The following is a 144,179-nucleotide window of genomic DNA, read 5'->3' as shown; positions in this document are numbered from 1 at the left end:
ATGCTATAATGTGGAGTGAAAACATTGCTTTGGAAGAGTGCATGTCTTGATCATTGGATTTTAATCTTATGTCTCCTCCATTTTCTGAGAACCACGAAAATGAATATATTATTTCTTTCTTTCTTTTTTAAGTTAGGTCATTGGAACTGATCCTGGTTTGAAGATCAGAGGAAACATAGTAGGAAGATTTTCGAAGATCGATATCTGGTGATTTTTGAACTAAAAGTGATGCATTATCAGCAAAGAGAGTAAGTAGTGGACTTTCAAAGTTGCTTTAGTTTCTCATCTTACTTTAAGGGTTGATTTTTTTAAAACCACGTCAAGCTTCCTTGTGGACGTACACAATCACCAGCTGATCACAATGTATCTGTAACACAGAATCTGTGATGACAAGTCCAAATATAACTACTAGTGTAGATGGTGATCCATCTCAGACTGGCATTCTACAATGCACTGCATGTGGACGATTCCTGGACAGCCAGTCTCTGTACACATTGTTGTGGATTTATAAATGACATCCTGGTTTTTTCATGTGATGAACAAGCACACAAAGAACATTTACAGTTCCTATTTCAACTTCTCCAGCAGTATGGTGTCCTAGATGCATACAATAACACATTTGGAAAGTCTTCTATTAAATTTTTATGCTATGAAGTGTCAGCACAGGGTATCATACCATTCCCAGACTGTGAATATGCCTCAGCCAAAAACTTGTAAAGAGTTAAGACATTTTGTGAGCAACTTTTACCAACAACATTTACCTAATGTTACACATATCCAAGCCTCTCTTAAAGCTGTTGTTAAATGAAAATAAACCACCAGCAAATGCTTGGTACCGCTCACACAAACAATGACAGAAGCATTAGCAATGGGTACCTCGCTCTTTCATCCAAGTCACTCTGAACAATAAGCTATAACAGTAGCTGATAACCAAATGGCCATTGGTGCAGCATTTTAACAATAGGTATTGCGAGCTTGGCACCATTAGCATTTTTTTTTTTCAGTCATAAACTTACACAGGTTCAAACCCTTCAGTCACAATAGAGCAAGAGTTACTTAACTTCAAGTTACTTGTGCCTGTCTGCAACTCAGCATGCCATCTTTACAGTGAGTATCAATCCATCCTTTTCCTTATATTTTTGATATTTCAACCTGGAGTTTCCATTGTAGGATTGTACTTGTGCTACACGTGCACATAAAAGTGATGTGTGCCTTTACTTATGCTCTGGCAGTTTCCAGTGTCTAGAGGAAGCAATGAGGTGTTGGTGTGCAAGACTCACACGTCCCCTTCATCATTGGACTTACTTGGAGGTGCTGTGCCGATCTTTTTCTCAGGATAGCTGGCTGCGATGATCTGCCCATCTTCTTCTCCGAAGATATGATGCTGTTTGAAGGAATTTTCTCTACTCTTAAAATGATTGCATACACTCAGGGTACTTCTAAATCAACCCCACTATATTTCACTTCCACAAGCAGAACCACATAACAGTTTCACATCAATGAATCCTATTTCGTAAATCCAATGAATCCTGGTCCATCAGAAACTGTTGATTACTTTTACAATAAATACAGTTCCAAAAATCTCTCAAGGTTCTCACGAGTCCACCATCCACAACTCTAGAGAGTCAGTAAGTAAAAGTAAGTGTATTTTCTTTTCTTTTACACAGTTCAACTGTTCACAATAATGACTGATGTAGCACCATCATGGAGTAAGGCGTGCTTGCTCCTAATGCTGGTCATGTAACTTCTGTGACAAGCAAGGCAACCACTTGCCCATGCTGATCAACCGTTCACCTTGTGGCATTCTCTTGACACACATCCACCCTGCACACACAGAAAACCAGCTTGAGGTAGACACTCTCCTGTTTCTCACGCTCGTACATAAAATATTGGGTGTTCAAGACAGTGGAAAAAGGAGGGTCTCTAGAATTTGTGCCGAAATTTTCAAGGCACTACATATCCCTCCCATTAGCTCGAACACTCAATATTTTATACATATACAGTATATACATTGACATCATACTTAACAACAATCCACTTCTCTGAGATATTCAGTTACTCCATAATTCTAGATATATATGTATTTTTCATAAATTCTTGAACTTCATAGGATAAGCTCCCCTTTAAATTCCACTTGTAAATTCCTGGTGCCAGGGACCCTTAAACATTTTATCCTTTACCTTTAATCCTTCTTGCTACTCCTTCCTTTATTCGTATGGACTAGTACTATCCTATACAGCTTTCTGTGGTCTGGAGGAACTCTGGAGAAAATTTATGAGCCTGTTCTTTCCAACATCCATAAATCTTAATAACTCTAGAGGCATTAAAAATTCAAACTTTCCACAATAATTCCTGCCAAATATGTGATTTCTATCACTATACTGCCCTTTTTCCCTTAGGCACAGTATTTATCCCTTACCTATGGGTTGAATCTATGGGTAACCTTTCTCCTGCAGTTCTGGTAGGTACACCACTTTCTTCTTCCTATATTCTATGGTACAGGTCACTCCCCTTCTTGGTGCCTCTGCCTGCACAGTATAGGTCAGCCTCTCATTGGTCTGCCTATCTGCCCTTTTTTTTCATTCACTAAAAGCTGAGTGTGCCCTCCCCCCTCCCCCTTTATCCTTTGTGAGTAGGCCCCATGGTTCATCACCCTAGTGTACATCTTCATGTCCACTATCACTAAATATTATCCGGTAAAATTAGAAACCTACTTCAATCTCCAACATTGCTCATTAATACTTCACTTTGTATCCTAGAGTCCTCCTTTACTTTTCAACCTCTCTACCATACCTCTATATACCATTCATTACTTATCATATATGCTTATGCCATCAAAGGGTATACCATCTTTACTTAGGTTATCAGAGAGCCCCACTATTCAACAAGTTGTAAAGTCATTCTTATTTATATAAATAGGCATATATTTTTAGAATTAGTCAATGTAGAATCATCACCTATAATACCACGTGCATGTACTTCCCCCTACAACACTTGATGGTTCTTACAAACTCTCAAACTGTACTTTTCTTGTTTGGGTGTTTGTGTTTCTTTGTGTGTATGTCGATGTGTGTTCGTGCAGCCTGATTCTTCGGCCTACTTATCTGAAATAAGTTGAAGGTTATAGGAAACCATGGAGGATGAGAAGGACTTCAGCGATAGAAGTATATGCATATGGAATGAGGGAAAGATAGACTAGTACTCAGATGAGAAGTAAGAAAGGAAAAAATAGAAATGGTTGCTAAGATCAAAGAAGTGAAAGAAGATAGTCCCAAAGACAGAAAACCCTTCCCACCCCCCTTCCCCAGGATCCCTACGTTGCTGGTATTTGAGTGAGAAGCTGGAAGAGGTATGTTGTTAAACATCCCTTGCAGAATGGACACCACAGTTGCCACGTTCTGGCAGTTTTCAGTGACTAGAGGAAGCAATGAGGTGCTGGTGTGTAAGACTCACACGTCCCCTTCATCATTGCCGATCTTCTTCTCAGGATAGCCAGCTGTGATGATCTGCCCAACTTCTTCTACAAAGATATGATGCTGTTTGGAGGAATTTTCTCTACTCTTAAAATGATTGCATACACTCAGGATACTTTTAAATCAACCCTACTATATTTCACTTCCACAAACAGAACACCACATAACAGTTTCACATCAATGAATAATATTTCATAAATCCAATGACTCCCGGTCCATCAGAAACTATTGATTACTTTTACAATAATACAGTTCCAAAAATCTCTCAAGGTTCTCACAAGTCCACCATCCGTAACTCTAGAGAGTCAGTAAGTAAGTAAGTAAAAGTAAGTGTATTTTCTTTTCTTTTACACAGGTCAACTGTTCACAATAATGACTGACGTAGCACCATCACGGAGTAAGGCGTGCTTGCTCCTAATGCTGGTCATGTAACTTCTCTGATGAGTGAGGCAACCACTTGCCCACACCAATCGACCGTTCACCTTGTGGCATTCTCTTGACACACATCCACCCTGCGCACACAGAAAACTGGCGCGAGGTAGACACTCTCCCATTTATCGCGCTCATACGTAAAATATTGGGTGTTCAAGATGGTGGAAAGCAGAGGGTCTCTAGAATTTGCGCCGAAATTCTCGAGGCACTACAATGCATTGGCTATTTAGTCAAATGTGAGGCTCATGATAAGTGCTTGAAAATGACTAAAAGTCGAAATTAGCTAATAAATGTGTTACTGCCTGTTTGAACCATGATTCTTTCTTTTTTTATGCACCCCAGAACAGCTTGTTTCATGCTACAAATAGCAATGCAAGTTGTCAAACACCTTTCCACGTAATCCTACTTTGCTTCAACAGACATTCTTAGTGGTTCTTTGGCTTGCACATTCCTTTATCATCAAGTCCCATTGTTGTAAATGATGCATTATGCAAGTTTTACAGCCTCTTTGTTTCTATGCGGACTGTTTCCAGTAAGTGCCACAGTATTTACTATTGGTCTATTGTTTTATATTTTTGCATTGTTTTCTGATAATTCTAAATGTTAGTGGCAATATTTTGCAAAATCGCTGTCACCTACATAATGTTTTCAGATGAATACAAAATTTCACTACACCTTTGTTGGAAACCAGTCAGATTTATTCTTAGTACAACAGAAAATTAATTTAACATTTTTCATTTGTATTAATGACATGTTTTTGTGAATGTGGAACCAAATACTTGGTACTGAAAGAATTTCTGATGTAACAACTTCACTATGGCAATCAGCATCATACACCACAGTTCTCGAGAGGTGCAAGCCAAATTTGAGGGGGGGGGGGGGGGGGGTACTGATTTCAGAAGTTTCACATTTAAATTGAAAATACCATTTTTATGGGTTTTACTTAGCTTGCTTGAAATGTAGTCACATAAAATAATAACGTATGCATTATGACTTGCTTAGTTGATATTTATCCTTAACTAAGCAATGAACACACTGAAATGCATAGTGATACAAGAAGTGCGTTATCCAGTTCTAAGAAACATCTGACAAAGAAGTCTTGAAATATTTATTATTGCCAGCTACATGACTGAAAGGGTTAGAAAAGCATGAAAAGTGCAATTTTTCGAAAAGTCATAAATCTTGTATAACAAGCCCTGCAAGTGACTTGCTCCATACTGCAATGAGTTAAAAGATTAATTTTATAATTCTATTTTGCATTTGCCCAGAGTACACAAACAGCTCCATCTGTTCTTTCTGGAGTGCAGTACAATACCGTGTGGCCCTCATCATAAGGCATCTACTTTGCTTGACAGGGTCACAAGATGTCTTATTGTTTTGTAAAAAGGTGTCATTTACTCATATCTTATGAGTCATCAAAATGTGGACTTGTTTCCTCTATAACTTAACTTGCACAATAGTTCAATTTTTTCTGCAGATTGTACAATAGGTTATCATTTGTGAAAGCTAATCCCAGCATTGATATGTAGTGGAATTAAATAAGTAGTAGGTTTGTTGAATGGCAAATTAAATGATCCCATATTTTCAAATGTAAGTTTTGCAACACAGAACTGACTGTCTTACAGTTAGCCAGTTTGGCATCCATCTCGTTCACTTGCAATGGTATCCTGGTTCTGTCTTCTGATCAACAGTACACAAAATAGTTGTACTTCAAATGAGTTTATCAGGGATTGCAGGTCTATGCATGCTACCATACTGTGACAAGCTGAAATAATTCCAGAGTCATAGAGTTCTGTGGTGTTATGTAGTCAGTACTCAAGCAATTCAATTATTTGTATACAAGAAATATGTAGCCCATTCAAAAAATGCATGTAACTCTCCCAGTAAACCCTTCTGTATCCTTAGCATTCATCAATAGCTTTCAAGCTATACCCAAGTCACTTGGGCATTACAAGTTTTGCTCTAAAAACAGTGCATAATGGAAAATTTATTACTGAAGTGTAAAACAATTGTACGTAGCATTTTCATATATTCTGGAATGTTTATATTCTGTGTGTGTGTGTGTGTGTGTGTGTGACAGTCTGCTTATATTTCCTTAATTTTAACTTTATTTTGTAATTTGCAGCAGAGAATCTGGGATAGAACAGAGTCACCATGACAATCAAGGTAATAAATCATTCAGTTCACAAGTACTTGAGGATGTGCAGCAAGAGGAAGGAGTACTTCATCCTTCACAGGTTAATACTATCAGAAAATTACCATTACATATACTGTTTGCAAAGTAGCATTGTTTTTCAAAGCAAATGTAATTCAGCAGGATGACTAAATGAAAGAGAGACCAAAGGGGGTGACACGCCAACAATAACCACTTACTTCTATGTTTTTCATTGAACTGCAGCCAGAAAAAAGCCAAAAAAATGAAACTAAGGTATAAAAAAATACAGAAAACTTACTTACCAGGCAGCAGTAGGCATAGATGTAAACAAAAGGTAATGGAAGTGCTAGTTTTAGAAACTAGGCACAGTTTAAACTACCAACAGATATGAATGATTAGAGGAAAGGAAGGATGGTGAAGGCTTACACCCATAAAATTGTAATGGAAACAGGACTTTTCAGTTATTAAGGAAGATATTCTCATCCCTCAAAAATTGAGAAACAGGACAACTTAAGATCAAAATTAGCAAGGATATACTAGCAACAGGTTATTTTTCTTTTTTATTTTAATGATGATTGTTTTGTACCCCTATTCTGCATTGTCTTTCTTGATCCAATATCTTGCATACCTTACTGCTTTATTTCTGATTTCTTGATCCAATATCTTGCATACCTTACTGCTTTATTTCTGATGAATCACATTTTTTTCAACTTTTTTAAAAATATTATCAGACAAAGAAATCTTTTCTCTTCATATCTGATGTTAATGTTCCATTCTGCTTGAATCTATGACTTCTGTCACCTGTAGCAGTTTTTGCATCTATAACTGAGTAATACTGAACTTTGTTGTTATTAACTTGCCTGTTGTTTTCAGTTTGCCTCGAGATACCTCTTGCCTGAAGAGATTTTAACTAGAGTCTCTTCTTCCCCCTGAATAAATTTACACATTTTATGTTGTAGACCTCATACTGGAATATAGTCCTCAGTAATATGGGATAGATTGAAACATATAATATCAAAGTGATGCAGCTTTGACATACTCTTCATTCATTAGGAACTATACATTAGTTGTGTGGCAAAAGTTCTTTGTTAAAGGTGTACTTTTAATTCTCTTACACAACAAGTAGCTGCATATTAGCACCTAACATAATTATGCTTGTTGTTGTTGTTGTTGTTGTTGTAGCCTTCAGTCGGAAGACTGGCTCTATGCAGCTCTCCATGCTACTCTACCTTGCACAAGCTTTCTTGTCTCCAAATGACTACTGCAACCTACATCCTTCTGAATCAGCTTACTTTATTCATCTCTTGTTCTCCCTGAATGATTTTAACCTCCATCCCCCCCTCCTCCACACTTCTCACCAGTACTAAACTGGTGATCCCTTGATATCTCAAAATGTGTCCTATCAACTGCTTCCCTCTTTTAGTCAAGCTCTGCCACAAATTTGCTGTCTCCCCAGTTCTATTCAGTACCTACTCATTAATTACATGATCCACCCATCTAATCCTCAGAACTCTTCAGTGGCACCGCATTTCAAACGCCTCTATTCTCTTCTTGTCTAAACTGTTTATTGTCCATATTTCACTTCCATACATAACTACACTCCAGATGAATACCTTCAAAAAAGACTTCTTAACTCTTAAACCTATGTTTGATGTTAATAAAGTTCTGTTTTACAGGAACACTTTTCTTTCCAGTGATAGTACACATTTTATATCATCTCTACTGTGTCCATCATCAGTTATTTTGTTGCCAAATAAGCATACCTCTTGTGCTACTTTTAGTGTGTCATTTTCGAATGTAATTCCCTCAGTATAACTTGATTTGACTATATTCCATTGTCCTTGTTTTGCTTTTGTTGAGGTTCATCTTATATTCTCCTTTCAAGATGATGTCCATTCTGTTCAACTGTTCTTCCAAGTCCTTTCCTCTCTCTCACTGAATTACAGTGTTGTGCAAATAGTTGATTCTGTTTCAAATACGTATGCAGTTTATAAGCAATTAACACTTTATTTGTATTAAATACACTTTGCACAAAATAGAACATGTTTACTACGCAACCAAACATGAACTGTCACACACAAGTACCAGAGAAGCTAATAATACAAAGTTTTGCATATCACAGATGAACTACTATTTCATTGTTGACTCTGCTTGTTGATGTCACCACAGTGTCATTGGCAAACTTCAAAGCTTTTATTTCTTGTCCCTCGACTTCAATTCCTACTCAAAATATTTCTTTAGTTTCCTTTACTGATTGCTCAGTGTATATACTGAACATCAGGAGTAGGCTACAACCGTGTCTTAACTCCCTTCTCTAACACTGCTTCCTTTCGTGCCCCTTGACTCTTATGACTACCATCTGAATTCTGTACGAGTTCTAAATAGCCTTTTGCTCTGTGTGTTTTACCCCTGATACGTTTAGAATTTCAAAGAGGTATTGTAGTGAACATTGTCAAAAGTTTTCTCTAAGTCTACACATAGTAGAAATCTAGTTTTCTTTCCTTAACCTATCTTCTAAGAGATGTCATAGAGTCAATATTGCCTTGCATGTTCCTACATTTCTATTGGAATATAGACTGAGCTTCCTGTGGATTGGCTTCTATCAGTTTTCCCATTCTTCTGTAAAGAATTCATGTTAGTATTTTGCAACCAAATATGGACCATCACACACAGGTACCAAAGAAGCTAGAAATGCAAAGACAAAGACAATTCTGCATATCACAGGTGAAGTACTATTTTATTGTTTGCATTCAGTCTCTGTTGACTCTGCTTATTGTTGTCATCATATCAGTCCTGCACCTGCCCCCTCCCCTCCTCCCCCCTCTGCCTTCTACATTCTCAGAGAGCTGTGGCTCAGAATCTATTGTAACACATCACAAATTTTACCCATGCAGCTCACTCCTTAACCTCTTAGAAATAGAAAACTCGAGAGCTTCTCTAACCAGTGTATACTTACAAGTTAGCTATCTGCTTGATCACACATACATTAACAGGTTTTCTATAGTATCTGGAATAGGCACCCACAGTCTCACATCTTATGCATCACACATTAAATTCTGTGATTGAGATGCAGGTCTGATTGGGATGCTCACTGCTATAGACAGAGTGTCTCCTGTGTTAGGAGGCTTGAGACACTCAACTGATACAGTATCTTGATGATTAAAATTTTCTAGGTGTTGTAGTGTGTCATTGTATAAAATACTTAAGTTATAAACTCTGAACCAACATTTTGACCATATTCTGATGGCCGTCCTCAGGGCAAGACTACCATCTTGCCCTGAGGAAGGCTGTTGCAATACAGCCGAAACATTGGTTTTTACAGTTTATAATTAAAGTATTGTATACAATGGCACGGTACAACAATCAGAAGGATTTTAATTGTCATGAAGATGGCTGTGGAAGCCTATGTAGTTGAGATACAGTATCTTGTTTCCCATTTTTCTCAACTGTGAATGTTTTATCCATGTGGTCTGTGATCTTAAGGGCCTGTAGATTGTGGAGAGAGAGCAGGCAGAGAGGCAGGCAGGGGTGGAGGGAGGGGGGGGGGGGGGGGAAGGGGGAGCAGGATTGATGTGATGACATCAATAAGCAGAGTCAACAGAGGCAAACATTAAAATAGTACTTCATCTGTGATATGCAGAATTGTCTTTGTCTTTGCCGCATGAAATCCCATCTGAATAAATTTATGTGAAAGAAAATTGGTCTGTTGCTCTGTTGAACTGGATTTTTTGGCAAGAGATGACACATGTGTGAGTACAGTCTGTGTAAGAATGCATCTTCTGACTCCCCCAGCGGTGGCCACGTCTCAGGTCCTGATGAGAAAAATTCCCCCAGAACCTGTAATTGCTCACTATAGACTAGTTGAACAGGTGAGAAACCCAAGTCCTCTTTCAGGACAGTGCTTAGCCCTTTTAATGCTAAAGGCAGTGTGTCTGACCAGGCCTACATGTGGTAGGCCAAGGCTGCCTTCAGTGTGAGGTGCATACACTCTGCAGTATGGTAGCTTGAGGCACCTATTGCCTTTCCTGTCTGTGGTAATAACTTGTGGAATTCCATACCTTGAGAATCAGCAATTTAAGAGGGCCCTGGAAACAGTCTGCACAAGTATGAGGCAGGAAAAGATAGATTGCTACTTACCATAAAGAAGACACATTAAGTTAGAGGCACACACTATTAAAAGACAATTATACAAAGCTTTTGGCCAGAGCCATAACCAGCGAATAAGAAACAGAGAAAAACAAAACCATTAATACATACAAGCAAGCACATTTAACGCACATGTGACCACCAATTGTGGCAGCTCGAGTCAGAATGCACCAATCATCCCTGTTCAAAACTAGTGTTCTCAATGCTAAATGGTATTGACATTTGTCTGTTAATTAGCTTACTAAGTTTGTCTGTTGCTCATTTGATTGTAACACCGTGATTGGAAATTCAGTATTATTCTCTGGATGTTTTATTCTGTCTCTCAATTTACCTGAAATACCATGTACTGGACTACCTGTGTGGATCAAACAAACTACTTTCCACTTACCAATCTGAATGTTAATATAGGGACTACGTAACATGTCTTCATTATCAATAATTTCATTCTCAACTAGTAATTCATTCTCAACTTCTCTAAAATTTATTTCTCTTCCTATAGGTGATTCAGCTGATGTGGTTGGCTGTAAAGCCCCTAATGGCACCTTGCAACTATTTCAATATTCTTTTGTACAGACAGTTCATCTTCTTCAGTATATATGTGTTGACTGTTCAAGCTTATCTTACTACCTATGTTGCAGTTACTTAAATCAGCATGTGTGTGTTCATCATCTACCTTAAAATCACTATGCACAACACAACTAAAATCTATATTATTAATCTGACTTGATATAACTTCAAGTGTCTTATCACCAATGTGTTTGTTCTGCTTTAGCTTATAATCACCATTTGCCAAGATCTCACAGATGTCAACTGGCATGATCTGTCTCTCATATACTTCCCTATCATCACCAAGACCTACAACTTAGCTACTAGCATTATCATCACTTATCTCAACATGGATCATACCATGAAGCTCTTCACAAATCGCAGCATTATAATCCTCCTAATCAAAATCAACATCACGTCTGTGTAAATCAACACCAAAATCATTAATCTTACTACTAACATCAAAATCAGTCTTATAAATTATCATCACCAAAAGTAAGAGTATTTGTGCCAACAGGTTCACAAATAACATGATTCAACATACTATCTCCCCTCTAAGTACATGATTATCAACCTCCATCACATCTGCTTCAGTGAAACTACACACAACTTCATCACTTGTAATCCTATTAACCCAAATTCATCAACATCTTTGCAGCAGCTAACATCACTTGATACATGCTGATCTCCAGATTTATCAAGAAGATTTGTCAGAATATCATCACTTAATCAAATTCCTGGCTCACTTTCTTTTGTTCATCTTTTATCACCCTCAAAATATTTTCCCGAAATTCTCTATCACAATCAGTTCCATTTACATTGTAATCACTACTGCTTGTTTGATGACAACTAGCTTGTGAATAATAACTCCTTCTCCCAATTCTATTTTGACTAGCCTGCATCTCACCTCAGATTGACAGGCTCCCAGGGAGGTGGTTACCCATTTCTCTGGTTGTTATTTCTGTTCTCTCCTGTCCTATCTGCATTTCTCCTTTCTTCATTCCCCCATTGCCTATTTCTCAGCTCATGACCTCTGTCATCACCCCTTCTGTCTTGTCTATCATAATTATTGCCATAATGATTACCTCTGAAATTATTCCCAACTCTTCTCCTATTTCTATCACCTTGTTGATTATGAGAGTACACACCACTCTGGTAATGGTTCTCCCTCTGATTGCTATTAGTGTCATATCTGACATTTTTCTTCCATGCTCTATCCAACTTATGTAAATACTTCAAAAATTCCTCTATTGAATTGTCTGGCCCACAGACCAACCTCTATAGAACTCTGTTTGGCAGTCTACATTTTAAGATGTCAACCTGAATAAGCTCATATAGTGGTTTATCCAAATGTGTTAATGTTCTTAACTCTCTCACACAGAACTCCCTAATTCTCATGTTACCTTCTCTGTAACTGGAACCATTTAAAAACTTGATCTTAATCCTAACTTTCTTGCTCTCTGACTAAAATTTGCTAAGAAATAACTTTTCAGAATCATCAAATGACATGTCTGGGTTAACATGTTGGCTAGCCTAGGATAAAGCTTCTTCATTTAAAAACTTCTTAACTAACATGACTCTGAAATGATCTGGCATACTGAGTGTGAATCTATCTTTGCATTGGCCAAAAAGTCTATTGGATGTATCTAATGATCTCCCAGGAAATATTTTAAAATCACATTATTGAACATATTACCAAACAAAAAATTATTACTGAACTTATTAGTATAAATATTGCTTTCTAATTGATTGGATTCAGAGTTAACTACATTTATATTTGTGTTACAATCTTCAATATTTCAATTTACAATGGCTAACTCCTTTTTTTATTTCTGTTTTATTTAATTATAATTTTTTGTCTAAATTCTGTGACTCTAAAATCAATGCATATGCTTGAAATACTGAACATTCCTCTCTGACTCTTTAATTATCATTTCCTCTGTTTCTCTTAATCTGTGCTTAACAACCTTCTTGTCCACTACTTTCAATTCCATATTCGTAAATTGTTTAAACACACCTAGTTCAGCTTCTATGCTGTCATCTCCCTCGGCAGTACAATTAAACAATGCAAAGTCCAGGATGGAATGTAACAATATTGAGAAGGAAAGTTGCTACTCACCATATAGCGGAGATGCTGAGTCGTGTTAGGCACAACAAAAAGATTCACACAATTATGAAAAATTAGAAAGAGGGAGAAGGGGGAACTGTCAGGGGGGAAAAGGAGAGAAGCTTGAAGATGAAGAAGAAAGGTAGAGGACAGAGAGGGAGAGGGGTTGAAAAGGGGAGAGGAGGAGGAGAGGGAGAATGCCTGCTTGGTGGAGGGGGAGGGGGGGGGGGGAGAATCGTTGAATAAGACAGTGCAAGATCGAGATGGAGAAAGAATGGTATAGGCAGAAGAGAGACAGTAAAAAGGCAAAATGAGGCAGTGTGAATCAGTTAGTGGAGGTTTAGGGCAGGGGATTATGAGAGTGCAGGATGTTTTGGGAGTACAAGTCCCATCTGCATACCTCAGAGAAACTTGCGCTGGAAGGGAGTATCCAAGTGCCCCATATAGTGAAGCCACTGTTGAAGTCTATTGTGTTTTGCTGTGCAGCATTCTTGGCTACCAGACAGTCAAGCTTATGGTTTGCTTCAGTTTCACAGTGGTCATTCATGTGAGTAGACAGTTGGTTACTTGTCATGCCCACTTAGAATGCTGTACAATAATTACAGCATAAGTGATATATAATGTGGCTTTTTCACACATGGCCCAGAAATTTATTGGGTAGCAAATGCATGTGACTGGACTGCAGTAGTATGTGGTGGGTGGGTGTATGACACAGATCTTGCACCTGGGCCAACCACAAGGCAATGTCTCATGGGGTCTAGGATTGGGAGTAGGATTGGATTAGGAATGAGCAAGGAATTCTGTTGATTGGGTTGGCGACAACACTACTTTGGCAGATGTGGGTAGGGTTTTGGATAGGATATCCCTTATCTCAGGATGCATCATGAGATAGTTGAAGTCCTGCTGGAGGATGCGGTTAAGGTTTTCAAAGCCAGGGTGATATTCAGAGATCAGAGCGATGCTGGTATGTGACTGGTTCAATTCGTCTCCCAATCTTGCACCAAACGGGTTGTTTCTTCATTAGGGCTTTAATTAACTATCATCAGGCCCTGAAATGAGGGGCATCATCCCTCAGGATCCTTCCAACCCCTCCTAAAGTGGTGTTCCACCACCCACCCAACTTCCACAACATCCTAATCCATTCCTATGCCACTCCCAGTCCCAACCCTTGTCACAGAGATTATATCCTTTTGGAAGACCTAGATGCCAGACCTGCACACACTCTACCCCCCCCCCCCCCCCCCCCAGTCACTTATTTCAGTCCTGTCATAGGCTTATCCTACCCCTTCAGAGGTTTGGCTACCTGTGCTGTGAAAGCAGTCATATTATATGCCAGCTCTGCTGCAATCATTGCACAGGTTTTTATATTGGTATGACTACCAATCAGCTGTTCACCAGGATGAATTGCCACTGTCAAACTGTGGCCAAGAGCAAAGTGGATCACCCTGTGGCACAACATACAGCTGAACATAACATGTATGATTTAAATGGGTGTTTCACAACTGGGCCATCTAGATCTTCCACTGCACCACCAACTTTTCTGAACTGTACAAAAGGGATTTATTATTGCAACGTATTCTCTGCTTGTGGAATTATCCTGGCATGTACCTACAGTAATTTACTATCTCCACACACTCTGCACAATCCACCAGGCAGTGCTCTTCTCTCCACCCACTCATATATTGCTGTCCCTTCTCCTTCCTCTTCCCCTTCCCTTCCCCGTCTTACCCCAGATTGCTACTTTCGTTTAATGCGACATTTGCATTCTGGTAGGAACAGAATTCATGTGTGCATGAGCCATGTGTTCTTGTGTGAATGTGTGTGCATGTTTTCTTTTCTGAAGAAGGCTTAGTACAAAAGTTCAGTGTCTTCTCATTGTACCTGTCTGCAACTGAATGTGCCATCTTTTAGTAAGCAATCTTTCCTTTTCATAATATTGTTGACATTCCATTGCTTAATTAGTGAAGTATGTCATTTTATGCATAAAATCCAGGTCAACAAATTATAATGGCAAATGCTGGGGTAAGATCTACAGTAGAAAATGTAACTGGTTACGAACTGTAAGGTTAATTGTCTCAAGGGTTAATTAGCTTCACTGTTGTAGAATTTTAGAACCTTTTCGGAGCTCAAACATAATGAGGTATCTTGAACAGAATGATCTGCCCCATGTCAACCAGCATAGATTCTGAAAACATTGATCATGTGAAAACCAAATCGCACTTTTCTCTAACATCGATCAGTTGTAGATTTTGGAACATGTATTATGTTCGAGTATAATGAGTTTTCTGGAGACTAGAAATCTACTCTGTAGGAATTAGCATGGGTTTCGAAAAAGACAATCGTGTGAAACCCAGGTCACGCTATTCGTCCATGAGACTCAGAGGGCCGTGGACGCGGGTTCCCAGGTGGATGACGTGTTTCTTGACTTCTGCAAGGCATTCGATACAGTTCCCCACAGTCATTTAATGAACAAAGTAAGAGCATGTGGACTATCAGATGAATTGTGTGATTGGATTGAAGAGTTCCTAGATAACTGAACGCAGCATGTCATTCTCAAAGGAGAGAAGTTTTCTGAAGTAAGAGGGATTTCAGGTGTGCTGCAGGGGAGTGTCGTAGGACCGTTGCTGTTTGCAATATACATAAATGACCTTGTGGATAACATTGGAAGTTCACTGAAACTTTTTGCGGATGATGCTGTGGTATATCGAGAGGTTGTAACGATGGAAAATCGTACTGAAATGCAGGATGATCTGCAATGAATTGACGCATGCTGCAGGGAATGGCAATTGAATCTCAATGTAGACAAGTGTAATGTGCTGCAAATACATAGAAAGAAAGATCCTTTATCATTTAGCTACCATATAGCAAGTCAGCAACTGGAAGCAGCTAATTCCATAAATTATCTGGGAGTAGGCATTAGGAGTGATTTAAAATGGAATGATCATATAAAGTTGATCTTCGGTAAATCAGATGTCAGACTGAGATTCATTGGAAGAATCCTAAGGAAATGCAATCTGAAAACAAGGGAAGTAGGTTACAGTACACTTGTTCACCCACTGCTTGAATATTGCTCACCAGTGTGGGATCCGTACCAGATACGGTTGATAGAAGAGATAGAGAAGATCCAACGGAGAGCAGCGCGCTTCATTACAGGATTATTTAATAATCACAAAAGCATTACTGAGATGATAGATAAACTCCAACGGAAGACTCTGCAGGAGAGACGCTCAGTAGCTCAGTACGGGCTTTTGTTGAAGTTTCGAGAACATACCTTCACTGAGGAGTCAAGCAGTATATTGCTTCCTTCTAGATATATTTCGCGAAGAGACCATGAGGATAAAATCAGAGAGATTGGAGCCCACACAGAGGCATACCAACAATCTTTCTTTCCATGAACAATATGAGACTGGAATAGAAGGGAGACTGATAGAGGTACTCAAAGTACCCTCCGCCACACAGTGTCAGGTGGCTTGTGGAGTATGGGTGTATATGTAGATGTAGATACATGTACACAGTTTGTCTTCATGGGGATTTACTCCTTGCATTTCACATGGTGTACTAATTTCTTTCACATAATGTATAGTAATATTCCCTGTTTGTCTGCTAACAATGACATTATTTAAAGACACGAGAAAAGACATACACACATGACAAATATGCTAATGTAACTGTGAGAGATATGTTTGCACTCTTTACCAAAACTTTGTTTAGTCACATACATTCACTCATAAGCACATACAGTTTGTGTTTAGTTGCTGTGATGCTTGTCTAGGTATTATGATATACTGTAGGGACACATACACATGTAACATTTTAGTTTTTATTTAAATGTTGAAAATACTTTTCTACTCTTTACATCTTGTGGGAGCTTCTTGTAAAAAACACTCCCTCCCTCTATAGGGTCCTCACCAGTTACTTTCAGTTGTTTACTTGTCGTATGGTAGTCACTCCTGGTTCTAGAATTGTATGTATGCAGATCTTTATTCAAGAAAATGATGCAATGTTCCTTCAAGCACATTATCACTTCAAGCACATAAGAGTGTTGGAACTGCTAAAACTTCCAAATCCCTAAATCTTTCTCTGCAAGTCTCAAGCCCATAGTTTTACAATACACCTTACTGCTTTTTTGTTTTAGAGCTTAACCAGTCTTTCTTTATCACTGTATACAGCTTCCTTCTCTTCACAGGATTGACAGACACACACACACACACACACACACACACACACACACACACACACACACACACAGAGAGAGAGAGAGAGAGAGAGAGAGAGAGAGAGAGAGAGAGAGAGAGAAAGGAAGTTTCAACAGCAGGCACTTAACAAACTAAAATGTTGTGCTACAAACCCATTGCACAGGAAACAACCATTCTGCCCAGTCCAAACTGACTTGTTCTCTGATATTATTCAATTTTGATATCAGCCTTTCTTGGAACAGTTGATTAATAGTGGCTTCTCGGACTCCTTGTGAGAAACTTGTCAAACAGCATTAATACCATTAATCAGAGAATTGTATTGGCACTTGTGTACTTGTTTTTGTGTTTGTACTTCATTCAATGTATGATGCAATTAAAGAAATTATTCAGATAATTAAGAGAAATGAAAATTTAGTAGTCATGGGGAACTGGAATTCAATAGTAACGAAAGGAAGAGAAGGAAAAGTAGTAGGTGAACATGGACTGGGGGTAAGGAATGAAAGAGGAAGCCATCTGGTAGAATTTTGCACAGAGCATAACTTAATCATAGCTGACACTTGATTTAAGAATCATGAAAGAAGGTTGTACACATGGAAGAGACCTGGAAACATTGGAAGATTTCAGATAGATTATATAATGGTAAGACAGAGATTTAGGAACCAGGTTTTAAATTGTAAGACATTTCCAGGGCCAGATGTGGACTCTGGCCACAATTTATTGGTTATGAACTGTAGATTAAAACTGAAGAAACTGCAAAAAGGTAGGAATTTAAAGAGATGGAACCTGGATAAACTGAAAGAACCAGAGGTTGTAGAGAGTTACAGAGAGAGCATTAGGGAATGATTGACAAATACAGGGGAAAGAAATACAGTAGAAGAAGAATGGGTAGCTTTGAGAGATAAAATAGTGAAGGCCTCAGATGATCAAGTGGGTAAAAAGATGAGGGCTAGTAGAAATCCTTGGGTAACAGAAGAGGTATTGAATTTTTATAGATGACAGGAGAAAATATAAAAATACAGTAAATGAAGCAGGCGAAAGGGACTACAAATGTCTTAAAAATGAGATTGACAGAAAGAGCAAAATGTCTATGCAAGGATGGTTAGAGGACAAATGTAAGGAGGTAGAGGCATGTATCACTAGGGGTAAGATCGATACTGCCTCCAGGAAAATTAAAAAGACCTTTGGAGAAAAGAGAACCACCTGTATGAATATCAAGAGCTCAGATGGAAAACCAGTCCTAAGCAAAGACGGGAAACCAGAAAAATGGAAGGAGTACATAAAGGGTCTATACAAGGGTAATGTACTTGAGGGCAATATTATGGAAATGGAAGAGGATGAGGAGGTACTGAATAGAATTGGGGAGAAGAGGATATTGGGCACAACCTGACTAAAAGAAAGGACCGGTTGGTAGGACACATTATGAGGCATCAAGGGATCACCAATTTAGTATTGGAGCTTTAAACATGGCTGCGTTGTCAGCGACCATTACAGGGTCAAATTAAAACAATTGCAGCTGCAACCGAGGCCTGCAACCGAGGCCTGCAATTGTTTTAATTTTAGTATTGTAGGGTAAAAATAGTAGAGGTAGACCAAGAGATGAATATAGTAAACAGATTCAGAAGGATGTATGTTGCAGTAGTTACTCAGAGATGAAGAAGCTTGCACAGGATAGAGTAGCATGGAGTGCTGCATCAAACCAGTCTCTGGATGAAGACCACAACAACAGCACTTCATTCTATGTCTGTTCAATGAATGGACTGAGTGTAACATTAATATTTTTACAGTAATTGAAGAGCAGTGCCATTCCACATATTCATGAGTCATTTCTGTGCGTTGTTAGTAACTTGTTGTCACCACACACTCTAAGTTGGAATTGATTAAAAACACTTTCTCTGAATGTTGTAATTTTTGCTAAAAGTAGTGTAGTTTCAACTTGAGTATCCTAATACATATGTTGCAGATACAGAATGTATCATTCTGCAGTATCACAGATATAAGTGATGAGTCACACTGGCCGAAAGATGGTAATGCAGTTCTAGTTTTCACTAATGGAATAGTATTTGAAGGCCATATTAAACAGTTGCTAATGGGTGGTGAAGGCCAGATGATGTGGCCTGATGGATCTTATTATCAGGTAAAATGACATTATATGTGAATGTTGGTCCTACATAGGTAAATTATTCATTATGAAGTTTTATATGTGAGGGTGATTTTTGCATCTAAACATCTTTATCAGCCATTTAATACTGCCCTTGTAGGATTATAAGTACAAGAAATACGGTGCAGGTTTTGTCACGACACTAGTCCAGTGTCATCTCCTAACTCTTCTGCTGCTCCTGTTGTAGAACTGTGTCATTTACAAACACAATGTTGTAATTTTCAAATGTGCCGAATAACTCACTCACTCAAATGAATGTAAACAACAACATTGATGATCAGAGTATGCAGTACCATTATTGCATCATGTTTGAATTTGCGATGCATTTTAAGGGGAGTATGAAAGGCCTATCTAGCTAACGTTAAATTTCATGTAATTGGATAGATAAAATATCTGCTCACCAATGCTGGCAGAAAATGAACATAAAAGAAAAGGACTGGAGAGATCTAGGAAATGGGTTCTTTCACTGCTCTTCCTTCCCCTTCAACCCTTCTGCCAGAACAGGGAGCCACCGGCTCTGAAAGCTGGCAGAATTATAATCTTCTTTTATGTGCACATTCTGCCAGTTCTTGGTGAGTACACTTTTTATCTATCCATTTATATTATATTGTAAAAAATCAATGTTAAATTTGGCTAATTTCATGGCCCGCATTATCAGGAACTACTTAATGAAACTGTTACAGGTTAGTTTTATATGCTTCATGTATTTACTCCTCTAGTTTGATTGAAGTACAGGTGCCCGTAATTAAAGTTCCAGTTTCAAAATGCTGTAGAAAGGGAACCACTACTCAGAATGATCTCAAATTTGAACTAGTGGTAAGTCTCTTTTATGAGAATAGTGACTGCATGCCAATAGCCCTGCAGAAGTTCTGGACACTCAGGAGTATGAAAAAAGCCATTCTTCCAATGTCTGCTAAAGGACTGGAGAAAATAATTACAAAATTTGAAAAGAAAGATTCTTTTGAAGTTCATTGTGGTAGAGGCAGGGAAGCAGTTGATCCAATGTCTTTTGAAGATGTGGCCATAGTATTGCAGGATGAGACAAATACTGGTGTGCAAACATTCAGTGCATGTGGAGCTGCCCGAACATTGGACATATATGTGAGCACAGTGCATAAAATCCTATGAAACACCCTGCATTCCTGTCTATACAAGTCATCCATGTCCAGGAATTGCTTCCTGCTGACCTGTCAGCAAGAAAAACCTTCACTCTAGCATTTTTTGCTCATTTTTAAGAGGGCAATGAATGACCATGGAACATTCTGTGGACAGACAAAGCCCATTTCTATCTCCTTGGAAGTGTCAATACACAGAATTGTATAATATGGGCAACAGAAAATCTGGATGCACATCAGCCTCTTCCATTGCATTCTGCAAAGGTGACTGTGGCACTGGTTGATGGCATCATTTATTGTTGCACCATATTTTTTGAAGAAGATGAGTCTGGTGGAACCTGTTACCATAACATCACTGGAAAATACAATACTGGCCATTAAAATTGCTACACCAAGAAGAAATGCAGATGATAAACAGGTATTCATTGGACAAATATATTATACTAGAACTGACATGTGATTACATTTTCATGCAATTTGGGTGCATAGATCCTGAGAAATCAGTACCCAGATCAACCACCTCTGGCCATAATAACGGCCCTGATACGCTTGGGCATTGAGTCAAACAGAGCTTGGATGGTGTGTACAGGTACAGCTGCCCATGCAGCTTCAACATGATACCACAGTTCATCAAGAGTAGTGACTGGTGTATTGTGACAAGCCAGTTGCTCGGCCATGATTGACCAGACGTTTTCAATTGGTGAGAGATCTGGAGAATGTGCTGGCCAGGGCAACAGTCGAACATTTTCTGTATCCAGAAAGGCCCGTACAGGACCTGCAACATGCGGTCATGCATTATCCTGCTGAAATGTAGGATTTCGCAGGGATTGAATGAAGGGTAGAGCCACGGGTCTTAACACATCTGAAATGTAATGTCCACTGTTCAAAGTGCCGTCAATGCGAACAAGAGGTGACCGAGATGTGTAACCAATGGCACCCCATACCATCACGCTGGGTGCCAGTATGGCGATGACGAATACACGCTTCCAATGTGCATTCACCGCGATGTCGCCAAACATGGATGTGACCATCATGATCCTGTAAACAGAACCTCGATTCATCCGAAAAAATGACGTTTTGCCATTCGTGCTCCCAGGTTCATCGTTGAGTACACCATCACAGGCGCTCCTGTCTGTGATGCAGCATCAAGGGTAACCGCAGCCATGGTCTCTGAGCTGATAGTCCATGCTGCTGCAAATGTCGTCGAACTGTTCGTGCAGATAGTAGTTGTCTTGCAAACGTCCCCGTCTGGCTGCACGATGCGTTACAGCGATGCGGATAAGATGCCTGTCATCTTGACTGCTAGTGATACGAGGCCGTTGGGATCCAGCACGGCATCCCGTGTTACCCTCCTGAACCCACCGATTCCATATTCTGCTAACAATCATTGGATCTCGACCAACGCGAGCAGCAGTGTTGCGATACGATAAACCAGAATCACGATAGGCTACAATCCGACCTTTACCAAAGTCGGAAACGTGATGGTATGCATTTCTCCTCCTTACACGAGGCATCACAACAACATTTCACCAGGCAACGTGGGTCAACTGCTGTTTGTGTATGAGAAATCGGTTGGAAACTTTCCTCATGTCAGCATGTTGTAGGTGTCGCCACCGGCGCCAACCTTGTGTTAATGTTCTGAAAAGCTAATCATTTGCATATCACAGCATCTTCTTCCTGTCAGTTAAATTTCATGTCTGTAGCACGTCATCTTCGTGGTGTAGCAGTTTTAATGGCCAGTAGTGTACTATGAGAACCTGTTGCGCATCATCATTCCAACACTTCAACAGCATGGATGTATGGGTAGGATCATTTTTACACATTATGACACTCCTCTGCACATCGTACAGTTAGTGAAGAGGCTGTTGCAGAGGAATTTTGGGTATGCTAGAACTATCAGCCTTCATTTGCATACAGCTTGGCTATCCAGCTCACCTGATCTCAATCTGTGATACTTCTGGCTGTTGGGTTATCTGAAAGATGTTGTGTTCAGTGCTCCAGTTATGAATGTGGCTGAAACATAGGCACACATTGTGTGGCACATTCTGAATGTGACCCCCAAGACACTCCAATCTGTTGTGGAATATGCTGTTTCTTGATTTCAGCTTATGACAGAAAAAGGTGGACAGCGTATTGACATGTCTTGCACCAGTCTCACAACAATTATCAACCAATGTCTTTTGCTTTTTATGCATTTTTTGGCTCCAGAACAATTAAAAACTAATGTCCTTTTGCTTTTTATGTGTTTTTATGGCCCCATGGAAATTAAAAAATTATGTCATTTTGCTTTTTACACACTTTTTTGCATCAGGGCAATTAAAAACTGGTTGTCCTATGTGATATGGTACAACCTTGCTGTGGTGGATGGGCTTATCTAATTAACTGTGCCATAACTGTTGACTGTAGTCATACACGTTCAAAAATACAGATAGTATAATGCTATTTAATTGGATGGATAAAAATTCTACTCAGCAATCAGTGGCAGAACACACACATAAAAGACTGTTGTAACTGGCAAGCTTTTGAAGCCAGTGGCTCCTTCTTTATGCAGAAGGGTTGAAGGGAAAGGAAGAAGCGTAAAGGAAAAATACTAGAGAGGTCTAGAAAGTCACCCAGAACTGTGGGTCAGGGGGGCTTACTGTAAGGGACGAGAAGGAAAGACTGATTACTGGGGACTGCATTGGACGAGATTTGAAAACCTGAGAGCTTAAAGTTGGAAGACGGGGCAATATGCAAGATAGAGATTACTACTAAAACATCGAGCAGGAGTTAATAACAGTGAAAAGCTGAACGCATTGTACATAACAGAGGTGGGAGGGGGTCAGTGAAAAATAGATGGGAAAGACAATGAAAGACGTAGAAAACTAAAATGGAGTGAAGCAAAGAGTAGTTACACTGAAGAAATGCTGAGACAGAAGAAATTAACTTAAATTAAGGCTAGGTGGGTGGTGAGAACCAAAGACATGTTGCAGTGCTAGTTCTCAACTGTGGAGTTCTGAGAATCTGGTGTCTGGCGGAAGAAGACAGATGCACATTAACATCATTCCAATCCTTTAACAGTATAGATCTTCCCCTTTTCTTAGACCTCTCCAGTCCTTTTCCTTCACCCTTTTTCCTCCCCCTTCAACCTTTTGTAACATGCCAGGCTGCTCCCATTTGTATTCGGTGCCAGCTGTCACTGACCCTGGTCAGCTATGTCTGGCTTGCGTGGATTGACTGCTGCTTCCATCATGGCCGCCGCTGCTGCAAACTCGCTGCGTTGGTCGGCTGCTACTATTGCTGCTGTCATGGCTATCTCTAAACTGCATCAAATGTAGTTATACATGCACGGTTCTCACTTCTGCTGTTGTTGCCACTGATTTCAATCTCACTCTAAGTCAGTCTTCCAAATATAACCTTAAGGTTCATAAGATCGATGTCCTCAGCCAAAGGGGCACCACATGTAATGTGTCAGGCTGAATCCTTGTATTAGTGCCTCTTGAAGTTCACATCACAACCGGATGTAGTGAAACGTTTCCTCACTCGGTAGATAGTGCACAGTGTTCCTGACCTACCTTGCTTTGCTTATTCAATATTGGCTTCCCAGTAGCTACATCCATCTCACCTAAATCACACTGCAATTAAGAAGCCAGGATTCTAGATTATGATTTCCAAAATCAAAAGTCAAGACCATATTCATTGTTGAACACTTATGACAACCACAGTGCAATTTATTTGTTATCACTCACACACACAATATTCATGTGACCAGGTCTCTTACACTTAATCATTGTCACATTAGGTAGGTCAAAAACTTCCAGTCTTTAACGATGTTCACAATACATGTTATATGTTCAAAGCCAAATACAATTACACTTTTTTGGTACTGACCGGAAAAGTTAAGCTTCTGTTTCAGGTATTATCACATCACATTCCGGCACCAACTTGCCGCACTTTTGCTCCATGAGAATCTGACCGAGAACTAACTGAGAACTGCACCAGCTCGGACCTTGTATAGACAAGTACTTGAATATTTGACTATTTCTGTTAATATATTATAGGTTATAATTTACCAGGGTTAAAATGATCCTTTCTAATTGGTTTTGAAGTTAACTATTGGGTTTTATTACTTAAATAACATGAGTGAGCTGTATCAATTTCAATATGCAGAACTAACTGATGCATCCGCAGTGGGAATTCCCAACTTATAACCATGGCAGCCCTCTTGAACAATAATTTTTCCTTATTCAAATTTACTTAATTCTTAATTAATGCACTTACAAAGTTGAGACTGTAGTCATTTTATGTAGAAAAACATAGGTAGCAAAATATCAAAACATATCTCGGAATTATTCAGTAGTTTGGTCACAATTGGCACTGAAAGTCATACAGGCTACAGATTTCAAGTCTTAATATCTATTTAACTAATAGACTTTAGGTTAATTTAAACACTTTACTGGAATCAGTAAAATTTAGGCTTTCTTTTGGATGCAGTTTATAGCTGAATTCGATCTATTAGCTCACTCGAATTTTACTTAATGTGTATTGCACAATATACGTCATTGTTCATAACTTTTAATAGGATGCATTTCCAATAAAACTAATTACCTCATTACTTTCAGAATAGACATTAGAATGTACTGAAATAATAGATTTTACTAGGGGCATTATATTTAAACTATTTCTGAATTCAGTGCCATGAGGCTGGAGGCCACAGAATCTGTACTCGGAATCTGAGTAGTAAAAAAAAAAAAAAGTTCATTGCTTAACTAAGTTACTGAAGGAGTGTAAAACCAAAACACGATAGCAGTGGGCAACCCTGCTTCGTTACACCTTCTGCCTGAAAAAGAGGCTACTGGCTCTGAAAGCCTACCAATTACAACAGTCTTTTAAGTGTGTGTTCTGCCGCTGCATGCTGAGTAGATTTTTTATCTATCCAGTTAAATAATTGATTGTTTTCACTGTTAGATAGTATAATTTGCAACTCAAACCATAGCTGTTGTATTGTGATTCATCTGTCATTTGTAATGGGCCCCATTCACATTAAGACACTTACACCGCCATACATTAGTAAAGTTTTTGTTAACTTTTTTTTCCCCCTTGACCTCCCCCCCCGCTTCACACACACACACACACACACACATATGTGCGGATGGATATGTGTGTGTGTGCGAGTGTATACCTGTCCCTTTTTCCCCCTAAGGTAAGTCTTTCCGCTCCCGGGATTGGAATGACTCCTTACCCTCTCCCTTAAAACCCGCATCCTTTCGTCTTTCCCTCTCCTTCCCTCTTTCCTGACGAAGCAAACATTGGTTGCGAAAGCTAGAATTTTGTGTGTATGTATGTGTCTGTTTGTGTTTCTATCGACCTGCCACCGCTTTCGTATGGTAAGTCACATCATCTTTGTTTTTAAACATATATATATATATATATATGTGTGTGTGTGTGTGTGTGTGTGTGTGTGAATATAATAGAAGGAAACATTCCACGTGGGAAAAAATATATCTAAAAACAAAGATGATGTCACTTACCAAACGAAAGCGCTGGCACGTCGATAGACACACAAACACAAACATACACACAAAATTCAAGCTTTCGCAACAAACTGTTGCCTCATCAGGAAAGAGGGAAGGAGAAGGAAAGACGAAAGGAGGTGGGTTTAAAGGGAGAGGATAAGGAGACATTCCAATCCCGGGAGCGGAACGACTTACCTTAGGGGGGAAAAAGGACGGGTATACACTTGCACACACACACACACATATCCATCCACGCATACACAGACACAAGCAGACATATTTAAAGACCAGTTTAATATGTCTGCCTGCGCCTGTACACATGCGGATGGACACACGATCGTGTGCGAGTGCACACCCATCACCCCCCCCCCCCCCCTCCAAGGCAAGTCCCCCTGCTCCCGGGACCGGACCAACTCCCCACCCTCTCCCCCAAAACCCACATCCCCCCGTCCCTCCCCCTCCCCCCCTCACTCCCGACGAGGCAACAGTCTGCTATGAAAGCCTGAATCCTGCGTGCATGTTTGTGTGTCCATCGACCTGCCAGCGCTTTCGTTTGGTAAGTCACATCATCTTTCTTTCCAGAAATATATATATAGTTATAATAAAGGGAAACATTCCACGTAGGAAAAATATATCTAAAAACAAAGATGATGTGACTTACCAAATGAAAGGCAACTCACTCACCCTTCACAACCTTTCCAGCAAACCTCAACTTCCTCTCATTGCACACAAACCCAGTCTCTCCCATCTACTCAATCTCCCACTTCCAGCTCCACTCCCTCCAAAACCTCAAAATTCCAATCAACATAATCTGGTACCAGAACACCCTAATTCAGTAGTTAACCTTTCCTCCAAATCTCTCTCCCAATCCGAAACCTCTGTCCTATCCAATGGCCTCACCTTCAGCCCCACTCCCAGATTCAACCAAACAGCCCTCGTCAAAGATTTACTGTCCTACACTCATACTCTCTGCTGGAAGTATCACTTTGCCACGAAGAAAAATGATCCTAATACTACCCCTAATAATCCAACTCCCCAAGACACTCCAAATTGAACCCTGCCTGGAACAGTTCCGTCCTCCGTCACAGCGGGACCCACCTCCTCTTCCTCAAAATCACCCTCTCCAAACCTTCCAGGAATTTCTGACTTCCAGCCTTGCCTCTCAATCCTTCTTAAAAAACCTTAATCCCACTCCCAACATCACCACTGCTGAAGCCCAGGCTATCCGTGATCTGAAGGCTGACAGGTCCATCGTCATTCTTCCGGCGGACAAGGGTTCCACGACCATGGTACTTGATCGTCGGGAGTATGTGGCTGAGGGACTGCGTCAGCTTTCAGACAACACCACATACAAAGTTTGCCAAGGTAATCCCATTCCTGATGTCCAGGCGGAGCTTCAAGGAATCCTCAGAACGTTAGGCCCCCTACAAAACCTTTCGCCTGACTCCATCAACCTCCTGACCCCACCGACACCCCGCACCCCTACCTTCTACCTTCTTCCTAAAATTCACAAACCCAATCATCCCAGCCGCCCCATTGTAGCTGGTTACCAAGCCCCCACAGAACGTATCTCGGCCTACGTTGATCAACACACACAACCCATTACATGCAGTCTCCCATCCTTCATCAATGACACCAACCACTTTCTCGAACGCCTGGAATCCTTACCCAATCAGTTACCCCCGGAAACCATCCTTGTAACCATTGATGCCACTTCCTTATACACAAATATCCCGCACGTCCAGGGCCTCGCTACGATGGAGCACTTCCTTTCACGCCGATCACCTGCCACCCTACCTAAAACCTCTTTCCTCATTACCTTAGCCAGCTTCATCCTGACCCACAACTTCTTCACTTTTGAAGACCAGACATACCAACAATTAAAGGGAACAGCCATGGGTACCAGGATGGCCCCTTCATACGCCAACCTATTCATGGGTCGCTTAGAGGAAGCCTTCTTGGTTACCCAGGCCTGCCAACCCAAAGTTTGGTACAGATTTATTGATGACATCTTCATTATCTGGACTCACAGTGAAGAAGAACTCCAGAATTTCCTCTCCAACCTCAACTCCTTTGGTTCCATCAGATTCACCTGGTCCTACTCCAAATCCCATGCCACTTTCCTTGATGTTGACCTCCACCTGACCAATGGCCAGCTTCACACGTCCGTCCACATCAAACCCACCAACAAGCAACAGTACCTCCATTATGACAGCTGCCACCCATTCCACATCAAACGGTCCCTTCCCTACAGCCTAGGTCTTCGTGGCAAATGAATCTGCTCCAGTCCGGAATCCCTGAACCATTACACCAACAACCTGACAACAGCTTTCGCATCCCGCAACTACCCTCCCGACCTGGTACAGAAGCAAATAACCAGAGCCACTTCCTCATCCTCTCAAACCCAGAACCTCCCACAGAAGAACCACAAAAGTGTCCCACTTGTGACAGGATACTTTCCGGGACTGGATCAGACTCTGAATGTGGCTCTCCAGCAGGGATACGACTTCCTCAAATCCTGCCCTGAAATGAGATCCATCCTTCATGAAATCCTCCCCACTCCACCAAGAGTGTCCTTCCGCCATCCACCTAACCTTCGTAACCTCTTAGTTCATCCCTATGAAATCCCCAAACCACCTTCCCTACCCTCTGGCTCCTACCCTTGTAACCGCCCCCAGTGTAAAACCTGTCCCATGCGCCCTCCCACAACCACCTACTCCAGTCCTGTAACCCGGAAGGTGTACACGATCAAAGGCAGAGCCACGTGTGAAAGCACCCATGTGATCTACCAACTGACCTGCCTACACTGTGATGCATTATATGTGGGAAAGACCAGCAACAAACTGTCCATTCGCATGAATGGACACAGGCAGACAGTGTTTGTTGGTAATGAGGAGCACCCTGTGGCTAAACATGCCTTGGTGCACGGCCAGCACATCTTGGCACAGTGTTACACCATCTGGGTTATCTGGATACTTCCCACTAACACCAACCTATCCAAACTCCGGAGATGGGAACTTGCTCTTCAATATATCCTCTCTTCTCGTTATCCACCAGGCCTCAATCTCCGCTAATTTCAAGTTGCCGCCACTCATACCTCACCTGTCATTCAACAACATCTTTGCCTCTGCACTTCCGCCTCGACTGACATCTGTGTCCAAACTCTTTGCCTCTGTATATGTCTGCTTGTGCCTGTGTGTGTGTGTGTGTGTGTGTGTGTGTGTGTGTGTGTGTGTGTGTGTGTGCGCGCGTGAGTGTGCACCCATCCTTTTTTACCCCTAGGATGGGTCTTTCCGCTCCCGGGATTGGGGTGGCTCCTTGCCCTCTCCCTTGGAACCCGAATTCTTTCGTCTTTCCCTCTCCTTCCCTCTTTCCTGTTGGTTGCGGGGGCTGGAATTTTGTGTGTATGTTTGTGTTTGTTTGTGTGTCTATCGACGTTTGGTAAGTCACATCATCTTTATTTGTTTTTGGATGTATATATATATATATATATATATATATATATATATATATATATATATATATATATATTCTGGAAACAAAGATGATGTGACTTACCAAACGAAAGCGCTGGCATGTCGATGGACACACAAACATGCACGCAGGATTCAGGCTTTCGCGGCAGGCTGTTGCCTCGTCGGGAGTGAGGGGGGGGAGGGGGAGGGACGGGGGATGTAGGTTTTGGGGGAGAGGGTGGGGAGTCGTTCCGGTCCCAGGAGCGGGGGGACTTGCCTTGGGGGGTGGGATGGGGGGGGGGAGGGACGGGAATGCACTCGCGCATGCACGCATATATTTAAATATGTCTGCTTGTGTCTGTATATGTGTGGATGGATATGTGTGTGTGTGCGAGTGTATACCCGTCCTTTTTTCCCCCTAAGGTAAGTCTTTCCGCTCCCAGGATTGGAATGACTCCTTACCCTCTCCCTTAAAACCCACATCCTTTCGTCTTTCCCTCTCCTTCCCTCTTTCCCGATGAGGCAACAGTTTGTTGCGAAAGCTTGAATGTTGTGTGTATGTTTGTGTTTGTTTGTGTGTCTGTCGACCTGCCAGCACTTTCATTTGGTAAGTCACATCATCTTTGATTTTAGATATATATTTCCTATGTGGAATGTTTCCCTCTATTATAACCATATATATATATATATATCTTTCCCTCTCCTTCCCTCTTTCCTGATGAGGCAACAATTTGTTGTGAAAGCTTGAATTTTGTGTGTATGTTTGTGTTTGTTTGTGTGTCTGTCGACCTGCCAGCACTTTCATTTGGTCTAAGTCACATCATCTTTGTTTTTAGATATATATTTCCTATGTGGAATGTTTCCCTCTATTATAACCATATATATATATATATATATATATAGAGAGAGAGAGAGAGAGAGAGTTATAATGGAGGGAAAATATATCTAAAAACAAAGATGATGTGACTTACCAAATGAAAATGCTGCCAGGTCGACAGACACACAAACAAACGCAAACACACACACAAAATTCAAGCTTTCGCAACAAACTGTTGCCTCATCAGGAAAGAGGGAAGGAGAGGGAAAGACGAAAGGATGTGGGTTTTAAGGGAGAGGGTAAGGAGTCATTCCAATCCCGGGAGCGGAAAGACTTACCTTAGGGGGCAAAAAGGACGGGTATACACTCACACACACACACACACACACACACATCCATCCACACATATACAGACATAAGCAGACATATTTGTCCTTTTTTACCCCTAAGGTAAGTCTTTCCGCTCCCGGGATTGGAATGACTCCTTAGATGAGGTGACTTACCGAACGAAAGCGCTGGCAGGTCGATAGACACACAAACAAACACAAACATACACACAAAATTCAAGCTTTCGCAACAAACTGTTGCCTCATCAGGAAAGAGAGGAGGAGAGGGAAAGACGAAAGGATGTGGGTTTTAAGGGAGAGGGTAAGGAGTCATTCCAATCCCGGGAGCGGAAAGACTTACCTTAGGGGGAAAAAAGGACGGGTATACACTCGCACACACACACAAATCCATCCACACATACACAGACACAAGCAGACATTTGTAAAGGCAAAGAGTTTGGCAAACTCTTTGCCTTTACAAATGTCTGCTTGTGTCTGTGTATGTGTGGATGGATATGTGTGTGTGTGCGAGTGTATACCTGTCCTTTTTTCCCCCTAAGGTAAGTCTTTCCGCTCCCGGGATTGGAATGACTCCTTACCCTCTCCCTTAAAACCCATATCCTTTTGTCTTTCCTTCTCCTTCCCTCTTTCCTGACGAGGCAACCATTGGTTGCGAAAGCTAGAATTTTGTGTGTTTGTTTGTGTTTGTTTGTGTGTCTATCGACCTGCCAGCGCTTTTGTTTGGTAAGTTTCATCATCTTTCTTTTTAGATATATATATATATATATATATATATATATATATATATATATATATATATATATATATATGTGTGTGTGTGTGTGTGTGTGTGTGTGTGTGTGTGTGTGTGTGTGTGTGTGTGTGTGTGTGTCTCTCTACGTGTATTGTTGACAAAGGTCTTAATGGCCAAAAGCTTTATTTGTGATAGTCTTTTTGTTGTGCCAGTCTGTGACTCAGCATCTCTGCTATACGGCGAGTTGCAACTTTCGTTTTCATGATATTGTTTTATCAGTGTAACAATTAATAGTTTCATTCATTGAAACCCAAATAAAGAGCTAACAAAAAAGATTGGTTTTAGGTGCATTTTCCTCCAGTCCTCTGAAAAGTGGCTGTAGATGCTAGCAAGGACAGTGAAATGTGATTGCAAAATAAATTTTTATCTATTGGAATATTTTCATTTTAATTAATTGTAAACATAGATCAAACTACAACATATGGTTTCCCAACCATCAAAACACAAATACACAAAAAATGAAGAATGACTCTTCCGTCAATACTGTGATATTACATAGTAATTTTGGCTCTCCTTATTTTTGAGTTCTGCATTATTAGCATCTAACATTTCTTTCATCCTAATATTAAATTCGTCACTGTAAGCAGCCAGTTTATTTTCAAGTTCTTAACATCCAGTTTATTTTTGAAATCTGCCTTATCAGCATCTAACAATTCTTTTAGCTTAACATTACTTTCATCGTTATGAATGGCCAGAGCCACTCCAAGAGTATGTGTCCATTCACTCAAAGACCCATATGTTTCAACCATTTTCACTAATTTGCTTGGTACACTCATGGTTTAACAACTACAATAGATATCAAGAATTATAAACATGTATTCTGATTATATACAATCCCTTATTTTTACATCAGCCCATATTACTCCATTTTGAGTCCAAAATTGCTTTCACAACATTACTGTGTGACCCTTTGCTAGTTAGTTTGTAATCAAAAACTGTGAGCTCTCAAGCATGTCTACAATCACCAATACAAATCACAAACAGTTACAGCTCCACTAAACTCACCAGATCTGTCTTTGTTATTAATATTTGTTGACTGCACTATGAGGAAATACGTTGAAGGCTGCAGTCCAATGATGTCTGCAAATTGTAGCAATGCTCCAACAGCTTCCTATACCTCCAGGAATATCAGCAACATCCCTTACACCCAGCTGGTCTGGAGACAACCCTGCAATGCTGTAGAGCAGTAGTCAGCTAGCTCACACCTTCACCTCTGCTCGCCACCACTAGTACCTGAAAGAGACCCACCTTCCTTCTAACCAGGGGACAACTTAAACTTTTCTTCTGTCCTTCTCTTCACTCTTGTTCATCATCTTGCATTTTTGTCTTCTTTCTTGCCTCTTGTTTCTACCATCTTATCTTCTTTCTTACTTTTACTAGATCTTGAGGTTAATTTGTTTGGTTAAAATTTGTAATTCTGTTCTGTCATGCTCACCACCTGTGGCGGGTCAATGAACACACAATATTTCTTCATCTTGTCCATCAGGTGACTGTGTATGTGTTTCCTGTGATATTAACAACTCTGATGTATATGTTGACTAGTTCAGTCTTTCAATGCTCTTAGCAGTCTTTGCACTGGCTAATAAGGTTATTCTGGTATGGCCCTAACTTTATGAGAATGTTGCAATTTGTTCCACCAATACTGATTGGGTCAATATCATCATCATCATCATGCTAATTCCCAGAATTCACTGGGGGACTCAACTCCTTCATATTCAAGTGTTGCCAAGTGGACAAATGAATTTAAATTTTGCCAGGAGAGCTTAAAAGATGATCAACACAGTGATGGGATACGTTGTGTGACTACTCCAGAAATCATTGCAGAAGTGCACAAAATGGTCATGGAGGATAGCTGATTGAAAGTGTGTGAAACTGCTCACACTTGCCAGATGTTGTCTGAAAGGGTATATCACATTTTAACTGAAGAATTAGAAATGAAAAAAAATTATCTGTAAGGTGGGTGTCACAACTCTTGGCCTGGATCAAAAATTCATGAGAATGGATATATATGATCAATGTTTGGACTGTTTTAGAAGAAACAAATAAGATTTTTTGCACTGGTTTGAGACCACAGATGAAACTTGGGTGCACTCCTATACCCCAGAGACAAAACTACAGTCAAAGAAGTGGAAACATGCTGATTCTCCACCACCAAAGAAAGCAAAGACAATTCCTTTGGTGGGAAAGGTCATGGCATCAGTGTTCTGGGATGCAAAGGGGAATCTGTTTGTAGATTATCTCCCCACAGGCAAAAAACTACTGGAGAATACTTTGCTAACCTCCTGGACAAACTGCAACAAAAGATACATGAAAAAGCCCAAGTTTAGCTAGGAAGAAAGCCATCTTTCATCAAGACAATGCGCACCCACACACATGTGCCATCACCATGGCAAAATTACATGTACTAAGGTATGAATTGTTGCCACACCTGCCTTATTCATGTGATATGGCTCCACCAGACTTCCCTCTCTTACCAAACCTGAAAATTTTTCTTGGTGGATTAAGATTCACTTCAAATGAAGAATTGATGGCCAGAGTTGACAACTATTTTTCAGACCTGGAGGAAACTCATTTTCGAGATGGGATCAAGGCACTGGAACATCGTTGGACCAAGTGCATTAATCTACAAGGAGACTGCATTGAAAAATAAAAAAAATGTTTCAGTAATGTAAGTACTTTTTTTCTATTCCATTCCAAGAACTTTTTAAACCACCTTTGTAATGTCTCACTACTAATGTGTAAGGCTTTGGTATTAACCCTTTCATGGCTACAAGGATCGAGCATCCTGGCTGCCCGGCCGGCTGGCTGGAGGAAACGCATTGTGCACCTGGCCAGCAGGTGGTGGACTCAGCTCTGTGGTTGCTGTAGGCTACGGCCACTGCAGGCTTCCCGCACATTATGATGCATATAGAATCACTGTTCAATAATGTTCTTCCAAAAAACAGTATACCCTGTATGGTCACAGTGGTTATAGTTTCTGATATCTACTAACAATAAAAATTATGGGGCAGCGAACAACATTTGTGACAGAATTGACAGTTTATAGCTAGAGGGGACATGCAATGTTATCCTGGTTGCAACATCTTCAACAGAAGTAGAAGGAACTTCAGACATGCCTCAGGGTAATGCATAAATGATGTTATTTTAGTGTGTGAATAGTGTCATATGAGTGAGAGAACGAGATATTGGAAACTGATTAATAATTGCTGCTTGAATAATTAAAGAAAAATTGATTGGAAAGAATAATTGAACAAAATTGGTAGATAATTTATAAATTTGTACACATATCCCGGGTGAACTTTAACTGGTACCAATATCAACAGATCTTCGATGTCAATACCTTTAAGATTAATATTCAGATTCTTTTGTTACGTACTGCTTCACATTAGTTCCATTGTGCATAGAGCTGATTATGACAATGCTGATACAGGATTGCCCCTCTGCTGCTCACCCAAATTCCTCTTGTCTGCTTTGAACCTCCTGATTCAGGATTCTCGACGTGGCTGAAATGATGAACAGACGGGTGTGATTGATGTAAATATACATATATAAACTTCGTCTTCCTAATAACCTTTAAAACAGTTTTTAATTGCGGTTGGAATACACATTTTTTCAAACAATACTGGTATGATGGAGCTAGTCATACAACCACCTGCTACCTCTTATAGAAACAAACAGGTGAAGATACAAAAATTAATCAATTGGAGATTGTATCTCTTCTCTTTTTTTGTATCAAAACATTATCTATGCCACTAAGCTACTCATTAATTTATGTTTGGCTTTGTACATGTATAAAAAGAAAAGATCATCATCATCATCATCATCATCATCTCAGCCTTTTCTGTGTCATGTGGGGTTGGTGTTGCTTTGCTGGATCCTTCTCTTCCATATATGCCTATCCAGTGCTTCTTCTCTGAGCCATCCTTTCTCCCATAGGTCCACTGCTACCTTATCTTACCATCTCAGTTTCGGTCTTCCTCTTCTCCTTGATCCTTCAGTGTCTAGGTCTTCAACTCTTTGCCCCACATAGTACTCTCTGCTTCTCTGCACATGTCCATACCATCTTAGCCTACTTTCTTGGATCTTCTTCCCTATGGGCCTCACTTTTACTGTTCCCCTGGTGTACTCATTCCTTAGTCTATCCTTATGTGTCACCCCACTCATCCACCTTAACATTAACATTTCTGCCACTTCAATCTTTTTCTCTTGGGCTTTTGTAATTGGCCAAGTTTCTGCACTATATAGCATCAAAGGCCTCACCACAGACTTGTAAAGCTTTCCTTTCATTCTGCAGCTAACCCTCTTATCACACAGTACTCTGCTCATTTTCCTCCAGTTCATCCATCATCTATTTATCCTGTGCTCTATTTCAGCCTCCAGTCCTCCATCACTTTGCATGTAAGAACCTAGATATTTAAATTTTTTGACCAGTGTCAGTTGTTCTCCTTGCAGGTTAATATCTTTGGCATCCTTTGTACACATATACCCCATTTTCACCCTGCTTATTCTCATTCCCCTTTCCTCTAGAGCTTTTCTCCACTGTTCAAGCTTGTCTTGAAGTGCCTCCTGGATGGGTTTACAGATTACATCACCAGCAAACATAATGCTCCAAGGTGCCTCTTTTTTCACATCTTTCACTAGTACATCCATGAGAAGGTCAAAGAGGTATGGGCTGAGAGCAGATCCCTGATGTAGTTCTACTCTCGCTGGAAATGCCTTTGCTGCACCTACACTGCTCCTGGCTTGTGTCATTGCTCCTTCATACATGCCTTCTACCACCCTGATATGTTTTTCTGGCAGGCATTTACTTCTCAGATATCTCCATATCTCTTACCTCGGCACTCTGTCATATGCCTTCTCAAGATCAATAAAGGCCATATGTAATTCAGCTTGTACTTCTCTGTGCCTCTCCATCAGTTGCCTTAATGCAAATGTTGCATCAGTTGTTCCTCTTCCCAGCATAAATCCAAACTGTTCTTCACATACTTTAGTTTCTAGACGGAACCTCTTCTCAATTATCCTTTCCCAGATCTTCATTGTGTGGAACATCAGTTTTATCCCTCTATAACTGCCACAGTTTTGGATCTCCCCTTACCCCTTATATATGGGAACCACTATACTGCTTCTCCATGCATGCAGCATTCTTTCTCCTTCCCAGATCTTCTGCATTAGGTCCCAGAGAATATCAGTTCCCTGTTCTCCCAGACTTTTCCATGCTTCTAATGGGATTTGGTCTGCCCCTAGGGCCTTTCCATTTTTCATTTTCTTCATTGTGTGTTTGTCTTCTTCCCTACTTATACTTTGGGTCAATCCTTCATTTATATCTCCATCCTCATACTTCTCTCGTACATTTACCTCATGCAATAGCCTTTCAAAGTACTCCCACCACCTATTCAGGATTTTCTCTAGGTCTTGTAATACTACACCTGATTCATTCTTTATCTGCCTCATTGATGTTATGTCCTTGGTCACCTTATCTCTTGCTTTAGCAATCTGCAGGAGTTACCTATGTCCTGTCTTCTTTCCAGTTCTTTATATGCCCCTTCCATTGCCTCAGCCTTTGCTTTTGCCACTGCTCTTTTTGCCATCTTTTTTGCAGTCTTGCAGGCTTCCCTATCCTCCTATCTTCCTGTTAAGTCCTATTGTTTTTTGCATCTTTCTTCACTTTTATCGCTTTCTGAACTGCCTCATTCCACCATCATGCCTCCTTATCTTCTGGTGGTCCCTTTCCTGTTTTACACCCAACACGTCTTTTCCAGCCTTTGTAATTACATTGTTATTGTAACTCCACCACTCCTGCACATCCTCTGATAATTTCACTTCTCTTAATACTGTTCCCTTGAATTTTTCTCACAACACCTCTTCTTTCAGTTTCCACCACTTTATTGTTTGTTCTTCTTGCTTGATACATTTACGTCTTTTCTCCATTACCATTTCACTATCGGCCACTACAAGTTTTCGTTCCACAGCCACACTTTCACTGTATATAACCTTGGCATTCTTTATTTCCTTTATGTGTTTCCTTCCAGACAACAAGTAATCTAACTGTCTTTTATGGTCTCCACTCCTTTAAGTTATAAGTTAATCTCTTCTACAATTGAAATAGGTATTGATGATCATTAGGTCAAAAGATACAGCGTATTCTGCAATCTTGTGCCCTGCTGCATTTCTTTCTCCATAACTCCATCCACCATGAATTCTATCTTCCCCACTCCTCCTCTCACCAACACGTCCATTTAAATCTGCCCCAATTATCACTCTTTCATTGTCTGGTATTGCCATTGTTACTCCATTTAGGATTTTCCAAAATTCATCTTACTCTTCTTCCGAACACCCTGTCTGGGGTGCATACACACTTAGAACTGTGATGACATCTAATACGATAGAAAGTTTTATGCTCATGATCCTGTCATTGATTCTGTCCACTCCACAGACTTCCTCTTTTAGATCTTTATCCACAATAATCCCTACCCCGTTTCTGGGCTCTTTGTCTGCACTGCTATAGAACAACTTGTATCCTTCTGCCAAGAGTTTGGTTTTGTCACCCTTCCACCTGGTATCTTGTAAGCACAGGATATTTTCCTTACTTCTTTGCACCATGTCTATTACATGCGCAAACAAAGTTGACACTCAGTGCAGTGGCTGATGGGAGTGACTGTAAAGGCATTTCCCATTTACAGTCACCCCAATCAGCCACATCACCGAGTATCAACTTTGTTTGTGCAAACAATTCAATCTCTTGACCCTATCCCTTCGATATCTCAGTGTTTGAAGTTCCGACTCAGATTTTGCTTTTCATTCATTCTTTCGCACCCTTTTCTTTTGTTGGATTTTTCACAAAATGTCTTCCCTGGAGATCCGATTGGGAGACTATTACTCTGGAACATTTGCTTTGAGAAGTATCCATCATTGTTTTGGTTTTGGCAGGGTTTTTTCTGGCCGGATGCCCTTCCTGACGCCAACCCTCCTCCTTCATCCAAGCTTGGGACCGGCAATGACAGTTAACGAGCCACACAATCCACTCATTACCAATTGCAGGTGTAGTTAAAAAAAAGAAAAGAATGAAGAAAGAAAAAAAAATAATATGATCCATTATATTTGGTGCACATTTTGGTAACATACTTTAAATGGGCAGAAATGAAAATTGTACACTTCACAGAATGAATAAAAATGATATCCTGTGACTGCTTTATCAGAAAGTCACAATTTTACTCAGTTTAATCACACAAATAGTTGGTGAAATAGTTTGTAGTGATATGGAATGGAATGATCACATAGGTCAGTTGTTAGGCAAGGCAGGTGGAAGACTTAAAATCATTGGCATGTTACTGAGAAAATGCAACAAAACTAATATAGAAATGAGACTGCTTACAAAACACTTGCGCTTTTAGTCTTAGGTTACTGCTCAAGTGGGCGACAGCCATACCAAATTGATCTAGCGGGGAGTATTGAACATATTCACAAATGGCTTGAAGTTTGTTTGGTTCACAGGAGAGAATCAAAGATGCATTGAAAAATCTGGACTGGCAGAATTATTTACGTATTTAACTATTTGATTATATCAGTTGATATGTGGTGTACCAACACATATAAGCCTTCATATTTTGATTATATTATAATAGTGTTCTACACCTCAGTGCATTTATAGCACAGATGACAGCACAATACATTTATGATAATTTTACAATGTATGCAGTTCTTTTTCACAGTATGTCTATTTCCCTTACATTCAAATTTACATACATACATTTATATTGTCTTTTAAACTGAGTATTATATTTTTGAGTTTTCCTTGCAGTAATCAGTAAATTCGGTTATGGAATAAAAAGGATTTTACTCCAGTATTTTTCTGACTGTGCTGAAAGGTTTTAATGTTCTTTATTTTGCTGACACTGTTCAAAAGGCAAATGAATAGGTACAGCCCCAAATGTTACACCTCTGTCATAGCAACTTGTCCTGCGTGGGATGCTCTCTGTTTCCAACAGCTTCTCATGAAATTCTTCATTTTTTTATTTAAATTACTGATGTTTTTCTTAGTTTATACTAGTGTTTTACTTATATAAACATTTGTTACTGTTAAAATGTTTAGCAGTTAGAATTTTAATCTGCAGCTTGTTCATTGTTTTGCATACAGCCCTTTTTGTTTTATCCACACAGTCCTTTTTTGTTTTATCCATACAATCGTTTTCTGTACAATGAGTACCTTCTTCATATGTACTGTACTTCCCTATAGTTCTATGCAAATTATCATGGGAAGGCCTCCTTCCAAAGTTTCAAGAACCAGTGTTAAGTGAAGAATCTAGAAATATATGTATTGCACCCTACGTATTGCTCCCATAGGGAGCATAAAGATAAGATTGCATTCCATATATGACTGTAACAGAAAGAAACCAAAACATGTAGTGCAGTAGTACACAATTCATTGGAATTTGCTGAGGGTTTATGTAGATGTAGAACTGTGCAGTGACTTCTAAACTTTTATGTAACCGCCATCTGATATCCATATATTTATGTATCAGTGTTTAAATTTGTTGCACATACTGGATTTAGCAAGCAAGTCATAAAACATTTCCAGTTTTGGAGACCATTATACATTTTAATTTGATAATTTGCAGCACGATCTAGATTTTTAGCATTTCTGTTTATCCATTGAGCTACTTAGCTCTCAGACAAGTGATAAGAAACACTTTCACAGTACAAGTCTGATGCTTTTGTTACTTTGGTTTTTCCCCTCAGGGTGACTTCACTTCTGGTCAGATTACTGGCAAAGGTTATATTGAGTGGCCTGATCTCAGTTGGTATGAAGGAGATGTATGTCTTGGTTATCGTCACGGTTTAGGAATGTATCGTGCAACGTTTGCTGATCTGACATACAGTGGAAAATGGTATATGGGATGTAAAGAAGGACAAGGAATGCTCTATTATAGTGAAAATGTAAATAATCATTACAATGGTGAATGGGTACAAAACGAAAGGCATGGACTGGGAATGAGGTCCTATCCATCACATGCATGTTATTATGGTCAATGGATGAATGGTTTGCAACATGGTATTGGTACTATGGTGTGGTCTAACAATGATGTAAGTACTGTAACTGGTACTAATTTTGAAAAGGATATTAATTAATGAGTGATTAATTCAAATTCTTTGTTAGATATAGATTCAGATTCTTCATTCATCATTCAGCATTATTACATGCAATAGACGTTAGTTCACTTAACCTATTAAATTTATAAAATACATTTTTACATATCGCAGTTGATAATGGGCATTTCTAAAAATAATGAATAGAATGGGTTCGTTAACAAGAAGTTGTGTAACTTTTTCATAAATAATTTGATTGGCATGCTTGAGGCATGTTTAGACAGTTTGTTATACTATATTTTAATTGTCATGTACTTATGATTATCATTAGCTTTTGCTAATCTATTTTGTGGCAAGAACAGAGAAGTACAGATTCTTGTGTTATAGTTTTGCCTTTGATTTGTACTTCAGCAAGTACATAATTAACAGTATCAGGAATATATAGATTAATAACTGTTAATATTCTATATTTAATGAACAATGGTTTACAATGTGTCCTGTCATCTACTTTTGCCATTACTCTAGTTGCTTTCTTCTGGATCACTTATTTTTTTGCTGTTTCCCCAGAGTATTAATTCATACCATAAAACAGATTGAAAAAAGCAAATTATGCCATCCTTACATATTCAAATGTCACACAGCACATTAGTCACTTCAGCAGATATAGAGGGTGAGCACAAAATCTTGCCCTGATTATAACAATTTATTACAGAATAACCATTTGACATAATAATTTACATTTTTTTTTTTTTTTTTTTGGCCACTGACATTAGCAAACCTCAATGTGTGCTCCCTTGGTAACTCGGAGAATGTCGTGGCGGTATTCCAGCTCCTGCCAGGTGTTTCATAACATGTGTTCTGTCACAGTACTCACAGCAGCTTGTATTCTTGGCTTCAGTTTGTCTATGCCAGCAACTGGTGTGATGAAGACTCTGTCCTTGATGTTGTTGTTGTTGTGGTCTTCAGTCCTGAGACTGGTTTGATGCAGCTCTCCGCGCTACTCTATCCTGTGTAAGCTTCTTCATCTCCCAGTATGTACTGCAGCCTACATCCTTCTGAATCTGCTTAGTGTATTCATCTCTTGGTCTCCCTCTATGATTTTTACCCTCCACACTGCCCTCCAATACTAAATTTGTGATCCCTCGATGCCTCAGAACATGTCCTACCAAATGATCCCTTCTTCTAGTCAAGTTGTGCCACAAGCTCCTCTTCTCACCAATTCTATTTAATACCTCCTCATTAGTTATGTGATCTACCCATCTAATCTTCAGCATTCTTCTGTAGCACCACATTTTGAAAGCTTCTATTCTCTTCTTGTCTAAACTATTTATCATCCACATTTCACTTCCATACATGGCTACACTCCATACAAATACTTTCAGAAATGACTTCCTGACACTTAAATCAATACTCGATGTTAACAAATTTCTCCTCTTCAGAAACGCTTTCCTTCCCATTGCCAGTCTACATTTTATATCCTCTCTACTTCGACCATCATCAGTTATTTTGCTCCCCAAATAGCAAAACTCCTTTACTACTTTAAGTGTCTCATTTCCTAATCTAATTCCCTCAGCATCACCTGACTTAATTCGACTACATTCCATGATGCTCATTTTGCTTTTGTTGATGTTCATCTTATATCCTCCCTTCAAGACACCATCCATTCCGTTCAACTGCTCTTCCAAGTCCTTTACTGTCTCTGACAGAATTACAATGTCATCGGTGAACCTCAAAGTTTTTATTTCCTCTCCATGGATTTTAATACCTACTCCAAATTTTTCTTTTGTTTCCTTTACTGCTTGCTCAATATACAGATTGAGTAACATCGGGGAGAGGCTACAACCATGCCTCACTCCCTTCCCAACCACTGCTTCACTTTCATGCCCCTCGACTCTTATAACTGCCATCTGGTTTCTGTACAAATTGTAAATAGTCTTTTGCTCCCTGTACTTTACTCCTGCCACCTTCAGAATTTGAAAGAGAGTATTCCAGTCAACATTGTCAAAAGCTTTCTCTAAGTCTACAAATGCTAGAAACGTAGGTCTGCCTTTCCTTAATCTAGCTTCTAAAATAAGTCATAGGGTCAGTATTGCCTCGCGTGTTCCCATATTTCTATGAAATCCAAACTGATCTTCCCCAAGGTCAGCTTCTACCTGTTTTTCCATTTGTCTGTAAAGAATTTGCGTTAGTATTTTGCACCCGTGACTAATTAAACTTATAGTTCGGTAATTTTCACATCTGTCAACACCTGCTTTCTTTGTAATTGGAATTATTATATAGTTCTTGAAGTCTGAGTTTATTTCGCCTGTCTCATACATCTTGCTCACCAGATGGTAGAGTTTTGTCAGGACTGGCTCTCCCAAGGCTGTCAGTAGTTCTAATGGAATGTTGTCTACCCCTGTGGCCTTGTTTTGACTCAGGTCTTTCAGTGCTCTGTCGAACTCTTCACGCAGTATCATATCTCCCATATCATCTTCATCTACATCCTCTTCCATTTCCGTAATATTGTCCTCAAGTGCATTGCCCTTGTATAGACCCTCTATATACTCCTTCCACCTTTCTGCTTTCCCTTCTTTGCTTAGAACTGGGTTTCCATCTGAGCTCTTGATATTCATACGAGTCGTTCTCTTTTCTCCAAAGGTCTCTTTAATTTTCCTGTAGGCAGTATCTATCTTACATCTAGTGAGATAAGCCTCTACATCCTTACGTTTGTCCTCTAGCCATTCCCGCTTAGCCATTTTGTACTTCCTGTCAATCTCATTTTTGAGACGTTTGTATTCCTTTTTGCCTGCTTCATTTACTGCATTTTTATATTTTCTCCTTTCATCAATTAAATTCAATATTTCTTCTGTCACCCAAGGATTTCGACTAGCCCTCGTCTTTTTACCTACTTGATCCTCTGCTGCCTTCACTACTTCATCCCTCAAAGCTACCCATTCTTCTTCTACTGTATTTCTTTCCCCCATTCCTGCCATTTGTTCCGTTATGCTCTCCCTGAAACTCTGTACAACCTCTGGTTTAGTCAGTTTTTCCAGGTCCCATCTCCTTAAATTCCCACCTTTTTGCAGTTTCTTCAGTTTTAATCTACAGGTCATAATCAATAGATTGTGGTCAGAGTCCACATCTGCCCCTGGAAATGTCTTACAATTTAAAACCTGGTTCCTAAATCTCTGTCTTACCATTATATAATCTATCTGAAACCTGTTGGTATCTCCAGGCTTCTTCCATGTATATAACCTTCTTTTATGATTCTTGAACCAAGTGTTAGCTATGATTAAGTTGTGCCCTGTGGAAAATTCCACCAGGCAGCTTCCTCTTTCATTTCTTACCTCCAATCCATATTCACCTACTACGTTACCTTCTCTCCCTTTTCCTACTACCGAATTCCAGTCACCCATGACTATTAAATTTTCGTCTCCCTTCACTATCTGAATAATTTCTTTTATTTCATCATACATTTCATCAATTTCTTCGTCATCTGCAGAGCTAGTTGGCATATAGACTTGTACTACTGTCATAGGCGCGGGCTTCGTGTCTATCTTGGCCACAACAATGCGTCCACTGTGCTGTTTGTAGTAACTTACCCGCATTCCTATTGTTTTATTCATTATTAAACCTACTCCTGCATTACCCCTATTTGATTTTGTCCTTGATATAGCCCCAGAAAAAAAATCAAGGTGCATAATGTCCGCATTGGTGGATTGAAAGGAACGGCCACCCCGCTCTCCAGACATTATGCCTCTTGACTTTTTTTCTGGCGTTATATTAAGGACAGAGTCTTGGTCACACCAGTTGCTGACATTGACGAACTGTAGGCTAGGATACAAGCTGTTGTGGCTACCATGACAGAACACATGTTACGAAACACCTGGCGGGAGCTGGAATACCGCCTCAACATTCTCCGAACTACCAAGGGAGCACACGTTGAGGTTTACTAACGTAAGTGGTTGTAAAAAAAAACTAGTAACACTAATCTATGTAACGGCATCGAATATAACTTATTATGTCAAATGGTTATTCTGTTATAAATTTTTATAATCAGGGCAGCACTTTGTGCTCACTCTGTATAACTCTTGACAACCTAACCATAATGTTTTCAACATGAGAGTTTCATGTTAGTTTATTGTCAAGTATGATACCTAATAATATTTCATCTTGGTTTTCTATTTTTACAGCCTTTGATAGATTGAACCAAATAATCTGGATCTTTTTCTGATTTAAAAGTAACCATTCACATTAAATCATGATATTGCATTTTCTTTTGCCAAATTCTTACTACTAACAAGGTTATCAAATACATGGTTCACAGAAAGAACAATAGTATCGCTTCCTTTCATTCAGGTACGATTTGCGGAGTTTCAAACTTTTGTCACATATTCCTTAGTACTCAAGCTTAGAGAGCAAAAAAGAGTGGTCAATACAGTCAAGGCCTTGCTCAGATCACATAAGGTTACGTGTATGTGGGCATGATCCTTGAATTCTGCTAAAATGTCTCTCACTAAGAGTCCTATGGCTTTTAAAGTTGACTTTTCTTTTCTGTAACCAAACTGCCATGTACTTATTAAGATATCATTTAACTCTAGGTACTCACTCACCTGCTGATACATTATGCCTTTAAAGACTTTGGCTAGTACAGTAATAAGAGGAATTGGCCAGTAGTTTGCTGGATAAGATTTGCTACCCTTCTTAAAGACTGGAGTCATTTTAAAAATATCTGTCTTATATGAATTTTTCATGTCTTTGACAGTTTTAAGAACTTCATCTTGGCATACCTCTTTTAAGTGTTTCAATGAAGGTTTAGCCTGATTATGATTTAGCTTTGTGCTCTTAAGATAATCTATATTTGTTATGTTGGGTTTACTAATCAACTTTTTGATTTCAACAGCACAGCTTACAAAATATTTGTTAAACATATCTACTGGTATTGGAACTGTCAAAGTTTCTGATTTCACCTTTAACTGTATTAATTACTGACCAGGGTGTTTTGCACTGGTTTTTACTATTTTATGTGAGATTATTGTTGTATCTCTGTTTCACCAATCATAGCACATTATTATACAGTTTCTTAATGGTTATTTCAAGGTCCTTAATTTCATTAGAATTATTTACTTTCATAAGGCACTTTAACAGCTGTTTTGTTGTTGTTGTGGTCTTCAGTCATGAGACTGGTTTGATGCAGCTCTCCATGCTACTCTATCCTGTGCAAGCTTCTTCATCTCCCAGTACCTACTGCAACCTACATCCTCCTGAATCTGCTTGGTGTTCATCTCTTCGTCTCCCTTTACGATTTTTACCCTCCACGCTGCCCTCCAATAGTAAATTGGTGATCCCTTGATGCCTCACAACATGTCCTACCAAATGATCCCTTCTTCTAGTCAAGTTGTGCCACAAACTTCTCTTCTCCCCAATCCTCTTCAACACCTCCTCATTAGTTATGTGATCTACCCATCTAATCTTCAGCATTCTTCTGTAGCACCACATTTTGAAAGCTTCTATTCTCTTCTTGTCTAAACTATTTATCGACCATGTTTCACTTCCATACATGGCTACACTCCATACAAATACTTTCAGAAACGACTTCCTAACACTTAAATCAATAATCGATGTTAACAAATTTCTCTTCTTCAGAAACGCTTTCCTTCCCATTACCAGTCTACATTTTATATCCTCTCCACTTCGACCATCATCAGTTATTTTGCTCCCCAAATAGCAAAACTCCTTTACTACTTTAAGTGTCTCATTTCCTAATCTAATACCCTCAACATCACCCGACTAAATTCGACTACATTCCATGATCCTCGTTTTGCTTTTGTTGATGTTCATCTTATATCCTCCCTTCAAGACACCATCCATTCCGTTCAACTGCTCTTCCAAGTCCTTTGCTGTATCTGACAGAATTACAATGTCATCGGTGAACTTCAAAGTTTTTCTTTCCTCTCCATGGATTTTAATACCTACACTGAATTTTTCTTTTGTTTCCTTCACTGCTTGCTCAATATACAGATTGAATAACATCGGGGAGAGGCTACAACCCTGCCTCACTCCCTTCCCAACCACTGCTTCCCTTTCATGCCCCTCAACTCTTATAACTGCCATCTGGTTTCTGTACAAATTGTAAATAGCCTTTCGCTCCCTGTACTTTACCCCTGCCACCTTTAGAATTTGAAAGAGAGTATTCCAGTCAACATTGTCAAAAGCTTTCTCTAAGTCTACAAATGCTAGAAATGTAGGCTTGCCTTTCCTTAATCTAGCTTCTAAGATAAGCTGTAGGGTCAGTATTGCCTCACATGTTCCAATATTACCACGGACTCCAAACTGATCTTCCCCAGGGTCGGCTTCTACTAGTCTTTCCATTCGTCTGTAAAGAATTCGCGTTAGTATTCTGCAGCTGTGACTTATTAAACTGATAGTTCAGTAATTTTCACATCTGTCAACACCTGCTTTCTTTGGGATTGGGATTATTATATTGTTCTTGAAGTCTGAGGGTATTTCGCCTGTCTCATACATCTTGCTCACCAGATGGTGGAGTTTTGTCAGGACTGGCTCTCCCAAGGCCGTCAGTAGTTCTAATGGAATGTTGTCTACTCCTGGGGCTTTGTTTCAACTCAGGTCTTTCAGTGCTCTGTCGAACTATTCGCGCAGTATCGTATCTCCCATTTCATCTTCATCTACATCCTTTTCCGTTTCCATAATATTGTCCTCAAGTTCATCGCCCTTGTGTAGACCTTCTATATACTCCTTCCACCTTTCTGCTTTCCCTTCTTTGCTTAGAACTGGGTTTCCATCTGAGCTCTTGATATTCATACAAGTCGTTCTCTTTTCTCCAAAGGTCTCCTTAATTTTCCTGTAGGCAGTATCTATCTTACCCTTAGTGAGATAAGCCTCTAAATCCTTACACTTATCCTCTAGCCATCCCTGCTTAGCCATTTTGTACTTCCTGTCGATCTCATTTTTGAGACGTTTGTATTCCTTTTTGCCTGTTTCATTTACTGCATTTTTATATTTTCTCCTTTCATCAATTAAATTCAATATTTCTCCTGTTACCCAAGGATTTCGACTAGCCCTCGTCTTTTTACCTACTTGATCTTCTGCTGCCTTCACTACTTCATCCCTCAAAGCTACCCATTCTTCTTCTACTGTATTTCTTTCCCCCATTCCTGCCATTTGTTCCGTTATGCTCTCCCTGAAACTCTGTACAACCTCTGGTTTAGTCAGTTTTTCCAGGTCCCATCTCCTTAAATTCCCACCTTTTTGCAGTTTCTTCAGTTTTAATCTACAGTTCATAACCAATAGATTGTGGTCAGAGTCCACATCTGCCCCTGGAAATGTCTTACAATTTAAAACCTGGTTCCTAAATCTCTGTCTTACCATTATATAATCTATCTGATACCTTTTAGTACCTTCAGGGTTCTTCCATGTATACAATTTTCTTTCATGATTCTTGAACCAAGTGTTAGCTATGATTAAGTTATGCTCTGCACAAAATTCTACCAGGCGGCTTACTCTTTCATTTCTTACCCCCAATCCATATTCACCTACTACGTTTCCTTCTCTCCCTTTTCCTACTACCGAATTCCAGTCACCCATGACTATTAAATTTTCATCTCCCTTCACTATCTGAATAATTTCTTTTATTTCACCACACATTTCTTCAATTTCATCGTCATCTCCAGAGCTAGTTGGCATATAAACTTGTACTACTGTAGTAGGCATGGGCTTCATGTCTATCTTGGCCACAATAATGCGTTCACTATGCTGTTTGTAGTAGCTTACTCGCATTCCTATTTTTTTATTCATTATTAAACCTACTCCTGTATTACCCCTATTTGACTTTGTATTTATAAGCCTGTATTCGCCTGACCAAAAGTTTTGTTCCTCCTCCACTGAACTTCACTAATTCCCACTATATCTAACTTTAACCTACCCATTTCCCTTTTTAAATTTTCTAACCTACCTGCCCGATTAAGGGACCTGACATTCCACGCTCCGATCCGTAGAACGCCAGTTTTCTTTCTCCTGATAACAACGTCCTCTTGAGTGGACCCCACCCAGAGATCTGAATGGGGGACTATTTTACCTCTGGAAAATTTTACCCAAGAGGACGCCATCATCATTAACCATACAGTAAAGCTGCATGCCGTCGGGAAAAATTACGGCTGTAGTTTCCCCTTGCTTTCAACCCTTCGCAGTACCAGCACAGCAAGGCCGTTTTGGTTAGTGTTACACGGCCAGATCAGTCAATCATCCAGACTGTTGCCCCTGCAACTACTGAAAAGGCTGCTGCCCCTCTTCAGGAACCACGTGTTTGTCTGGCCTCTCAACAGATACCCCTCCGTTGTGGTTGCACCTACGGTACGGCTATCTGTATCACTGAGGCACGCAAGCTTCCCCACCAACGGCAAGGTCCATGCTTCATGAGGGGGCTTTAACAGCTGTAGCTCATTTTTATTTTCCCCAACTCTTTGGTGTACCACAATTTGCTCTTTCTTGTTTTGTGATATTTGTTTGTAATAAGATGAGCTTTTCACATACCTATTAAATAGTTGTGGAATGTTTCATAAATTGTTTGGGCATTGGTATCCCATTTTTGAAATAATTTTTCCCAATTAGTTGTGCTCAACTGGTGTTTTAGTTTTCTGAGATTTTTTTGTGTTAGCATTAAGGTATTAGGTTTTGAAAAATTTTGTTCACCCTTGTTCCCAACCCCTTTTATAATATGTCTTAACTCTATTGTTAACGTGGAGTGATCTGAGAAATCAAGTTCTTGTACACTGATGGAGTACATATCATGAGCACAGTTGACAAAAACATTATCTAAGCATATTTTTAGTCTTGTCTGTTATGAATTTACATGATGGAAGTTGTGCTGCCTTAGCATATTCAGTAACTTATGTACACTGAGTTTGTTACATGTTACATCAAAACTTGAATTAATGTCTCTCCCAATTATAGTTACATATTGTTTCCACTTTGTTATGTGGCAGGGTATACTGTATAAATTATTTAAAAAAGTTTTTTTCATCTGAGTCAGGGGAATGGTAAGAACTAAGATTAGGTTCATTACATCACATTTGATTCCAGTAATTTCAAAGTGTTTCTCTACACATGCCCATCTAAGATCTAGTTCTCTAAACTCTGTTTTATTTGAAACGTAGGTAGCAGTACCACCTTTACTGCACTGGGATCTGCAAAAACTTTTTCCATGTTTATAACTTTCTAGTGTATAGTATTCTATTTGTCCAGGTTTAAGCCAATATTCAGATAAACACAGGAAAGAATACTTATTTTGTGCCAATGACTCCTCCAGTGTTTCAACTTTACTTTCAAGACCCTTAATATTTAGAAATAAGATATTACTGTGACTTATTTGTGAATTGGCAGGCTGATTTTTCACATTTTTTTTCCTGGCTTGAAACCATAAAAAATTGTCACTGAGTGACACATGTGTATTTTGCCTTTGGCACCTTCTCAAGTCATGCTGTACAGCTGCTCCAGTTGTTGTTGGTTCTGCTACTGCTACTGTTGTTGTTGCTGCTGCTGTTGCTGCTACTGCTTCTGATGATGGTGTTGCTGCTGTTTCCCATATTTCTAGTGTTTGCTCTTCTGCAACTACTGTGGTGTACTGTGAGTTGCTTGCATTTTGGGGTGTTCACTTGAGTTAACAAAATCTCACATCTGTCTTGGAGGTTGTAGCTTCACTGATAGCAGATTTCCCATTTGAGTCTCCATGTAACACACAATTCCTGTCCATGAGAGGTATGACTTCTGTATCATCACACTGCACAATTGAGGTTTTATTTACTACATCGAAAATTTTTGTTACTATAACGTTTTTCCCAAGTCTACTTAAATGAAAACAGTGTGTTGTGTGGAATCTTTTCTCCAAAGCGCTAAATGTTCACAAATGTTACATTTTCAAACTGCATGCAAATATTTTGTGTCTCTGTATTTGCACTTTCAATTTCTTTTTTTACACAGGACCATTCTCTTAAGTTGTAACAACGTGGCACCGAAAAAACAATAATGTTTGTTCCCCCCCAGCTCATAAAATTTTCTTTTTAATGAGATTGTGGTTGTTGTTGTGGTCTTCAGTCCAGAGACTGGTTTGATCAGCTCTCCATACTACCCCATCCTATGCAAGCTTCTTCATCTTGCAGTACCTACTGCAACCTACATCCTTCTGGATCTGCTTAGTGTATTCATCTCTTGGTCTTCCTCTATGATTTTTACTCTCCATGCTGCCCTCCGATACTTAATTGGTGATCCCTTGATGCCTCAGAACATGTCCTACCAACCAATCTCTTCTTCTAGTCAAGTTGTGCCACAAATTTCTCATCTCCCCAATTCTATTCAGTACCTCCTCATCAGTTATGTGATCTACCCATCTAATCTTCAGCATTCTTCTGTAGCACCATATTTTGAAAACTTCTATCCTTTTCTTGTCAAAACTATTTATCGTCCATGTTTCACTTCCATACACACTCCATACACATACTTTCAGAAACGACTTCCTGACACTTAAATCTATACTCGATGCTAACAAATGTTCCTCTTTAGAAACACTTCCCTTGCCATTGCCAGTCTACATTTTATATCCTCTTTACTTTGACCATCATCAGTTATTTTGCTCCCAAAATAACAAAATTACTAATTTAAGTGTCTCTTTTCCTGATCTAATTCCCTCAGCATCACCCAATGTAATTCGACTACCATCTGTTATCCTCGTTTTGCTCTTTTTGATGTTCATCTTATATCCTCCTTTCAAGACACTGTCCATTCCGTTCAACTGCTCCTCCAGGTCCTTTGCTGTCTCTGACAGAATTACAATGTCATTGGCAAACCTTAAAGTTTTTATTTCTTCTCCATAGAATTTAATTCCTCCTACAAATTTTTCTTCTATTTCCTTTACTGCCTACTCAATATACAGATTGAATAACTTCGGGGATAGGCTTCAACCCTGTCTCAGTCTCTTCCCAACCACTGCTTCCCTTTCATGCCCCTCCACTTAACGAGATTGAGATATCCTTTTTTTTTTTTTCATTCCTTGTGCCATCATCTGATTCCATCAGGAAGACAGAAAAGTCCTTTTTGCTTAGTGAGGAAATTTTATCCTGATTCATTGATGTAGCAGCACCTGGCTTTATTATGCAATTAAAATTCTGACTGCTTGTCCACCAAACTTTGCTCACTATATTTTGCCCTTTGTTCTCTGCATACAGTTCAGTTTTATATGTACTTACTGTTTGGAGCTTACTGATTTTCTGCCTACCTTTGTTTTGTGTGATATCTGTTTTGGCACTATTTACTTTGTCTTTTTTGCTAACATAAGTCAGTAATGTCTCAGGTGAACAGCAAATTTTTTGAGAGCACTTTAGTATGATCTTTCACTTAACTGCATCTTAAATATTCCATGTTTTACCTCATTCACAAAGTTATTTGTTTTCCAAGTGGTACACTCGAACTGTTAAGAATTGTGTCACACTCCATCATAAAAAGAACTTGAAAATGATTTTCATGGGCTATATTTATGTTCCCTTCACAGTTTCCTATACCCTGTATTATGTGTTTGTGTCTTTTGAACTTTACTTCCAGCCAGTCCTCCAACAAAGTCGAACTTCCATGCTGTGATTTTGTTGTGTTTAGTACTCTTTTTTCTTCTTTAAGTTTCTTGATATCCATTTTCAACAAACAGATAATAAATTATAAACTTGCACACATTTTTTGAGCTTTGTTATTTCATCCTTACAACTGTGACAGTTTTTCTTTTTGACAGCATAATTGACTTTATTTCACAGAGCCACACATTGAATTTTTACTCTAGCAACCATCTTGAATACTGTGTTTACTATCATTTAGAAGAAGATTTTGACATTGACACTATATAGTATGCATTCAGTATTCAATCATTTACAGAACATGAAACTTCCTGGCAAATTAAAGCTGTGTGCCAGACTGAGACTGGAACTCGGGGCCTTTGTTTTTCAAAGGCAAACACACTACCAACTGAGCTACACAAACATGACTCATGACCTGTCCTCACAGGTTTACTTCTGCCAGTACCTCCTATATCCTGTCTCTCCTACATTCCAAACTTCACTCTCATTTACAGAGCATGTTCCTTAGATCCCATCATGAACAGGACGAGCCACAGAGATGTAGAACAATTCAAGATATATGTATCCACATACTTGTGATGTTTTGTCCATGATTGTTTGAGAACAATCTTTCAAAATTATGCCCGAAGAAAAAACTGCAGCCGCACTTTTTGATAAATGCTTTACTTCACCATAACTGGTTTTGGGCCTGAGCCCATTGCGAGATGACAGGGAGCATTTCTTGTATAAAATACTCAGCTTGCATCGTACCAATGATGCAGACACCTATTTTGTAATACATAAAGAATAACCTTTCCACAAGATCAAAATAATATGGAATTTCTACAAGAAATCCTCACTGCCATTCTAAGAATGACCTCAGACCAAAAAACTACCAACAGAAAAATAAAGCATTCATAAAAAAGTCTGGCTGGCTGCAGCTTTTTTTTCTTAAGTAATATTATGAAATATTTCACTAGACTAGCATGGAAGACCAATGAAGTATTATGAAAGTAGGCTACTTGCGCTATGTGATGTGACCTGGTATGAGTTCACACAGAAGAACAGATTCCGAGGTAGTCAACTGACAATGAACATTTTATCAATAACACAAAAAGAGACACTTTTTGTTAACCACAAGAGTTGCATTAAATCCATCACAGAAAACACAAGATTTCTGGATGCAGTGTGAACTGGTAGCAATCTTATAGATTGATAACTAGTGTCCAGTCTTAATTAGGGTCTTCTCTTAAACACTCTCACTGTTAAGTCTGGCAGAATAAATTTCTATGTCCAGATGGATCACAGTTTGCACAGCTGCCCTGAGACACAGTTGCAGAAAAAGTCTGAGGTCACTGGATACCTGGTCCTGGTGTTGGAGTGTGTGGATGCCAAGGTCACAGAGCATTGCTCATGGTGCACTGGCTTTAACTGGGTCCCAATTTGGTGCTGGAACTGCAAGCTGTAAGGACACTTTGGCTAGATGATCTTTGCTTGGCACAGTGAACTGAAGTGCATTCATAGTGACCAGGTGAAACCCTAAATGCATGCCTGGCAGGAGGATATCCATGCACCTGACTTGTAGAGAAAAAGTAGTGCTTGTGACTGTAGCACAGTTGATGGTGACAGTTGTGCTGTGGTGGTAAGGCTGGTGAACCTCAAGGAGAGTCCAGGGCAGCAAGAGTGTCCGTTGACAAAAAATTGGCCAGTTGATATTGTTGTCTGGAATGTTTTCATACATGCTGTCCAAACACTGGCTAGTATTTGGATTGCTGGGATGTGTGATGGCTCTGGCAGGAGATGATGTGGAACTGTTGGATGGCCACCTACCAGGTGCAGGTGTGTGCTGGGTAGCTGGAGTGGCAGGTGAATAGCCAGGATATACCACTATGCATCATACTAAATTTATATTATATATTGTCGGATTTTTAGGTTATACTATTAAGTTGTTCATCTGCTACTGTGTGCTTAGTAATTATTTGAAAATGCTGGTGACTAGTGAAAGATAACATGTCATTATGTACTGTATAAAGGTGCTTTATTTACAATGAATTTTTTATGTTATTAGAGGAATATAAAAATAGAGAACTAAAGAAAGAGTACCAACAACAAAGGCAGTGGAGATGGAGCACAAGTTAGTGTAGAAGATGGTGAGGAAGGAAAGTGGCCATGTCCTCTTCACAGGAACTATTCCAGCATTCATCTTAATCAACTGAAGTAACCATAAAAACTTAAACTACCCTCATGAACCGTGGAAGTTGCCAAGGTGGTGTGGCTTGCATGCCTTAGTGACACAGATAGCCATTCCATAGCTCCATGCAAAAGGAAGAGGTATCTGTCGAAAGGCTAGAATAATCATGTTTGCTGAGAATGGGCAGCAGCATTTTCAGTAGTCACAAGGCAACAATCTGGATTATTGACTGATCTGGTCTTGTAATACCAGCCATCATTATCTTGCTATGCTGGTACTGCAGACTGCTTAACGCAAGGGAAGAATTCTATACCATAGTCTAGATAGACACAAAGGCAACATTCACCACAATCAGTGGCCACCACCCAAAATCAGTCTGCATTGGTCAATCTTACCATAAAGGGTGCCTGCTTCAGTGCAATATCTGCCAGCCACAAATGTGGAATAACTGACTTGCTCACTTACAGATTTGCTTATGGAACAGTGCAAGATGTGGAGTTTTCTCAGCCACTGACTAGTCATCATTGATAGGACAAACTCACAATATCTGGATGTTCAGTAACAGATGCAGCCTGAGAGGCTGCAATTCCCAGTTACTGTGACTGATTAGACATAAAGTCACCTACATTATTGAGAACTGAGATGCCACATTCTCAGAACACTTATCCTATATCGAAGGGGTATGTTACCAAATTGCATAATATGTCAGTCACAGGAAAATATTTGGCAACATATTTTTTCCATGTATAAAGCTGATGGATCCTTGTAAAATGCTCCTGGGACAAATAAATTACTGAAAACAAGTACAAGTTTATGCCAACCAGATTAGTTATGCAGATAATTAAAAGATCTGAAGTGTGTGTGAGGAGATAAAAGAAATTGTTCACATAAAGAGAGACGAAATTTTTTTTTGTGATGAAGGACTGGAATTTGATAGTAGAAATAGAAAGAGAAGGAAAACAGTGACGGGGGGACAGGAACGAAATAGGAAACACCCTGGAAGAAATTTGCACAGAGAATAATTTAATCATTGCTAATACAAAGTTTAAGAATCATGAAACAAGGTTTTATGTTGAAAAGAAAGCTAGTGACACAGGATCTTACAAATAGATTACATAATGGTAAGACGGAGATTCAGAAATTGGATTTTAAACTGCAAAACATTTCCAGGAAAGATGTGGGCTCTGACTCTAATTTATGAACCAGAAAGGTAGGAAACTAAAGAGATGGGACTGGGATAAGGTGAAAGAACCAGAGATTACTAAAGGTTTCAAAAGAAACATTAGGCACAATAGAACACAGACTGGTAGCCTTGAGTGATGAATTAGTGAAGGCAGCAGAAGATCAGAAAGGTAAAAAGAGAAAGCTCAGTGGAAATCCTTGGATAATGCACAAGATAATGAATCTAACTGATGAAAGAAGAAAATATAAAAAAGTGAGAAATCTAGCACATAAAAGGGAATGTAGATATCATAAAAAATAAGATTGACATGAGTTGTGAAATGACAAAGCAACAATGATGAGAAATGCAAAGATGTAGAAGCAAGTATAACAAGGGAAACATAAGTATCACATATAAACAAATTAAAGAGATCTGTAAAGAAAAGTGAAGTAGCTGTATGAATAACAAGAGTTGAAATGGCAAGTACCAAGCAAAGAAGGGAAAACTGAAAGGTGGAAGGAGTATATAGAGTGTCTATACAAGGGAGGTGAACTTGAAGGCAATATTATAGAAATGGAAGGGGACATATATGAAAATGAGAAGGGAGATATGATACTGTGAGAAAAAACTGACAGGAAAGATCTAAGTCGAAACGAGGCTACTGGGGAGTAAATGAAATTCTCTCAGAGTTATTGAGATATTTGGTACAGCCAGCCATGAGAAAACTATTCAGCCTGGTGTGCAAGATACATGACATAGGAAAAATAGCCTCAGAATTCAATAAGAATGTAATAATTGCAATTACAAAGAGAGCATATATTGACAGATGTGAATATTATCTAACTACCAGTTTAACAAGTAATATTTCCAAAATACAGACATGGATTTCTGTATTTACAGAAGAATAAAAAATCAGTGGAAACTTACCCCAGGGAAAATCAGTTTGAGTTCCAGAGAAATGTAGGGACATGTGAGGCAGTATTGACTCTACAACTCATCCTAAAAATAGGTTAAAAGAAGGGAAACCTATATTTATGCTATTGTAAAGTTGGAAAAGCTTTTGGCAGTGTAGACTGGAATACTCCCTTTGAAATTCTGAAGGTGACAAGTGTAAAATATAGGGAGCAAAAGGCTATTTACAACTTGTGCAAGAACCAGATTGCAATTCTTAGAGTTGAAGGGTATGAAAAGGAAGGGAGTGAGACAGGAGTGCAGCTTGTCCCTGATGTTATTCAGTCTGTCAATTGTCCAAAGCAATAAAGGAAACCAAGGCAAAATTTGGAGAGGGAACATTAAAATTCAGGAAAAAGAAATAAATACTTCGAGGTTTTTCAAAGACATTGTAATTCTGTCAGAAAGGGCAAAGGATGTAGGAGATCAATTGAATAGAATGGATAATGTCTTGAAAGGGGATTATAAGGTGAACATGGTTGAAAGTAAAACAAGGATAAAGGAATGTAGTTGAGTTAAATCAGATAATGCTGAAGGATTTAGATTAGGAAATACATTGCACACTAAAAATAGTAGATGAGTTACGCCAGCAAAATAACTGATGAAGGCAAAAGTAGAGACAGACTGGCTGTAGCATAAAAATCGTTCCTGAAAAATAGGTATTTGCTAACATGTAATATAAATTAAGTGCTAGGAAGACTTTCTTGGAGATTTTTATAATGAGTTTAACCTGGCACAGAAACAAAACATCAGTTCAGACAAGAAGATCATAAAAGCTTATGAAGTGTGATGCTACAAAAGAATGATAATATTAGAAGGGTAGATCAAATAACTGATAAGGTGTTGGTAACCTTACCCTATTTAACTGTGTTAATACGCCTCCAGTAGCTGCACCTCCATCAAATCTGGCTGAAAAGTAGGCTATGCCAAATGATGTTTTCGACACCAGGTTTATAGTCCAAAACACTTTAGTTGCAAGTAGATATTAAACAACCTATTGTTTATGGACAGATCAAGTCTCATTCGCTGTAATTTAAGCACAGATAAAGGATAAGCCACATGCTACACTCAACTGATGTCCTATAATGATGACGATTGTTTGATGGCAGTAACCTCACGTAGGCATACTGATACACAATAATTAATGTGTGGCCAGTAAATCATTAACACATTCCCTAATTGCACTGTTCTTCCAAGTAAATAGCATATCAAAACAAAAACAATGTACCCAGTAATTATCATTTGGAAAGAACATAGTTACAGTCCAGTGCTATTCTCACTGTTTGCAGAATGCATTATTTAAAATTAACACAGTTCTCGAGAGTAAGTCCGTGGTCAGTCATTGAAGAACAGTCACTGTATAAACTCCCAGACACAGCATTTAGCTAATACTCAGCACATTTTATGACTTGTGCTTGTACTAACTCATCTGCATACATTGTGCTATAATTTTGAACACAGATCTCATTTGTTTTGTAACCTTCCACAGACTGTCTAAAAAGGTTCGCAGAAGCCTCTCTTATATAAGATTATAATAATTGGAACTGAAGCTACATATTTTTGCTTGCTGTATTTTTGAGAGTTACAACTACAAATTTACATTGCTGATTAGCTGAATGGTGGACAAAGATTATTCTGAATGTGAACTTTTAGATACAACAATAACTGCTATTGAATTTGCTGTCTAGTTTGCCAAAATACAGTATTCTATTTCAGTAATAATATTTTAGTTAAGGATGCTAATTACTCTGACACTAGATGTCAGAAAAAGTTTCTAACATATTTCCATTATAAGCTGTAGGGATACGTCCCATATTTATACATACTTTTGATCTACTTTATCTGAACATTGTAATTGGGTATATGTTTACATGTGAACAGTGATAACAAAGTTGTCAATTACTGTTACTTGTAATTAGCAAGGATTTTTGATGAACTAATCACACTTACAAATTCCATTTAACTAAAGGAATGTGATGAATAATAAAATTAAGTTGGCTAAGCTGTGAGTTAGTATTTGATATTTTTGTTACTGTGCACTTTGTCAATGAAAATAGCACTGTTGAAAATATTTTGCAAAAAATAAAATAAAATACAAATTTCAGGGTGAAGAAAATATGATACAGGGAAGGAATCCACCTGCTTTGTTACATGGTACTTAATCAAATAGGAGAAAAAAAATTGACAGTACATCATCACTAAAGAAGGGTTTGGTTGACAGGGCAGATTCTGAGTTTTGAAGGAATCATCAGTTTGGTAATGGAGGGAAGTGTGGAGGGTAAAAATTGCAGAGGGAAACCAAGAGATGAATACAGTAAGCAGCTTCAGAGGGATGTAGGTTGCAGTAGTTATTAAGAGAGGAAGAGGCTTGCATAGGCTAGAGTACCGTGGAGAGCTGCATTGAAGCTTGAGGATGTGTTATCACCAGTTGATTATGGTCCTAGATGTGCAGTGAACTGGCTTAACTGCCACATCCACATACTATGTCCAAGGAAGAGGCTTGATGATGAGTACATAACAGGAATTGATGAGACTTGTTTTGTCAAAGACATACATTTATTTTGCCATACCTCACTGGATGTTACAAACTCTTATCTTTAATGTCCATACTGTCACAGTGGACTGGTGGTGTGACTCGATCACCGATCCTGGAGGGTACACACTTCAGCAATAAGCATATTGTGCAACCGTATGAACAATATGAAACAACTAATGATCAGTTTCCTGCACGATCCACAGAGTTTTGTGTCTTTCACATAAGGATGGGAGATACCGCGAAGTGAATGAATGAGCAAACTTCATGTATGCATTTGTGGGGAGTCATGTTAACTTGACCCATGTGGTCTGCACTGAGAAGGATCAAAGGCATGTGTCACATTGTGTTGTCCAGGCCGCACTGCCCACCTGTTTTGTCTCATGCAGGCTGACACACATTGCACCATCACCAAATTTTGGTGCGACAGTAAACTGCATGTGAAGGGCTGGCCAATGCTTGTTTGCTTGTGTCGGCTGTGACCACAATTTTGCCATTCATGCTTTTCCCCGGTATGGCACCACACAGATCCCCCATTAGAGAGTGGAACTCCATTGCTGCAAGAAACCTTGGCAATTAGACTGTGGTACGCATGTGTGTTTAGAGCTTGTGCTTTGTATGGTGACACTGGTCCGAGCTCAAAGGTGGCAGATCGGTTAGCAGCGGAAGGGCAGCATGCAGGGCTAGTAAGCATGCAGTGGGCGTATTATTGTGCAGCTGCCTAGTGATAGCAGTGACAGGCAGCACTGGCTACAAACTTCTAGTAGAATGTACTATGTAATACTAAGTAATGAGGTAAAAGATAGTATTAGATGCTGGAATGTGGGCTTCCACTACTCAGACCACAAATGTCCATTTGTAGACCATGAACACACAAGCACCCAAGAAAGGACTTAGGTCATAGAACATAAAAGAATGCTTAAAGAGAAAAACATTAATGCTTTTAAAAGTAAACTAGCATCTGAGGAATGGCAACTAGTTCTTCAGCAAAAAGGGTCGGAATACAAATGGGCCAAATTTTATGATATTATTTTACAGTATCTTAATTTTTGCTGCCCGGTCAAAGAAATTAAGAAAGTAGTAACTCACAACCAAAATGTAAAAAACACCAGACTGACTCTTCCAGCTTACACGATTAAACTCAGGCAAAATATCAAGGATCTAAGTGTGCTACATAAGTAAACTAAATTGCAAATATTTAAGGATAAGTACAATAAAGCTAAACAACAAGTTCAGGAACAGCTCTAAAATTTAAGAAAACAGATCCTAGATAAGAAAATAGCTCAGTCAGCAAATACAAGGAAGACTTCATGGAATATAATAAATAGATATCACAAAGCCACCCCTAAGTTAGGTGCTCAAATTGACAGAATCCAACATGAAGGAAACCTTATTAATGATCCAGATAAAATCTGCAATATATTTAATGAATATTTTATATCTTCAGCTGTGAATCCAGTTAATAACACAGGTCTGACTCAGATGGTAAAGCCTTACCCTAGGCTGGAAACTGCTTTTGAATTTAAGGAAGTGAGTGTGGAGGAAATAGGAAAAATAATAAATAACTTAAAGAATAACACCTCATCGGCTGGGATGGACTGAGTAGTATTATAATTAAAAAATGCAATAAGGAATTTGTTGGAATAATTACCTGTATGATCAGCAGTAGTATCAGGGAGCACACATTTCCAAATATATTGAAGAAAAGTACAGTTAAACCAGTGCATAAAAGATGATTGAAGGAAGAGCTGTCAAACTTCAGGCCCATAGCACTAATACCAATTTTCAGTAAAATATTTGAAATTGTTTTGTTGACACAACTTACTGATTATTTCACAAAGAATAATTTACTAGCAGAAACACAGCGTGGCTTCAGAAAGCATCACAGTACCTTTACGGCAATTACTGAATTTCTCCACAAGGTGTATGGTGCCCTGGATGAGGGAATGCAGACGGCAGAGATATTTCTAGACCTTACTAAAGCATTTGACTCAGTGAACCATGAGCTACTACTAAGCAAACTGGAAACTTACAATATAAATGCCACATCCATACAACTACTGATCTAACCAATCATAAGCAGTGTACAAAGCTGAGTTATGAAATTAATGATCAGATCAAACATTTGCAGTCCAGCTATGAAACAGTAAAACAAGGTGTACCTCAGAGCTCCGTATTGGGCCCTTTCCTTCTCCTGGTCTACATTAATGATTTAGAGGCACCTCTGTACTCCCAATTAGTAAGTTATGCAGATGATACCTCAGTTTTGTTCTTTTGTAAACAAACTCATGACATTGGCTCCAGCTGATGGCCTAAGTCAAATAACTACTTACTTCCATGATCAAGGTCTAAAACTCAATATTAGCAAATCCCAGCTATTACCAATTAAACTTGGTAATTCATACTGAACCTGTACTGATAACGTAAGTGGCATCAAAAAAGTAGGCATTGACAAATGTAAACTTTTGGTAATATACCTAGACAAAAATCTCAGATGGGTAGACCATATCAATTTTGTTTGCAATAAAATCAGCAGTTCACTACACTTAATTAGCAAACTATCAAAATTAGTCTCTGAACAAACATTAAAAACTGCTTATTATGGGACAATATTTGCCTATATTAATTATGGAATTGAACCATGGTGATGTGCTGCTGGTAGACACATGAACAGAATCCTAACACTGCAGAAAAGAGCAATCAGGACCATGCATCGACTAGGATACAGAGATTCGTGTAGGGAAACCTTTGTACAGCATAAATATCTAATAGTATATTCCTTGTATCTGTACAAATTAATAACATTCTTTGTGGACCATAAGAAATAATGAAACTAAGTGCTCTGATGTGCATACCCGTAACACAAGACGAACAGATTGTGCTTCTTCAGAAACAGAACTAAAGTAAAGACAACAGATCATAGTCCTTGGATTAATAGCCAGATATGGGTTAACAAACTGCCAAGTGCCATAAGATGCCACAGAGGTAAAGTATTCAATAGGGAATTAAAATCATTCTTAACTCCCAAATTTTTGTACTCACTGAATGAATACTGATATTAAAATGTAGCTATTCTTAAATGTAGGTCTAACTCTTCTATCTATACAATGTACTATTCTGCGGTGATTGTAATATATATTATTTTTGTAACAACATGCTGTAAATTCAAATACCTATACTATGTAACAACTGTATGTTGCATTATGAAGTAGCGTACCATATAGTGCCAAGTGCATCACCCGTAAGTGCGTTCTTGTACATGTGAATTGCAAATTCCTACTGTTTGTGTAAAAATTGTATAAAAATGTATGACATTTGCAAAAGTCACCAGTTGGTGACTATATGCAAAAAAGATAATAAATAACAATAAAAAATAAATAAAAACGAACTGTCCATAGCAATGTGCGGCGCAGGCGCACGACTGTTAGTCATTTGGAAAGAAGTCTCAATTGCTGGTGCACTGATAGCTTAATAATGACACTAGTGTTGCAGTTAATACCCTATAATAGAATGAAGTCCACTATTTGAATTGTTCAAAATGACAGATCCAAGGTTCACGAGTTTCACTGTTGCACAAGTTCACTGATGGCCTCAGCCACAGAAGCACAGTGCTGCATTTAGTCTGGCCTAAATGGTTGAGACAGCAGAGATATGGAGATTGCACGCTAAGTATAAAGTTGCGGGAGTACAGTGTTGCTGCAACTTGAACATGGGTCCTGGAGCTGTGACGGACAATCCCAGTGGCATGGAGGGTGATGTCTGGAGCTCAGTGAAAATGTGAGTATGAAAACTGATACAGATACTGATCTGACCTCAGCACCTGACATGGCAGAGGCACAGAGATGTAAATGCAGGTCCAGGCCTTAACAACAGACAAGCAGCATTGGACATGGGAGGTGGAGTCCGGAGCTTGACTGGTGATACCAGCCACTGGCACAGCCAGCTGGAGACAGTGTACAGAAGTTGGGGTGCATGCTTGTTGTGTTGCATGGCATGGCATTCTGATGACATGGCGTGTGTGTTTGAAGCGGACAGTGCAGTTGGTGCACATGATGTAGTCTGCTGGAAGATGTGGTGTGGGTGACTCGTCTGCCTGTGGTTGGTGAGGCCCATGCTGCAGCACCAGCTGCCTGGATGAGGTGTGTAAGGTGCATGTGGTGGTGCAATGGTGTAGGGCTATGGCTGTATGTCACCAGTGGCTATGGATGTGGGCTCTGCCTGACTGCTGGCAGAGGGAGTGTCATCTGTTCCCATATCTTCCCCTTGAAGAAGTGAGTGGCTGCTGGAGTGGGCAAGATATAGGATGGCTTGACACAATCAGTTGAGGCTCTAGATGACTTCCCGTTGCACTCTAGGCCCAGTGTTTTTATTTCTCTGTGGGAGAATACGTGGTGCGGTCCGGAGTAGGATGACGGGAGAAATTGCTGTACCACAAAACAATGCAACATGATGTGCATGCAATACTGCAAGTCGGCATGCAGGAATAGTTCCTCAGGGCCATGCCACATCGGTGTGTGAGTTCGGAGACCAGCCATGTGAGACCGCAGACATTCTTCCAGGGTGGGGCCACAGTGTCATATGGGACAGGTATTTCCTCTACAAAATCACCTGGGATTGTAAGAGGTTGTCCATAAATGAGGTTGGCAGGTGATGCATTGATCTCTCCTTCAGCGATACTCACAGGCCCAGCAGCACCAGTGGGAGTGCCTCCATCCAGGCAATGTCATGGCACATGAGTGCAGCTTTCAGAATTCTATGGAGCTGTTCGATCATGGTGTTCACCACCAGATGGTGGATTGTGGTTCTGTGTAATTGGACACCACACAGTCTGGTGATGTACGTGAGAAACACACAGACAGACTGGTGGCCCTGGTCTTTTTATCATGTGACTGGGGCATCTGAAGTCACCTAGGTGTCAATGGGAGTGGTGGTGATGATCTTGGCACTGATGTCCGCAATGAACATTGCCCTTGGCTAGTAAGTGAAGTGGTCCACCATAATTAGTAGAGACCACTTGCTGTGAGGGAGAGGGAGTGATCCAATGAGTCCATGTGAACATGTACAAATTGATGTGTTGCATTGGGAAAGGTGTGCATGAGCATGCCTCTTGACTTTGGCAAGCTGGCATGCAGTGCAAGTGCATGCCCATTCATGGTAATCCTTTTGAAGCCTGGGCCAGATGAAACATGCAACCACGAATGTCACAGTGGTATTGTTTCCGGGATGTTATAGTCCATGGACATGGTCAAAGGCACTGGATCAGAATTTCTCTGGGAGGAGTGGTTGGTGTGTGCTGATGGAAATGTCACCAAAACTTTCTTTTAGAGCCTGGTACAGGCACTAGCCCCAGGTGCATGCCACTGGAGATGTAATGATGAAACTGCAGTTCTTCATCATTGTCCTGTACTTAGGTAACATCCCATGCAGTAGATGGACTAAATGTAATTATTATGTGTTGCACTGTTGAATGATTGATGCCCTTCAGTGCACTAACCAGGGGGATGAGTTCAGGAAATTTTTCCAGAATTTCAGCGTAAGGTTCAGGGCACTTCACAGGTTTTATGTGGTATAATAGAGCCTGTCGACACTGTCCTGCTATCTGCAAATTCCTTGCCGTGCCAATGAGCTGGCCATTTGCAATATCGGCTAGCAGCCCATTGTGGCTGAGAAAGTCTGCCACTGTAATCAGCTCATTGATGTCAGCCACAGTAAATATCCATGAGAATGTGTGGCGTAGTCTGAGATCTAAATTATGGCTGTGTGTGGCATTCATTTTAATGGCCTAATTGTTTGCTGCATTGCAAGAGAGTGCCTTGGCCTGCCTGTAGCCTCTTAATATACAGTTGGGGAATATTGAGAGGTCTGAAACTGTGTCAATGATGTACCTCATGCTGCCCCCTCATTTCTCTGTGAGGTAGTGGATGGATTAAATAAGAGGTTTTGTATGCTAGGCATATTGTTTGATTTAAATAAGTCATTTTATTGTGTTGATTACAAAATATTGCTCCACAAGTTGGGCATTATGGAATATGGGGAGTAGCTCACAATTGGTTCACACCTTACTTTAGCAACAGTCAGCAAAAACTCATTATCCACAGTGTTGAGAACGGCTATAATGTGAAATCTGAGTGGGGCATAGTCAAATGTGGGGTGCCCCATTTATCAGTGCTGGGGCCTCTCCTGTTCCTTATTAATAGAAATGTATTACGCTCACCAGCTTGTGTTAACCTAAGATCATGTCGGGGTCACCAGTGAAGCATGGGCATGTGTTATTTCTGCTTATGGTCCTGGACATGCAGTGAACTGGCTTTCCAGTTGCACCATTGCCAAAATGTTCCAGCAAGAGGTTTGGTGATGGAACATGCCGGAAATTGATGAGAATTGTTTTATCAGTGACATACATTTATTTTGCCATACCTCATTAGATGTTACAACAAACTCTTAGCTTTAATGTCCATACTAGCATGTCCACTGGTGATATGGCTTGATCATCAATTCTGGAGGGACACACTCTGGTGATAAACATGTTGTGCAACCATGTGAACCACATGAAACATAGGTCATGTCTCCAAACAGTCAATTTCCAGCACAACCTGCAGGGTGTTGTGTCTTTTGCAGATGGATGAAAGGCACTGCAAAGTAAACAAATGAGCAAAACTTTGTGTATGCTTTGTGGGGAATCATGTTAATTTGTCCCTTGTGATCTGTGACAAGAAAGATTCGAGGTATGTCTCATGTTGCATTGCCCAGCTTGCACTGAGTGCCTGCTTTGATTCATGCACCAAATTGAGGAGCAAATCTCCAAGGTCTTGGAACTTGCCAGTACATGAAATTACAACATAAAATAATAACAGCTAAAATGTTTATGAACCCAAAAAAGACAAACAATAAGTTTATGTAAACACAATCAAGAATTTAACACAGGAACCAGCTTAATTTTTCAAGGAACTCTTCACCAGAAGGAGTAACCCTGGAGAAAGCACATGGATTACTGCTAAGATTTATGAATTCTTATGGTAGCTTATTGAAAGTATACTGCACACTTTTCTGTACAAGAGTCAGGGAAGTGTAATCCAAATGCAGATGTGATTTGTGTCTAGTATTAACTGAGTGAAAGCTGCTAGTTCATGGGAATAAGCTGATACTGTTAACAAGAAATGACAGAAATAATATATATATTGAGAAGCAAAAGTAAGAATACCCAGGCTAGTGAACAGGGATTGACAAGAGGTTCATGAAAAAATATATTCTCTGAGAATGGGAAGTGTTACCCTAAAATATAATGCCATACATCATAAGTGGATGAAAAGAAGCAAAGTAGACTACTTTTCATGTTGAACCATCACTATTTCAGATACCTTTTTAATAGTAAAAATGCCAGCATTAAGTCTTTGAACAAGATCCTGAATTTGGGCTTTCCATGAGTTGTGTTGAATTGTGTGTTAGACTCTTAGTATGATTTAGTGTTAACATATTTTCTACAAGCCATGACTTATGTCATGAACTGCACTATTTGAAACAGTGTCAGTGTTTACTACCAAGCTAGTGTCATCAGCAAAGAGAAATATTTTAGAATCATCTGTAATACTAAAGGGCATACCATTTATATAAATAAGGAACAGGAGAGGTCCCAGCACTGATCACTGGGGCAGACCCCCAGTTGACCGTGCCCCCCCCCCCCCCCCCCCCACACACACATCACAGCCATTCTCAACACTTTTGCTATCTGTTGTTAAAGTAAAAGGTGAACCAATTCTCAGTCACTCCCCATATTCCATAACAGTCCAACTTCTGGACCAGTTTTAGTGATCAATACAACTAAATGCCTTAGTTAAATCAAAAAATGCCTAAACATTCGAAAACTTTTGTTTAATCCATCCAGTACCTCACAGAGGAAAGAGAATATAAGATTTTCAGTTGTTAAACCACTTCTAAAGCCAAACTGTACATTTGGTAGTAAATTATGTGATATAAAACAATCAACTATCCTTACATACATAGCCTTTTCAATAACTTTAGCAAACACTGATGGCAAGGCATAGGTCTAAAATTGTCTGCATTGTCCCTTTCTCCCATTATATAAAGCAGCTTTACTACTGAGTACTTTAATCATTCAGGAAACTGACCATTCTTAAAGGAGAAATTACAAATGATTGATTGATTGATTTTTATTGTTGTAGAGACCTCAGAGATCATCTGAGGCGTTACAAAAGTCAATATTACATAGTATAAATGTTACACAAATAATTACAAAAACAAGAAAAATATTACACAATATAAATATTATACAAATAATTATGGTACCTTCACACAAAAACAAAACAGAGAAACTTCTGGTACAACTTCATATTGCATAGTAAATTTAGCCAATTACAGACTTACTCATATATAGAAGCATATAAAAACTGATCACAAAGTGTAGTCAAACCATATTCTTTGCCTCCCTTAAAAATTCATCAGTTTCATAAATGCTGAGCTCAGGAAGAAATTCTTTTACTTTTTTTTTGAATTGTTGAATTGGAAGATCCCTGATATGTATAAGAAGCACTTTTGTGTTTTTTTATAGTTACATCGGAAAGAAACTAGCTTCTGCTTGTTTCTTGTGTTATAATTATGTCGCATGTCATACTGTTGATAACTCGGATAGTTTTCCTTAATATGCATTACACACTGTAGTATAAATACTGATGGCAGGGTCATAATCTGTAATTTTTTAAAGCTTGGCCTACAGTGAGCTCTGGGTGCCAAGCTACATATCAGTCTTATTGCCTTCTTTTGTAGTTTGAAGACATTAGCTGCCTTGCTTCGATGTCCCCACAGTATTGTACCATAGAAAATGTGACTGTGTATTAAAGCAAATAAACCACTTTAAGTACTGGCACGTTTAGACAAAGACGTAGCTTCCTTAGAGCAAATATTCCTTTGCTAATGCTGCTTCCCACTTTTTCTACATGGCTACCCCAGGATAATTTTGAATCAGTTGAGATTCCAAGGAAATTAACAGCATTTGAGCTCTGATCAAGTTCAGTGTTATTATTCCACGATACATACAGGTCTTGTACTTTTTTTCGGTTGACACAAAGGGAATTAGCTTTACACCAATTTTCAACTTTGACAGTGCACTGGTCTGCTTCATATTTCACCTTCTGTGCTGTTCCTGCAGTTATACAGACTGCAAGATCATCTGCAAATAAGTAAGTCCTAGTTGACGGCCCAATTATGTTACATGGTAAGTAATTTATATAAATAATAAATGGAATTGGGCAAAGTACAGAACCTTGTGGGACACCCATGCCCACAGGTAAGTAATCTGATTCTGCACCATTAAAAACCACCTTCTGCACTCTATTACTTAGATAAGATTTCATCAATTCCAGAGCACTTCCTGTAAAGCCATAGAATTGCAGTTTGTTCAATTAGATTTCATGAGACACAGTGTCAAAAGCTTTTGATAAATCAAAGAGTTTCTTCTGAACCACTAGCTTGCTTTCTAGTTGTTTCACACACTGTGTTACAAGTGATACAGCAGATTTAACAGTTCCTAAGCCTGATCTGAAGCCAAATTGACTATCAGTGAAGATTTTGTTTTCTTCAAAGTATTTTACTATTTGATTATTTAATGTAGCTTCCATCACTTTAGACAAGATTGGCACAATTGAAACAGGCCTAAAATTATCACAACTTGAGAGGCTGCCTTGTTTGTGTATTGGAGTGACTTTAACAAACTTTAGTGCCTTTGGGAACTGAGCCTCCAAAATACATGTATTTACTACATGTGTTATCAATTCTGGCAGTTGAACTGAATCACACTTTGACATGGCTGAACTTAAACCATAACATCATTACTAAAACTGCTCTTCATTTTCCTCAGTATATTAGTAACATCCTGTACCTTGACCAGTTCAAAGCTAAATGTACTTTCAGGCTTTGTGGTGTTTCTCAGGTAGTATTTATGATCAATGGCTATATTGGAAGTGCCAACCACCTTTATTATTTCTTGCACCTTCTCAGTGAAGAATGTATTTAACTGTGCAGCATTCAGATTACTGCTTTCAGCCTATGAAGTCATTTTCCTATTGCACTGACTGTTAATGATATTCCACATTGCACGTCTCTTATTTTCAGATGTTAGTATTATATCTTCATTTTTTTTACACGTAGCTTCCTTTAAGGCCTGTCTTAATCTTTTCTTTTTCACTGTAAGCATGTCTTTAAATACTTGAGAATCTGTAATTCTATACCAGTCATAATATTGATCACACTTCCTTTTGATCTTCAACACCTATTCATTCTTGACCTTATTTACTCTAAGTGCCTCTTTATTATTTAGTAACTTAATGGGAAATGACATCTTAGCATATACAGAAAGAGTAGATATGAGTTCTTCCACCTTTCTATCTGTTGCATGTTCTTGATAAACCTGCAACCAATTACTTTTATCAATATGAGACTTAAACATGCCATTAAGGAGCTGAAAACAGACTGCTCTATTGTCATCCTCCCAGCGGATAAAGGCTCCACAACTGTGGTACTTGAACGTGTGGAGTATGTGGCAGAAGGACTGCATCAACTCTCCAACACCTCAACCTACAAAGCTGTTACCCTGGATCCCATTCCCTCCATCCAGACTGAGCTGCAGAAAATCCTAAAAATCCAAGGTCCCTCACAAGGCCTCACAATGGCTTCCTTAGACCTACTCACTCCACCTGAGCCACATACCCCTACCTTCTACCTATTACCCAAAATCCACAAAGAGAACCATCCTGGCCGTCCCATTGTAGCAGGCTTCAATTCCCCAACAAAACCTGTCTCAGCTCTGGTTGACCAACACCTCCAACCTATCACCTGCAGACTCCCATCCTATATCAAAGACACAAACCACTTCCTAGAACGCCTCAAATCCATTCCCACTCCTCTCCCACCTGAAACATTTCTTGTCACCATAGATGCTACATACCTTTACACAAACATCTGCCCTTGAACACTACCTCTCCCAACGCCCACCCGAAGATCTTCCAATAACCTCGTTCCTTATCACACTTACCGACTTCATCCTCACCCATGATTACTTCACTTTTGAAGGTCAGACCTACAAACAAATCAGGGGAACAGCCATGGGAACCAGAATGGCTCCGTCCTATGCCAACCTCTTCATGGGCCGCATGGAGGAGGCTTTCCTGAAGACCCAACAGCTGCTTCCCCTGGCCTGGTATAGGTTTGTAGATGACATCTTTGTGGGCTGGACTCATGGTGAAGAAACACTCCTTTATTACCTCCATAACTGCAATTCCTTTTCGAATCTGAATTTCACCTGGTCCTTCTGCAAAACCCAAGCCACCTTCCTGGATGTTGACCTCCATCTTGTTGAAGCTCACATCCACACCTCAGTCCATATCAAACCCACAAACAAACAACAGTGCCATCACTTTGATAGCTGCCATCCATTCCACATCAAATGCTCCCTTCCCTACAGCCTAGGTATTCATGGCAAACGTATCTGCTCCAGTGACGAATCCCTCAACAATTACACCAATAACCTGACCAGTGCTTTCCCCTCCCGCAACTATCCTGCAGACCTTGTCCACAAACAGATCTTCCTCCCAAGCAATACATTCCTCCCCATCCAACAACAATGTTCTTACCCCCAGACCACACAGAAGCATCCCCCTTGTCACCCAGTATTATCCTAGCCTCGAATACATCAACAAATTACTCTGCCAGGAATATGACTTCCTCAAGTCAATCCCTGAAACGAGATCATCCCTTGACAAAATTCTCCCACACCACCCAGAATTGCCTTTTGTAGGCCCCCTAACTTCCGTAACATCCTTGTCAAACCCCACAACATTCCTAGACTACCTTCTCTACCCGCCGGTTCCTACCCATGTAACAGACCTCGCTGCAAAACCTGCCCCATCCATCCGCCCACAACCACCAACTCCAGCCCCGCTACTGGTAAAACATACACAATTCAAGGCAGGGCCACATGTGAAACAATACGTGTCATTTATCAGCTGTCATGCCTGCACTGCACAGCCTTTTACATTGGTATGACAACAACTAAACTGGCCGAGCGCATGAACGGGCACAGACGAACTGTCCGCCTAGGAGATGTCCAATACCCAGTAGCAGAGCATGCCCTCCAGCATAATTCTAGGGACCTATGAACCTGCTACACCGTACATGCCATTTGGCTTCTCCCACCCAACACCAGTCCCTTGGAACTGCAGAGATGGGAACTTGCACTCCAACACATCCTTTCATCCCGCTATCCCCCTGAACTGAACCTACGTTAACCAACCTCACTCCCATTTACTCTTCAGTCTTCTCCTCTTTCCCTTTCCTCTTTAGCCATTCGCGCATCTTTTCATCCTACATAGTTGTATTTATCTTTATACTATATATGTCTTTACTTCTGTATGCATCTTCTTTGGTTTGAAGCTTTGGCTTCCCTCTGACAACCATACCTCCGTCCTTGCTACCCTCCCTGTTTACCTTTCCCTGTTGCTTCATAACCTGGGTTGTGAGTAACTGAATCCACTTTCCCTTCTTCCCTTTTCTCCCCTCTCTCCTGCCTGATGAAGGAACAAAGTTCCGAAAGCTAGGACCATAAATTTTCTGTTCTGTTTTGTGTATCTATCGGCTGTACTGAGCTGGCCAGTCCCTCTATCTCTTTGTTAGTATTTGTTTCACATCTTTATATGAGATTTTCCATTAATCATCTACTACTATAAGTGTCCCATTTCCTAATCTAATTCTGTCAGCATCACCTGATTTAATTCAACAACATTCCATTATCCTCGTTTTGCTTTTGTTGATGTTCATCTTATACCCTCCTTTCAAGATGCTGTCCATTCCATTCAGCTGCTCTTCCAGGTCCTTTGCTGTCTCTGACAGAATCAAAATGTCTTCAGCAAACCTCAAAGTGTTTATTTCTTCTCCATGGATTTTAATTCTTAATACAAATTTTTCTTTTTTTCCCTTTATTGCTTGCTCAATATACAGATTGAATAACATTGGACATAGGCTACAACCCTGTATCACTCCCTTCTCAACTACTGCTTCTCTTTCATGCCCCTTGATTCTTATAACTGCCATCTGGTTTCTGTACAAATTGTAAATAGTCTTTCGCTCCCTGCATTTGACCCCTGCCACCTTCAGAATTTGAAAGAAAGTATTCCAGTCAACATTGTCAAAAGCTTTCTCTAAGTCTACAAATGCTAGAAATGTAGGTTTGCCTTTACTTAATCTATCTTCTAAGATAAGTTGTAGGGTCATTATTGCCTCACATGTGCGAACGTTTCTGTGGAATCCAAATCGATCTTCCCCAATGTCAGCTTCTACCAGTTTTTCCATTCATCTGTAAAGACTTCATGTTAGTATTTTGAAGCCATGACATATTAAACTGGTAGTTCAGCAGTTTTCACACCTGCCAACACCTGCTTTCTTTAGGATTGTAATTATTATATTCTTCTTTAAGTCTGAGGGTATTTCACCTGTCTCATATATCTTGCTCACCAGATGGTAGAGTTTTGTCAGGGCTGGCTCTCCCAAGGCTGTCAGTAGTTCTAATGGAATGTTGTCTACTCCTGGGCCCTTGTTTCGACTTTCAGTGCTTTGTAAAACTCTTCATGCCGTATCCTACCTCCCATTTCATCTTCATCTATGTCCTCTTCCATTTCCATAATATTGCCCTCAGCTACATCGCCCTTGTATAGGCCTTCTATATGATCCTTCCATCTTTCTGCCTTCCGTTCTTTGCTTGGAACTGGTTTTCCATCTGAGCTCTTGATATTCATACAAGTGGTTCCCTACTCTCCAAAAATCTCTTTACTTTTCCTGTAGGCAGTATCTATCTTACCCCTAGCGATATATGCCTCTACATCCTTACATTTCTCCTCTAGCCATCCCTGCTCAGCCATTTTGCACTTCCTATTGATCTCATTTTTGAAACATTTGTATTCCTTTTAGCCTACTTCATTTACTGCATTTTTATATTTTCTCCTTTCATCGCTTAAATTCAATATCTCTTCTGTTACCCAAGCATTTCTACTAGCCTTCATCTTTTTACGTACTTGATCCTCTGCTGCCTTCACTATTTCATCTCTCAAAGCTACCCATTCTTCTTCTACTGCATTTATTTCCCCGTTCTTGTCAATCATTCCCTAATGCTCTCTCTGAAACTCTCTACAACCTCTAGTTCTTTCAGTTTATCCAGGTCCCATCTCCTTAAATTCCCACCTTATTTGCAGTTCCTTCAGTTTTAATCTAGAGTTCATAACTAATAGATTGTTGTCAGAGTCCACATCTGCCCATGGAGATGTGTTACAATTTAAAACCTGGTTCCTAAATCTCTGTCTTACCATTATATAGGTATAATCTGTCTGAAACCTCCCAGTGTCTCCAGGCCCCTTCCACGTATACAACCTACTTTCATGATTCTTAAAACAAGTGTTAGCTATGTTAGCTGTCTGAAACCTCCCAGTGTCTCCAGGCCCCTTCCACGTATACAACCTACTTTCATGATTCTTAAAACAAGTGTTAGCTATGATTAAGTTATACTCTGTGCAAAATTCTATCAGGCAGCTTCCTCATTCATTTCTTACCCCCATTTTACATTCACCTATTACTTTTCCTTCTCTTCCTTTCCCTACTATGGAATTCCAGTCCCAAGACTATTAAATTTTTGTCTCCCTTTACTATGTGAAGACTTTCTTTTATCTCATCATATATTTCTTCAATCTCATCATTTGCAGAGCTAGTTGACATAAAAACTTGTACTACTGTGGTTGGTGTGGGCTTCATGTCTATCTTTGCTACAATTATGCATTCTCTATGCTGTTCATAGTAGGTTGCCCACATTACTATTTTTTATTCATTATTAAACATACCCCTGGATTACCCCTATTTGATTTTGTGTTTATAACCCTGTATCCACCTTACCAGAAGTCTTGTTCCTCCTGCCTCTGAACGTCACTAATTCCCACTATATCTAACTTTTACCTATCCATTCCCTTTTTAAATTTTCAAATCTACATACCAACTTAAGGGATCTGACATTCCATGCTCCAATCCATAGAACACCAGTTTTCTTTCTTCTGATAACGTCACCAGTTCAGAAAAGCTGGTGATGGAGGACGAAGATGGTTTGGGTAGTGAAGCAGCCACTGAAATCTACCATGTTATTTTCAGCTGCATGCTGTGCCACAAGGTGGTCTACTTTGCTCTTGGTCACAGTTTGGCAGTGGCCATTCATCCTGGTGGACAACTGGTTGGTATTCTTACCAATATAAAAACCTGTGAAGTGATTGCCGAGCTGGTAAATGCTGTGGCTGCTTTCACAGTTGGCCGGCCCCTGAAGGGGTAGGATAAACCTGTGACAGGACTGGAATAAGAAGTGCTGAGTTGGTGGATTTGGCAGGTCTTGCTCCTGGGTCTTCTGGAGGGATAAGATCCTTGTGGCAAGGGGTTTGGATTGGGAGTGGCATAGGGATGGACTAGGATGTTGTGGAGGTTGGGTGGGTGATAGAAACCACTTTAGGAGAGGTAGGAAGGATCTCAGATAGTATGTCCCATATTTCAGGGCATGATGATAGGTAATCCAAGCCCTGATGAAGACCGTGGTTAGTTATTCCAGTCCGGGGTGGTACTGGGTGATGAAGGGAACACACCTTTGTGACTGGATTTAGGGGATGGTGGGAGGATTGGGGGTATGAAGGAGAATGGCACTGGAGATGTGTTTGTGGTCTAGGTCTGTGGATAATGCCTGCCTGTTAAGGCCTTGGTGAGATCCTCAGCATACTGAATGAGAGGGAGTTCCTGTCACTGTAGATTTGCTGTGCGCAGGTGATTGGGCTGTACAGTAGGGACTTTTGGTGGAAAGGGATGACAGCTGTCGAAATGATGGTGGTTGGGAGGTTTAACATGGATAGGTGTGTGGATCATTGTTGGGAGGTTTAACATGGATAGGGGTGTGGATGGAGGTGTCAGAGAGGAGGAGGTCAATTTCTAGGAAGCTGGCACACTGGGTTGAGGAAGACCATGTGAAATAGTTGGAGAGAAGGTGTTGAGGTTGTGATGGATTGAAGATAGCATGTCTTGGCCTTGAGTTGATATCATGAAGATATCATCAATTAACCTTAACCAGACTAGGAATTCAGCATTTTGGGAGGCTAGGTCGGTCTCCTCTAGATGGCCCATAAACAGGCTGGCGTAGGAGGGTGCCATGCAGGTGCCCAGGGCTATGCTGCGGATTTGTTTGTATAATGTCCCTTCAAAGAAGAAGTAGTAATTGGTTAGGATAAAGTTAGTTAGTTGTTTGAGGAATGAGGTAGTGGGTTTGGAGTCTGAAGGTAAGGCCATGGGTATGTGTGTTGTTGGTGTACAGGGAGGTGGCATCAACAGTGATGAGTAGGGATGCAGGAGGTAAAGTCTTGGGGATGGCAAAGAGTCAGTGAACTAAGTGGTTGGTGTCTTTGACATAGGAGGCTAGACTATGGGCAGTTAGTTGGAGGTGTTAGTCAATGAGGGCCAAAATTCTTTCAGTGGGTGCACAATAATCAGCCACAGTTGGGCATCCAAGATTGTCGAGTTTGCCAATTTTGGGGAGCATGTAGAAGGTGGGTATTCAGGGTGTCATAGGGATGAGGAGGGAAATAGATTCAGGGGGGATTTTCTGGGAAGGGCCGAAGGATTTAAGCAGGGATTGGAGGTTGTGTTGGACTTCTGGGATGGGATTACTCTGGCAAAGTTTGTAGGTTTAGGAGTCAGATAATTGATGGAGGCCTTCTGCAAGGTAGTCACTGCGATTCATAACAGCAGTGGTGGAACATTTATCTGCAGGTAAGATGATTAGGTTGGATTTGTTTTGAGGTTGTGTATGGCTATTTTTTTCTTCTACGGAAAGGTTGGTATTCTGAAGACGGGATACGGAGAAGGATAGCGAGGCTAAGTTGGAGCTAAGGAATTCATGGCAGGTGAGCAGTGAATGGGTGGTAGGAGGCAAAGATCACACTTGGATGGTGGTATGAACTGGAAGAAGCAGGGTTCAATATTGACAAACTCAACAATCTTGGATGACCCACTGTGGCTGATTATTGTGCATCCACTGAAAGAATTTTGGCCCTCATTGACTAACACCTCCAACTAACTGCCCATAGTCTAGCCTCTATGTCAAAGACACCAACCACTTAGTTCACTGACTCTCTGCCATCCCCACACCTTTACCTCCTGCATCCCTACTCATCACTGTTGATGCCACCTCCCTGTACACCAACAACACTGGGTTGAGGAAGACCATGTGAAATAGTTGGAGAGAATGTGTGATTGGCAGCAAAGAAGTGCATTCCAGGAATTGGAAGAGGGAGAGTAGGTCTCGACAAATCCAGCATGGTTGAATTTGGTGTGGGGCTAAAGGTGGGGCCTTTGGATAGAACTTAAACTTTTGTGGAGCTGAGGATTTTGGTGGAAAGGTTAACAACAATGTTATGGGAATGTTTTGGCTCTAGATTTGGTGGAGCATTGGTAAGGAATTTCAGGGTAAGTGGCAAGTTCATAAGTGGTGCCCTGAGGTGGCAGTAGGATGTTAGCAGGGTGGGAAATTTATGGAGGTGGTGTGGTGTCTGGAATGAGATGCTGGAGAGCAAGGGATTCAATTTTAGATGTGTGATGTGTGGAGCAGGGATTGCACTGTAGTAGTATCTTTCAGAGGGAGCAGAGGTGGTTCTGGGATGCCTGTGCCATGGAGATGTGGTTTTGGAGTGCCAGATTTATGATGGCATAATCTGAAAAGGTGAAAGCCATTGTGAGAGGACGGATGGGATCCAGAGGAAGGACTTTTTATTGTTAGGTCATTTGGGGTGATTCCACAGTTTATGCAGCAATTGAGAAATAGGATTTGGAACTGGATTTCAGCCAGTGAATGGACCACTTTTATGAAATAGTACAGAGAGATGGAGCAGGCTCCATTGTGGTCAGAATGAAGTAAAAAAAATGATGCATAAATGGGCAAAATAGGTATTGATGGTTGTGAGAGAAGCTGGAAAAGAGAAAAGAAGCATAAAACAAATAGTGACATGCAGAAACATGCACAGATATGCAAAAACACATGAAGATGCATAAAAATATGCACAAATATTTAAAAATACAGAAAAATGCATGAAAGCATGTAAAACCACATAAAAATACATACAAATAGGTTAAAAATGTACAGAAACGTAGGTGGAAAGGAATGATGAAATATGTGTGTGTGTGTGTGTGTGTGTGTGTGTGTGTGTGTGTGTGTGTGTGTGTGTGTGTGTGTGTCTCTTGTGATAAGGGAAGCGAGGGGGAGGGGGTGGGTTACGTTCATGTGGCATGGGCAGGTGTGGAAAATAAAACACTAAAGTACATCAGGATGAGGGACAAACTGGGATCAATAGGAGTAGATATAACTATCAGAGAAAAGAATCTGGGGCATCAGATGCTGCACCAACAATCCGCACAGTCACAAAGCCTGTGTTGTGTGCGGATGATCATTGTGGCTCAGAAGAAGATGTGGTTTGGAAGACGAGAAAGAATGGACACTAAGAAAAATAATGCTATAGAGAAGAGTAACAAAGGAAAACATCACAGGGTTGTAAAATGGAAGAAAAGTTTTTCTGTTACTTTAGTCTTTAACATCATTCTTTCTGGCATTTAAATTTTCATTAAATTCTTTCACACTTCAGTGCCATAAAAAAAAGTTTTGTGCCTGAGTCATCTCCTATCCCATCAGTCACATAGTGGAACAGAGAGTCGTTACCATTGTAAGAAAATTATTCTTGAAGGGACTCTTCTTATTTTTTTCTTTCATCGAGATAGCACTTGTTTTTGTGTAAAATTTGTACTACAAAGGTTTCTTCAGAGCATCCCATGATGTAAGACCCTTCTTACCCTGAATAAGAAGCTTAGCCAACCTCAAGAGTGTTTGCAAAAACAAGCTTTTGCATTTCACTCCAACCCACTAAAAGCACTGTTTCATCGATGCCTATGACACATTTTTTAACTGGATACCGATATCCTTCACTGCCGCAAATGACTACAGAGCACCCTTGACATCATGAAATGACAGAGGAAATTTACATTGAGCCTGTGAATGTGACCAGAATCGTGTGTCACTTGGCAGCCAACGTGAAAGTTCGACATGTTTCTTCATGGAAAAGAGTTAATTTTGCCATTAAAAAGAAGGTGTGTGCAAATTCTAAAGATGAAGTCATGAAGTTAAATGAACATGTGTGCAGCTTACAATTTATGAAAGTGGGTATCTCGAACTTTCAGCTTGAAAAAAGTGAGCTGAATACTCAACAAGTTCCGCAAAGCATTGCGCCTGCTAGCAAAAAGTGAATTAAAGTCACTTACATAAACAGCACGCAAGAACTGCAAAATCATGTGAATGGTAAAAGTACCGGTCACACAATCTTTGTGCATGAGAATCCTTTTGAAGTGCTTTCAACTATAGACTGTGTTATCTCAATGACCTGCATCAAACCACATGGAAAGAAAAAGGACATCAAAAACAATGAATGAATGACAGAGTCACTTTCAACCACAGAAAAGAAACAATTCAACCTTGAGTGAAGTCAATAACAGTGAATCAAAATCAAATATTCTGCAAGTTGGATTCTCAACTAATATGGACAAAAAAGACAAAACAAACAGTGCCACCACTCAATATCCAAGTACTACTGGACCTAGAATCAGTTATCATCCACCAGCTGTGATGCCATGGCTAATAACAAGATATATTTTTTTCCCTTTCTTTTTACTACCTTGTACTCCATAGATATATTTCTGATGATGTAGAATATTTTATATTTGGTTATATAGTGTAGAACATAAAGTGTGTATGACTGTGTTTACTGTGCTATTTTCTGTACGAGTTCATTATGTAAAGATTTGGATTTTGTTTCTGGTGATCTTTCAAAGAGTTTTATTAAATGAATTGTCCGCCCCCAGTAGCTGAGTGGTCAGCACGACAGAATGTCCATCCTAAGGGCCTGGGTTCGATTCCCGGCTGGGTCGGAGATTTTCTCCACTCAGGGACTGGGTGTTGTGTTGTCCTACTCATCATCATCTCATCCCCATCAACGTGCAAGTCACTGAAGTGGCGTCAAATCGATAGAGTTGCACCCAGCGAATGGTCTACCCGATGGGAGGCCCTAGTCACATGACATTTACATTAAATGAATTGTGTGAAACTGAATGCATTAGGTAGAAGTTTTGTAAGACCTGTGGAGTAAGAGAGGTATCAATAGTTGTCAGGTTGAACAGTGATCAGACAGTGGTAATTGGCACGAAAGTGTGGCGGTATGGAAGCAAGCACTGTGTGTAGTAATGGTGTGCATTTAACGTGATATTAATACCAGAGTTTTTTGTGGTAGACCACTTTGGAATTTGACTTTATGATGGATATTCTAAAAGGACATTGTATTATGCAAACGGTGTTGGTTTTTGCAGAACAATGCTTATGACAGTGACAATGTACTCGTGAACAGACAGTATTATCATTGGTTTAGAATTGAGCTGCATTACATAAACTGTGAATTTAATATTGCTATTTTTCTTGACTACGATATATGGCGTATGCTAAAACACTAACTGCCAATGTGGAAACTGTGAACTGTGTTACTATGTAAGTCACTGTTTTCACGGGAACAGTGTTATTATGAACAATGAATATTAACGGTAGATGGACTGCCTAACTTTTCAGTTGGCAAGTTGTAGCAAATGGAGTGTTAATTTAAACACGTCATGTGGACTGTGCCAAACTGCCATGTGTGAACGTTGCAGTTGAACTAATATGACCTTCAGGTGCTGCATAGGCAGTTACTTTGTTCCAGCCTACAACAAATGGATGCTCTGCCACTTATTACCACCACCAGCTTTTCCAGCCTACAACAAGTGCATGCTGTGCCACTTATTACCACCACCAACCGAAACAGGATGTGAGGAAAGAGTATATTTTAATGCCAAGGACATGACTGGATGAACTTATAGAGTTCATATCAGCAACTTCAAACTGCTTCTACCGCCATTGCCACATAATGCCGACCCAGAACACATAAAAACCAAAAAGATTCCTGTCTTTGAGAAACATAATTGTAACCAATTTAAATGCTTTGTGCTTTGTAATAAGACTATATCTTAATGTTTCTCTCCATAAATAAAAGTAGTGTATTGTTAAGACTGTTCACCATCAGTGATTGTTGACCCCACCCCTAAAAGTAGTTATTGTCATCATTTATTTGTTTTTGCTTTACAGTGTATTTGTACTAGTCATTGCATGCCTTGTATGTGTCTTTTGAAAGGGTGTGCTGCGATGTGTATAGACAGTAATTCAGTCAGGAGAATTTGTGTGTTGCACTGCAAAATGTTGCCAAACATGTAAGTTGAGGCATCTGCCATTGAAGTTATTTACACCAAACATTTACACAGAACTAGCTTATTCGCCATTGATTCAAGTTAGCATATTGGAGGGAACTTTGAACCTGACAGTTGTCAAAGTACGCAATCTTTGTTTACATGCCACTGAATGTCATATTCCCATTCATTCACGTTTCAATGCAAATTTATCAGTGTTTCACTGTTACTGGGTAGCAAAATTACAGTACACTGTGTCATTATTTATCAAATTAGCTTCAGATTGTTTTACTGTTTTCCACTATCAAAGGATTTTTTTCTCAGGATTTTAACAGGATTGGGAAACATCTCAATAGACGTGTGCTTTTGAAGTTCTGGAAGTAAAACGGGTTTGTGGGGTCTACACAATATTAATTTACTTCATGCAGTTTTGCTTTAAACATTGTCTGTTTACAAATTCACGGTCATAGTAAATCTCCAGGAACCATTTTCTTCACACAGCAAAAATGTGTAAAATAAACCTATTTGCAGATAGTCAAGAACGGAACATATCAGGTGAATTTCAGTCTAGAAGCAGTCACAAAATAACTAGCTTAGTGAAACCAGGCACAAAATTTCAGGCAGTGACTTCCATGAAGCATGACATGAAAACAGCAACAACAAATAACGACTTTTTTGTTTTCTTAGTGGGAACAAATGACGTAGCAAAAACCAAAATGAAAGACCTAGTGATCTCACTTAAAAGAAGGCTTCATGAGCTGAGAAGTTCAAATATGATAGTCTTCTCTGCTCCACATCAACATGACTTGCCACTCTGGCCATGTGTTAATGTGTTAATAAAGAAGTGGGAAGCGCAGGTAAACAGAGAGATTGAGAAATGTTACATTTGTGGATATAAGCTATGTAGGAAGAAGATTCCACACATCCCGTGGCTTACACCTCAACAGACTAGCGAAGGACTTAGTTATAAAACAGATCCAAGAAATAGTGAATAGCAAATTGATTGTGCAGTGTTGTGCTGCAGAGGCCATCCCTCTCAACGACAAAAATAATGAATATTTGGGAGAATCAACCACGAAATGCCAGGTCGGTAAAATAATACATCGGCAGGATGGGAGCAATGTTTCTCTAAGGCAATGAAACCTTCCGACAGCGCAACACCAGATGCAAGGGTGTGTATATCATATGTGTCTCAAGCAGATGTCAGTCCGCACAAGAATAATTTATCACTTTTGGATTATAATGTACAGGGCTTAGGAAACAAAATTGATGCTTTTGAATCATTTATAACAGAACTATCTCCACATGTAGTTATAGTTACAGAACATTCAATATTGCAAATTAGAAGGCAATAACCTAGCTATGTTCTACTGCAGAACACACAATAAAGGTGGCCATGTTGCCATCTAATCAAGAAAATGTAAGTTCATAACCATCACGGAAAAAGTGCAATGTGGGAACAGTTTCTGTGTTGACAGAGATTTCGAAATTGCAATTCTTAAAATCTTCTGAAATCACTTAATGGAGTTTTAAGTAAATTAATGTCAGGCTGTAGAAGTGTAAATCTTGTCATACTGCAAGATCAGAACATCAGTACTTTACATGATGGTCAAGAAAGCAAATGTTTTACATATTGTATCCTGTCTATGGCGCTAAAAATCTTGGACTAGTACCCACCAGAATAGCTAACACACACAGTAGTTCAGTTGATCATGTTATCACATATTATGACCACATCATCTCTACAGACGTAATAAATGGTCACCTCTCAGATAATTTAGGTCAAACACTAGTGCTAAAATGTAATACCAAACTCAAACTAAGAACAATGTATGAGCACAGGTGAACAACATTGCTACACTAAGACACAGTTTAAGCCAGGAATCATAGGAATCAGTTATGACTGCCATTGGGGTCAAAAATAAATGGAACATGTTCACAGAAATATTGACTGAGCACTTAAATAGAGCCATTCCATTAAAAAAGTGAGTATCCAGAAAAATCAAAACCTGTGCCGTTAGATTTTAAAATCAAATATCTGAAAGAAAAAATGGAAAACATGTATAGCTTACACAGACTGACTAACTCAGAGTTACATAAAGAACTCTACAGGCAGTACAAATATAAGTACTGCAAAGAAATCAGGAGGCTAAAATCAGAAAGAATCAGCCAACAGATATGAGGTTCAGATAATGTTTCAAAGACTTGCTGGTCAATTGTAAATAAAATCAGAAACAATGAAACAGAAACTAAAATTAATAATGTACTATTAACTGTGCATAATGAAGATATCTGATCCTCTTCTAGCCAGCAATATTTTTAATAATTACTTCATAGATACTGTCAAAAATAGTGTCTCTATGAAACAGGATGAACAACACTCATTTGTGTTCTGTAACAAACAGAACTGCAGTACACTACCTGCAGTAAGCGCATATGACATTCTGCAGCCTATTGATAACCTCAGAAACAAAAAATCAACAGGATAAGATGAAATTTCTCCATATCCATTGAATAACAGTAAACATGAACTAATAAAACCACTAGTCCGTCTAATAAACTGTGTTCTCGAAGACAGTGTGTTTCCTGACAAGTTGAAACTGTCTGTAGTGAAACCAATACACGAAAAGGGGAAAATAAAGCATGTACAGGACTACAGACCCATTGCCCTAATCTCAATTTTCAGAAAACTACTAGAGAAAATAATATTTTAAAAAATCTTGGAACATTATAGCAATGCTGACATATTACGTAATTTCCAGCATGGTTTCAGAAGAGGTTGAAGTACCACATCCGCAACAGTAAAATTTGTCCATAATGTACTTGAAAAAATAAATGAAAAATCTCAAGCAGCAGGAGTATTCCTAGACCTCACAAGGGCTTTTGATAGAGTACATCATGATGTGCTCTTATCAAAAATTGTGAAGAGTGGTGTCACTGGAAAACTCATGCATTTGTTAGAAACATAATTAATTGGTTGACAACAGTGCATGGAGATTATGAACTCTAATGGAGAAATACTGGAGTGGGGGAGGTCAAGTATAAGAACATTTTGGTGTTCCTCAGGGCTCTATTTTAGTTCCAGTCCTATTCATACTCTATGTAAATGATTTCCCATGTTCTCTTGACAATAAGCAATTGATCACTATGTATGCAGACGATACATCTGGTGTCTGCTATGCAGACAATGAGCCTAGCCTAGTTGAAGAGATAGATGACTTTATTGAAAAGGCAAGAGCTCACTTTGAAATAGAGAACCTAAAAGTAAACATAGAAAAAACTAATATTTTTCATTTTAAACCAAGTGGCCCAACCAGACAAAATACTGGGATTCGTGAAATTCTACCAAAAATCTGTACAGATTGTAAATCAGCCTTTATGTATTAAGAAGATTATCACCATATCTTAATTCTGAAACCATAAGGGCTTTGTATTATGGATTAGTGTATCCTTTTTTGTCTTATGGAATAGTACTGTGGTGTGGGACATGCCAAACTAATATGAAAAGAGTTTTAATACTCCAGAAGTGAGCCTTAAGGATCATAGCAAAAGTAAAACCATGAACTTCTTGCAAACCCCTATTCTTTAGACACAATATTCTCACAGTTTATGCCATGTATATATTAGAAACTATAATGCTAGTGAAAGAAGACACCAAGATCACAAAGAGAAACATGGATATTCACAACTATGAAACAAGGCACAGAAAAGATTTTCTTATGGTTATCAGAAGATTAACTTTAACAGTGAAAAGCTCCTATGTCAAAGGAGCTGTTTTTGCTAACTTGTTACCAAATGAAGTTAAGACGTTGATAGGGGATACTTTTAATGAATTACAGCGTAATAAGAAATAATGTAAACCAAAAAAATTGTTATTGTAAAAACTTTATACTTAGTTAAAAACACAAAAGCATGTAAAATTACATGTTACAGGCAATAAATTGAATTGAATTGAATCACCTGTTTCTAAATCAGAATCTTTTTCCATCTTCTTTTTGAGTGAACTCGATCTATTATTGCTACTCATTTGGATTGCATCCTCTTCTTCTTCATCGGCATCACCATCCTATTCACATTGTATGTCATCATTAATTTTCACTGCATGTTTCTCAATGTTGGACAAATGATAACAAATCTAGGTAGTCATTTAATTTTTCATCCCACCATCTATACACAATATATTACAGATTGCTCCTATCTCTGCTTTTGAAAATGATGCTTCAATGAATTATTTCTTAGTTTCTGGTTCACCAGATGGTGATTGAAAAGTAAAACTACAAAATTCTCTCAAGTGTTTCTGATTTCTTCTGTCGGCTGGAACTGTTCCAAAAATTAACTTATGTAGAGATTTGATGGTTTTAACCAGTGCAGGGCTTATATTTTTATTTACTTTTCAATTTTATCTAACACTGCCATTTCCAGATTATTTTCTTCTTTTTTTCATTGGCTGTTTCTCCTTTTCTCGTGTTTAAAACTTCTCCTCACATTTTTTATGCTGCTTCTAATCATTGTTAAAATGTAAGTCCTTCTTGTAGATCCAAAATTACAACAGTTACATGTCACTACATTGTCATAGGCAAAATGATGCTCTGAGAAATCATAAATGTCATAGATTAGGTGACAAATCTCTACTGTCTCTCATTTAGTTGATTTCAGACAGAGCCCCCAAAACTTTGTGGGAAAAATGTTTCTGGTTTTCAAGAGATTTATTAAACTGCTAGCTACAAACTTTAGTAAGAACTGTCAAAAGAAACAAAATAACTTAATCAACAAACTCGTGTTTTTTTGTTAACGTTGTTTATGTATGAACAGACAAACTTACTGTCCAATAATCAGCTTCACTGGTGTGTCACTGGTCCTGTCAGCAGCAAAACCCTTAAACTCTGCAACCAAATCCAACACATATGTAACAAATGTCAAAATATAATGTTGATGATAATATTTTGTTATGCAAATGTAGATTCATGGAGTTCAATTACCCAACTATCCAAAGAATTTATAAAATAAAATGACAAAGGATTTCCATTATGAATAGTATTATGTTTGTAATAAAACATCACAAAAATTGTGAATATATATTTTTTGGTTTCCAGTTCAAGGTTTTCTTCCAAAATGAAATTTAGATCTGTAGCATAATGTGAAAAAATTTCTCTCTCTTCCATGAGATCAATATATCCACCTTTCTCTGCTTTGTGTAAAATAGTAACACTGTTCGATATTCTCTATACCTCCATTTCATCCCTTAAATGTGTAACAAATGTTGATAAGTTGCTTACGTCAGTATTTCAATGTTCTTTGTATCAAGAATGTATTTTTCTACTGGTTTGACCAATCTAATAGTTGAACTATACTTTACATATGTCTGACTGGTAGTAGTGGGATGTCAAGTCAATATATGACCTATATTGGATTGCGTTGTATTATCGGTCCAAAAACCAATTTTTATCGGTTTTTTTTTTTTTTTTTTTTTTTTTTTTTTTTTTTAAAATGATGTATGTAGCTAATTTTGTACGATATTTGACCAAAAAATGGTTAGATTCCATTTTTTTTTTTTTTTTTTTTTTTTTTTTTTTTTTTTTTTTTTTACTTTTAGTTCTTGATTTTCTTGTCTCCATAGATGTTATTAACTAATTCAGGATTGTATCCATTTTCTATAGCTGTATGTCTCAGTGTGTTTCACTCTACTTCAGTGTTCTGATAGTATAGTGGTAAGCAGAGTATTGTGTCTGCTGTGGCATGAAAAAGTCCTTTTTTATGTGTCACGGGATCACATGATGTATTGTGGATTATCCCATCAGACAAGGTGGTTCCATTTTCACTCTGGATACTGGCATATAAAGAATTTATGCTTTCTCTTTTTCATATTCAAAGTTTTGTGAAGTTCACTGGTGAAGTAAGGATTCCTCTTCTTTTGTTCCACTAAACAAAATAAGTGTAATGCACCTAACATACACAATACATTTTCTTGTCAATTAGGTTTACTTTCTCTTTGAAAAACTTACTTTCTATATGATCAAGAAAAATGTTAGCTAATGTTCCTGCCAGGTTACAGCCCATGGCTAAGCATTATTTTGCCTGAAGACTTTACCATCAAGAATTAAATAGTTGAAGAATGAGATTAGGTGTGGAAGTTCAGTAACTTCAATAATTTCGGCCTGGCTGTTTTTCCCATATTTCAGAAAATAGCTCTTTAGAATCATAATTGTTTCATATACAAGGACATTTCTAATGAAAGACATTTAATATCTGGTGGGCTGTTAACATCTGTGATCCAGTTAATCAGTTCAGTGGTTTTTTTTTTTTTTTTTTTTTTTTTTTTTTTTTTTTTAATGGATTGCTTAAAGCACTATTTTTGTTAGTTATTATATTTTTTACTCAACAGATTAGCAGTGTTTCATGAATAGTTTATGATCAGTCTTATAGGGATGTTATGTTTATATAGTTTCAGTTGAAGTTTTAATTTTGGAGTTGTTAGATTCATAACTTTACAATTTTACTTTTCTCTGTCTGTAAGCAAAAAATGACAATTCCTAAGTGCATTTTCAACATGTTGAATTTTTCTGTAGGGTCTTTATCTATATAAGCAATATTATTTTCTAACAAAAATTGTTAACGGTTTCTGTGCAGTCAGATTCATACAGGAGTAACTTTTGTTGGCTTTAACTGTCGTAGCATTGTGAGCTGATTATTTCTTTTTGACACTTATTAGAAAATGCCTATCAGTTGTACTTCTGTATCTAACTTCTGGCTACTAATTTGTTTATTTATGAGATCCACAATTTTCCTGTTATAATGTTCTGTTCAGCACTGATAATTTTTGCTACAGTGATTGCTATTTTAACATCGGCTACTAAACATTTCATGGTAGAAGAATTAAGTTTTGTCAAAAATTGTGATCAAAAACCTTTATGCAACAAATATATCTCCCCATCCTCAATTGTGATATCCATTGATTGATTACTTTATCATAAAATTTATGTTTGGATATGATCTGTTCATTTTTCTCCTGGCTTTCTGGTAGACAATAAACACAAAGCAGCAGTCATAAATTTTAACTCTATAAATGAAAGCATGTGTACTTTGAGAATGAAGGCCCTCATCAACATCACTGTAATGTGTGTGTGTGTGTGTGTGTGTGTGTGTGTGTGTGTGTGTGTGTGTGTGTGTGTGTGTGTGCACCCACAGAAGATGATGAGGATGAAGTGAAAGATGAGTTTTATTGTCGACTAGGACAGGAATTAGAAGGCATACCAAGAAATGATGTAAAGATAGTGATGGGTGACTTCAATGCAAAAGTGGGAAAGAAGAAGTTTTTAGAAAAACACTAGGAAATGAAAGCCTGCATGTGGTGTCAAATAAAAATGGACAAAGACTTGTGGGTTTTACTTGGCATTGAACCGTAATAACACACTTTTAGGATCAAAAAGACATTTATTTCGTCTCTTAATAGATCGAATACAGAAAGATGGCTGTCAAACATAGTGCTAGAGCATAAAGACAAGAAGACAGAACCAAAGTGCATAGTCAAAGAACTGTCACTTCACGTCAGAGCCCCATCCCCAGCAGTGTGGCAGGTGGAGGCTGCGTCCAGTGTGTGAAGTGTGGAGCTCAGGCCTGTTGTCATCAGGGTCCCACAAGGTTGGACACCTGTGGAGGCAGTGGTGAGTCGAAGGGGACCACGGCAGCTGCTGGTGAGGCATCAGTGGAGGCAAATTGGCAGGGAGTGGAGAGAAGGGGCTCCAGGAGGGACCACACAGGAATTAAACATTGTAATGAAACAGTACTCAGCGGCCATTGAGCAGAATCATGAATGTATTGATCCCGCGGCGTGATACATGGTGGAGGCTGGAGTATGGAGGTTGCAGAGCTGGACAAACAGAGTCACCTTGTAACATGATGAAATCACATGATTTCAAGTTCTTATGAACAAAACACCTGTGGCGTGGTGTGAGCTCGAGGTAGAGGCAGGCAAAGGTGGGCCACGTGAGCATGCACTCATTTGATGAGTGCCGGCAAGTTGGTAGTGCCCATCGGAGAAGTGTCCTTGACGAATTCAGCAGGCAGGACGAGTGGTTCACCATACAGGACCTCTGCTGTGGTACATGAGTGCAGCTTTTAGCGTTCTGTGCCATCGCTTCACTAGTCCACTGGCCTGCAGATTATATGCAGTTGTGTGAAATTTTGCCACCCTGCACAACTCAAGCAGGCAAGCAAAAAGTGATGACTCGAATTGGTGGCCCTGGTCCCATGGTAAGTGACAGGGGCAACCAAATCTAGCCACCCAAACTGAAATGAACATGTGAGCGATTGTCTCAGCTGTAATGTGCACCAAGGGTACCGCCTCAACCCGATGGATGATGTGGTTGATCGTGGAAAGAATATGTTTGTATCCCTTGGACGGGGAAAGAGGATCAATCATTTCAATGTGCACATAGAACAGGCGGGCCCTGGGGACATCGAACTGTCCTAAAAGGTGATTTTGCATGTCTGCTCAACTTGCTCCGTTGACAAGGAATGCACGCACATGACCACGAGCGGCAATCATGGCACATGCCCGACAAGATGATACATTCAGCTACAAGTCGTGTCTTTGCCCACATTCCGGGGTGGGCAAGATTATGTAACACATCAAAAGTCCCACGCCAAAGGAGGGGAAGGCACCAAGGGGCAGGGCGAACCAGTAGAAATGTCACAGATGATAGGAGTTGATGACCTGTGCAGGACAGTGGGTTTGATGATGATCAAAAATCCATCATCCAAGAGCAGACGTTGTGTGTCTGCATCTTCAGCCTGAAGCCGCACCAGTTCCCCTAAGTTCAACTGGGAGGACATCATCGTAATGTGGGAGAGGTAGTTGGCAACTACATTTTCCACACCACGGGTGTAACAAGTATCCGAAGAATATTGACAAATAAAGTCCATGTACTGGGAACGGTGTGGTGGGAGATCTTTCACTGGGTTGCAGATCGCATCAACAAGAAGTTTGTGGTCCTAATAGATGGTGAAGGTGCGTCCTTCGACATCGCTCCTGAAATCTTTGACTGCCCCATAAACTGTGAGGAGCTCGTAGTCAAAGGCCAACCATTTACACTGTCTCCCTGTTATCATTTTTGAGAAGAAACGGAGTAGATGCGTTGAGTCTGCAGTGTGCTGTTGGAGGACAGCACCAACCACTGACTCGCTAGCGTTAGTAGTGATAGAAATCCATGCCTCAGGGTCGGGGTGCCCGAGAGTGATAGCCTGCACTAAGGCTGATTTCAAATTGTTTAAAGTGTCCAACATGGCCCTAGTCCAGTCGAGTTTACACTTGCCCATTGTATTTTCACCAGAGAGGACATCGGTTAGAGCTGACTGGATGGAGGCAGCCCAAGGCATATGTCACCAATAAAAGGTCACCATCCCTAAGAAATGGCGCAGTTGTGCATAATCCTCAGGGAGAGGCAGAGAGAGGATGTTCACGATTCATGAATCAGTAGGGCGGAGGCCGTTGGCTGAGACCGTATAGCCAAGGAAAGTAACAGATGTGGAACAGAGCTGTGATTTGTCATGGTTGATAACCACGCCATTGGCCGCAATAGCTGCACGAACTGCATCAAGGTGAAATTGGTGTTCCTCATCAGATGAGGAAAGGATAAGTATGTCATCCAAATAGCAATGACGTCAGGCAAGTAAGGATGTACACCACCATGTATGTGAACCTTCAGAGTACAGTTCACGAACTGTGTCTACACATCAGACCAACTGGAAGGTGACTGCTTAACCGGAGGGTGAAACACAACGTCCTTCACAGAATTATCGTTCACAATGTTGGTCAGTGGCGCGCACTGTCCAGACAGCAGGCCTTGCTGCATAGTAGCATTTAACAGTGGCCATGTTGGTCCAGCAATGGTTAAGTGGCTGCTGGCATGGCATTGAACAGTAATAACGCACTTGTAGGATCAAAACGACATCCATTTCATCACTTAATAGAGCAAATACAGAAAGATGGCTCTTGAACATAGTGCTAGAACACAAAGACAAGAAGACAAAACCAAAGAGCATAGTCAAAGATCTGTCACTTCGTGTCAGAGCTGCTGCAGACTTACAGACTTTGCCATGGGCAATGCAATGGTAGTGAAGAGTACATGGCTCCAGAGAAAGAAGATAAGGAAACCACATGGCGCTCACCAGGTAGCACTACTTTTGATCAAATTGACTAGGTAGTAATCAACAGGGGACATGTGTCTGACATCCTTGAAGATGATAGCTGCAGGGTGGCTGACTGCGATTCGTGTCATTATATGGTAAGAGTGAAATACAGACAATGCATAGCTGTGTATAGATCCAGAGGGAAGAGGAAAGCCCCACAGAGATACAGTGTTTCCAAATTGAAAGAGAAGGGAGTATATAAAAAGTATGAAACAGAACTGCAGAAGAAGAAGTGTGGGGTTAAACAAAACCAAGCTCTGGAAAGCATTGGAGGGAAGTGGAGTATGATTAAAGAGGCTGTACAAGAAACTGCAGAAGAAGTTTTAGGTTTAGAAGAAAGGATGGAAAGGGCAGGATGGTACAATGAAGATTGTAAAAAGGCAGTGGAAGAGAGAAATGAGGCAAGGAAGAAAATGAAAAACAGGACAACAAGATCTAATACAGAAGAATTCATCAAGAAAAGGAAAGAAGCAGGTAGGATTTGCAAAAGAAAGAAATGAGAATTAGAGAGGAGATGGATTATGGAGCTAGAAGAAGATTCTAATGATCAAGAAGTAAGAAAATTCAACAAGAGAGTTCAGGAACTGAAGAAAGGCTTCCAGCCACATATGGTATTCTGCAGAGATAAATAAGTAAATTTTATATGTGGAGGTTCTAGACCAGTGGGCCAAATATTTCAGTGAACCGCTGAATGTCACTACAGAAAGAGAAGTTCTGGAAGAAAATGAAATGGAGGGTGGCCAACTGTGGCAGAATGTTAGTCAGGATGAAAGACCTGTACCTATACCAACAATAGAGGAAGCTATGAAGGCAATTAAAAGCCTAAGAAATAACAGGTAACAACAGCATTTCAGCAGAGATGATCGAGGGTGGAGGTGAACATCTAACAAGATTGGTACATTAGCTAATAGTGGAAATATGGGAAAAGGAAGAGATGCCAGACCATTGTAACATGGCCATTATATTCCCGATTCATAAGAAAAAGGACAAAACAAACTGAAAATTATCACAGTATTGCTTTAGTCAGCATGGTGTACAAAGTATTAGCCAAAGTCATTGCTATGAGACTTGCACCAATTGCAGAAGAAATACTCGGAGCCTACCAGTGCGGTTTTCGATGGGACAGATCAACAACTCACCAGATCTTCATTATAAGGTGAATAATGGAAAAGTGTTATGAATATAATGTGGATATACACCAGTGTTTTGTAGACATTAAACAGGCTTATGATAGTGTTAAAAGTAAAACACAATATGACACCTTAATGGACATGGAATTCCCAAGTAAACTTATCAGACTGTTACATATGACTCTCACCAGCACAAAATGCCAGGTAAAAGTAGATGGAAAACTTTCTGAAGAATTTGAGGTCAACCAAGGGTTAAGACAGGGTGGTGTATTATCCAGGTTATTCTTCAACATTGTGTTTGGAGAGAGTGATGTGAAGGGTGGAGATTGGTAACTGAGGTGGCACTCTGTTTAACCGTATGCACAAAAATATAGCTTACGCCAATGATGTGTGTATGCTTTCTAGAAGTTTGAAAGAAATGGAACAAGGACTGGCAGACTGGAAAGGAGGCAGAACAGTTGGGACTTAGAGTAAACAACACAAAACACAGCATCTCTTTACTTCCAGGAAAAATGCTGTTGTTAAAGAGAAATATATTAAGTTGAACAGAGGCAATTATGAGAGACTCCAATACCTGGGAGTGCTGATTATGGAGGTTAGCAGAATAAGAGAAGAAATAAAATCTAGGATTGCTGCAGGAAACAGAGCTTACTGGGCCTTGATCAAGATCCTTCAGTCACATAGCCTGAGCAGAAAATTGAAGGTGACTGCCTATCGAGCAGTGGTGGTAATGTATAGCTCAGAAACAAGGACAATGACTGTATCAGAAGAGCTCTTGAGAAGATGAGAGAGGAAAATATTAAGAAAGATTTTTGGAGCCATGTATGAGGCGGGGCAATAGAGGATCTACATTTACATATATACTTCGTTAGCCACCAAGCGATGTGTGGTGGAGGGGATAAGGAGAAACAAGGAATTGGAAGGACTGTATAGAAATCCTGACTTGGTGACTGACATTAAGTGTAACAGATTGAGATGGCTGGGCCATGTAGAGTGAATGTCAGAGGACTGAGCTGTCAAAAAGGTTTACACAGGAAATCCGGGTGCAAAAGGAGCAAAGGGAGACCCCAGAAATGATGACTGGAGTATATGGAAAATGATTTGAGAAAGATTGGAGTCAGGATATGGAGGAAACAAGCAGAAAATCGTCAGGATTGGGCTGTGATCATCACAGAGGCCAAGGGCCTACGTGGCCTGTAGTGCCAAAGAGTAGGTAAGTATGATCTGTTCATTCTTTTTGTTGTGAATAGAATTACGAGAGAGGGGAGCTAGTTTCCTGGCAAGTCATTATTCAACTATGTAAGTTTCCTCATAAATGAAATCATTAATTATTTCAAGTGAAGCACAACAAAATATCGAAAATTTTCATGATACTTACTCCAAAGATAATAACTACCATATGGCAAATCTTTGCCTTTCTCTCTCTCTCTCTCTCTCTCTCTCTCTCTCTCTCTCTCTCTCTCTCTCTCTCTCTCGCTCTTTGCCATTTTATTTCATATATTCTTTGGATAGTCATGTAATTGATGTTTCATGCATGTACCTTTGCATAATGAAATATTGTTATAAATATTACATTTTAACATTTAAGAAACATTTCTTAATTTTGCTTGTATTTTACTACAATTTTCGAACATCCTTTTTGCATGACAATTGTCCTGTATCCATAACATAGTACAACAGGATTGGAATGGTCTCTGACTGAAACTGGTTATATAATTGTAATTACTGAAGTCTTAGTAAATAGGAATTGATGACAGTCGAACACACTGTTTAATGAACATTAACTGCTTTGTTGAAAATTGCTCCATACAACATAAGACAAGTACAAATACACTGAAAAACCAGAGCAAACAATTAAAAATAAACCATACAGCAGTTCACATGAAACATCCACCTTGGTGGTGGGGCAACGGCATCAGGCAGGTTGTCACGGATGGTCCGTGATCTTGGCAGCCACTGAGTTGATGCCCCAGTGTGTTGGCACGACGTGTAGCACGGGAAGGCAGCTGGTCACTACCGCTAGCCAGGATGGTGCTGCAGCAGCATTGGGTGGGTGGTTGTCACTGGTTCATGACCTTGGCAGTAACTACACTGAGCACGGGTATGCTGGTGCAATGACGGATGGCAGCAGGCCACTATGGCCAGTTGCGATGGTGCAGTGGTGACAGCATCGTTTGTCTGCAATGGGTGGGCGGCGTCAGGAGTTGATCCAAGGTGCGTGCTGTATATGGTGGTGGGCTGTGGCCCAGAGCATGAGACAAATGGTTGGACCTACATCTCAGGGCAGAACGTGTTGCTTGGTGTGAGGATGGATGCAGGAGACACATTGGGCAGCCTGAGGAGCTGCACTGTCGCACAGTCTCATTGGATGTGGTGTGGCAGTTGGGAACTATGGCAGGCAGGGCATTAGCAGCCATGCACAGCATGAGCAGTATGTGTGGCGTAATGCGGTCCAGAATGGGCAGGCCTCGGTGAGTGTTACTGCTGTCTCTGCCAACTGCTAGACGGCCTGGTGGGATGCTGATGCAGTAACGATACAACATGCTGGAGGCTGTGCTCTGAACTGCAGCAAGAGCCACTCAGCTTCCTAGGAGTGGCATCTGCAGCACCGATGGTTAGTGGTTATGAAGTGAGCAGGAGGAGCTACATGACACCAACCCTGTATGCTGTTACAAGTGCTTTAGCAGTGATGCAGCAAAATACCGTCAACCATGCTCATGGTGCCCAAATTCAGTTGGTGACTGGCAGGAGGCACACCTGGTTGCTTGGCAATTTTACAGCGCCTGTTCATATTGGACCACAATTACTTCAACCTACCCATAGTCTACCTCATCTACATTGGTTTGGAACAGTCTGTCTTCCCACAGAGACTCCTACCTTTGTTCGGCCACAACCCGCCCTCCCATTTCCTGCTCACTGCTGGGAACAGTGCCGTCATCACCACCTTTAGCCCCCACAGCCATTGTGTTGATTTTAGCCTCGGTGAAGAGTTTCTTTGCACTTTCACCACAGCCGATGTCACCAATCCTATTCTCAGTATGGATTTTCTTTCCCATTTCAGTCTGCTCCCAAACCTCGTGCAGCATCATCTGAAAAATTGGCACCTCACCCTGCTCTGCACCCTGCGTCACCTGCCCCCTCTCCCACTTTACCATTAAGCAGGTGACTTACTCTGGTCCTTTCACTGATATCCTCTCCTAATTCTAATTTCTGCTCATCCCCACCCCCTCACCTCTCCCCTGCAACCCCCCCCCCCCCTCCCACGAGGAACGCCGTGACACAGTGCACTATACTATGAACACACCAGGCCATACAGTGCCACGTATGCCCTCTCCCACTGGCCAAAAGCAAGTTTGAACTGTCGGAAATTGAATCCTCCATTGCTGCCTGAATCCTGTGCCCTTTAAAAAGTCCACTTTCCTCCACCCTTCATTTAGTTCCCAAGGAGGATGGCACCTGGTGCCCTTGTGGTGATTATAAGCCTTTTTGCAATGATCCCTGTCACACCAGAGGACATTAAGAAGTGATATCCTCTACAGTGCACAGAGATATTTTGCCTTTCTGGACAACATCCTTATTTACTCCCGGATCTTGGCAAAACACTGTGAACACCTCAGGGAGATATTTACCCACTTGGAACAAACAGGGATCATCCTCAAAGTGGACAGATGTGTGTTTGAGGTAGCTGAGATTGAATTCCTGGTGCATCCCATTTCCACATCTGGTTTGCACCCTCTACCTGAGAATGTCCATGCAGTTGCCAAGTTTCCATGTCCCACAACATACAAGAAACTATGCAGACTTTTGAGGATGGTAATTTTTTTTCCATTCAGGAGCCCCTAACCACTGCATTGCAAGTCAGCTGAACAAAAAGTAACAGATGTGTACCATGGACCTCAAGTATGACAGCTTGTTTCAAGACCACCAAACATGATCTTGCCAAGGCAGCTCTTTGGCATGGTCCTGCTGTAGTGTGTTGTGGACACTTGGCAACCACTGACCCTCTTTTTGACCAAGCTATCAGAAACACAATGTAGATGGGCTGCATACAGTCTGGAGATGCTTGCAAAGTATTTGGCAGTGAAGTATTTCTGCTCCTCCATTGAGGGGTACCATTTCACCATATTTATGGACCACTGGCCACTCATGACAGGTTTTTATCAGAAAGATGGTGATCAAATTTCGCCTCAGCAGTTCAGCCAGAATCAGTATGTAATGCAAACAGTGGTAAACTGATATACACCACATTGACAGCATTGACATCATCATTGCCAGTTGCCTCAGCCACTCCTGTACCCTCAGCCCTTCACTAGATAATGAGGCCCTACCAAAAGCCCAGACCATGTCAGGATCTGAAGTTAGACCCTGTCCTCCAACTCCACCCAGTCCCTGGTACTAACATGCATGTTTGGTGTGATCACCTATCTGACCAAGTGCCTACCACCAGCTCCAAAGACCACATCTGCCCCTACCTTCCGCCAGCTTTTCACAAACCAGTTTTTGACCGCTTGTATGGGCCAGCATACCCTGACATTCGTGTGTCCACTGCCCTCGTCCAGGAATGCTTTTTTTGCCTGGCATAGAAGGGGATTGCTGCATGTGGGCTCTTGTCTGCATCCCATGCCAGTGTGTCATAGTGGCCTGTCACATTCAGGTGCAGATGACCTCGTTTCCCTCTATTGCACACCGATTCTCCCATGTCCACAACAACCCCATCGGCCCTTTGCCCTTTTGAGACAGCTGCCACTTTCTTCTCACAATGATAGCTTAGTTCACATGCTGGCTGGGAGCCATGCCCACCTCACACACCTTTCTGCTGAAACAGCCACCACTGCATTCATCAACAAATGGACAAATGGCTTTCACATTTTATTTCCCCCTGCCCCCACAACATAACATCTGACCACGGGTGACAGTTCACTTCCTGTTTGTTCAAGACCTGGACTGAGACCTGGGCTACTTTTGTCCATACTACCATACCATAAGCTATCATTCTGCAGTAAATGGTATGCTGCAATGTTTACACCAGACACTGAAATCCACTCTTACCTGCTGCAGCAGAAACTGATCTGCCACTTTGCCACTGATCTTGTTAGGTTTGCGGGCAGCCCAAAAGGTGCCTTGGAGGCAACCCCCACCGACTTGGTACTTGGGCAGCCCCTGGTCGTGCCAAGTGACTTTATCGAGCCACAGCTTTTCCCCACTATGTTGTGTATTGCAGCTTATATTCAGCAACTGCATGATTACATGGCCTGGCTGCAGCCAATGCCTCCATGATGCCATGGCAAGCACAAAACTTTCCTGCACTGTGATCTCGCATCCTGCACTCACATGATGCTACACGTTGATGCCTGTCAGCCACAGCTCCACCAGCTATACTTGGGTCCTCATCTCATTTTAGAGCAAAGTGACAAAACGTTCACTGTACATGTCCAAAGTGGTGTTCATTGACGGACTAAGGCCAGCTTACATGTCCACCATTGATAATGCCAATACACTGGCTGCTGTTGAGATATCCCTACCAACAACCAATGTACTGGATGCCAATGCTGACACCGTCTTGATACCACCAGTGCCTGGAACCCAGACACAGCCATATTGCTCCCGCTTGCTACCCATCCTGCTGCCATTCCTGAGCATGCATAATCCCATGCCAAAAGCATGACACAAAATTTGGAATTTAGAGGTGTCACAATCCCTATTAATTGTTAATGACACGGCAGCTGGTTGGTGCCATTGGGCCGTCCAAGGTCTGTTTGGATGGAGAATTGCGTCAAACTTCTAGAAATTCATATTGTTGTTAAAGTGAAGTGAGGTGAATGTATCATTCAAATTTGCAAGAAAATTTCTTGAGTGCTTTATCTCTGAGGAAATTAAAAGATGCATTTAGTAGTAACTATCTCTGTATGACATATTTTGGGTTCTTTAGTCACATCGCTCATTTGATGTACTCATGCAGGAAGATTCCTCAAATATCAGTAAAATTTTAAAATGAAAAGATAAGTTTCCATATAGTATGCAAGCTGATTCTATGGAGCTACCATGGTCAACCTGTTTTACCAGGCTTAAAATAGTAACATTTATGACTTCATATTTCTGCCTTTGTACCTTTCTGAAACACATTAAAGAATGTGTCACCAGGCAATCAATACCAATATGACAACTTGTCAAAGTGAGCGCTCTCAATAGTTTCATTAAATTTTACTTCCTCTGCTCGGTCCATATCATTTAAGAATTTAAAAGTTAAATTTGCCTGAGAGAAAATTTGTATTACAATATAAAAGAGTTCTATGGTGTGGACAGAATTTATTTTAATACGTAAGATTTTGGCTGTACCCACCATTTGATATGAACAATGTTGTTTTTAGTATTTCAGAGTGTAGCTGTACCCTTTGATCTGAATGCAGAACCTGTAGCATTAGTGACCTGTTTGATATCTCATAAGTCTCGGCCTGATCCTCATCCAATGATTAATAAGTGATTCAGAAAGTTAATAATAATGCACTACAACACAATCATTTTATTTTTTACTTCATTCATATTTATTGTGACTACATCCATGATGATCATGATGTTGTTATAGGTTTTGCACAAGGTTTAAATAACCTACACAAACTATGGGTGTTTTACAAAATTTGGTTTTACAGAACTCCCAAATGGTGTGAAGAGTGAATGACTAACATAAATTTTTGCACATTAAATAAAGGATGCCAACTTATATGTTTGCATACTGAATGCTTGCCTCCAACTGATTGTGGCTGCGTGTGTGTGATACCATATAAAAACTTGCATATTATAGAAATTACAAAATATTAAAATACTAAGTTATTATGATTTAGATAAAAGACAGAAAAAGTAAAACATACAAAAATAAATTAGGTAGTGAGGTTATCATAATTAACTATAAGCTGTATAATCGGAAAACGGCAAAATGATGAGTAATGTTCTATGATGGGGCACTTTTCTGTAACTGGGATTTTCAAAACCTACCAAGAATTCTCTGGAAAGTTACATTTTATCATTTGTATAATTAACAAACTAACAGGTTATTTTAGGAGAGCTATACATTTTGGGAAAAAGTAAAATTGTTGCTACAAAAGAATAGGATTACGTTTTAAGATTCAAGCATTTTGGAATATGAAAATATTGAATGTCAATAATGTTTGAAATGATCTACAAAGCTGGTAAATCACTTGCCCATGAAAGGCAAAGGTCCAAAGTTTGAGCGTCAGCCTGGCACACAGTTTTTGTCTGCCAGGAAGTTTCATATCAGCACATACTCTGCTGCAGAGTGAATAACTCATTCTGGGAACATACATACCATGTAGAAAAAGTAAAATGTTTGTTTGGAAGAGGATAATAAGGGCTTTCAAAGAAGCTTTGTCAATCTTGAAACAAACTGTTGTTAGTGGGCTTGAATTTTGATAAGCACAGTTTACAGGTATCATAAATTTTGAATAATTCCTTAAATAAAATGTTTCTTCTCTTTCATGCTCATAGCATCACAAATCTGTGACCTATACAGTGAATATTAAACTTTAGTAAAGCAAGGTGTGAGTAATAATTTAGCAATTTTGTGCATTCACAGTATATGCCTTATGCATTAATAGGAAATAGAAAAAATATTTATTTGAAGAATAGAATTGTAGCAAAGGGGGCTGTTCCACCTTGCTACATGCCATACTGTTATCTACATATACACATAAAAATGAATGAAAGGGAGGGAATATGGTATAGTTGTAGGTAAACAACTAGAATTCTCTCATATACAGATTTATTCACACTTAGCATCTACACAGATACAAGTTAGCCGTTAGCGTCCAACATGCTCTGCCAAAGCCCTCTCCTCAAAGATAGCACACTTATGCACAGAACAAATATCGATTTTTATGGCGCTCTACGCCATATAGACCCCCCCCCCCCCCCGCACAGTATGGAGTACGTCCCTGTGAATGGGGGGGGGGGGGGGGGTGAGAAGTTAGGAAGGTAACGCACAGTTCTTCTGTGTCAGGCAGAAGCGGTTGACTGGTAGGAGGCCGGGAGGTGAAGCCCGGTACGTCGACGGTGAAGTCAGCAAGCGACGCCGGTGGCTGAAGACGACGTCCCGTCCTGGAGTGAAGGTGTAGCACTTCGTCAGCCGGCAGGCGGAGAATCACCTTGCCAGAAGGCCTAACAAAGGCACACAAATTGCCACACGCAGCACTTCTGCTCAATTTAAAGTGGCGCCCCACACGAGATTCTGCACTTCCTCCCTCAATATTGTCACACGCGAGTACCACACACACTGTATCGCCATCTACAACAACAGATAATTTATGTATGTCATCAGGGTGCACATGTGTTTGAATTCTTGGATGGCACCTGTACGAGCAATGGTAGGGAGGCAGGGAGGTGTCGGAAAGCCATGGCAGGAGGAAGCATCTGCTAAGAGGGGGGTGGCAGGTGCACTAGACTGGGCAGGAGACAACCTCGGGCGATCAGCTGACAGACGAGGGAGCGTGACCGAAGGCAATGAGGAGCCAGCGTGGGTTGAATGGCGTGACAAAGAGCTGTCACACGAAGATGGTAACACAATGGTAGAATCCGAGTGGTTGGCAGTTCGACTCCGAGGGCTGTGAGGAGTGAAGCCCCGAAAAGATTGGCCACTCGAATTAGATGAACACGGAGAAGGAGCAGTGCTCGGCAGAGAAACACGCTGTGGAAAATCAATACCCAAATGCATGGTGTGGGAAGATGGATGGCCACTCAAAGCAGGAGTGGGAGAAATAGGGGCAGAATCAGGGAGGTTCACCTGAGGCTCAATGAAAGCTGGTTTTACTCGGTTGAGTGAGACCGTGGTTACAGAGTCTTTTATGAGGAGATCCATGTTATTCTCAGAGCGTTTGACGACCTTGTAAGGACCTGTGTAGGGTGACTGAAGCGGGGCTTTGACTGAGTCATCACTGAGAAACACGTACTTACAAGAGTCTAGCGTGCGCAGTACGTACACGCGCGGAGGTGTATGAGCAGCCGGAGGTGGCGGCTGAATTTTGCTGCAGTGCAAGCGCACCCGCTCGAGAAGTGAAGGGAGTTCAGAGGGCCGTGGAAGTGGGATCAGAGTGACTAATTCTCCAGGCAAAACTAGAGGTTGGCCATATACAAACTCGGCTACGGACCCCTTGAGGTTTTCCTTGAAAGTTGCACGAAGGCCAAGAAGCACGAAGGGCAGTGCCTCTGTCCATAGTGAGTCATGGCAACGCAGGGCAGACTTCAGGGTGTGATGCCATCGCTCGACAAGCCCATTGCTTTGGGGGTGGTATGCAGAAGTATGAATTTTGACAATACCAAACATTTTACATAAGTCAGAGAAAACTGAAGACTTGAATTGTCGCCCCTGGTCAGTGGTGAGGTAAACAGGTGAGCCAAATCTAGAGATCCACGAATCTAAGAATGCTCAACTTACTGTCTCAGAGGTAATGTTCAGAATAGGCACAGCCTCAGCCCACCGAGTCATCCTGTCAATAGCTGTAAACAAGTAACGGAAACCCTCGGAGGGGGGCAAAGAGCCTACGAGGTCGACATGAACATGGTGAAACCGGCCTGGAGGTTGGGCAAAACAGCCAAGGGGTGGAGAAGTGTGCCTGGAAACTTTGTTCTGTTGACACACCATGCATGCCCTTGCCCAAGACTGACAGTCACGGTGCATGTTTCTCCAGACAAACCGTTCAGCTACCAGACGGGTGGAGGCTTTGACACCGGGGTGTGCTAATGTGTGTAGTTTGTCAAAGACCTGGCGTTGAAGGGGCTTAGGAATGAATGGCCGCAACGTACCAGTCAATTCATCACACCACACTAAGTCAGATATGCCAGGGAAAGTAGAGCATACCGGTTGGAGAGAGGAGCTGTGGTCTGAAATTAACTGCATGGTATCGGGGTCTGCCGATTGCAACCGAGGTAGGTCCGTTGAGTCAATTAAGGTTGTGACAGCACCAACACACGAGAGAAAATCAGCGACCACATTGTCCGCTCCTCGGATGTAGCGAATGTCATTTGTAAATTGCAAGATGTAATCGATGTGATGAAAGCGTCGTGGGGGCGGATCAGCCGCAGGAATTTTTATGACAGGAACCAATGGCTTGTGATCAGTGAGCACATAGAAATCTCGTCCCTCAACATCAGTTCTGAAGTGTCTTATGGCCTCGTAAATTGCAAGTAGTTCCCTGTCGAATGCTGAGTATTTCTTCTGCGCATTGTTTAGCTTTTTTGAGAAAAACTGCAGGGGGGTCGTAACATCGTTGTATGTCTGACTCAGTACTGCGCCGATAGCATTGTCACTAGCGTCAGTAGTGATAAACATTGTGGCGTCCGCCCGTGGGTGAGCAGTAGTGACAGCGGAGGCCAACAGCTGTTTCAGTTCATTAAATGCCTTGTCCATGTCTGGTGTCCATGGTACCTAGTGGGTGCCAGAAGTTTGTGGGCCAGCGAGAGCATCTGTGAGAGGAGCCTGCACCGCAGAAGTGGCTGGCAAATGTTTCTGGTAATAATTAACTGTTCTGATGAACCTGCATAATTCCCTGTAGGTCTGAGGGCGTAGCATCTCGAGAACAGGCTTGATCTTGTCCTGTGGTGGTGTCAGACCGTCCGATGACACAACATAACTTAGGAATGTGACAGATGACTGGTGCAATTGAGTCTTTTTATTGTTCAGTTCAATACCAGCGCCTGCTAAAATATCTGTCATGACTTGAACACGCTCCTCACTCTGTTCTAAAGTAGAAGCAAAAGCCAATATGTCGTCCATATATACGAAACAAAAGTCTAGATGGGATAAAGTTTGATTGACGAAACGCTGCCACGTTTGGGGTGCATTTTTCAACCCAAACGGCATAAATTTGTATTGGAACAGCCCGAAGGGAGTGGTTATAGCAGTATTTTCAATGTCCTCCGGAGCCATAGGAATCTGATGAAGTGTGTGCTTACAGTCCAAAACAGAGAAGTACTTTGCACCTGCGAGTGCATGATTGAAGTTTGCGATGTGTGGGACCGGATATTTATCAATGATGGTGCCGGCATTTAAACGCCTATAGTCTCCGACCATACGCCAAGTACCGTCATTCATTTGGTAAAACAGGATAGGACTAGCCCAGCAACCGGAAGAAGGTTCAATTATTCCCTTTTGTAACAGATCGTCCAATTGTTCTTTTGCAATTTTCATAAATTCCGGCTTGAGGCGGCGTGGACGTTGCGATATGGGCGGCCCATCAGTTAGACGTAACCGATGAAGTGTGCCGTTAGTGACTACTGCAATACGTGGCGCGGCATGATAGTCAGATGTCGGTGAAGCGGAGCAGGCAGTGGCGGACGGGCCAAGCTGTGACGCTGAGGGTACGGAAGTACAGGTGTACCACCCGCTCGTAGGCTGCATAAAGGCTGCACACGTGTTAACATGGGCGAGGTTGGTACACTGGTTCTTGGTAGCGGGCCGTGCCGCTACGAGCGCTGTAGGCACGAGTGGGCATGGCCGGACAGCAGATGGCCGTAGTTCATTGCCACAAGCTTGGCAAGTTAATTTTCCATTCGGAACGCAAGGAGCATGAGCACTCGGGCATACCCTATCATTACAAAAGGGGGTGCTGACGCAGTTTACAGAGTTCACAACATTGTCGTTAACGTGCGCGGGCATGGGAACACCAGATTGGCACGGACTGACCTTGTCTGTAGCCGACAATTCGTCTGCTTGTAGTGCCGCGAGGCGTTGTTGTGTGGAGGCCAACTTGTGGTGTATGTCGCGGAGATGCAGCAGCATTTCCATACGTTCCATCCGCAACTTAGAAGACTTGGTGCACTCCACTAGCCACTTGTTTGTCCAAGATTGCAGCTCCAAGGATAGGTTTACACACTTCTTAGCACAGCACACATGTTTGGTGTTAGCCGAACTGTCACTCGGCGAAGCGAAAGGAATATGTTTGTTAAGGGAGGGGTAAAACACAGTATTTTGCACAAAATCTAGTGACAGCTGATAGTGCTTGAGGAAATCAATTCCGAGAATAGGTTCTTCAATTGTTGACACTAGAAACGTCCACTCCAGCTTGCACTCGGGCGAAAGTTTCACTGTATACAAAGTGGAACCCGAACACTGTAGGGTAGACAAGTTCACTGCACGAAGTACTGTTTTGTGTGGTTGCACTTTATTGGTTGCTAGGCGAACCGGCAGCAAAGAGACGCTTGCGCCAGTGTCTACCAGAAAACATACACCTGATCGTAAATCGGGAACATAGACCTGACCACACTTACTGTTATTGTCCAAAACGGAGTGCAACGTGGGATGGTGCCCGTTGTTTACATCACAGGAGGGGGCACCGTAGCCTACCTGCAGTTGGAGTTTGGGTAAGAACACGGTGACTGGTATTTGCGAGCTTGCTCCCCGAATCTCGCGTGGAAGAAACAGTAAGGTTGGGCGGGCCTGTGCCCTTGTGGGTAGTTGCTAGGTGACGGAGTATGTGCCCCAGAGTGTTCCACAGAGGCCGATGCACTGTCGTTGCGAGGAGTTGAAGGTGCAGGTAGGGCGGCTAGTTTAAAAAACTTGTTATCAGCAGCACCACACAAGGGCGTGGCGTCAGAAAGCGTCTTAGTGCGGTCACGTCCAGAATGCAGTGCACGGAGCTCACGTTGCCTGGCGGAGTATGCTCTGTCGGCGGCGCGTAAACGTTCATTTACTGGCCCATCTTCATACGCAGAGATTGCAGTCTGGACAGGCAAAGGCAGCTTTTCAGTTCAGATTTCTGCAAGCGTGTCATCAGGCATAACTTGCTCATTGACGAGAAGACAGATGCACCGCCTTAGCTGGGACAGAGACCTGTCGGCGAGACGCTCTTCGTAGATGAGCTGTCGCACATTTTCTCTCCTGGTTGTAGAGACGCGCTCCAGTATCGTCTGTTTCGCCACAGCATACTTCCCTGCTAGGGGGGGGTGCTTTGACCAGATCATAAATTAAATCGATGCGGTCGTGAAGATGGTTCATGAGGCAGGCGAAGCATGCGTCATCGTCCAAAGCACAGACATTGAATGTTTGCACAACCAGGTTAAACCAGAACTCCGGGTGGGCGGGTTTGAAGTCTGGTAATTTCGGTAGATTCGGCACTGCAGTCACTGCGGAGGTGCGCCTATTACTTCGGACGGAAGTAGAGCATGCAGAAGATTGCGAGTCTGGATTATTGGCGTCCCGTAATGCGGGAATCGCGAAATTCACTTGACCCCGGGGGGGGCCGCTGAGAAGCGACGGACGCTCGAACAGTGTGAGGATTGTAGTCAAAATGTGCATTCTCATTGACGTGGTAGCTCGGAGAGAAGCCACAAGTGCTTAAGTACGCCGGTGAATGTCCGTTATGCACACAGTATTCACTCGACCGTGAGTGGTAGGGCTGGTTGTAGATGTCGGAGTAATTACTATCCAGCACAGAATTGTTGACCTGATTAGAAGCAACACAAGGATCCCACACACGTCCACTAGGATGCACACTCTGTGTGATATTTGCTGTTTGGCGAGCATTGAACACCTGTTGACTAGCCAGCGCGGAAGGATACACACGTGGCGGGAACTGATTCGAGTTTGAATTTACTACTGGATTTTCCAAAGTAGCAAAACCTCGCTCGACGCCACAAACTGTATTGAATTGTGTGTTCAACACAGGAGTAGAAATGTTCCAACCAACACTCTGTGGAGAACACGTGGGAAGGTCCCAGCTAACAAAGCCAGAGTCCACGACCATTGGCGGTTGGAAGAAACTGGCGGCACTCGATGAATTCCACTGCATGTTCTGGCTGAAGGATTCCGAAGAGTCTTGCGGCATGTGCACTATGACGGCAGGAGTGCTGGAGAGATGTTGCTGGAATCCGGGCGGCAGTGAATGCTGAAAGGCCATTGTCTGGAGCTGAACAAAGGCCCTCGCGATCGCGGAGAAACCCGACGCGGTAGGCGTGTAAGTAACCTTCAGGCGGTAACTCGGACGCGTATTACACAAAAACGGGATCACCAGTGAGGGAATATGGTATAGTTGTAGGTAAACAACTAGAATTCTCTCATATACTGATTTATTCACAGTTAGCGTCTACACAGATACAAGTCCGGAGGCTAACTGCCGTTAGCGTCCAACATGCTCTCCCAAAGCCGTCTCCTAAAAGATAGCACACTTACGCACAGAACAAATATCGATTTTTATGGCGCTCTACGCCACAAAAGTATTACAAACACAACTGTGTATCTGTAACTAGCTAGATATTTTAAATGAGCTGCCAAAATTCACTACAGTGCTCCTGCCAAAGTGTCTGTAATTAAATAATTTTCTGTGTGTTATAGACCACTGAAGACATTGAACATCAATAGGTGAAACATTTTTGATAAAGATATAAAACATTTAGCTGTAAAAGATGGAATTTTTTCTTATCTATATGGTGAAACATAACTAACATTCATTTTAAACAGGTGTTAACATTTCTGGATATCAATAGTGTTGTTTAAGGTAAGAATATAAATGTCTAGAAGGAAGTAGTAACTAAAAGTAGCAGCTTATTACTGAGCAATAGAGTTTTATAAATAAGCTATTTCTCTATTAATATATTTTATCCTGATTTATAAATATTAAAATATAATCTGAAAGTAATTCCTATTTCAGTGTTGTTATTTTTTGATAGTATGCTTTATAGAAGTAACCTACAGTGGCTCCTTCAGCCTCCTGCTCCACATACCTGAAGACTCCTCTTCATGACAGAATTTGTAGAGCACAATGTGTTAATGAGTGACAAGTATAAATGTCATAAAATGTAAAATAAATGTGTAGGGTTGTAAAAAATTTATGAATATTTAAGGAGTATTTTTCTGCAGTATACATTCTAGATATATACTTAGTGTAATTATTTCCTGAGCTAGTTGTATTGTCTGCACACTTTTGCCCAAGGTTTCCACAGCAGTAAATCTCTTGGAGGTGTTAATACAATCCATAATTTGTTGTTGGGATACTTCACAGAAAAGGCATGCATTGGCTACTTCTATCTTTGAATGTATAACATGATTCAGTCCACATCCTTGAAGACTCTTCTCCATTATAGGATTTATGAAACATGAGATGTGAATGCCAGTGGCCAGTGGTTTCTTTCAGTGAATATGAAACTGGTCATAATTTTGTAAATGGTCTAATGAGTAAAGATAACAACTACTAAACATGTGCTATTTATGTGTTCTTTGGGCAGTCAACACCTTAGCTATGTGGTAGGATGTTACCTTTACTCCTTCCATTTTTCATATTCCAACTTCCCTACACAACATTCAAAGTTTTCTTGTGATGCATACAAAAGGAGAAAACAGTCAATTTGTGCATTTGTATTCATACTCTGGGTTGACATAATATTTAAACAATTGAAATTTTAGATCCAAAAATTAAAGAATTGTAAATTAGTGCTATTTTACAGATGCAGAATAAGCTATTTATACTCAGAAAATTTTATGTTTTTTCACCATTTCAAATTAAGTTCGCCTCTTTATTTTTAATCTTTCACATTTTATAATCCTCACCACTTAGAAAACTTTTCACGTATGGCTTTGGTATGACCTTTCATATTTCAGTTTTACTAAGTGTCCTACATTCACTTGGGAACATTTCCCCATCTTTAGTGTTGTTATATTCTTTTGTATAGCATCTTGCCACTAATATCCTAATTGTCATCTTACAGTCGTGACATTATTGAAACAGTTATAGTGAAAGAATGCTCCTAAATATTTGGTGTCTTGCAAAAGCTGCCATTTACTGTTGAAAGAGTGTTTAATTCACTTTCATGTATTTATTTTTACCATGTTGGCAGTTTGAATTACAAGTATGAAAATTATATGTTCAGATAAATCTCCTATTTCAACAGTACATGAAATTATTTGTTTGTTTTCAGTTATACCAAGGCAGCTGGGAAAATGGAACAATGTGTGGTTATGGAGAATACACTTGGTCTGCATTTCTCAACCTTAACTTTGTACTTCCTGCAGAAAATCAGTATTGTGGAGAATGGAAGAATGGTAAAAGGTGTGGTAATGGTAACCTAAATTTAAGGAATGGAACCCATATTAAAGGGCAGTGGAAAAGTGGATACAAAGATGGTCCTGGTATGATTGTATACCCAAATGGCACTTCCATCAATGGTGACCCACTGTTTCTTAATGATCATCTTGTAAAGAATGAGACTTCAGAACTATTCTCCAAGAAAACACATTCCGATAACCAAGCAGTGAGACCAGCACAGCACAGCAGCAGGCAATATGCTAATTCACCTGATATGACCAGGAACACATCTAAGACAAAATGTTCCAAATATAAGCAAGTTGGATCTGAAATAAAAGTGAAAAATAAAGACACAGTTTCAAAGCTAACAACAACAACGCAGAACTGTACTAACAAATTAATGAATGTACAGAATGTCAAGAGTGTAGAGAAAGTAAGAAACATGTCATATAATATAAAATGCATTGAAGTCTCATATCATTTGTCACGATGGGTAAAATTTAAATATCCAGAATTGAAGTTTGTTGTAACTGATGAAGTAATAAGTGTAGAAAGTCAGCAACATACTTCACAAATAATGACGAATGATGAAGAGAAGATACCTTTGGAAGACACTCTTCAATATTGCCAGAGCGAGAGTGAGCAGTTATTAAAAAATGAAAAATATACTGAAGCAATTAAAGGGCTTGATAATGAAAAGAAATGGTTGTGTGACGCTCTTGTATACCATCTGCCCTACATAAAAGAATTGTATACTAAATATGCATCCATGTTTTCTGAAGAAGATACAACATGTCAACCAGTTTTATTTCGGCTGTTACTTTGGCAGTTACTTAGAGATTGTGGTGTCCACAAATGGATTTCACTTATTGAACTTGATACATTATTTGGTAATAACATTTGAGGTTTAACTGTATCTTAGATGAGAAATTTCCATCATATGCAAGTAATATTTGATACATTATATTCGAAATGATTTACAGTTTTGCTGTGTTGTAATATCTGGGACAACATTTCTTTTGCTCACAGTTCTTTCATTTAAAATCATCACTCACCTATATTTGTCACTGAAAAGTAAAATATTGATACTTTGTGTATTCAATAATATTTCAACATTAGTCAACAAGAACATAGCAAAGATAACATCACAATCTGCTGCATGCATTGTACAAACTTCTTCTGCAGTCATAAAAAAGTAGTGTGACATACATGAATTGACTGATTTGTGTAGTTCTTAGATTTTCAAAATGGCTCTAGTGTCAGTCATATAATATATCATTGAAAGTGGTTTTAGCCCTCCTTAACTAGTCTAGAACAATGTTTGATTTCACACTAAAGCAGAAGTGTGAACATACATTCATAGTTGAAAACTGAATAAGCTGACAACAGAATTTAAACTGCAGAAATATTAAACAGTGAATCAGGTCTCCCATCATCACTCTCAGCAAAAAATTTAAAAAGTCTCCAAACCTTTAAGTCATTACTGTTATCACCATGACTTGAGTTCCAAGGTTAAACAGTTGCTCATCTACTGACACATGTTTTAATCATCCTCTCAAAAAAATCAGGCTTTTGTTATGGAACCATGACGATGATATTAGCACTTTTTTATGTATTCACTCTTCAATGCAACACATTTTTCCCAATGATGGACAACATGTCATTGACCTTGGTTATGGAAGTTTGCAGTTTGGCCATTCAGGATATATTCCACTGTGAAAAGTGCCTTGTCATCATTCTGCAAATACCTGCCACTCAGTGGTTTCTTCATCTCAGGAAAGGAGAAGAAGTTGCTAGGTTCCATGTCAGGTAAATAAGAGAGGTGAGCCAAAATTTGATAGACCAAATAAACAGCCTGTACTACTATGTCCTGTGTATAATTAAATGGGGTGTTGTTATGAAGGAAAAATATCCTTTTTTGGATAGCTTCCTGCAACACTGTCTCTTGATAGCTTCCCATAACTTCATTAGGAGAGTTTGGTTGTACACTATGGTGATGGTCTGACTTTTATAAGCATAATTTGTTAGAACCACAGCATGGCAGTTCCAAAAAATACTCCATCACATTGCCCCAATGTTAGACGGGTTGTCACCAACTTTGGCAGTGATGAATTCACATGTTTACATTGTCGGCTTTGCTCTTTTGTCTCGGGGTCATTGTGATACTCATAGCATTTCTCCAGGATGATTAGGCATTAAAAGATGTCAAACAGGTTGCTCTGACACAGGTACAACATTTCTGATGCTACCTCAATTCAGCAGGATTTTGTGATCAGCTACAGAACACAGTGGGAGGCGACCTTTGTCAAGTTGAGAATGTCATGTAAGATGTTGAAAATGAATCGATAACAGATTTTTATGTTTTATAGCTTTTTCTTAATTGTGATATGCTGGTCTTCAAGTACCAGGGCCCCACTTATATTGTTGTTCACAGTTCATCACAAAGTTGGTGTGTCACTTCATTTTCATCATAGAGACTGGTTTGACCACATTGGAAGCATCTGTGCTACCTACTGACTGAGTCATATGATGGTGCATTGGTGCCATATGCTCCCACCAACTCAGCATAGATTTTTTTCTTTGTTATTCCCCTTCAGAAACAGAAAATGAGTTACTGCACAATACTCCACTTAATCAGTGGACCATGCTATTTTGTTTTTTTGTTTGGGTTCTTCCAGCAGCATAAAATGTTACTGTAGAATTAAAATTCTGCAGCATACCTGGATTGCAGATATGTAGCTGCCAAATAATAATAATAATAATAATAATAATAATAATAATAATAATTATTATTATTATTATTATTATTATTATTATTTGGCAGCTACATATCTGCAATCCAGGCAATAATAATAATAATAATAATAATAATTATTATTATTATTATTATATATCTTATTATGTTTTAGAAACAAAGATGATGTGACTTACCAAACGAAAGCACTGGCAGGTTGATAGACACACAAACAAACACAAACATATACACAAAATTCAAGCTTTCGCAACCAATGGTTGCTTCATCAGGAAAGAGGGAAGGAGAGGGAAAGATGAAAGGATGTGAGTTTTAAGGGAGAGGGTAAGGAGTCATTCCAATTCCGGGAGCGGAAAGACTTACCTTAGGGGGAAAAAAGGACAGGTATACACTCGCACACACACCCATATCCATCCGCACATACACAGACACACTTAATACTTCATGAGTATAAAGAGCTAGTTGTGTTTCACAAGAATGATATTTCTGAATCGGTGTTGACTATTTGTCAATAAATCATTTTCTTTGAGGTACTTCATGATGTTCGAATACAGTATATGTTCTAAAACCCTGCTACAAATCGATGCTAGTGATATAGGCCTGTAATTCAGCGGACTACTGCTACTTCCGTTTTTGGGTATTGGTGTGACTTGAACAGTTTTTCAGTCTTTAGGTAGGGATCTCTCTGTGAGTGAGTGGTTGTATAAAATTGCTAAATACGGAGCTATTTTATCAGCATATTCAGAGAAGAAAATGACTGGTATATAATCTGGACTGGAGGCCTTGCCTTTATTAAGTGTTTTAGGCTGCTTTGTTACACCAAGGATATCTGCTTCAATGTTTCTGATCTTGGCAGTTGTTCTTTATTGGAATTCAGGAATATTTACTTCATCTTCTTTGGTGAAGGAGTTTCAGAAAATCGTGTTTAATAACTCTGCTTTAGTGGCACTGTCATCAGTGACTTCACCATTGTTATCGTGCAGTGAAGGTATTGATTTCATCTTGCCACTGGTGTGCTTTATGTATGACCAGAATCTCTTTGGGTTTTCTGCCAGATTCCAAGACAGAATTTTGTTGTGGAAATTATTAAAAGCATCTCACATTGAAGTATGTGCTATATTTCCAACTTCTGTAAAACTTTGCCAGTCTTGGGAATTTTGTGTTCTTTTAAATTTATCATGCTTTTTCGTTGCTTCTGCAACAACAATCTGCCCCGTTTTGTGTAACATGGGGGATCAGTATCATCACTTATTAATTTATGTGGTATATATCTCTCAATTGCTGTTGATACTATCTCTTTGAAAACATTCCACAACTTTTCTACACTTACATGATCAGATCGGAAGGAGTGAAGACCATCTCTTAAAAAGGCATTAGAGCGTTTTTATCAGCTTTTTTAAATAGATATACTTTGTGTTTCTTTTTGATGGTTGTAGGTGTTACGGTATTCAGCCTGGCAGCAACTCCCTTGTGGTCGCAATCCCTGTATTCATCACAACACTCATTATTTGTCCAGGATTATTTATTGCTAAAAGGTCAAGTATGCTTTCGCAACCATTTATGCTTCGAGTGGGCTCATGAACTAATTGTTCAAAATAATTTTCTGCGAAAACATTTAGTACAATTTCGGATGAAGTATTATGACTCCTTCCGGCTTTAAACGTATAATTTTTCCAGCATATCGAGGGTGGATTGAAGTCACCACTGACTATAATTGTATGAGCGGGGTACTCAAGTTTTCCTTGAACTGTTCAGCAACTATGTCTTCTGAGTTGGGGTGTTGGTAAAATGATCCAATTGATAGTTCAATCCGATTGTCAGGTATAACCTCAACCCACACTATTTCACATGAACTATCTACTTCAATTTTGCTACGAGGCAAACTACCTCTGACAGCAATAAATACTCCACCACCAACTGTATTTAATCTATCCTTTCTGAACACTGTTAGATCATTTGAAAAAATTTTGGCTGAACTTATTTCCGGCTTTAGCCAGCTCTTTGTACCTATTTTGAGCTTCAGTGCTTTCTACTAGGGCTTGGAGCTCTGGTTCTTCCCCAACACAGCTATGACAATTTACAACTACAATATCAATAGTTTCTACAACTACCTTACTGTGTTTTACCTGCCCACATTTAGATGCATGCTCCTTCTGTGGTTCCCTGAGACCTTCTAACCTAAAAAACCACCCAGTCCCTTCCACACAGCCCCCGCTACCTGTGTCACTGCCTCCTGTGTGTAGTGGACTCCTGACCTATTAAGCAGAACCCGGAAACCCACCACCCAATGGCGCAAGTCAAGGAATCTACAGCCTATACGGTCACAGAACCACCTGAGCCTCTGATTCAGACCCTCCACTTGGCTCTGCTCCAAAGGACCACAGTCGGTTCTATCGACGATGCTGCAGATGGTAAGCTCTGCCTTAATCTCGGAAGCAAGACTGGCAGTCTTTACCATTTCCACTAGCCACCCGAAACCTGACAGAATCTGCTCCGATCCAAAGCGACACACATCATTGGTACCGACATATGGCACCACCTGCAGTTGGCTGCACCCTGTACTCTTCATGGCATCCGGAAGCGCCCTTTCCACATCTGGAATGACTCTCCCCGGAATCCACATGGAGTGCACACTGGCTTCCTTCCCCTCCTTGGCAGCCATGTTGCTAAGGGACCTCATCACGCGCCTAACGTTGGAGCTCCCAACTACCAGCAAACCTACCCTCTGTGAATGCCCAGACCTTGCGGGCCGAGAAGCTTCCTCTGGAACAGGGTGGACGACTGCATCCGGCTCAGAGACATCTTCAGCCACAGATAACACCTGAAACCTGTTCATCAAATGAACCGGGGAGGCCCTACAATTGGCCCCTCACTGCCTGCCAGACTTTGGCATGATGTCCCACTCAACCACGGGTGAGGGGTCAACCTCAGTGCAGGCAGTACCCGGGAAGGTCACAGCAGTGGACCGATCGGAGGACACGTGGGACATACTCAACTTCCCTCACATCCCTGTGTCCAATTCCCCACAGTGATGCCCCCTGGCAGCATCCTCAAGCTGTGTGATGGAAGTCAATGCAGCTTGAAGCTGTGAGTGAAGGGTCACCAGCTCAGCTCACATCTGTACACAACAATCACAGTTCCTATCCATTACTGCAGTCGCTCCTGTTTGAAGCTCATAAAAATATGTAACAAGCGAATGGTATACTCGCCTTATTAGTAGCAGGAACTAGCAGTGCGCTCTCACTGACGGTCTAACACTCCGCTGATGGTCTAACGTTTATCGTGTAACCAAAGTTTAACTGATTCCTTTTAGCACTCATGTGGATGACATCACACTTTTCATTATTTAAGGTCAACTGCCACTTTTTGTACCATTCAGATATCTTTTCTAAATCGTTTTGCAGTTTGTTTTGATCTTCTGATGACTTTAGTAGTCGATAAATGACAGCATTATCTGCAAACAACCGATGACGGCTGCTCAGATTGTCTCCCAAATCGTTTATATAGATAAGGAACAGAAAAGGGCCTATAACACTACCTTTGGGAACGCCAGAAATTGCTTCTGTTTTACTCGATGACTTTCCATCAATTACTACGAACTGTGACCTTTCTGGCAGGAAATCACAAATCCAGTCACATAACTGAGACGATGTTCTATAAGTATGCAATTTCACTATGAGCTGCTTGTGTGGTACAGTGTCAAAAGCCTTCTGGAAATCCAGAAATACAGAATCGATCTGAAATCCCTTGTCAATATCACTCAACACTTCATGTGAATAAAGAGCTAGTTGTGTTTCACAGGAAAGATGTTTTCTAAACCCATGTTGACTGTGTGTCAATAGACCATTTTGTTCAAGGTAATTCATAGTGTTCAAACACAATGTGACCTGTGTAACTTTCCAGTCTTTGGGTACACATCTTTCGTTGAGCGAACGGTTGTATGTGATTGTTAAGTATGGACCTAATTGGTATACAGTCTGGACCAGAAGACTTGCTTTTATTAAGTGATTTAAGTTGCTTCACTACTCTGAGGATATTTACTTCTATGTTACTCATGTTGGCAGCTGTTCTTGATTCGTATTCTGGAATATTTACTTCATCTTCTTTTCTGAAGGCATTTCGAAAGGCTGTGTTTAGCAACTCTGCTTTGGTAGCACTGTCTTCGATAGTATCTCCATTGCTACTGTGCAGAGAAGGCATTGATTGTTTCTTGCCGCTAACATACTTCACATACAACCAGAATCTCTTTGGATTTTTTGCAAGGTTTCAAGACAAAGTTTCATTGTGGAAACTGTTATAAGGATCTCACATTGAAGTCCATGCTAAATTTCTAGCTCCTGTAAAAGATCGCCAATCTTGGGGATTTAGCATGTTTGTTTCATTGTTTCTTCAACAGTTTTCTAACCCATTTTATGTACCAAGGAGGATGTTAATTTATTTGGTATAAATCTCTCAATTGCTGCCGAAACTATTCCTTTGAATTCAAGCCACATCTGGTTTATACTTATATTATTAATTTGGAATTTGTGGAGATTGTCTCTCAAGAAGGCATCAAGTGAATTTTTATCTGCCTTTTTGAATAGGTATATTTGATCGCTTACTTTTTGAGAATTTGGGGATTACAATATTCAGTCTCACTACTACAACCCTGTGTTCACTAATTCCTGAATCGGTTTTGATGCTTGTTATTAACTCAGGATTATTTGTTGCTCAGAGGTCAAGTGTGTTTTCACAACCATTTACTATTCGCTTGGGCTCATGAACTAACTGCTTGAAATAATTTCTGAGAATGCATTTAGCACAATTTTGGATGATATTTTATGCATACCTCTGGAATTAAACTTGTATTTTCACCAACATATCGAGGGTAAATTAAAGTCACCACCAACCATTGTCGTATGAGCCAGGTACATGTTTGAAATCATACTCAAGTTTTCTTTGAACCTTTCAGCAACTGTATCATCTGAATTGGGAGGATCCAATTATTATTTTATTCCATTTGCCAACAATGACCTCTCCCCATACTAACTCACAGGAAGTATCTACTTCAGTTTCGTGACAAGTTAAAACTACTTCTGACAGCAACAAACACGCCATCACCAACTGTGTTTTGCCTATCCTTTTGGAACACCGTTAGGTTCTTCGCAAAAATTTTGGGTGAGCTTATATCTGGTATTAGCCAGCATTCAGTGCCTATAATGATTTGAGCATCAGTGCTTTCTATTAGCACTTGCAGCTCTGGTACTTTCCCAACACAGCTAAGACAATTTAATTCATTATTACTAAAGACCGTTGAGGCCTTAGAGAAGAGAGGAACTGTGAAATGAGATTCAAATTTGAGTTTGAGCATCAAAGAAGACCTGGTTTGCTCAATATTGTGAATCATGGGATTAAGAAACCTTGAGAAATGTCTTGCAATACTACTGAGAATAAAATACTTACTATTATAATTCTATTAATGATAATGAACAATCAATTTTTGATGATATAAGATATTAGGATAGATAAAAGATCTACTCAACAAGTGAGGCAAGAACATACGCATAAAAAAAGGTTATAATTAGGCAAACTTTCAGAGCCTGTGGCTCCATCTTCAGGCAGAAGGGCTGAAGCAGAAGGAAGAGGGGTCTAGGAAAAGGGGTGATGATGATGAGGTCCCATACTCCGAGGAGCATAGGGGATGATGCGGGAGACCCACACCGCTGTACTAGGCGAGGTCCTAGTGGAGATGGTTTGCCATTGCCTTCCTCCGATCGTAATGGGGATGAATGGTGAAGATGAAGACGACACCACAACACTCAGTCATCTCGAGGCAGGAAAAATCCCCGACCCCGCTGGGAATCGAACCCGGGACCCCGTGCACAGGAAGCGAGAATGCTACCGCAAGACCACGAGCTTTGGAAAAGTCACGCAGAACAGTGGGTCAGGGGAGATTTTGCAGGTGGCATGAGAAGTAAAAACTGATTGTTGGGGACTGCACTGAACAAGATTTGAAAACCTGGGAGCTTAAAGGTGGAATACAGGGTAATATGCATGAAAGAGATTACTGTTCAAACATTGTGTATGAGTTAATAAGCGTTGAATGTAACAGAGGTGGGAGGGGGATGGCGAAAAATGGACAAGTAAGAAAGTGAAAGATGTAGAAAACTAAAAATGGTATGAATAAAGGAGTAGTTACTGTGAAGAAATGCTGAGACTGGAGAAATTAATCTAAATTAAGGAGAAGTGGGTGGCAAGAACCGAGGACATGTAGTGCTAATTCCCACCTGTAGAGCTCTGAGAAACTGGTGTCTGAGGGTAGAATCCAGATGGTGCATGTCGGGGAACAGGCACCAAGGTCATGACTGTCATGCTGCAGAGCGTGCTCTGCAACAGGATATTATGCATTGCCAGTATACATCCTCTGTATATGCCCATTCATCCTAACTGATAATTTGGTCACAGTCATGCTGATGTAAAAGGCCAAACAGTGTTTTGGAGGTGGCTGTCCCTTTGATAGTATATGTTTTTCCAGTTACACAGCTGGGATAGGTGATGGTATGTGGGTGCTTAGGGAAAGTCTTGCAGTGGGGATGGTCACAGGAATAGGAGCAATAGAGTAGGGAGATGCGTGCAGAAGGAGCAGAGGGTCTGACAAGAACACTGCAGAGATTGGGAGGGCAACAAGAAGCTATTCTAGGTATGGTGGGCAAAATCTCAGACAGAATGGATCTCATATCTGGGCATGGTTTTAGGAAGTCATTGCCTTGATGAAGTAGCTGATTAATACATTCCAGACCAGGATAATACTGAGTGACAAGTGATGTTCTCCAAAGTTGTTTTTTGGAGGGATCAGCAGTACCAGGATTAGACGCAATGGCCCAGAAAATCTGCTTTTTAACTAGGCTGGTGGGACAGGATTTGATATGATGGCCCGGGAAATTTGCTTTTGAACTAGGCTGGTGGGGTAATTACATCCAGTGAAGACTGAGGTGAGAATGGTGGTGTATTGCTGTAAAGAGTCCACATCCAAACAAATACATTTGTCTTGAATTTCAAGGTTGTATAGGAGGAAACGTTTGACATGGAAAGGATGGCAACTGTCAAAATGTAAGTAATGTTGTTTGTTAGTAGGTTTAATGTGAACAGAAGTATGTAGCTGGCCTTCAGTGAGGACGAGATCAACATCTAGGAAAGTGGCATGGGATTCAGAAAAAGACCATGTGAAATTTAATTGGGAGAAGGTATTCAGAGATTCCAGGTACTTTAATAAGTCAGCCACACCATGAGTCTATATGGCAAAGATGTCATCAACATACCTATATCAAACCAGGGGATGAAGACTTATGGATCCCAGGAAAGCCCCCTCCACAGATAGGCTGGCATAGGAAGAAGCCACCCTGGTTCCCATGGCTGCACCCCTGATCTGTTTGTATGTCTGCCCTTCAAAGGTGAATTAGTTGTTGGTAGGAATAAAGTTAATTAAGGTGACTAGGAAGGATATTATAACTTTGCAACTAGGTAGCTGTTGACTGAGGAAATGTTCAGCAGGAGACAGACCATGTAAGTGGGGGATGTTGGTATAGTGAGAGGTGGTATCAGTGCTGACAAGCAAGGTGTGTGGTGGCAGTGGGGCAGGCATGGATTTTAGATGATCTAGGAAATTATTAGTATGTTTCATATAGGAGAGAAGTCTTTCTACTATGGGTTGCAGGTGCTGGTCAACTAAGACGGATATTTGTTTGGTTGGTGTTTTGAAGCCAGCAACCACAGGACGGCCAGGATGATTGGGCTTGTGGATGTCAGTTAGGAAGAAGATAAAAGATGGGGATGCAAGGTTTGGGTGGGGTGAAAAGTTAGATGGATTGATATGTTAGTCCTTATGAGGGTCCTGAGGTTTTAAGGAGGGACTGCAGGTCAGTTTGAATCTCAGGGATGGGATATTGATGGTAGATGCTATATGTAGAGGTGTCAAACAGCTGGTGTGAAACTTTATTTATTTATTTACACATCAAGTTCTGTAGCACCAAATTGAGGAGCAAATCTCCAAGGTCATGGAACATGTCAGTACATGAAATTACAACATAAAAGTAATAACAGATAAAAATAAAATGTTTATGAATCCAAAAAAAAGTCAATCATAAGTTTAAGTAAATGCAATCAACAGTACATCAAGAATCGGCTTAATTTTCCAAGAAACTCCTCGATAGAATAGAAGGAGTGACCCATAAAGAAACTCTTAAGTTTTGATTCGAGAAAGGGCATGGATCACTGCTAAAATTTTGTAATTCAAGTGGTAGCTTATTGAGAATAGATGCAGCAGTATACTGCACACCTTTCTGCACAAGAGTTAAGGAAGTCCGATTCAAATGCAGATTAGATTTCTGTGGATTATTAACTGAGTGAAAGCTGCTTATTCTTGGGAATAAGGTAATATTGTTAACAAGAAATGAGAGTAAGGAATATATATATTGAGAGGCTAATGACAAAATACCCAGATTCATGAACAGGGGCTGACAAGAGGTTTCGTGAACTTACACCACTTATTGCCCAAACCACCCGTTTCTGAGCCAAAAATATCGTTTTAGAATGGGAAGAGCTACCCCAATATATAATACCATGTGACATAAGCGAATGAAAATAAGCAAAGTAGACTAATGTTCATGTCAATCAATCACTCACTTCAGATATGGTTTGAATAGTAAAAATGGCAGCATTAAGTCTTTGAACAAGATCCTCAATGTGGGATTTCCACAAAAGTTTACAATCTGAACACCTAGAAATTTGAACTGTTCAGTTTCACTAATGATATGCCCATTTTGTGAAATTAAAACATCAGGTTTTGTTGAATTGTGTGTTAGAAACGATAAAAACTGAGTCTTACTGTGATTTTGCATTAGTTTATTTTCTACAAGCCATGAACTTCAATATTTGAAACCAGGCCAATGTTACACACAACATCCTTTACTACCAAGCTCGTGTCATCAGCAAACAGAAATATTTTAGATTAACCTGTAATACTAGAGGGCATATCATTTGTATAAATAAGGAACAGTAATGGCCCAAACACTGAACCCTGGGGCACCCACAACTTGACTGTACCCCACTCAGACCCCACATCACAGCCATTCTCAACATTGTGAATAACAACCTCTTGCTGTCTGTTGTTAAAGTAAGAGGTGAACCAATTGTGAGCTACTCCTTGTATTCCGTAATGGTCCAACTAATGGAGCAATATTTTGTGATCAACACAATCAAACGTCTTAGTTAAATCAAAAAATATGCCTAGCATTTGAAACATTTTGTTTAACCCATCTAGTACCTCACAGAGAAAAGAGAATATAGCATTTTTATTTGTTAAATGACTTCTAAACCCGAACTGTACATTTGATAGCAAATCGTGTTGTATAAAATGATCAGTTATCCTTACATACACAGCCTTTTCTATAACTTTAGCAAACACTGATGGCATGAAATATGTCAAAAATTGTCTACATTATCCATTTCTCCCTTTTTATAAAATGGCTTTACTACTGAGTACTTTAATCATTCAGGAAATTGACCATTCCTAAAATAAAAACTACAAATGTGGCTAAATACAGGGCTAACATGCGCAGCACAGTACTTTAATATGCTGCTAGGTATGTCATCATATCCATGAGAGTCCTTAGTCTTCAGTTGTTTAATTATTGACTCAATCTCCCCTTTATCAGTATCACAGAAAAGTATTTCAGACGTCAATCTCAGAAAGACATTTTCCAAAAGAGTTATATGATTCCCTGTAGCCACCAGCAATTCTCAGAAAGTGGTTGTTAAATACTGTACATATATCTGACTTATCAGTAAGAGAAATATTTTTCCTATGAACTGACTTTATATTGTCAACGTTGTGCTGCTGACCAGACACTTCCTTCATGACTGACCATATGGTTTTAACTTTTGGTGTGAATTAGCTATTCTATTTGCATATTGTGTACTCTGCCTTCCTAATAACATTTTTCAGCACCTTACAATACCATTTGTAATGGGCTACTGTAGCTTGATTGTGACTACTTCTAACACTTTGATATATTCCCGCATTGTTCTACATGATATCCTTATCCCACTACTCAGCCAACCTGGGCTGTTTATTACTGCTACTAGCCTGTTTAGAACATTCTAATGGAAAGTAACTCTCAAGGAGCATGAGAAATGTGTTAAGGAAAGCATTATATTCATCATCTATGTTATCAGCACTACAAACATCCTGCCGCACTTGTTCCTTGACAACATTTAAAAAACTCTCTATTGCTGTTGGATTAACTTTCCTACATAGTTTGTAATTATATGTGACACTTATTTGAGTACAAAAGCCTTTTAGTGTTAAAATTGGTGCATCATGGTCTGGAAGGCCAGTCACCCTTATACTAACTGAATGCCCATATAGTAATGAAGAATGAATAAAAATATTGTCTATGGCTGTGCTACTGTTCCCCTGCACCCTAACTGGAAAAAACACAGTCTGCATCAGATCATATGAATTTAGGAAATCTACCATAAGATGAACAACAACAAAAGCAAAATGAGGATAATGGAATGTAGTCAAGTTAACTCGGGTGATGCTGAGGGAATTAGATTAGGAAATGAGATACTTAAAGTAATATAGGAGTTTTGCTAATTGGGGAGCAAACGAACCTATGATGGTCGAAGTAGAGAGAATATAAAATGCAGACTGGCAATGGCAAGGAAAGTGTTTCTGAAGAAGAGAAATTTGTTAACATCGAGTATGGATTTAAGTGTCGGGAAGTCGTTTCTGAAAGTATTTGTATGGAGTGTAGCCACATATGGAAGTGAAACATGGACGATAAATAGTTTGGACAAGAAGAGAATAGAAGCTTTCGAAATGTGGTGCTACAGAAGAATGCTGAAGATTAGATGGGTAGATCATGTAACTAATGAGGAGGTATTGAATAGAATAGGGGAGAAGAGGAGTTTGTGGCACAACTTGACAAGAAGAAGGGACTGGTTGGTACAGCATGCTCTCAGGTATCAAGGGATCACAAATTTAGCATTGGAGGGCAGCGTGGAGCGTAAAAATTGTTGAGGGAGACCAAGAGATGAATACACTAAGCAGATTCAGAAGGATGTAGGTTGCAGTAAGTACTGAGAGATGAAGAAGCTTGCACAGGATAGAGTAGCATGGAGAGCTGTATCAGACAAGTCTCAGGACTGTAGACCACAACAACAACATAGAGATAATGGTAGTGAAGTGCTTATAGATGTTGACTCCTAATCTAATTCCCGCAGCATCACCTGATTTAATTCGACTACATTTCATTATCCTTGTTTTGCTTCTGTTGATGTTCATCTAATATCCTCCTTACAAGAGACTGTCCATTCCGTTCAGCTGCTCTTCCAGGTCCTTTGATGTCTCTGACAGAATTACAATGTCATCGGCTAACCTCAAAGTTTTAATTTCTTCTCCATGGATTTTAATTCCTACTCCAATTTTTTCTTATGTTTCCTTTACAGCTTGCTCAGTATACAGATTGAATAACATTGGGGATAGGCTACAACCCTGTCTCACTCCCTTCCCAACCACTGCTTCCCTTTCATGTCCTGCGACTCTTATAACTGCCATCTGGTTTCTGTACAAATTGTAAATAGCCTTTCGCTCCCTGTATTTTACCCCTCCCACCTTCAGAATTTGAAAGAGAGTATTCCAGTCAACATTGTCAAAAGCTTTCTCTAAGTCTGCAAATGCTAGAAACGTAGATTTGCCTTTCCTTAATCTATTTTCTAAGATAAGTCGAAGGGTCAGTATTGCCTCACATGTTCCATCATTTCTATGGAATCCAAACTGATCTTCCCCAAGGTCGGCTTCTACCAGTTTTTCCATTCGTCTGTAAAGAATTGTGTTAGTATTTGCAGCCGTGGCTTATTGAACTGACAATTCGGTAATTTTCACATCTGTCAACACCAGCTTTCTTTGGGATTGGAATACTTATATTGTTCTTGAAGTCTGAGGGTATTTCGCCTGTCTCATACATCTTGCTCACTAGATGGTAGAATTTGAATTTTGTTAGGCCTGGCTCTCCCAAGGCTGTCAGTAGTTCTAATGGAATGTTGTCTACTCCCAGGGCCTCATTTCGACTCAGGTCTTTCAGTGGTCTGTCAAACTCTTCACGCAGTATCATATCTCCTATTTCATCTTCATCTACATTCTCTTCCATTTCCATAATACTGTCCTCAAGAACATTGCCCTTGTATAGACTCTCTATATACTCCTTCCACCTTTCTGCTTCCCCTTCTTTGCTTAGAACTTGGTTTCCATCTGAGCTCTTGATATTAATGCAAGTGGTTCTCTTTTCTCCAAAGGTATCCTTAATTTTCCTGTAGGCAGTACCTATCTTATCCCTAGTGAGATAAGCCTCTACATCCTTACATTTGTCCTTTAGCCATCCCTACTTAGCCATTTTGCACTTTGTGTCAATCTCGTTTTTGAGACGTTTGTATTCCTTTTTGCCTGCTTCATTTACTGCATTTTTATATTTTCTCCTTTCATCAATTAAATTTAATATCTCTTCTGTTACCCCAGGATTTCTACTAGCCCTCATCTTTTTACCTACTTCATCCTCTGCTACCTTCACTATTTCATCTCTCAAAGCTACCCATTCTTCTTCTACTGTATTTCTTTCCCCCATTCTTGTCAATCATTCCCTAATGCTCTCCCTGAAGCTCTCTGCAACCTCTGGTTCTTTCAGTTTATCCAGGTCCCACCTCCTCAAATTCCCACCTTTTTGCAGTTCCTTCAGTTTTAATCTACAGTTCATAACCAATAGATTGTGGTCAGAGTCCACATCTGCCCCATGACATGTCTTACAGTTTAAAACCTGTTTCCTGAATCTCTGTCTTACCATTATATAATCTATCTGAGATCTTCCAATATTGCTAGCATTCTTCCATGTATACAACCTTCTTTTATGATTCTTGAACCAAGTGTTAGATATGATTAACTTATGCTCTGTGCAAAATTCTACCAGGCGGCTCCCTCTTTCATTCCTTAATCCCATTCCATATTCACCTACTACGTTTCCTTCTCTTCCTTTTCCTAACATCAAGTTCCAGTCACCCATTATCTCTAATACCTCTTATATTTTGATGAAATATGCTAATCCTTCTCTAATTGGAAACATGACATCCTCTGAAGGTGAGCCCTTGGAGGGTCTCCCTTTAAGCAGGTATACCTATCAGCTGACTTCACACTACAGGAAATTTTCCAGGAGTGATCCCACCACCACCCACTACACCGTCACCTATAAGCTTTTCCAGCCTCCCCTTCCCATACCAATTGAGGTGCAGGCCATGCCTAGTGAAACCCAGTCTACTGATAGATCCAACTGCCACCACTGAAATTTGACCCATGCCCTCTGCCATCGGCACTCTCTCCAGTCCCATGTTAATGCTCCTAACAGCCGCATTAAGATAAGGCCGATCATGATGTTGAAAAAGATGCATGAAATACACATTAGTGCCACCAGTTTGAGAAGCTATCTTTACCAGGTTCCCAGATACATCTTATACCCCGTCCCCATCAAGACTGTTCCCTGCTCCACCCACTATCACTACCTAATCCTCCTTCATAAAATTCCTACATAACTCCCCTATGCTGTGAGTCACCTCAGCCAACCTGCACTAGGCTTCACAATGCTGATGACCTGGTACTCATTCACCAACACTTTCTGCAACTGCTGGCCCACACTTGTACCGTGTGAACTACCTAACAGCAGAACCTTCTTCTTTCTGTTAGACTTTACAACTGCCCTCGGCCTCGTAACAGCTGAGGACTGTTGCATGTTCCCTACAACTACAACTACAAGAGGCTTCTCTCCACTCAACTCTGACAGTTGGTCAAATCTATTGCACATACGCAAAGTATAACTGTCTGAATACCTCCTCTTCCTAGCTGCCTTCTTGCCAATTGTCAGTTCCCATTCCCCACCACCCTTCACCCTCCCCAACCTATCTAGTTCCTCCTTTGCAAATTGTAACTGCACCTGAAGGGCACAGATCTCACACTTCTGCTCCTCTATCAACTTATGTCTACTACAGATTTGCATCACCAGGAGAAGATCTCGCAAGAATGCCCACTGACTTCCCCACAATGAAAATACTTTGAAAAAATCCCATACTGAAACCCATTAAACACAAACCTATGACAGAGCCCACACTTCTTACTCATAGTAAAATTTTACAGCTACTGAAAAAAAAAAAAAAAGACAACATACGTCTATTATACCTAAGTTCAGTTACACCCGTAGAACTATTTATAGAGCTAACAACAGCTGTCTCTAAATTCTCTGTTTACAAAGAAAGCAACTACTTGTATTAATACTACTACTCCACAGCTAATACCAATACCATCAAAACTTCAAAAAATTATTAGCTAAAACCAAACATTCAAGCGGCTACTGGAACATACAATGAAGTTAAAACACTGAATGAAAATTTTACTGAAATATTTCACTAAAAACAATAACAACCATCAGCTGGAAACTAAAGCATGAAATTTACTAAACGACTTCAGCACACAGAAAACTCTAAGAAACACAGCAATTGAACATTTCCAAAAGTTTCAAACATACTCCTTTAGGTCCAGTACCACAGTGGAAGATCCTTTGTCTGCTGGAAGGATAATGACGGAGTCATCAGCTTTTAAGGAATGTAGAGCCTTGGAGCTCTGCAGAGGACAGGTTGAGTTCATGCTATAGGAACCTGAGGAAATGTTGTGAAGCAATGTTGGATGTTAGGAATTCTTGGAAGGTTTGTAAGGGATAATTTTGAGGTAGTGGTGGGAGATCAGGTTGGAATTATGGTTGGAACTGTTCAAGGCAGGGTTCTATGTCATGTTTGCTGTTGGAAAGGTTTTGGGATTGGGTTGCAAAGTGATATTTCCACTTGACATTACATGTGACAGAAAGTAAGTCCTTCTCCAAAGCAGCATGATCTAATGCAGGTTTAGGGCTGAAAATGAGACCTTTGCATAGTAAGATCATTCAGGAGAGGAGAGTGCTTTAGACAAGAGGTTGAGGATAATGTACTGTTGTGACTGGATCGCATGACTATGAGTTATTCTTGGTCTGGGAGGCAGTGGTGAAGGCTGCTGGTTGTTAAAGAGGTTGGCCAAGCTTAGTTTGCAGGAGAGCAGTGGGGGTTGATGGTGTGCCTGTTTAGGGAGCTGCAGAGAGACAGGGAGGGAAACACCATTGTTCAGGTAGTTTAGGAGAAGATGGGATAGCTTTTCCTACATCTACGTGATTACTCTGCTATTCACAATAAAGTGCCTGGCAGACGGTTCAATGAACCACCTTCAAGCTGTGTCTCTACTGTTCCACTCTCGAACGGCACACGGGAAAAATGAGCACTTAAATTTTTCTGTGAGAGCCCTGATTTCTCTTATTTTATCATGATGATCATTTCTCCCTATGTGGGTGGGTGCCAACAGAATGTTTTCGCAATTGGAGGAGAAAACTGGTGATTGAAAGTTCATGAGAAGTCCCTGTTGCAACGAAAAAGGCCTTTGTTTTAATGATTGCCACTCCAATTCACATATAATATCTGTGGCACTATCTCCCCTACTTTGTTATAATACAAAACAAGCTGCCCTTCTTTATACTTATTGGATGTAATCTGTCAGTCCCATCTGATGTGGATTCCATAACGCTCGGCAGTACTCCAGAATAGGGCAGACAAGTGTGGTGTAAGCAGTCTCTTTAGTAGACCTGTTGCGTCTTCTAGGTGTTCTGCAAATGAATCGCAGTCTTTGGTTGGCTCTACCCACAACATTATCTATGTGATTGTTCCAATTTGGGGTATTTGTATTGTAATCCCTAAGTATTTAGTTGAATTTACAGCCGTCAGATTTGTGTGACCTATCGCATAATCGAAATTTAGTAGAATTCTTTTAGTACTCATGTGAATAACTTCACACTTTTCTTTATTCAGGGTCAGTTGCCACTTTTCGCACCATACAGATATCTAAATCATTTTTCCATTCATTTTGGTCTTCTGATGACTTGAAATGATGGTAAATGACAGTATCATCTGTAAACAATCTAATACGGCTACTGAGATTGTCTCCTATGTCATTAGTATAGATCAAAAACAATAGAGGGCCTATAACACTTCTTTGGGGAATTCAAGGTGAAGTCTGGCATGTTGTTGCTGTTTGAAGTTGTCTTGGTGGATGATCCCATCCAAGGGGCAGATAACTGCAAGATTTTGTAGAGGAAGAGAAGTCTGGTGGAGTACAAATTGGCTGATGACGCCTATAGGTCAAAGATTAGCCAGGCAAGAGCAAGAGATTGCTGTATTAAAAGTTGATTAACCCTCTTCAGTAAATTGATTCCTTAGGATGGATAGGATGTGTCACTGCTGTGTACGGATGCAGGAGGAGCAGGCCACTGTTCGCCAACAGCTGAACGTGTTGACGGCCACGGTCAGCCGTCTTCAGGCTGCTGCCTTGGAGTGTAGCGGCAGTGGGGAGTCTGGTGCATCGCAAGGTACACCCCAGGTGTTACATGCTTCACCCACTGTCCCTGCTGTCGAGACATCTTTGCGGGTACCAATCGTGGTTGGGCCACCCTCTCCCCAAGGGGAGTGGCAGGTTCAGTGGCATTCGCGGCGCACAAGGCAGAGGGTAAATGTGGAGGCTGTCCATGTGGCATCGCCCGGTCTGCCTGTGAGTGGACATGTGGTGCTCCTTCAGCAAGGTCCGAGCAGGCACACGGGGGGAGGGGTTTATTAGTTATTGGGAGCTCCAACGTTAGGCAGGTGATGGAGCCCCTTAGGAAAATAGCGGAAAGTTCGGGGAAGAAGGCCAGTGTTCACTCTGTCTGCTTGCCGGGGGGTCTCATCCGAGATGTGGAGGAGGGCCTACCAGCGATGATAGAGAGCACTGGGTGCACCCGACTGCAAATTGTTGCTCATGTTGTCACCAATGACTCCTGCCATCTGGATTCAGACGTCATCCTCAGTTCGTACAGATGGTTGGCGGAATTGTTGAAGGCAGAAAGCCTCACTCGCAGGGTGGAATCAGAGCTAACTATTTGTAGTATCGTTCCCAGAACCGATCGTGGTCCTCTGGTTTGGAGACGAGTGGAAGGCTTAAACCAGAGGCTCAGACGATTCTGCGGAGATCTGGGGTGCAAATTTCTCGACCTTCGCTATCGGGTGGAGAAATGTAGGGTCCCCCTGAATAGGTCAGGCATGCACTACACGCCGGAAGCGGCTACAAGGGTAGCAGAGTATGTGTGGATGCACATGGGGGTTTTTTAGGTTAGAGAATTCCCTCCCTAGGCCCGACAAGACGCCTCCTGAGATGCGACAAGGTAGCAGTAGGCAAAATGCAACAGGGAATAACAATATTAATGTGCTAATAGTAAACTACAGGAGCACCTATAGAAAGGTCCCAGAACTGCTCTTATTAATAAACGGTCACAACGCGCATATAGTACTAGGGACAGAATGTTGGCTGAAACCAGATGTAAACAGTAATGAAATCCTAAACTCAGATTGGAATGTATACCGCAGAGACAGACTGGACAGTGAAGGGGGAGGCGTGTTTATAGCGATAAGAAGTGCAATAGTATCGAAGGAAATTGATGGAGATCCGTAATGTGAAATGATTTGGGTGAAGGTCACGGTTAAAGCAGGCTCAGCCATGGTAATTGGATGTCTCTATAGGCCTCCTGGCTCAGCAGCTGTTGTGGCTGAGCACCTGAAGGATAATTTGGAAAATATTTCGAGTAGATTTCCCCACCATGTTATAGTTCTGGGTGGAGATTTTAATTTGCCGGATATAGACTGGGAGACTCAAATGTTCATAACGGGTGGCAGGGACAAAGAATCCAGTGAAATATTTTTAAGTGCTTTATCTGAAAACTACCTTGAACAGTTAAACAGAGAACTGACTCGTGGCAATAACATATTAGACCTTCTGGTGACAAACAGACCTGAACTATTTGAAACAGTTAACACAGAACAGGAAATCAGTGATCATAAAGCAGTTACGGCATCAATGATTTCAGCCGTAAATAGAAATATTAAAAAAGGTAGGAAGATTTTTCTGTTTAGCAAAAGTGACAAAAAGCAGATTTCAGAGTACCTGACGGCTCAACACAAAAGTTTTGTCTCAAGTACAGATAGTGTTGAGGATCAGTGGAAAAAGTTCAAAACCACCGTACAATATGTGTTAGATGAGTATGTGCCAAGCAAGATCGTAAGAGGTGGAAAAGAGCCACCGTGGTACAACAACCGAGTTAGAAAACTGCTCCGGAAGCAAAGGGAACTTCACAGCAAACATAAACATAACCAAAGCCATGCAGACAAACAAAAATTACGCGAAGCGAAATGTAGTGTGAGGAGGGCTATGCGAGAGGCGTTCAATGAATTCGAAAGTAAAGTTCTATGTACTGACTTGGCAGAAAATCCTCACAAATTTTGGTCTTACGTCAAAGCGGTAGGTGGATCAAAACAAAATGTCCAGACACTGTGTGACCAAAATGGTACTGAAACAGAGGATGACAGACTAAAGGCCAAAATACTAAATGTCTTTTTCCAAAGCTGTTACACAGAGGAAGACTGCACTGCAGTTCCTTCTCTAGATTGTCATACAGATTGTAGGGAAGCAGCCTACTCACGCTGTATAAAATTCTCATCAGTCTCACCAGGCGGTTATTTTTCCTAAGCCAGTAGTTACAGTAATTGGTAAAACAGATCAGAATACTCAGACTGAACATGTGGATGAACCAACAATGGCATCCAAATGTAATTTTGTTCCGAACAAAATTATGCAGGTAAACAACAATGCGGAAAGCAATGCTGTGCCAGTTAACTATAATGGAAATAAAGGAAACAATAGTAGGCCGAGGCAGGAAAACTAGTTCCCGTCTATGAGGACACTGGCACTCACATGGCAGCTATTTTTCCTAAGCCAGTAGTTACAGTAATTGGTAAAACAGATCAGAATACTCAGACTGAACATGTGGATGAGGGGTCGGTAGCATCTAAGGATACAGCAGAAATATTAGATCACTCACAGTATTTGATAGATACCGTGTTACAGATGCTTTCTAAGTGGGAGGAGAAAGAGAAGGCGCAGCAGTGTAATGGTAGGGAAGAGCTACAAAATACTGAATTGTCAGGTGAAGAAGCAGAAGAAATTCATGCTTATATTTATGATGAGGATGATGTGCTCGTATCTAAAGTGCCTGTGCAGGATGTTGATACTGTACTAATAGATTTAGGGCAGGAGGTAAGTGAGAATGTAGAGGATAGCCTGTTAGGGGTCGATGAACCCAGTAGCTGTGACCAGTTGTCACTTGAGAAGGAACCCGACGATAATAATGAAAGTGGCTTAGCTGTAACTAGTGTTATGCCCGGTCTGGTGGCGCAGAATCGCTCAGACTACAGTAATTTGGGTCATGTTCAGCAAACTAAATGTAATGAAGTCGTGCGGTGTTTCGATTTGAAATTAATAGACCGACTGGAAAAGGCAGCTGAAAATGTAATTCAGGAAACCCCTATACACTTTGACCTAAATGTAATGAAGACAGATGTCGATCACTTTAGTTGGAGACAAATACAAAAGGAACTATTGGATGAGTTTGAGGAACTGCCTGTACAACCTAGAATAAGCCACCGTATAATAATAGTGAATATGTTCGGTATCAATGTACGTTGTCTCTTAGACAGTGGAAGTGAGGTGAGTGCGATATCTCAGTCCTTCTTTGATGCATTACCTGGTAAAGACAAGCTTACAGTAATGAGGGTATCAGGACTAAGAATAATTGGTGCTACTGGCAAGGTGTCAAAATCGGTAAAGCAAGAAGCTTTGCTGCCCTTTAACATTAATGGTAATTTAATTTCTCATCCATGCTTAATTGTAAATAATCTCAGTATTGAGGTTTTAATTGGCATAGATTTCTTTTCAAAATATCAGAGTGTTGTTGACTTTGAAAGAAGCCAGTTAAAAATGGTCCTGCCGATAACCGGAGTAATTATGGTACCTTTTATTGATAAACATGTCGTAACTAATGCTGAAACTTGGGAGCTGCCTACACGAGTTCTGGAAAATAGGAGATATTGGGACAAAGGTGTTAATTTTAGTAAAAGTAAGCTAAACACATTAGAAAAGAAGAAGCGTCATGACACAAAAGCTGTACCCACCAGTTTTGAAACAGGTCAGTTAGTCCTTGTCAAAACCAAGGAAAAATCAAAGAAAATAAATGCAGAAACAAAGAAATTCATGTTCATATACCAAGGACCTTTCAGGATCATAGGAAAACCACATGCCAATGCATATAGGCTAGAGTACCCTAAGAGTAAAAAGATATTAGGTCTGAGGAACGTGATCAACCTAAAGAAATTCATAGGTAGTGATTGAATTCTGTAGGGAGGAGGTTGTTCTGTAACCTCTACACAGTGTGGCAGCTGTGCAGTCCCAGCTGTGTAAAATCTTCTTTCCATTTCAGGTCTCACTCACTCTTCATCTTTCCTATCCACCAAAATTTCGGCTCTTTCTCTCAAATACTAAAATTTTCCATCATGGCTATCAAGCCATGAGTTCTGTAACCATTCTATCCACTGATTAGTGAAGAAAATACCTAATGTGACAAACCTAACAGTGACATAAACAACAGAGAAGTATTATGTAATTAAGATACAATGTATTTGAGTAACAAGTATGTATAGAACCCTGGTAATATTATAAGTACAAAGTTGTTGTTTTATTGGAAATGGTCCACCAACAGTAATTTTTAAAAAGATATACAAATTCATGTACAAGCAGGATCTGAAGTGGCAGTGAAACCTATTGTATGCTGTAGAGCTAACTAATTAATAGTAAAAGAGATTACTTAGTGTTATGAAAAATATGCAGATAAATTGTAAGAATGAACTCACCTTGTGTAGCAAGGAATGGCAGTGTAATAGAATTGAACAGTGTTTGTAGTTGAGACATGAGGGACACGTCTTTGAAATATTTATAAGGTTGGAGCTGGCCGTTATTTGGTGTAGTGCGTGACAGAACACACCTACACGTATTGAGGTTATGAGTTGGAGGCGTGAATGCAACCATAGGTACCCTTATGTTAGATGAAACAGAGTAGCTCATGGTGACCTATAGGTTTAAGGAATTTAGCATTATGCTCATCCATAATTACTTAATGCACTTTAGTGGTAGGTCGAGAGAGACTACCTGTGGTTTCAGCAGCCGATCGAGTGGAAATGGATTGCCACGTGAGCAAACTGATCAGCTGCAATACACTATAGATATGAAATAAATGTGCTATCCTATGCTTTAAATGTTAATAGAGTGAGTGTTAAATAAGTACAGACACTAGCAACATAATTGAGTAACATAATGGCAGACGTGAAACATTATTTATAGCTCAGCATAAATATACTTTGATGAATTAAGTACATAAATGCAGATGTGGAACTGACACAGCAACAGAAGACCAATAAGTGGATTTAGTAGTCAACTAAACGTAGTGTGTTTTGAACACTCAGAACTGTACTATTACCACAAGTTACTCACATGTACAAAGAAGCTGAGAAGACAACTACTAATCAAATATACTCATACTATCTCTATGAATAAGGTAATCGAAGATGAGTTAGCTAAGTAAATAAAATACAATTGTATCAGGAATGTACCGAGAGTAAAATTGAAAAAGTTCTGTTAACTTTGTTCCAGTAACATATTGAAAGGTAAAATGTATATATCCCCATTTCATTGTGAACCACCCTTAGATATTAAGTGAACAGCGTCTGAGGCACTCTTTTTGTTTGTTCTACAGGACAAACCAGATAATGGCAGCCTGGTAGCTGCATGAAAGCATGGAGTGACTTGGACACAACTCACAGTGACCCCTCCCCTTTCCCCATGTAATTTAGAGTGAACGTGAAGGATGCACTCCATAGCAACTTCCCCTCCTCTACCCTTGTGAATGGAAGTGTAGAACACCAGCCAAAGTGGCTACAACCACATGTGTAATAATGAAATTTTCTTTCAGGTTTAGAAAAGACTGCTAAGATATAATTATCTATTTATGTATCATGAATAACTGTGTTATTTCCTTTGAATTTGTGTATGTAAAAATGTATTTAATGGATTTAAGATTTTCACAGTTTTACTTATTTTTATGTGTTTGTTTGTGTAAGGCAATATGTATGCCAAAGTGTTTCATTGATTTTGCTTAAATTTTGAGTGATAATGTTGCTTAAGAGGCAGTGAACACGCCAGCAATTTAAATAATTGAAGTAGGGAATCAGTTTTCTTTTAATATTTCTATATGTTTACATTTCAATTTTAAATTTTCATAGGGAGTTAAGCTGTACTCTTGCTTCCCTTATTGTAATTAAATTTTTTTTCTCGTTCATCTAAAAAAAAAAAAATTAAGTAGAGGGTGATGTAGGGAAGCAGCCTACTGACGCTGTGTAAAATTCTCTTCAGTCTTTCCAATGTGTGCCAGCCTAGTCCACTGACGTCATAAATGTTGCGCAATACTTTAAAAATCAAGTAAATAACCTGAAATGTTTCGAGCATGTCAGGAGTAATACTAAATCAATATGTGTTAAATATCAGTTCAATAACTTTAACCATATTCGAAATTTGGATGTTTTTCTGTAAAAATCATTGGCGCAACAGAAAAGAGCTAGAAACTTAAAAATTTATATTTACATTCCTTTTTCGTAATAATTTAGTAGAAACAGTATTTTGGATCTCACAAATTAAAATTTTAGTTGAAATTCCTAATTTTCTGGTTTTTGTCTTAGAAATTAAGGAAGCAAGATAGATTAAGTAGGCGAATAAATAAAGCTAGGATGTTTAAATTTAAGTAGAAGGGACATCCGCTATAATCATAAAGATGTGAGAAGTTTCAACTGAATAACTATAAAACTATAGCGATAGCGTATCTCCAAAGAGCAATTTCAGAGCTCGTCTACTGTGTGTAGTGTAATTAAATTAATTCTCTCGCCTAAAATATTTGACTTAGCCACGTCAGACTTTTATTATGATTACTTACCTGTGTGCTGATTGCACATTTAAATTGAGAGCTTCATCGGCCATCAGCAAAGGAAGCAATTATTTATTCGATAACTTAAAGTGGTGCATTACTAGCCCAGCTGCTAGTCGGGAGAGCCGATTTGATCAGGCGTTCCCTTAGCCGGCCGCACCACAGCTTTTTATATAAGAACGCTGCATGAGAAAAAAAGGCCCCAGTTCTCTCCAGACGCTGATTAGCGCACCACCTGTGCCGGGAGTCGCATCGCATCGGTATCATTGCTATAAAGAGCCTCAGATGCCATAATAAGTTACTCAGGATACGCATATCCATGAAATCGTTTTCGAGTGAAGTGTTATTTCTGGGATGACTTTAATGATCTATCTTCAGCTTACGTATGTCGTATTTTCACGTGCCGCCACGGGATAGACATTCTACCACTATTTAGCATGGCGTTTGATGAACATTATCATCAAATTATGGCGAGCATTCACTTAAACCTTTAATTTGAACAGTTATAGTTGCATCAGCGCATTAGACTCTGAACTGCTCTGGCAGTTGGATTGTGTGGATTCATTTTTGGTCTGTGACTTTCAGAATATAGTGAACATTTTAGAGAGAATCGTTTTTGATTATGAATCCCAGACAATCTCCTAATTCCTCAGAGCTATAAGCTGTAGCTATAAGTGTATTTCTCAGATGAAGTGGGCACTAGGAATTCTAATTACAGGCTTCACGTTTTGCTAATCACTTTCTGGTTGCCAATATTGTAGTTAGAGAGCCAGTGTTGAGAACGGCAAACAACAGCATTAAATAAATAATAAGAAACATTTTATAACAACAATAGATTCCACCCGCCGCCCCACATATGGTGCTAATCAGCCGGAAATGCATCTTTTCTACATTACATAATACAAAACAGTTTAACAACAATTATTCCACCAGCTGCCCCACAAGATGACAAAATGGTAGAAATCGAAATAGACGACAGAGGGATAGAGAAACAATTAAAATCGCTCAAAAGAGGAAAGGCCGCTGGACCTGATGGGATACCAGTTTGATTTTACACAGAGTACGTGAAGGAACTTGCCCCCCTTCTTGCAGCGGTGTACCGTAGGTCTCTAGAAGATTGTAGTGTTCCAAAGGATTGAAAAAGGGCACAGGTCATCCCCGTTTTCAAGAAGGGATGTCGAACAGATGTGCAAAACTATAGACCTATATCTCTAACGTCGATCAGTTGTAGAATTTTGGAACACGTATTATGTTTGAGTATAATGACTTTTCTGGAGACTAGAAATCTACTCCTTAGGAATCAGCATGGGTTTCGAAAAAGATGGTCATGTGAAACCCAGCTCATGCTATTCATCCACGAGACTCAGAGGGCCATAGACACGGGTTCACAGGTAGATGCCGTGTTTCTTGACTTTCGCAAGGCATTCGATACAGTTCCCCACAGTCATTTAATGAACAAAGTAAGAGCATATGGACTATCAGACCAATTGTGTGATTGGATTGAGGAGTTCCTAGATAACAGAATGCAGCATGTCATTCTCAATGGAGAGAAGTCTTCCGAAGTAAGAGTGATTTCAGGTGTGCCGCAGGGGAGTGTCATAGGACCGTTGCTATTCACAATATACATAAATTGTATGGTGGATGACATTGGAAGTTCACTGAGGCTTTTTGCAGATGATGCTGTGGTGTATCGAGAGGTTGTATCAATGGAAAATTGTACTGAAATGCAGGAGGATCTGCAGCGAATTGACACATGGTGCAGGGAATGGCAATTGAATCTCAATGTAGACTAGTGTAATGTGCTGCGAATACATAGAAAGATAGATCCCTTATCATTTAGCTACAAAATAGCAGGTCAGCAACTGGAAGCAGCTAATTCCATAAATTATCTAGGAGTATGCATTAGGAGTGATTTAAAATGGAATGATCATATAAAGTTGATCGTCGGTAAAGCAGATGCCAGACTGAGATTCATTGGGAAATGCAGTCCGAAAACAAAGGAAGTAGGGTACAGTATGCTTGTTCGCCCACTGCTTGAATACTGCTCAGTAGTATGGGATCCATACCAGATACAGTTGATAGAAGAGATAAAGAAGATCCAACGGAGAGCAGGGCACTTCGTTACAGGATCATTTAGTAATCGCGAAAGCGTTACGGAGATGATAGATAAACTCCAGTGGAAGACTCTGCAGGAGAGACGCTCAGTAGCTCGGTACGGGCTTTTGTTAAAGTTTCAAGAACATACCTTCACCGAAGAGTCAAGCAGTATATTGCTCCCTCCTACGTATATCTCGTGAAGAGACCATGAAGATAAAATCAGAGAGATTAGAGCCCACACAGAAGCATACCGACAGTCCTTCTTTTCACGAACAATATGAGACTGGAATAGAAAGGAGAACCGATAGAGGTACTCAGGGTACCCTCCGCCACACACCGTCAGGTGGCTTGCGGAGTATGGATGTAGATGTAGATGTATTTGAACCTGTAAAACAGCCTGGTGTAGAGTAGGATTACGTCCAGAAACAGGGACATCCAGTGTTAGACCTTTTGGAGTAACTCCAAGGGACAAGCAGGTTTCAAGAAACAGAATCTGGGACCTTAGTTTTGGTAGTCCAAAAACATGTTTTCAGAAAGAACAGATGTAATATGTGATGGATTCATCACGACGAGAGAGGATAGTCTGGAGTATTAGAAATCATGAGAATGGCAAAAAAGATAATCAGAGGGTGGATAAAAGATAGAAAACTAGAGGAAAAGCAAGGGAAAAATTAAGAAAAAATAAAAAAAAATCATACAAAAAGCATGAGAACAGACAATGGTTAACAAGATGTAATGAGTGGGAGAGACTCTCACACCAGAAAAGTGGTCTATATCAATGAAAAAAGTAGACTGGGAAAGAAAAAAAGTCAAAAGTTGTGAGAAGAGACAAAATTTTAAAAACTGGGTAAAAAGAAAGAGAAAGTCATAGGAGAAAATATAAACTACTTAGCTTTGCAATTGAAGTAATATAGGAGACGGCAGAAAAAGTCGATCAGAGTCGTTTGACAAAAACAAACACCCAAAACCTGAACTAATAACATATAAAAAAGGTAGGTGGAGAATGGAAAAGAAAATAGCTGTCAAATTTGCAGATAAAGCAGCGAAAGACAATCCAGAGAAAGCTCTGTGTTGTAGTCAATTGTAAGTTATTATAGGCAAACTCATAAATAGCAGCAGAATTGTTATATGCAAATAAAATGGACCCATCTACATGCACGGAAGTCATTACTGTAATGTAGGGGCAAAGTGTTGATTAATCTAGGTGATACAGCTAAAAAAATGAACAGATTGGCACGTAAGGTAGAAAACAGATGACAGTTTGTACAAGACAGACCACAACAAAGACTGACAAGAAGGAATGATGGCCAAATTGTCTAATATAACAAAGAAAACAATCAGTTTTTAATGGTATAATCTAATAGGATAGACAAAAAGTCTACGCACCAAGTGGTAACAGAACACTCACATTAAAAAAGGCAGTAATTATGCAATCTTTCTGTGCCTGTGGCTCCTTCTTCAGGCAGAAGGGTTGAAGCATAAGGAAGAGGGGTGAAGAAAAAGCACTAGGGAGGTCTAGGAAAAGGAGGAAATTTTGGAAAAGTCACCCAGAACTGCAGGTCAGGGAAGACTTATCGGATGGGAAGCAAATACTGATTGTTGGGGTCTGCACCAGATCAGGTTTGGAAAAATGGTTCAAATGGCTCTAAGCACTGTGGGACTTAACTTCTGAGGTCATCAGTCCCCTAGAACTTAGAACTACTTAAACCTACTTAACCTAAGGGCATTACACACATCCATGCCCACAGCAGGATTCGAACCTGCGACCGTAACGGTCGTGCGGTTCCAGACTGTAGCACCTAGAACCACTCATCCACCCTGACCAGCGAGGTTTGAAAACCTGAGAGCTTGAAGATGGAAGACAGGGTAATATGCAAGAGAGAGAGATTACTGTCAAAACGTAGTGTACGTATTAATAAGATATCCTGGTCTGGAATGTATTAATCAGCTACTACTTCAACAGGACCATGACTTCCTGAAATCATGTCCTGAAATGAGATCCATTCTGTCTGAGATTTTGCCCACCATACCTAGAATAGCTTTCCACCGCCCTCCCTATCTCCGCAATATTCTTGTCAGACCCTATTCTCATGTTGTTCCCATCTCCCTACTCTATTGCTCCTACCCCTGTGACCATCCCCACTGCAAGACTTCCCCTTTGGACCCTCCTACCATGACCTATACCAGTCCTGTAACTGGAAAAACATATGCTATCAAAGGGAGAGCCACATGTGAAACAACACATGTCATATGCAAGCTGTTATGTAAATGCTGCTTGACCTTTCACATCAGCAAGACTACCACCAAATTATCAGTTAGGATGAATGGGCATATGCAGAGGGTGTATACTGGCAACACACAATAACCTGTTGCAGAGCACACTCTACAGCATGACAATCATGATATCAGTGTCCGTTTCACCACACGTGCCATCCGGATTCTACCCCAAGATACCAGTTTCTTAGAACTCCACAGGTGGGAATTAGTGCTACAATTGGCTCTCACAACCCACCTGGCTCTAATTTATGTTAATTTCTTCCATCTCAGTATTTCTTCAAATAAGTACTCTTTCTTCACTCTGTTTTAGTTTCCTACAACTTTCATTTTCTTACCTGTCTATTTTTTGCTAGTCCCCTCCCACCTCTGTGACATACAATGCACTTAGAGTTTTACGAAAGTTCAAGATGACCCTCATTCAGGACACTCTTTGATATTTACCAATGACATTCATGTCAGTAATGTCAGTTAAGTTGTGTGTGCCTGTCAAAGTCTGACTGTTCAAGAGATTGCACAAGAATGTAACATTTCACTTGCATCATGTCATGAAATCCTAACACAGCATCTTGGAATGCATTATGTTGCCACCAAGTATGTCACATGGCTCATGAGCCACAACCAGAAAGATCTTCACCTTACTGCCTGTGAAGACCTTTTGGATCACCCAAGTGAGAACAAGATGTTCCTTAAGAGAATCATAACTGGTTATGAGAGGTGGGTCTATGGTTATGGTGTTGAGACCAAGGTTCAGTCTTCACAATGGGTCAGGAAAGGTTCTCCGAGACCACAAAAAGCTCATCAGGTAAAATTTCAAAGCCATGCTGATTGTTTTCTTTATTTTTGAAGGATTAGTTCATCATGAATTCACGCCACAGGGGCAAACTTTTAATCAATGTTATTATCGGGGCATATTGAATTGGCTGTGAGAAAATGTGAGAAGGAAATGGGCTAAAATGTCATGAGACAGTTTGTTGCTCTTGCATCACGTTGAAAGGATGAAGACTAACAATAATATATTGGTAAAAGAAAATTTTCAGATAGCACTTCACGTAATCCAGCAAAAGGTGTACCAAGACTGCTTTCAGAAGTGGAAACAGTGTTGGGAGCAATGTATCAATTGTGGAGGAGAGTATTTCGAAGGAGACCATGCACAATAAGTAAAAGGTAACTATAGAAAAAATTACTGGAAAAAGTTCTGGATTCTTTTGAACAGACCTCTCATTATTATCCAGTAAAAAGTGCATCTTTAACTAGGAAATTCAGGAAAAACACAGGATTTGTTTTTCCTTGTCTGTAATCCTGAAGTACTAATATGAACAAAGTAAGGGAAGGAAGTTATGATCTAATTCAGAAATATGGCATGCTGATGTAGAAAAGGTGTTAATTTGTAATGTGAATGAAAATTTTTCACATATCCAGTAATAGTAATCGTCCAGTTACTTTCTTAAATGCTTCACTAATGGTGAATTTTTGTCTGTCAGAAATTGTTTCGACTCTACTCTTAAATGGTACTGTGGGAAATGTGGTACTAACAGTGTGACAGCAGAATAATGACACAGCATTTAGGTAGGATTTTCACATTATTTAGTAGTAAGCACATATACATAACACATGTAAGCATTATGAGTGTACAAAGCGTTCTTTTCCTTTGACTTCTTGTACTTATTGTAGTAAACCTTTTTATTTTCAGCTGGAGGGGTATTCCACTGACTGGCTAACTGCCTTGTAAGTTCTTGATGAGATTTGTCTGCTTCTCATTTTTGTTCATGTTCTAAGTGTTTCATAACAATTGGCCACTGTTCTTGACAAAATAGCAATAAAGGATTTTTCAGGCCTTTTTGGAGCATTTGGGTCAGCATGCTTAGTCTCATTACGTTTTCTTTTTCAACTGTTCCAAGATAAACAACTTATCTTCTCACTTGCTGTATTTCCTCTCCTTGCCTCCCAGGCCAGCAATCTTCCTTTTCTCCAGTCAGAGATGTATGCCACCACAGAGCCCCCCCCCCCCCTTTCCCCATAGTGTGGAGCACCTGAGGAGAGGCTGCAGAGGGGCTTTGTCTGTCAAAAGTAATGTAGATGGCTGTGTGACAGTGGATGTGATGGTAGACATGTCATAGTCAGCAAAGTGGGCCAGATGGGCACAGGGCAAGCCCAAAGTGCAACATCAGTGCAACTAACAGGATGCTGCCAGCAGCGTTAGCAGATAAGGACTTAGTCATAGCAACATTTCTAATTGCTGCTAGCTTGCCAGCAGTATTTGAAGAGGGAGGCATGTTGGCAGCATTGCCATGATGCATTGTTGCGTCCACAGGTGGTGGTGTGGAGCCTGCAACAGTGTAAGTCAGGGCAGTGGCAGTGACTGGACCGTCTGCTGAAAAATGAGGGGTGAGTCCTGCCATGTCAACTTCTGGTGGGGCAGGAGAGGTGGTCATGAATCTGCATGTGGTGGTGCTTGCACCTGATCGGATATCCATGTAGGTTGCCGTAATCATGAGGTCGGTGTCACGTAACGTGATGGATGTGTCATCAGGTAGGAAATTGTGAAAATTCAAACGCACATGGAAATTGACTAATGGCTGTTATGGCAGCTCCATTAAATTCCACAATGGTTTAAGCTGGTTCACTGATGTTGTTGTTTATTTTCCAGCAATTTTGATATCAAAACTGTTTTTATCTCATTACAGCACTGTAAATGTCAGTTGTAAGGCAGGGTTCACTGCTTCTTCTCAGAGCATCACATGAAAACATGTTGCCAGGTCTTCATGAATAAAAATTCATTGCATTGTGATGTAACAGGGGGGGAGGGGGCACAGATGTTTTGTGTGCACACAGGTGCAACTGTTGACAAAAGTTTTTGTTACAGTCTCAGTTTCTGCTGATATGGGCCATTCATAGTGTCACGCGAGGTATCATTGACGGAATATAATGGTAACCACACAGATCAAGGAATGACCCTATGATGTCAGTGTGGATGTGTTGGAACCATCCCTATGGAATTGAGAATTTACCAAAGGGGGACTGGGCGTGGTGTCAGCTTTTGTCTGCTACCATGGAATACAAGTCCTGGTCCATGAAGCACAATCCTTTTTAATGTTAGGCCAGACAAACCATACTGTGATGAGGTGTATGGTAGGGCACGTGCCTGGATGTGCAGGGTTATGTACAAGATCAAAAATTGTCCTGCAATACAGCTCTGAGATGACTTGTCAGACCTGTCCATTTAAAACATCACAACAATCCTATTTGGTAGCACTGGGTAGCATGTGTTGTTGCAGTTGGAGTCTGGTTTGTTAAACAAGGTGCCAAGATCAGCATGTGTTGCTTGTGCATCTGTGATCCTATCAAAGTCTGTCTAGGTGGAGGTAGCTGCAATATCGGAAAGATAGGCCACCACGGTGTTATTGGTAACTTTGATGTATTGAATTTCAGTAGCGAACTGTGCTATGAAATCTAGGTGCCAAAATCTCCTGGGTGCAGAATCCACTGACAAGTTGCGGAATGCATCTGCTAATGGGTGATGGACTGTATATATGGTAAGAGGCCTCCCCTCAACATCATTTTGAAAGTGATGAACTAATTCATATGTGGCTAGTAGTCTTCAATCAAATGTGGACCATTTTTTCTGAGTGTTGGTAAGCAAATGTGAGAAAAACCTGAGCAGCTAAATGACTCCACCCATCTCTTGTTGTAAACCAGCGCTGATTTCATAGCTGCTATCATTGTGCATGATAATTAGATGTACATTAGGAGCTGGATGGATGAGGGTGCAGCAGATAACAGGTGTTCTTTCATTTTATCAAAGGTGTGCTGTGTCCAACTGAGGTGTCATTTCCCAGATGTACTGTTGCAGCAAGATGCCTGTGTGAATGTTAGTAAAGTCTCAGTGGCATGTGGCAATTGGTTAGTGTAGAAATTTATGACACCCAAAAAATTACGCAACTCTCGGTAGTTGTTAGGAGGTGGGAGAAGGCGCATCTCTTCAGTTTTCTCAGGTGTAGGACACACCCCAAATGTGTCAACATGGTGACCAACAAAGGTCACTTGGGGTTGCCGAAGTTGGCACCTGTCATTGTTCATCATAACCCTGTGAGAGGCCAGATCATCAAGGATGATACACTGGTAGTCGTCGTGGTCTTGTTCATTTTGTCAAAAGATTATGGTGTCATCTGGGTAGGCGTAACAAAAAGACAAACTGAACAGTATCCTGTCAATAAATCTTTTCCGGTTTTTGCCACAATTTTAATCCTGTATGGCATGTAGAGGTACTCAAAGAGACTGAATGGCGTGATTATTGCAGTTTTTTGGATGTCTTTGGCTGCCATCAGAATTTGCAGGTTGCAGTTGCAATTGACAACACTGAAAAGTTTTGCCCCAGCCAAGATGTGTGAGTCCAAGAGGTGGGGAGCGATGTGATTCTCCATCACTGTTAACATCACACGGCATTGTCTTGGGAGCACACGCAAGTGGGGATTGTGATGTTTCACTAACCTGAGAAGTGTTGATAATAGCAGCACCATGGTATTGATCAGTGCCTAGATGATGAGTGTCGTCGAGATGCTGTCGAGCTGCATTTAGTGACATGGTAGCATCCACGATATGTCTCTATAGTTGTTCATTGTTGACATGTGTGACATCATTTTTATGATGTAATGATAACTATTTGGCTGACTGTAAGCATAGCTGGTTGAAAAATGCTTAATTTTGTTGCTTCAGATCGAGTGATATGTCTCAAGCATCGGCAGGATGACCCAGTATGCTAGGAGATGATGTATCGCTGACCACAGCACAGATCAGCTGCTGGCCATCTTGTCTTAATCTTGTGTGAAAGTATCATTGTTGTGCATTGGGCATGGAAGTAGGTAATGGCCTTTGTGTGCTTTTTGTTTATAGACAGAATCAGGGCAGTGACTAGCTGGGAGGAGGGGGGGGGGGGGGGTCGTGACACTCTCGGCTGTCGCAGTAGGCAATTTTTGTATGCCAGAGGCCTGAAAGGCACTTAAGGGTGGTAGAAACTGATTGCACAGCCCAGTTTGTGTCAATCCAGCTGTCATCAGGCAGTCTGTGCCACTGCGGAATGTTGGGGCAGCTTGGTCGCTATCATGCAAAATTGGTTTCAGTGCAGGCATACTGGGTGTGGACTTCAGCATAGAACTGTTGATAGAATTTATTGTTGTGATAGTGCCTGCATTCTGTCAGTAAGACAAAATTGAAACTCCAGAGGTGCCTCCTCATGCGCTGGCATCACTGCCTTGATATTCTCTGGCAGTTTTAGGAGCCAAAGTGTCCATAGCAAGTGATCAGGCAGTAGCATTGGATCAATTAGAACTTGCAGGTGGCACTAGAGTGAAAAAGGTGTACTGTTGCCCAAAGCAGGCTTGTTGATGACGAGATGTTAAGTGCTGCAAAGGCGTGTCTGGTAGTCATTGTAGCAGTAGAGACTTCAGGCAGTTTTGTATTTGTGAGACATCCAAAAGCAAGTCACTAATAAGGTCTGCACTGACTCTGAGGTGCTTAAGAAGAGTGGTGAACTAGTCATCCTCAGTGATACCACTGGCTGACATCAGATTCTTGCAGAGGGCAAACCACATCACAGGAGAATCTGGGTGGAACAACAGATGTTTCAGAGGAAGTGGATGGTATGATGGACGTCAGTGGTTTGATCATAAGGGACCATCATGAGGTGGGCATGGCTTGGTGCAGAAGATGTGGGAGTGTCGGTGTGTGAGACGGGCAGTTGTGTAAGATGGGAAGGGAAACGTGGCTCAGCATAGGGCGGCACATGGTGAGGTGGGTCATGTCATGCCACAGGTGGTGTTGGCATCACACGGCAATGTGTGTAGAACTCAGGCGGCTATTTGAAGAATGGCCATGGATGCGGGCGAAGTTCCAAGGCTGATGCAGTAAGTATGACTTTCCAAATGTCACATGTCTGGTACGGCAGAAATGCATGGGAGAGTGCACATGAGGTCCTGGCACTGTAAAGGAGAAAGGCATAGTCGATTTATAATGCAGCAGCATTGTCTGTCTGGCAGAGTTCGTGCGGACATGAAGTTGTACGTGGCACAGCTGATGTGGGTGTGATGTCACTCAACGCAGGAGGCAGTGGCATTGGTCCTTGCTGAGGCAAGGTGATGAAAAACACATTCTCAGAGTCCATAGCTGGTTTTGGTGCTGAGTGCAGATGATGAAAATGTGGAGCATGGTGCTGGGCCAGAGGTGAGTCAATTGTGATGCCCAGCACAATTGGCTTATGAGTGACATCATAGTCTGCCTTGTGGAACTCCCATTAGTCACAATAGTTGGAACAAGATATGGAAAATTGGGAGGCACAGGTACTGAAAGGTGATTAAACCTTGACCTCTTGGCCTGTTAGCAGATGGATGATGGAACAGAACAATGGAATGGTATGACATGGGCCACTGTTGTTCAACCATAATGGCACTGTGGGAGATGTTCGTATGGTTCAGATCATTAATGCAAGTGTCATAATGCTCACAATCACTAACACTGGAACATGCAATTTTTTGTCCTGTGTGAAAATCG

The sequence above is a fragment of the Schistocerca serialis genome, chromosome 6 (assembly GCF_023864345.2).
Source record: "Schistocerca serialis cubense isolate TAMUIC-IGC-003099 chromosome 6, iqSchSeri2.2, whole genome shotgun sequence".
In the NCBI taxonomy this organism is placed as follows: Eukaryota; Metazoa; Arthropoda; class Insecta; order Orthoptera; family Acrididae; genus Schistocerca; species Schistocerca serialis.
Note: the sequence above shows the minus strand (reverse complement) of the source record.